Below are 144,179 nucleotides of genomic sequence, written 5' to 3' on the forward strand. Positions count from 1 at the left end.
ATGACAAGCATGTAACCTATTTGTTTCGCGGTCTTACCGCCAATTTCATTTCTTCTGGTTCGCGAATCAATCAAACCGTAGACTAGACATCACATGCTCTTAACAAACCAATGCAATCGCAATCGCCAACATGTTTTCAACAAACGAGCATTGCGTGAAACGCTCAAATATTTTACTGCCTCCACCTTATCCTCCTCCAGGACGTAAAATTTACTATTTTTGTTGTTGTAGATCTTTAGTCTAATAGCAATACACATGTTTTATTCACTTCGTTATTTGTTTCATTTGTTTCATGTTGTGTTAAAATTTCATTGTGTGTCTCTAGCGGTTTTGGCCATAAGTTTTCAACCTGTATCATATTTATGCAACTGTTGTATATAGTTGTTACGGCATCAAAATACATCATTTACAAACATTTTCTGGTCGTTTGTTGATTAATTACTAGCTAGGGATATGAGAGTCATGACTGAGCCTGAGATAATACATAGTTATAAACTCTGATATCCGTATCAGGTTAAGTCAAAACTTTAAATATGATCATTAAAAATAGTTCATTTCTGCTATCAAATAGAACAGCTGTGATTTAAACCGATGCTTCGAAAAGTATTTAACCAAACCTTTAACTTTCAAAAAGCAAAACAACATTTTATTTACAATCTATATTTCAACAAAAATATATCAACACAAAAGCTGCGAGTATTGTCAGCATACGTTATGTAAATTATATTAAATATTGCAAATATATTGCAATAATCAAAAACATTTGAGATTTGAAGCAAATGAATTCATCAAGTAAACCAAAATGAACAATTACAAAAACAGCACAAAGTCATTGACATAATCACATAAACTCTCGTATGTTATATCATTCAATAAGCAATAAAACACTCAAGAACACAATAATATGAGAAACTAATGTGTACAATCAAGTATGTATACGTCTCATAGTTCTGAGTACATTCTGAATACCTTGTCTAATATTTCCAAAAAGATTCAATGACACCTAGGATTGGCCGGTCAGTTACGAGAAACAACGTATAATTGTAAACAATGGAAGGATACACTAATGAGGATTATTTAGTAAGACAAATGTGAATGGTATTATTTAATATAATCATCGACTTATTGAAATGATTGTATGTGATTGAAGTTCAAAGTAGGTATATATTTTATAGTTGGGAGAATAGATGACTTTGACGCCGTTTTTGCTCAACGAATTGTGACGTTTAAACTAGCATACACTCCAGAGTAATGTCTGTAAATATATTGGGTCATGGCCTATTAGCTTTTTGTTTTGTAGCATATTAGTTTCAAAGGTGTTTTAATTTTACTACCGTAAAGCCAAAACTACTTATGTAAAGGTACATCATATACTGAACCTTAAAATTGCTTCAATAGACTATTTTGTTATTTTGAGTTTCATAAAACTATCTTAGAGACGATGTAAACCTTCACCTGCTTATATATCTACGTGTTTGGTAGCCATGTATTCAACTATATAAAGTTACCAATACTTGAATATACTATTTTCATACTTGTTAGTGTATACTCTTGTGATGGGGAATTACATTTTACTCAATGTAGTACAGTACCATGAATGCAGTCGGGTTTCATGTATACTAGATATTATGAAAACTTGGCTCGATTTCCTGAATTTCTACTTCCAATGTGTCAACTGTCACAACTCACTTATACCTGGATGATGTAGTGCACAAGTAGAGACCTTTATGTACTAATACCTGGACGATGTAGTGCATAGTCAGATGCATTTACGTACTAATACCTGGATTACGTAGTTAGCGTACAGTAGCATTGACGTACACTTTCATGGATGACATAGTAAAACAACAGTAGTCTACACATACATATACATAGCTGTCATAGTGAATAAGTCGCCTACTAGTACCCTTAACTGAATGACATAGTGCATAGTAGCCTACAGTTACACATATGTGGATGCTTAACGTACAGAAACCTGGATGACGAAGTGCAGAAACATAAGCATACACCTTCACCTACCTGGAGGATGTAGAGCATAAACATAATCGCACACCTTCACCTACCTGAATGATTTAGTACAGAAACATTAGGACACACCTTTTCCTACCTAAAAGACGTAGTGCAGAAACATTAGGACACACCTTCACCTACCTGAATGATTTAGTACAGAAACATTAGGACACACCTTTTCCTACCTAAAAGACGTAGTGCAGAAACATTAGCACACACCTTCACCTACCTGAATGATTTAGTACAGAAACATTAGGACACACCTTTTCCTACCTAAAAGACGTAGTGCAGAAACATTAGGACACACCTTCACCTACCTGAATGATTTAGTACAGAAACATTAGGACACACCTTTTCCTACCTAAAAGACGTAGTGCAGAAACATTAGCACACACCTTCACCTACCTGAATGATTTAGTACAGAAACATTAGGACACACCTTTTCCTACCTAAAAGACGTAGTGCAGAAACATTAGGACACACCTTCACCTACCTGGATGATGTAGTGTATACACATTAGCACACACATTATCCTACCTGGAAGACGTAGTGCAGAAACATTAGCACACACCTTCACCTACCTGGATGACGTAGTGCATAAACATAAGCACACATCTACACATACCTGGATGATGTAGTGCATAAACATTAGCACACACCTTCACCTACCTGGATGATATAGAGCATAAACATTAGCGCAAACCTTCACCTACCTGGATAACGTAGTGCTGAAACATTAGCACACACCTTCATCTACCTGGATGACGTAGTGCATACACATTGGCACACATTTTAAGGCTGCATCCTCACAGATTTACTGTTCTGACACCTTTTTTTATTTTTGTCTTTTAACAAGGATATTGGCAATTATTGTGCAAATGTCTACAAAGTTATATTAGACTGCTGACATATCAGATCACAGCCTTTTATATTCAAGTTTGAGATTTTGGCATAAATCCTTCAATTAAGTCATATAAGGTCACACATAATATTATATGACAGGTTTCAATTGTTTGGAAAACTGCTGAAAAAATCATTTTTCCATATTGCTTTAAGCCATCTATTTGTATACATTTAATTTAAATATTCACCTCCCTTACTACTTTGATATCAATTGAAAGGCTTTTGAGATACGACCAAGAAGAACTGTCAATCTGTGAGAGAGCAGCTTTAAGCTTTGGACCAAATTTAAGATTTGATGTAAAATTAAATTGTTATCATGTTGAAATTCCAATACAATGTTGATATAACCATTATTCTTTGTTGATTAATTTTACAAACATGCAAATACATTTTGGTTAAAACCAGTAGGGTACTTAATTGTTGAATAATTGTCCGAATTTTGAAAAAAACACAACCATTACCCCTTCTGCCATTTTTCATCAGAACAAGCCAGGAATTCAGAGCCGGTCACAACACTGGTACCATACTGCCCTTTGAAAATAACGATAATATTGAAATTTAAATGCCTGCAATATTCATTGACACAGTAAAAATGTCAGCATCTTGCAATGTTTCTGCATCACCACCAACGATTTATATTATTGAATTTAACCTTGAAAGAAATGTGTGCTGGTTTTTGTGTTCAAACCCATTTTGCTAGACCACTAGCATGATGATCTAATTTATTTTGAGAGCTAGTAGTGAACAGGCATCCAATTGTGCCATTACATTGAGCTCTCAGTTATCAAAACACTCTACAACTTTGATGAATAAATGTATTTAACTATGTCACTGACAAAGATTATATTTGGAGAAGAGGTATGTTTTAGCATGGACATATAAACCAAACGTCTATGGTTAAACTTTAAGAAAAGTAAATTTTATTATAAAAAATGAAGTGTTTATGCACCAGTCAATTGTAACCACTGCCCCCCCCCCCTCCCAGGTCCGGGGAATAGCGGGGACTTTGACTTTTGGTCCAGCCAACCCCGACTTAAATCCTTGCTCTTCGGGAACGTACAGATGGTCAGATCCCCGCCAAATAACCCAGCACCCTAGGTAAGGTTCATTCCCCACTGTATTTAAAGCAAAAATTATACCAACGCATTCACGCGGCACTGCAGGGCCACCTGAAAGGTAAAAACATGGCCCGTTTTCTCGGCTGGTGCATTATAAGAAAGTCTTACAGTAACCTATTATCAATCTAAGTAAAGTCAGATTCAGACTTATTTGTATTTCAAAGAAATCAAATTTTTAAAGTATTTGTGTTCTTAATTTTACCACTGGTCACTGGAGCTCAAAAAAATATTATTTACTATCTCAGGATCTGTCAATTGTTAACCCAACCCACTAAAAATAAAAGAAATTTCCATTAAGTTTCTCATATGGGCACTTTTTATATTTTAATAAAATATATCAGGTGTATAAAATAACACTTACACACAAATAGGTGGTAATAGTTCTCCCCTCATCCTGTCTTTGGTCTAACAAATCGCTTGTGTGTTTGAACATCTCCTTGCCATGATGGACCTTATTTTTTTCGAGGCCAATTCGTGTTTGATACTGGCCGAGGTATTTAAGGAACTCAATGCTCCAGATGCCTGTGATTTCCACCATAGCACAAATGGCAATTTCAAAGTAAGGGGAAGTAACTTTTCGGTGATTAGTTGGAGCTAGCATTGATAAGCTCATCTTCAGTTTCGAAATCAAATTCTAGTAATATCGATTTGAAATCAAACGAAGTAACATTTCAGTGATAAGTTGACTTTACATGTTTAGTTCGTAATCGAAATCGAGTTAGGCGTATTGCGGTTTGGCGTTTAGCGTTAGACACATAGCGGTTTGGTGTTTAGCATAAGACACATAGCGGTTTGTAACATCATGAAATTTGCTAGTCAGTTACAGAAATGTAAATTACGATTTAACACTTTATAACAACGAATTAAACAATACATGAGTGGAATGTATTGAAACAGATTATTAATAAAGCATATAAATGTTAACAAATTGCCAATTTCATTTTTGAACCGAATACCGCTCCATATTTATTTACTGTATAATAAGCAACATTGATAAATTTCAGTGCAAAGAATACAAAGGCAAATATATAATCGAGGGTGTGTGAATTTGAACACATTGATTGGCTAAAAAAAACAATCCAGCATCCAATTATCAACACGCTGTCCGTTTTCACCTTAGCGTAACCTCCATGCTAACCACGTGTGCTTAAGGCAAAAATATATGCACAGCCGAATACATGCAAAACACGTCGTTTTGAAACCATTTCATAATCTAAGGTTAAGAAAATCTTGTAAAATATATAAATAAAATAAGATATGCATACCTCTGCCATGCTGCTGGATTTTAATGTCCTTGAGTTTTAAATAGCACAGACTTGGTAGATTTACTCCAGAATGATCCTTCACACTGAGGTAGCTGTGTTGTAAATAGCTGACTAGATTTTTAATGGGGAAAAATCGGAATCGTAACTCAGCTCTCTTATTTCTTTTACTTTGCCTTGTTATTTCCCCTTAAAGAAATTTTTGCGTAGACATTATATAGTAACAATTGTACGTATGCATCATATGAATACATCAACAAATCTGCGTTTAACGCTACACTTTCACAGATATACCATGTTTTTTTTTGTCTTGGAAAGAGCAAATTTTTTCGTAAACATAGATCTGCAAACCAGTGATAAAAGATAGCGGACAAAAAATTAGATCGCAGATTTTTATATTTCCGTTCAAAAAATAATGTTTTAAGGGTTAAACTAACGGTTTAAGAAAAATGCAAAAAACATCATTTTTTTTTAAACTTGAATATAAAAATCTGCGATCTATTTTTTTGTCGTCATCAGACTTATATAACTGGTGTTCATGTTTTTTTTTACAAAATTTGGCTTGTCCCAGGACAAAAAAAAACAACAACAAAACATTTAATCTGTGAGAGTGCATCTTTGAAATTCTATGGTAAGCTTTTGAACCTATGAGTGTAAATAAATATGGTTTAATCAGAAATCTTGCTGTTTATTCAAAACCTTCTTAGCGAAAAGACTATATACGATTCTAAAGGTTTACTTAGTGGTGTTGCTATTTCAAAACTTCGCAAAATTTCTGACATGGAGTAATTAATAATGATTGTAATAAGTATGATTCTTAGTCGTGTTTTTGACGTGTCGGCGCGAAACCCGTGAAGCACCAATCTTATTCTTAGTCGTGTTTTCACTTGGCGGAAAACTCTGCCAAAAAGGAATGGCCGAAATCACGGTGTTATTCGCTTATTTGTGTTAAACGGAGGTGTTTTTAAGCGAATATTTAGTATGAACTTATTTCAAATATGGACGAATAAGTCTGCGCAGTTAAGGACTCCTACACAGGTGAATTTAAGTATTCTGAACATATATTTAGGGTCGGAATACTAGCATAGATTAAGATAAATTAAAGATTATTTCCAACCATGGGTCATGTGATATATGAAGTAATATGTCCATAAAAAACGTCACCTTTTGACAATTGTGTTCTTTTGAAAAAGAAAAACAAAGCCATCTTGTTATGCACCAGTCAACTGTAACCACGCCCCCCAGGTCCGGGGGTATACCGGGGATAGCCGAGGAAATGGGCCTGGGCCGTGTTTTTACCTTTCAGGTGGCCCCGCAGTGCCGGGTGAATGTGGTGGTGGTTTACCATCAATTCATCCCCGCATAGCGGGGATTTTAGCCGGGGTTAGCTGGACCGAAAGTCAAAGTCCCTGCTATTTTCCGGACCTGGGGGTCCGTGATTACAATTGACTGGTGCATTATTCATTAAAAAAGCCATCCGGTGACATTTAACATAAACTAATTTTGGCATGGCTTAATTCTAAATTTGAGCTACAGATGGTCTTGTACAAGCACACGAATATGATTTAAGTATTATATCTAAATTGATATACCAGTCAAGTATAAGTGATCAGGGTTTTTTGTTAGTATTTGGCCAAATAATAACTTTAATATATTACTTAACACTAATACTGCCTACAAGTACGCTTCTAAAGTTTGAGACTAAGACTAACGCTTTACTCACTGACAGGTGCATTCCATTACAATTTTACTTTTTGAAACATCGAAACAAAACTTTGCTACATTTTAGGTTGACTGTCAACGTTAAAAAACTAACAACAGCAACCAGTTTCACGTTATAAACATAGTTTTTACAAACTGAGCCTGTTAAATTTAAACGTTGACGTACTTTGAAGTAATCCATGGTGATGAGTTCATCTTCCCGGCGTCACTTTTCTTCAACTTCTTCTTTGTTGACATTATATAAATGGCAGTTTGTTCAAAGAGGAGTAAGTAAAAAGGATAACTTGTATAACTTTGAAATATTTTTAGGATGCATCTATATATATAGTATTTGTATGTGGTGTTTACCAGTAAACAGTCGAACCATTGGTTTGAAGTCGTGATTATCATAACTAATAGGAAAACATTTTATATATGATTATTGGAGGCCGTTTATAGTCATTTGAGTTTAATATAAGGCAGCTTACGGGATTAAACTAGGAATGAATAGGCCTTCTGCAAATTTTACGTTTGAAAAAAATGTCATATGTTTGTGTTAGTCGTGATAATCATGACATCTTGAGTGCTTTTCATGTGCTGATTGATCGCTATGAGCTCATACCATCACACCATACTCAGACAGCTAAAAATGGCCACTAGTGAACAAGAGGAAATTGGCTGAAACTCTCTGGTAAAACAAGTTTAAATCTGTGAGAAAAAAATGTGTTCTGTATACATAGTTGACATTTTCATTTTTCAAAAAAAGTTTGATTTCTTTAGGATAAATTTACGTTATGGAAGCATTGCAAGCGTACATGCGGATTCAATGGGGTTTGGGGCACATCCGGCAAAAAAAAAAAAAAAAAAAAAAAATCACAACATAAACAAACAAAACAAACAACATCCAATCCGACTTGTGTATTTTAAAGCTGCACTCTCACAGATTGAACGTTTGACAACTTATCTATTTTTTTGTCTTGGAACGAGCCAATTTTTGCGAAATCCATTCAATCCAGTTAAATAAGACTGCTGACAAAAAATTAGATCGCAGATTTTTATATTTAAGTTCAAAAATTGATGTTTTATGCATTTTTCTTAAACCGTTTATAGGCCATAAAAACTTTTTTTTGAACGGAAATATGATAATCTACGATCTGATTGTTTGTCAGCAATCTTATATTATTGGTTTATAGATATTAACGCAAAAAATTGATCATTTCAAGACAAAAAATAAAAAAAGTTGTAAAAATGGTAAATCTGTGAGAGTGCAGCTTTAATATCGGAGATTAAATTACATATTTTCGCAATATATAAACAACATTTTATCAATTAATTTCGGGATAGGGAGGGATGGGGGGGGGGGGGGGTCAAGCCCCCATAACCACATTTATACCATGTTAATTTCAGTTCTGTGAAGGGGGCGCATTCACATGTTCGCCTTCAAAGTTGCGCCCCCTGTAACGTAAATTTATGGATCCTACACAGATGTTTTTGTTGAGTTGCACAGTTAAATATAAGTTCTCTGTTAGAATTAACCTGATTGGGATGCTTCAGAAACTCCCTACATACACAAATGCTCATACGAAAAGAGCATAAATCATTTTAAACAGGTCAGTCATAAACTATTTAATCCTTTTATGTAGAGTAGTCACATGTTATTGAGCAGTACAATCATAAATCCCATTAACAGTGTGTGTATACCACGTGATAAATTACGTCATATATGCTACGTCGGAAGGCAATATTTTGCTTAAAAAGACTTAAATCAAAGATAACTTTTCTTTTACTACACCATTCTAAATAAAACAAAGAGCAGTCTATGCCGCTTAAAGAGCCACGCATTCCTTTTATTACCGAAGTTTCATAAGGTGATTAGTTTTATCGAACACTTCGACAAACCTGTTTCCAAAATAATGTTTTGACAGTGCACCGTCAGACGGCCGTGTTGTGAAAAGGTTTGTCGAAGTGTTTTAAGAAACTAAACTTTCAATCAATCTCTGGTAAACGACTGAAGGCAGGGCTCCGTAAGCGGCGTAGACTGCGCTACGTTTCAATTAAAATGGTGAAGAAATAGTGAAGTTATCTTTGTTTAAGGTCTTCATTCGAAGCAAAATATTGCCTTCCGACGTAGCATTTATGACGCAATGTATCACGTGGTATACACACACTGATTTAGTAAAGCAGTCAAACGCTAACGAGCGTTATTGTCATACACCGTTCGAAGATTATTTAAATCGACAGCTGTACACAGCGATTTCTGGAACAGCTGGAAGAAGCGATGATTTGTTTAAGCTATTTCAGCTAGTAGGTCTCTTACATGTACTTTTTTAATGCTTTAGTATTTCGTAACTTTAGTCCTAACCGCAACCTTACCCCTTACCCTAACCACGACAAACTCAAACACGAGGTCAACTCCCCTAGAGAACTACATTTTAAAAGAAGTATTCAAACATAGAAGTTAAAACAAGCAGTTAGCTAGGATCGGCGTAACAATTTTTAACTTTAACCAATGCTTTTAATAATACTGGCGATGGAACAAGGGATAAGCCCGCTTAGCTATTAAAAAAAAACAATAACAAGGACTCCGTTTAAGGCACAAGGCTAACAGACACTGGTCAAGAGAAACACAACCAGGCGTGTAGCTGACTATACACAAATTTTGACATGTCGAAGTTTTTGTCAAACCAAAAACCCCAAATTTGATTTAAAAAATAAGGGGTAAGTGTGAAGGGGTTAATATGCTGTCCGGCATCGATCTGCGTAATCCCAAATTAGCCCTAGCTACGCGCCTGACGACATACAAATAACATCCGAATACACAGTAAATCTAACATTTCTAGATCAGTTATAACGATGTTCCTTTAGAAAATCATGGGGGAGAAAACCTGAATTGAAATGGTCAAACAATCTAAATAGCATAGCTATGGTAATAATTAGTTTATTTATAGAATATTTATTAATAACATAAGAGGAATGATGCAAAAACCGTACATTTATTTTAATTACACAGGAATGAAATCCATCAGCTTCAAAAACAGTGAGGGTATTAGTCTTGTAATTTAGCTATTATGAGCTCACAATCAGGCACTGCAGTATTTGTTTTTTTTTTTTATATACCCCATCATTTTCTTTTAACTTTCTGTACTAATTTTAAGGCAAAACCTTTTATGGACCCTTTGAGAAAAGTTGCAAAATTATGTTGGTATGTCGTTTGATAAAACAATTCTTGTCTGCACAATCAAAAACAGTCTGTCCATGAAACAGTTTTTTACTAGAAGATGACTCCTATTGTTTTGAGGTCAGTAGGTGAAACTTCTATGTCAACAGTCAGATAAAATCTTTTTCTGCACAGTAACTTGAGGACAGTTTAAACAAGGACCATCAAACCTAAGTGGTATGTTGCCTTTGACTGAAAGAAGACCCCTGTTATCATTAACCAGGTTTTCACATAGTAAAACCTGGTTATTAGAATGACGTCACTTACCTCATTGCTAGGGCGGGCGGGCCAATTCAAACTGCTATTAAAAAAGAAAATCGATTGAAACTAAATTACTTTAGCTCGGGTTGACATATCTTGACAAAACTTGCTATTTAAAAAGAGTTTATGGAAAGCTTTCATGGGTTGAGTTTTGGACCCCTAGGGTCAAGGTCAAGGTCACTGTTACTAAAAATAGAAAATGGTTGAAACTGAATAAATTTAGTTAGGGTTGACATTTCTTAACAAAACTTCACATATAGGAATAGTTTAAAGATATATTTCATTGGAATGCGTTGGGGGCCCCAAGGGTCAAGGTCAATGTCACTATTACTAAAAATAGAAAAACGGTTGAAACTGAATATTACACTGAAAGCTGTAGTTCTTCTGTCAACCATTGTAAACCTGGTTTCGTTGCATTGCAGCTTGTTATTTTTTTTATTTATGAATTTATTTATTATTTTTATTCATTTATTAATAAATTATTTTTTTGGGGTGAGGGAGGGGGTGGTGGGCGGTTTCAGTACATGTAGGTCAACGATTAAGGTCGCAGCCAACGAACTATTGTATTATTATTCGAAAATCTTGGCGGATACAGTGAAAATACATATATATGTTTATATATTACACAAGGTAATAAATCTTCATAATAATAGTGCTTTCAATCAATTTTATTATTCATTTTTGATGTACATGTATGTACTGACACTATTGGGCATGAAGATACACATTATATTACATGTAATGTCATCTATGTTAATATACATTATACATTGTTCATGTTTTCAGTCACCAAAGCGTTACTGAGGCTGGGGATCGTGACCTGCATATTTTCCCTGTTATCTCTCGGAATTAACATCAGTTCAGTGGCAACAGGTGCTGCGTTCCCGTATGACGCCGGAGGGGGGATCATCGCAGGAGTGTTTGTAGGTTAATTGTTTTCTCTCCTTTTTCCAATAAACAGCAACGGAAAAGTCGAATCAGTTTCCTAATTTTAATCTTTATATGGAAATGGGCAATTACCAGGCATGTAACTGTATAAAATACTCCCTAAGGGTTGCATATAGTATTCGCAATGTCCGTCCATCTGTGTGTCTGTTCAGAACACACTTTGTCTCCACAATGACTCAAAAACAGTTTCACCCAGGACCATTAAACCTCAATATGTCAAAGGTCACGGTCATCAGTCTTATGCTATTTTTCTTATTTTTTTATGTATAATAACTTGAGAAGGGTTTTACCTAGGACCATGTAATGTCCGTGGTAGGTTGTCCTTTGCAAGTAGTTGAACCCGTTTATGAGGAGGAGGGGGGTCACTAGGTGAAACGTAAAGATCACAGTCAACAGTATCTGTCCTCAATAACGGTTTAATCGAAGACCATGACACGTTAGTGGTACTAACCCTTGAGCAACGATCTTGTGAAAACATTATCCGCATTAACTTGAGACGGACTATCAAACTTCAGAAGCAGGGTTGTCATTGGCCAATAGATGACCTCTTTTATTTTAGGGGTCAGTAGGACAAAGTTAAAGATCACGATTAACAACATTATGAACACTTTGTCTACTTGCTTAATAACTCGAGAATGGTTTGACCTAGAACAATTAAACGTTAATGGTAGGTTGCAATCGACCAGCAGGTAACCCCTCTTCTTGTTAGGTCAGTTGGTCAAAGGTCAATACTCATTGCATTTTACAAATATTGCTTTCGGATGCATCTGGATCTCACTTAAAAGGGCAATAATGTGACGGAGAGTTTGAATTGATTTCCTTTTGATTTATGCAATGCTCCAACTTCGTTTCATTGATTTTAGGAAGTGATGTCTTAGTTCTGGTAGCAGATATTTGTAGCTTAAAGTTCAATTGGTTATCACTCCGACAAGGCCCAATCGTGGACATTTGTCACGTTCCCCTGACAGTTTTCATTTTATTTATGTTTTTGTGTTTTGTTTTAGACCTATTTCCGAAATGATGGAACATTCCGACTGACAAAGCTGTGTCGGGAAATATGTAGCACTAAGCCTAGCCGATATTGTTTAGCTCTATTAAATGATAAACCTTAAGAAAAACTTACTTTCGTTTCAAAACTTTTTTTATGAATTCATGTTTTGTTTTATTGAATTGTAGAGTACGAGTACATTTAAACTGCATTCAAAAGGTGAACATTTGTATATATCGCTAGTACATACTTGTATGAATATGACTTTCTCTTCAAACAGTTATGTATCTACACATTGTACATAATTAACATATACATGTACTTATATAACGGAAATATGAAAATCTGCGATCTGATCTTTTGTCAGCAATCTTTTATCATTGGTTGTAGATATTTCGCAAAAAAATGCTCTTTCCAAGACAAAAAATAAAAAAGTTGTCAAAACGGTAAATCTGTGAGAGTGCAGCTTTAAAGCACGTAACATGTTGCTCAGTGTTTTGCATAAATCCTCTAAAAAAATTCTCTTCTCTTGACCATATGTCCAATATGCATGTACCGGGACTCAATTTCTGGCAGAAACAGTACAGGCTGGGTAAGTTTACATGACGCATACACTCCAGTCCGAGATCGTTTTGGGGGTATTTTTATCGGCCGTTCCTCTTAAAAAAAAGCGCAATCCCAACTCCCATCCAGTTGTGGTTATTATTTTAAATCCCAAAATACAAAAACGTTTAAGATGTTTATTTTAAACATCCTAAAAAGGATATCTGAAATAAAATGTGCCAAGGAAAATGTCGTAATAAATTCAGCGAAAACAGAAAATTAAATCATTTATAATAAAATTACCACCCTGTTTTTATCCTCATTTTTGGACTTAACACGCCTTTTCCCCCCAAATTCCCCCAAATTCAACAATCACCGGCAGTAAAGTTATTTTGAAAAAGTCACTGGGCCATTTAGCGCTGCTGGACTTTCTAGAGAAACGAAGTCAATGTATTGTCATAGCCTAATTGTTTTCGTTAGTTAGCGGTGTCATGCAAATATTTTCTTGCGCATGATTATACCTGCCCAGGCACGCGCTTGATAGTGCTCTAATCGATTCCATGAGTGAGCTGAGCCGGGTGTTAAGGCTTGACCTGGGAAATAATTAGTTTACTGATGTTCAGAGTCCGCGCCTTCCTTAAGGTGTGCATGTAGGAATGTTGGTGCGCATATTTATGCGCAAGCGCGGACCCGGTAGGGCACATGACCTTGACCGTAATCCAAACGTCGATCAAGGTGATCCTAGTACATTTTCTTACTATTATCAATACACATTATAGTGTATGCAGTAAGGCTGAAAATATTGACTGTAAAAATCGCAACTGTACCTTAACCTAAAGACTACATTATTTATCAATAGGATACATTGGAATGCATGATAAGCATATACATGTACTTTTGATGTACATGTTCAAGTGTTGTAAATTGTGTTGGCGTTTTTGTTTTAGGGGTGCTGTATACTTGTTTATTTTATCCTCGCTTTCATGGCAATAGGATTCAGCGTTGCTGTATTGGGCGTGTTTGCAACTGTCGAGTGTGTAGCTCCATCTACTTCAACTAACGGTAAACTTTAAAAAAAACATATTTTTCATTTAGTTTTGAGGAACATAATTTTTCTTGTTTGTTATATTAAGGATTTAAGCAAATTTCAGAAATTATTTTGGTAGGGATCTGTTTTTTAAACCGTTTACATCCAAACACACAAAAAAAACATTCGACAATATGAGAATGCTTTGATCCAAAAACGCTTCCAGGCTTCAGAGTGAAGATTTGTGGTCATGTTTTGTTTTTTTTTTCAAACGAGAAAAGTAAATTAACAATTATTTTCTTAAAAACAATTCTGGTTACAAATATGCCATTATCCATCATGACGAAGCCACACTATCTTGTTGTTTGGAAACTATCAATCATTTGGTAACCTTAAACGAAACCTGTTCTTGTAGAACTTATTCCTTTCTGAACTTAATTACATTAAAATATACCTTTGTTAATTCCCTTGACTCAAGAAAACCATGACATGTTAACAGATACACGTGTAATGCAAGCACATTAGTTAACCTAAAAATGGCTAGTTTCATCAAGGCCGATTTTGCGTTGAAGTGATCTCTTAAATCACTACTGGATCATCAGATAGTACTGAACAAACAGTATTTCTCTTTAAACAAAAAAGAAAAGAAAAACAATGGTTTTAAGCAATAAATAGCACACTACATGTTTATAAGATTGGTAGAACATGGATCTTGCTGCGATTAACATCGACCGTAGATGCATCTATTCTTTTACAGTAAGTTATAATCAATAGGTTAAATATATACATAATAGAGTTAATTATAAGGTCGGTCATGCAGCATGTTCCCTACATTTAGTTGGCAATTAACTGTGTTTTCATTCGAATGATCTTGAGTAATATATTTCCTTGTTTTAGAAACTGTAAACCATGAATCATATGTTCCCTTGATCTACATATAAATACATGTACCATCTTGTCCTATCTATATTTCATTGTCTAAGACATACCAGGCATAATCAGTACCCTTATTTCACATACAAATACTCCTATTATCTTTAATTTACCCAAACATGTAAATTTTGCCTTACTTAAAATTCCATCAACTTGTTAGAAATGTACCAAATTTGAATAAGTACTCTTGACTCATATACTCATACATGTAGACATACATGTAAACCCTATTTTATCTACAGTGCATTGCCTAAGATAAATACAAGTCATAAAAAGTGTCCTTGAAAAACAATTTCACTCACATATAAATACATGTCATCGTATTATCTTGTTTTATCTATATATTATATATATTTATCCCCTAGTCTGTAATATAAGTACACAATAGGTAGATAAGGACAGCTTGTTTCCCATATACATGTTGTATTCACATTTCCTTGTTTGTAATTTTTAGCTCAGTATAAAAGGCTTGTTTCACATATACTGTATATGTTTAAAGCAAGATTATATATCATCTATTTAATACATATATTATCTTGTTTAATCTAATTTAGTTCTTTGCTTGTAATTTAGGTGCATCTTACTTAAATCAGTATAGCCCAATTAATATATATGTTAGATTCACATTTCCTTGTTTGAAATACATATTCATAATTTTTGAAACAGTGTAGGCTTGTCTCACATATGTATACATGTCTATAGCAAGATCATATTGTGACTGACCTCTTAGAGGCATGGGCCTACATTTCTCTCTAATCTCTGAAACTTGCCTAACTTAAGATAAAAGAGTCCATTTTAGAAATTCTTCTTACTGTACATAATGAATCTTGGGCATTTGTTGTTGTTTTATATTAATTAAATACACAACAATTAAATTGAGTAATACTTCAATAATAGCATAATAAAGATTGAATCCTACTGGTTATATTTGATTATTGTGATACATTGATTGTGATATAGGTTAGTATCTATTTTTCACATAGATGTATACAGTATACCATGGTATCTATCTAAATAATGCTAAGTTAAATGTTTAACATGTATGATATGTCTGTACCTAAATTTTTACTTCAAACATATACCATCTGTACCTGTAGCTAGATTTGTCGGTTTTGTGACAATATTTCTATTTTTTATTTTTTTTATTCTTTACTGTTTAGTATTAAATTCATCGCTAGTTTGTGTCTGTGATATTGTCTCCAAAGTATCAAAATCAGAATTACATTTACAAAGGTTTCTCTATCACCTATGACTATCATTGCTTGTTCTTTTGAAATTAATTTGCACATATATATTTTCATATACTACTGTATAGGCAATACAATAAAGTTACATTAAATGAACATGTAGCATATGATAAAGTAATGTCATAAGTAGTTTTTGTTACCTCTTATGGCATACAATACCATATTGCTGCACTTGACGCAAGTATTTATTGTATTGTCTCAAAATGGAACTGTGGCCTTCTATCTTTTAAAGACAATGGCCCGATTGTTCAGAAAGTCGCTAAATAGTTAACGACGAAAATCGTTGTTAAATTTAGCGATAAACAGATAGCGATCGTTATGATATTCGCTAATTTGTTTCTGATTGTTCAGAATTTTTTAGCAATAGCGATCGTCAACATTTTCGTTAACCTACAACAAATTTAAATCACCTCTTACCCTGATATCCAAAATTTAGCGACGGTTAACGACGACAAACAAAATGGCCGCATTAATTGGTGCTCAGAATGTAAACATCAGGAAAAAACGTGTTTATCGGCCAAATTTTGTATATAAAACTCTCACAGACAAGGAACTGCGTGCAAAGTACAGATTTGGTAAGGAAGGGTTGCAATTTTTAAATGACCAGCTTGAAGAAAGGCTCCGTAGACCTACCGGTAAAGGTTGTGCCATGGATCCCGCAGAGCAGGTAAATATTTACCTTTTTTTCATTTTGGGTAAAAATTTCATTTAATCAGAGGAATTATAATCGGACTTATGGGTATAGACATACCTTTCAATCATTAATACTAACATGGACTTTTAATCAGTTAATAGACCCGTGATATTAATTGTTAATTTTATACTTATGCCAGAATGACAAAGCAAAATTTACCTTCCACTGTTGAAATTGAATATCGGATAGTAGGTTTGTGTCATCTACAGGTAGATACAAGTTATCTACGATAAGATTCAAACAATGATTAATTAATGCATTGAATCAAATCGTAAAGTACCTTATGTGTCTTGCAATTTGAGTGTAATCCACAAATGTATACACGGTTTTCTTGGTGTTTTTATTTCTGTATCCAATTTTATGATAGCATTGATTAATATTTGTATTGCTAAACCGGTTTCGTAGTGTTTAACAGAGGCCCGTCTTCAAATATTCTCAATACAAATATCGGTGGAAAACAGAATCTCAAGAAATGAACAAAAAGTAAAGCTAAGGAGCTTTATAATTATTTAAATGATAGTACAGTTTGCATTGCTCTACGTTATTATGCCACTGGGGCATTTTTCGATGTGGTAGGGGACACCATGGGGCGCGACAAGGCGACAGTTTGTCGCGTGGTAAAACATGTATCAGAAGGTCTTGTAGAGATGAAAGATCGCTTTATACGTTGGCCGACTAGAATGGACACCCGTCGCAACATTATGGCAGGGTTTGCGGATGTAGCTGGGATTCCAAATGTGATTGGTGCGAAATCATCAATATGTATTAAAAAATATAAAAATTATGAGTGTAACCAACATCACATTATCACTGATTAGATGATAGATGAAACAAAGTTAAATTGAAAGGATAAAATAAAATCTATTGCATCTAATGTGCTGTATCGAAGCAGTTCAATACTAATAACCGTCTCAAAATTTGGATTTTATTTATACAATGGGTTATGGTGACCCCATGTCAGGGCCTCAAATATCAAGGGAAGGCACTATCATGAAATATAGAATTGCTTGATTATAATTTTAAATAAATAAATTAATAGATCTAAACAAAATGATATAAATGCTTGCAAAAGATACATTTAACATGTATCACATTTATTTGTTTACAACTGTTTGTGATTTAATGATTATTTCATCGTGTTAAAAGTTTGTGACATTCGAATTTTAATAACATAAACCGGTTAAACCATTCTACAATCAAGTGGCACATGAATCATGACAGAAGTTGGCAAGCGCTGGAAGAAAAAATCGCTTTACTGGATAATATTTGAAGCTGCGACACGTAGCATGTATTTGCAAAGGTATGAACTTATGTCATGGACAATTGACTATGGTAAATTATCATGACATCTTTTCATTATTCAAGGATTTGTCATATTCACACTCCGCATGGAAACAAAATGGAGGTAGGAATTCCATTTTCTATTTTTAGAACATGTCGAGTTCATTTGTGTATCTTTATAGCAGACGGAAATATTTTAATAAGCGTTTGATAGTGTAGAAATATATCTGTAAATAAACATGATACTTAATGAATTAAGTAGTACTTGATGATTAAATCTATAAATAAACAATGAATTAAGAAGTCTTATACCCTTCTCTGCTGCAATTGTGGTTTCTAGCCCACCAGGAATCCCACTGAAGCCTGGGTCTGCCTTATTGATGTTAATAAGGCGAAGCACCTCCTCGGGCGGTTTTTCAGATGGTGGTCCACCCCCTGTTCCCTTCAAATGCTTTCTTTGTTGCATTTCTGTTGACTTTGCAACCCGGTTCAAGTTGTGAAATTTGTTTCTCACATCTTTTCCTGTTCTTATCCCAACTCTAGCAAGTGAAACAGCACTTCCAATACAATCCCACATCTTTTGTTTCGCATCTTGTGAGACCTTTGCGTTATTTAATTTGTCCTTTACTTTTTCATATTCAGTTATGAGAATTTCCCTCTCATATGCACTAAAGTTGCAACCTCTTTTCTTATTTTTTTCTGACAATGACAAAGTGTTGTCTGCTTGGGCAGCCATTATGTTTTTTTCAATGCATTGTGGGTAATACTTGATGCATTTAAATGCATTGTGGGAAAAAGCAAATGCATTATGGGTCAACCCCATTATACATTTGTCGCTTAAAATTTAGCGATATCGCTAAATTTCCTAGCGATATCGTTAAATAGTTTAACGATTATTAGTTAGCGATAGCGATAACAATAGACTGAACAATCAGAATTTTAGCAATTTTTTAGCAAGCGATACGTTAAAAATGTAGCGATTGTTAATTTGACGAATCGCTAACTTCTAGCGACTTTCTGAACAATCGGGCCAATGTTATGTTCCTCACACTTTTAATGGACTTCAAAACTCAACACTTCATTTTCTTTTAAGCTGTTTAATGAGAAATACTGCACTCTTTCAAAAATGATGTTTTACCACATTGAAAGTAAAAACACCTCAAATTAAAGAGCATGTCTATCTAAAGTATCGTATACATAATTAATTCAAATTAATAAATCAAATATTCAATAACTTATTATAATCATTCAAAAAACAAATTCACTTACCCTCTTTTTAGGAAATATTCCATTCATTTAAGTGATAACTATTAAATATCCCATGCTCTACTTCTTAGCCGTGACCTCTCTCTGCTCGCTGTCTGCACTCCCTGACCAAAATCTCATGACACCTGTCAATCATCGGCGCGTGCGACCGAATTAGCTGCGATTGCTACCATCAATAGTTTTTGTGATCTAATGATGTACTTGATCCCCTTGAGATTAATTGTTTACATTTAAAAGTTGTTAATTGTTAATTCAATTATCCCCAATTATAATTTTTGATTACTCCTTAGATTTTAAGCCAACTCGTTTATTTTTCTCCATCAAACAAGCATCCCTTTATTATAACACATCTTAAAATTTGCACTACTCTTTCCCCACCCCCGCATCCTTCCTCCGACCTCCACTTCCCCCTCTTTTTTCTTCTCCGAACCCTCCTTTGTCACTAAGTACTCAGGGATACCACTCTATATATTCTTTTTCACACGGCAATAACATGAACGTCGATATTTGCACATATAGGCTACGGGTGGGATTGTTCGGATACTATCAATCACGAACTAAAGGTCTAAAATTCCTAAACTCTTTCGAACTGTTGACATGGTTAAGTATGTTATTAATCCTGTCTGGCGACATTCACGAAAATCCGGGTTCCTCATTCTCTTCCTCGACATGCTCGTCGAACTACCAGTTATCAGACTCGAATCTTTCCATGGTTCACTACAATGTTCAAAGTTTTATAAACAAAAAAGAGCTAAATTACTTTGATGTACTGGCATTTACTGAAACATGATTGAACGACAGCGTTGCATCTCACGATATACTTTTTCGTAACTACAGTATTCCATTTAGGCGAGATCGTCCTTCTGACAGCCATGGTGGGGTCTTAGTTTATGTCAAGGACAGCATAACAGCATTTCGCCGAAATGATCTTGAACTAGTTGATAGCCAAGTTATTTGGCTCGAAATCATAGTAAGAAAAAAACATATACTTTTTGGTTCATTCTATCGTCCACCTAACTCAAACGCAATGGTTTTGGATCTCATCAACTAGTCAATTGGTCTCGCGTTTGATACTGGAATTAAAGATATTCTTGTTAGTGGGGATTTTAATCTCGATCAATTTAAGAATCCAACCAAACAGAAGATCAACGACATTTCCTTGAAATATGGTCTTTTTCAAGTTATTCATGAAGCCACTCATTTCACAGAAAATTCCCAATCACTCATTGACCTCATTTTAGTCTCCTCACCTGAGCTTATCCCAATATCTGGGGTTGGTGAACCGTTTCTTGACCAGTCAATACGTTATCACTGTCCAATCTTTTGTTGTTTTAAGTACAACAAAGTAGTTAACACCTCGTTTAAGCGAACAATATGGAAATACTCGGATGGAAACTATGAACTACTTCGTAATAAGATTTCCTTATTTGACTGGAATACATGTTTTGATCAGGATATTGATGTCCATGCAACAACTTTCACTAAACAACTCTTGTTCTTCTGTGAATTATGTATCCCAAACAAAACTGTCCCTATTCGCACATCACACTCTCCATGGTTTCACAACGAAATTCGTACATCTATCCGCCGTCGTAAAAGGGCATACAAGACAGCCAAGAAAACCAAGAACCCGGCACATCTGGCAACCTATAAGCAGTTACGCAACGAAACAAATCATCTAATTCGCTCAGCAAAGCACTCTCATTTCAACAAAATAGCATCTGCATTACGTGAACAACATCACAACACTGTTTTTTGGAAACTTATCAAGCAATTTATGCAGCCTACGAGCGCTAAACAAAATATCCCCTCCTTGATACACAATAACCAAATATATGAGGACAACTATGACAAAGCAAATATCCTTAACAGGTTTTTTTTTCAATCTCAAAGTAACCTCGACAGCTCCACTGCCAACCTTCCTAATATCGATAGCAATGACGACACTGCCCTATTATCTGATATCGTTATTACTCCACATGAAGTGTCTGACGCTCTTCATGTTCTTAAGAACGGCAAAGCCTCTGGACCAGATCTTGTAAACGGTACAATTCTTAAAGAAGTTTCCAAAGAGCTCTCAACTCCCTTAGCAGGTCTTTTCAATCACTCGTTGCAGGATAGTAAGGTCCCTCGACAATGGAAACTCGCACATGTTTGTGCAATCTTTAAGAAAAATGACCCCCAGGATGTTGGGAACTACAGACCTATATCTCTTCTAAGTGTCATTAGTAAAGTTCTAGAAAGAATTATCCATAAACACGTGTTTAACTTCCTTTGGCAAATCAATGCTATTACGTCATTTCAATCTGGTTTCATCCCAAACGACTCCACTGTCAACCAACTTACATTTGTCCATCATTCATTTTGCCAAGCCCTCGATCAAGGCAAAGAAATAAGAGCCATTTTCTGTGATATTTCGAAAGTCTTTGATAGAGTCTGGCACCAAGGCCTTCTATCTAAACTCCAACAAAATGGTATTTCTGGACGCCTTCTCAATTGGTTTCGCGATTACCTTTCTAATAGAAAACAATGTGTTGTCATTTCCGGTGTTCAATCCGACACTGTTTCAATAACTGCTGGTGTTCCACAAGGGCCACTCTTATTTCTTGTCTATATTAACGACATTGTCAATGATATCAAATCCACCATTAAGCTTTTTGCAGATGATACTACCCTATATATTGCTGGTGACGATCCTAGAGCAGCTGCTATCACTCTTAATTCCGACCTGCACAAAATAAACGAATGGGCTAAACGTTGGCTTGTCACTTTCAATCCATCAAAAACCGAATCACTTCTCTTCTCACGAAAACAAAACAGGCTATACCACCCACCTCTCTTCATTAACAACGTCCCAATTCAGGAAGTCGAAAATCATAAGCACCTTGGAATCACACTATCATCGAAAGCAAACGGGCATGAACACATAAACACCATCAAAAAGAAGGCATGGCAACGAACCAATATCATGAGGCAATTCAAGTTTACACTCGATCGAAAATACTTGGAAATTATGTACAAAACATTCATCAGGCCCATTCTTGAATATTCTGACATTGTGTGGGACAACATAACTCAAACTGCAACTGAAGATCTAGAACGAATCCAAACTGAAGCAGCTAGAATAATATCAGGTGCAACACAGTTGGTGTCGCTAAACAATCTCTACAGGGAAACTGGTCTCGAACCCCTTAAGTATAGACGCGAAAAACACAAACTTTGTCTACTTTTTAAAATGCACCACTCACTTGCACCTCCTTGTTTAAATGACATGATGCCATCATTTGTTGGTGATGTAACGACATACAGATTAATAAACGCTCGCAACATACGCAATTTTCAGTGTAACTCTCGACAATTCGCCTCATCCTTTCTTCCTTCAACAATATCGTTATGGAATTCTCTGTCCGATTCAACTAGAGAAACACAATCGCTTTGTTCTTTTAAGCATGCACTTAATAAAAATAACCCGGTCGTTTCAGACCAATGGACATATCCATTCAACACGCACGACTTCGCATGCACTGTAGTTCTTTACATGAACATCTGTTTTCAAAAAATATCATTGACAGTCCTGTATGTGTCTGTGGAGAAATCGAAGATTCATATCACTATTTTCTAACTTGTCCTCTATTTGTCGACCAGAGAATTGCATTGCTTACTAGCCTCAGACCTCAATTTAATGTCACTTTGCAACTTTAGCTATTTGGCGATAAAAATGCCACACCAGATGTTAACAAGACTATTTTTCAATATGTACAGACATACATATCTAGTACAAAACGCTTTAAGCGCTAGCACATACCGATTACAAACATTCCAACAATCTCTGAGTACTGTGAGTGACTAGCCCCCCCCCCCTCTTTTTTCTCCTCCACCTCCTTTCATCATTTCTATCATTACTATCAAACCACCCTAACCTCCGTGTATTTTGTAAGAAATTATATTTTTATAAATATAGCATCTGACCACCATAACATGGCTTAATACTCATATTGTACCAGTTATTTTTGGATATTTCTATTACTTCGTACCAGCAGTAGTATATCAAACAATTCCTGAATATTTTTTAATTATTTGTACCCACCATACCTCTATCAATGAAAACAGAAGAGAGACTTAGTAAAACCAATTATGGTCAACTCTCAATTCTGTAATTTTCTCACTGTTCATGCGTTTCTTTCACTCAATATATTATATGTATGCAGTTCTGTATTTTCAAATGTTTATTTACTGTGTTCAATATTTTCTGTAATAAATACTGGTAAACCAAACAGTGAAATATTTTTATTTGACTGACGAATATATCACCCAAAACAACTATACATTTCATGACAGTTTATTTGATATCCCGAAACCTTGTTTAATATTCGTACATGACGTTTAACGTTTTAATATCGTAAGATGCGTGTATGAGTTAATTATGAACACACATAGAACCAATGTATCTAATACATATTTACCGGCTCCAATCTTCGTTCTTTAAACCAGTTTAAAAATGTAAGAATAAATTGCTTATAACCAGTTTAAGTTTATACATCTTTCGATAAAATGTGTGTTTCCAAAAACCAACGCGGCTTCTGTCCTTAGTAGTAATACGTTGTAAACGAAGGGCATGTTTATCTGAATGAAGCGGTTATCGTGTCCAAGTGTTAGTGTAAACAATGTGCTGTTTACACAATAAACACAGCCTGCACACTGTGATAATATTTTTTGATCATTTGATAAACGAGTTACGAGTATATTGAAAGAATTTCAACGTTATCAGCCCTGTGCAATTAGGATAATCACCCAAATGGAGATTTTTATTATTACGAAGTTCAGCCGTCTATAAATGAAACTAGTGAACGAATATAACCTTAATTTTATTTCTGCAAAAGCATTTTTGTGTTTGTTAAACAGTTTGATGATTAATGTAAATGGATAATTTAATTGTTGTATCTGTGTCTAAAACGACTGAAGCCATTTATGGACTCATTAAAAGAATGCATAATGTTATAAAATATAATAAGACAATCATTTAAATGACGACCGTCTGAAAAAGCCACCCTCCACTTTCCCCACCCCCCCTATCCCCGCCCCTAACAAAAATACGGGATATATTTTATTGATCTTTACCTTTATTTCCCTTACCCTTTAATGTATGTTACCATCGACCTGATTTAAGCCTTGCTAAGGGATAGCCAGTGCAGCACTATTTGTCTTTCAAAACAACCTTTATTGGCAAAGAGCCAGCAAACAATACTCAGAAGAAAATACGCAGATTAATTAAATGTCCAAATTATCTTATTTTGCAAAATGATTTGCAAAAACTAATTAGTCATATATCGTAGAACAACGTATTCAATTTGATATACTCAGTTTATCCTGTTATATTGATGTTTAAAAATAATTGATTTAAATCTGTAGTAACTATACTCTGGGAATTCCACGTCGTCAGATCTGGTGAATTAACGTCATGTGTCTTCTTCGGAAATACAGAATAACCAGTCTCATTGAAATCTGTAGCAATTATACTCCGAGTCGGATAAAATGATGTCATGAGAAATGGAGAATTAGAAAGTCGTGTGTCGTGTTTTTTAATATGGTAGTATTTGAGTGCATTCATCCTAAAACCCATGGTTAGGAGTACTTATTTTACAAGTAGTATTTGTTCGATGTTATCTGACTAGCATGGACATGATGTTTCAAGGTTTTGTCCTTCGAGGAGAGTATACCATGTTTATTGAAATGTAAATTATTTTCGATATTCTGTATTTATACAAAATGGCTTGACAATCCGAATAGTCCAGAAGTTTAAAGTTCAATCTCTTAAAACGGTAAAAAGCATATAGGCTACATCGCGTGTTTATGTGCTTTAGAACATAATTGTATCAATTTATAGCGATGTAGGTTTTGTTGACTAGACCAGGTAAACCATAAAGGCATATGGGCTATATCGCGTGGTTTTGTGATTTAGAAGATACTTATATCAGGTTAATTTATAACGACGTAAGTTTGGTCTTATGGACCAAATTAACGGTAAAGGCATATAGCAGTTTCGTGCTTTGAATATAATTATATCAATTTATAGCGATGTAGGTTTGGACTTCGAGACCGAGTAACCAACTACTTTAGCATTAGCATTACGTTTTAAGGTTATGGAAATGAAACTGCTACAAAGTTTAACAGAGCATCAGACAAATAATACCACAAACGTTGATATTAAGAGTTGTCAAATGAAGATTATTGAGTCCTCTCTTCTTAACACTTTTAGATGTGATCAATAATCCAGGCGGTGTACTTTAGTGTTGAGATTTAATGGCTATAAATTTCCCTTTAGAACTTCCAGATGTGACCAACGATAATACAATTACCAACTATCTATGTGCTTAAAAGCAATCAATTTAGTTTATTAACAATCTTTATCTTGATATATTCCAGGTTTAGCCAACGATGATGTAGAATGGCCAGAGAAACGCTGATGTTGTTATTTATTATCGCGAATTCTTACTGCTTAGGCATAAATGCGCGTTAGTTATATAATGTGCATACTTTTATAATGCAAGTGTAATAAGTAACGTCATTATTTTATGCAGCCAAAACCAGAAGGTTTCGACTAGTCCGCAATGGAAACAAATATTGAAGTTTGTTTTAAATAATAAATAATTTACAACCCGGTCTACTGGCACAATACTTGAGAAAGGAGAAGGGACACAATAGGCTATACAAGGAAAGGAAACACGTATAATGTCTGACTGTTCCCCCTGGTGCCGCAAATACGCCGGAACAGCAAACAAAGGGCGCCGAAAAGAATAACAGCTTTTTCTCCCGCATGTTGCGTGTTGGCTCCAACTTAACAAACACGCCAGACGACAAAAAGGGCACCGAAACAATTAATATAATAGTTGTCCTGACAAGTGTGTTAGCGGCACGCAGGCACATCAACTCTTCAAATCGGCGAATAAATAGCGTTAATACTTGTATATGACGATCAATCCTTAATGTTTTCAGAGGTTTCAGATGGTCAGTCTGATGGTGGTCGGGACAACGAAGGGTTAGTGTAAAAATATTGTGAAACCAGTCAGTACTTACTATTCGGAAGGCTGACCTAGAACCCTGGAAATAATATATTTATCATTTTTCTATCGTCAGACATACACAAAGTAAACTGTATTGATATAAATATATTTAAGACCATAATTATAAACACTGCTGTCTTAATGTTATCGTGCTTCAGAATTATCACTTCATGAGATCATTTTCATTAAAAACATGAGCTTTTACATCAATTTAACAAAATACTGAAGTCCTAAATTCAATATAACAAACATACTACAGTCCTGACATCATTATACCAAATAAACTAACGTCCTGACATTACTTTTACAAAGATACTAAAATCCCAATATCAATACAACACAAAAAAAACGTAACTGCTAACATCGACATCATATAGATACTAGAGACCTTACATCAATATCACATACACACTATCACAACACAACACTACTTAAGTTCCTACATCACTATCACAAAATACTTATGTTATTACATTAATATCATTAAACTTCTAAAGTCCTTACAACGGTATGGAAACAACTAAAATCCTTACAATATTATGCAAAAGGTTTTTAGAGCTGACATTAATATCCTTAAAAAACTTATGTTTTGACTCAATTATATTTAAATCATATAATTTATAGAAATATCGCGTTTCGTTAATATGTAAATATTTATATTTCAGTACTGCTCAGACAGCGATTCTGATGACCGCCATCGTCTGCGCAATCGCCGCCATGTTGTGTGTTGGTGCGTGTGGATTTTGCTTTTATCAGAAATGCTGTGTTGGTAAGTTATGTCGTATAAGGTATAGTCGATGTAGTTGGGGGTAAAACGTTAAACTCAATCAGCTTGAAATTACCTATTAAACTTTTAAAAATGATAAAGAACAACTGACAAATGACAGAAAGCCTGAAATGAGTATTTTTTTCTTGAGCAGCTTTTCCTTAATTATTTTTTTAACATAAAAAATATTTTATCGTGATAATTACAATTTTTGTTGAATAGATCAATGAGCTCATGTTTCTTGTAATCATATACCCGATTTTTAAAAAAAGAGATGATTGTATATTGTATAGCTTCTTTTAAATGGCTGAACACTCTACACAATTTGAGAAGCACTCATGTTGTTAAAATTAGATAAACAAGCTTGATACTATCATATTGGGTGGAAGTTTGTTCGAGAAATCGGGACCGGAATTCCGTCAAAGCAGTACATTTGAAAAACTTGGCGGTATATGTAGATGCCTTAATGGGATTTGAATGTTAAAGAAGTTTTTCTATCATTGACGCTATGAAAAAGTTTACGTGACATGAACTATAACTTTTAGCAATTAAACGACTGTAAGAACTCATTCAAAACATTCGCTTGCCCTCTTTATTGTGCATTTCTGCTAATCAATGATTGGACACATTTTATCGGGTGTGTCTTACAAATTTTGTCTTATGTTGCATGCACACAGATACTTCGTTATACCGGTGTCCAATTCCTGCGGTGTTTTACAAATAATGGTAAAAAATGAATACATATACTGGTGTAAAATAATTAATTGTGGAATGCGTCCAAGTGTATGTGTGGATAACCAAAGCCCTTGTTCAGTGTTTGTAATAGTAATGTTGAGATATACCCTTCCTGTCTTTAAGGAATACATAGACCAGAATGGGAATGGTGCTGCCTGGTGATCTATTCATTAAGGTAGTCAATGTATCACAATAGGAAATGGTGCTGCCAGGTGATCTATGCATCAAGGTAGTCAATGTACTGAAATGGGGAATGGTGCTGCCAGGTGATCTATTCATTAAGGTAGTCAATGTATCACAATGGGAAATGGTGCTGCCAGGTGATCTATGCATCAAGGTAGTCAATGTACCGAAATGGGAATGGTGCTGCCAGGTGATCTGTTCATTAAGGTAGTCAAAGTACCAAAATGGGAAATGGTGATGCCTGATTATGTATTTATCAAAGAAGTCAAAGTACCAAAATGGGAAATGGTGCAGCCTGGTTATGTATTAATCAAGGTAGTCAATTTACCAATATAGGAAATGGTGCAGCCTGGTTATGTATTAATCATGGTAGTCAATGTACCGCAATGGGAAATGGTGCTGCCTGGTGAATGTTCATTAAGGTAGTCAAAGTACCGCAATGAGAAATGGTGCAGCCTGGTTATGTATTAATCAAGGTAGTCAATTTACCAATATAGGAAATGTTGCAGCCTGGTTATGTATCAATCAAGGAAGTCAATGTACCAATATGGGAAATGGTGCAGCATGGTTATGTATTAATCAAGGTAGTCAATGTACCGTAATGGGAAATGGTGCAGCCTGGTTATGAATTAATCAAGGTAGTCAATGTACCACAATGGGAAATGGTGCTGCCTGGTTATGTATTAATCAAGGTAGTCAATGTACCACAATGGGAAATGGTGCTGCCTGGTTATGTATTTATCAAGGTAGTCAATGTACCGCAATGGGAAATGGTGCTGCCTGGTTATGTATTAATCAAGGTAGTCAATGTACCGCAATGGGAAATGGTGCAGCATGGTTATGTATTAATCAAGGTAGTCAATGTACCACAATGGGAAATGGTGCTGCCTGGTGAATGTTCATTAAGGTAGTCAAAGTACCGCAATGAGAAATGGTGCAGCCTGGTTATGTATTAATCAAGGTAGTCAATGTACCGCAATGGGAAATGGTGCTGCCTGGTTATGTATTAATCAAGGTAGTCAATGTACCACAATGGGAAATGGTGTTGCCTGGTTATGTATTAATCAAGGTAGTCAATGTACCGCAATGGGAAATGGTGCTGCCTGGTGAATGTTCATTAAGGTAGTCAAAGTACCGCAATGAGAAATGGTGCAGCCTGGTTATGTATTAATCAAGGTAGTCAATGTACCGCAATGAGAAATGGTGCAGCCTGGTTATGTATTAATCAAGGTAGTCAATGTACCGCAATGAGAAATGGTGCAGCCTGGTTATGTATTAATCAAGGTAGTCAATGTACCGTAATGGGAAATGGTGCAGCCTGGTTATGTATTAATCAAGGTAGTCAATGTACCAATATGGGAAATGGTGCAGCCTGGTTATGTATTAATCAAGGTAGTCAATGTACCGCAATGGGAAATGGTGCAGCCTGGTTATGTATTAATCAAGGTAGTCAATGTACCGCAATGAGAAATGGTGCAGCCTGGTTATGTATTAATCAAGGTAGTCAATGTACCGCAATGAGAAATGGTGCAGCCTGGTTATGTATTAATCAAGGTAGTCAATGTACCGCAATGAGAAATGGTGCAGCCTGGTTATGTATTAATCAAGGTAGTCAATGTACCAATATGGGAAATGGTGCAGCCTGGTTATGTATTAATCAAGGTAGTCAATGTACCAATATGGGAAATGTTGCAGCCTGGTTATGTATTAATCAAGGTAGTCAATGTACCAATATGGGAAATGGTGCAGCATGGTTATGTATTAATCATGGTAGTCAATGTACCGTAATGGGAAATGGTGCTGCCTGGTGAATGTTCATTAAGGTAGTCAAAGTACCGCAATGAGAAATGGTGCAGCCTGGTTATGTATTAATCAAGGTAGTCAATGTACCGCAATGAGAAATGGTGCAGCCTGGTTATGTATTAATCAAGGTAGTCAATGTACCGCAATGAGAAATGGTGCAGCCTGGTTATGTATTAATCAAGGTAGTCAATGTACCGTAATGGGAAATGGTGCAGCCTGGTTATGTATTAATCAAGGTAGTCAATGTACCAATATGGGAAATGGTGCAGCCTGGTTATGTATTAATCAAGGTAGTCAATGTACCGCAATGAGAAATGGTGCAGCCTGGTTATGTATTAATCAAGGTAGTCAATGTACCGCAATGAGAAATGGTGCAGCCTGGTTATGTATTAATCAAGGTAGTCAATGTACCGCAATGAGAAATGGTGCAGCCTGGTTATGTATTAATCAAGGTAGTCAATGTACCGCAATGAGAAATGGTGCAGCCTGGTTATGTATTAATCAAGGTAGTCAATGTACCAATATGGGAAATGGTGCAGCCTGGTTATGTATTAATCAAGGTAGTCAATGTACCAATATGGGAAATGGTGCAGCCTGGTTATGTATTAATCAAGGTAGTCAATGTACCAATATGGGAAATGGTGCAGCATGGTTATGTATTAATCATGGTAGTCAAAGTACCGTAATGGGAAATGTTGCAGCCTGGTTATGTATTAATCAAGGTAGTCAATGTACCGCAATGAGAAATGTTGCAGCCTGGTTATGTATTAATCAAGGTAGTCAATGTACCAATATGGGAAATGGTGCAGCCTGGTTATGTATTAATCAAGGTAGTCAATGTACCAATATGGGAAATGTTGCAGCCTGGTTATGTATTAATCAAGGTAGTCAATGTACCGTAATGGGAAATGGTGCAGCATGGTTATGTATTAATCAAGGTAGTCAATGTACCACAATGGGAAATGGTGCAGCCTGGTTATGTATTAATCAAGGTAGTCAATGTACCAATATGGGAAATGGTGTTGCCTGGTTATGTATTAATCAAGGTAGTCAATGTACCAAAATGGGAAATGGTGTTGCCTGGTTATGTATTAATCAAGGTAGTCAATGTACCAATATGGGAAATGGTGCAGCCTGGTTATGTATTAATCAAGGTAGTCAATGTACCAATATGGGAAATGGTGCAGCATGGTTATGTATTAATCATGGTAGTCAAAGTACCGTAATGGGAAATGTTGCTGCCTGGTTATGTATTAATCAAGGTAGTCAATGTACCGCAATGAGAAATGGTGCAGCCTGGTTATGTATTAATCAAGGTAGTCAATGTACCAATATGGGAAATGGTGCAGCCTGGTTATGTATTAATCAAGGTAGTCAATGTACCAATATGAGAAATGGTGCAGCATGGTTATGTATTAATCAAGGTAGTCAATGTACCAATATGGGAAATGGTGCAGCCTAGTTATGTATTAATCAAGGTAGTCAATGTACCGCAATGAGAAATGGTGCAGCCTGGTTATGTATTAATCAAGGTAGTCAATGTACCAATATGGGAAATGGTGCTGCCAGGTTATGTATTAATCAAGGTAGTCAATGTACCAATATGGGAAATGGTGCAGCCTGGTTATGTATTAATCAAGGTAGTCAATGTACCGCAATGAGAAATGGTGCAGCCTGGTTATGTATTTATCAAGGTAGCCAATGTACCGCAATGAGAAATGGTGCAGCCTGGTTATGTATTAATCAAGGTAGTCAATGTACCGCAATGAGAAATGGTGCAGCCTGGTTATGTATTTATCAAGGTAGTCAATGTACCGCAATGAGAAATGGTGCTGTCTGGTTATGTATTAATCAAGGTAGTCAATGTACCACAATGGGAAATGGTGCTGCCTGGTTATGTATTAATCAAGGTAGTCAATGTACCGCAATGAGAAATGGTGCAGCCTGGTTATGTATTAATCAAGGTAGTCAATGTACCAATATGGGAAATGGTGCAGCCTGGTTATGTATTAATCAAGGTAGTCAATGTACCAATACGGGAACTGGTGCAGCCTGGTTATGTATTAATCAAGGTAGTCAATGTACCGTAATGAGAAATGGTGCAGCCTGGTTATGTATTAATCAAGGTAGTCAATGTACCAATATGGGAAATGGTGCAGCCTGGTTATGTATTAATCAAGGTAGTCAATGTACCAATATGGGAAATGGTGCAGCCTGGTTATGTATTAATCAAGGTAGTCAATGTACCACAATGGGAAATGGTGCAGCCTGGTTATGTATTAATCAAGGTAGTCAATGTACCAATATGGGAAATGGTGCAGCCTGGTTATGTATTAATCAAGGTAGTCAATGTACCAATATGGGAAATGGTGCAGCCTGGTTATGTATTAATCAAGGTAGACAATGTACCAATATGGGAAATGGTGCAGCCTGGTTATGTATTAATCAAGGTAGTCAATGTACCACAATGGGAAATGGTGCAGCCTGGTTATGTATTAATCAAGGTAGTCAATGTACCAATATGGAAAATGGTGCAGCCTGGTTATGTATTAATCAAGGTAGTCAATGTACCAATATGGGAAATGGTGCAGCCTGGTTATGTATTAATCAAGGTAGTCAATGTACCAATATGGGAAATGGTGCAGCCTGGTTATGTATTAATCAAGGTAGTCAATGTACCAATATGAGAAATGGTGTTGCCTGGTTATGTATTAATCAAGGTAGTCAATGTACCAATATGGGAAATGGTGCAGCCTGGTTATGTATCAATCAAGGTAGTCAATGTACCAATATGGGAAATGGTGTTGCCTGGTTATGTATTAATCAAGGTAGTCAATGTACCAATATGAGAAATGGTGTTGCCTGGTTATGTATTAATCAAGGTAGTCAATGTACCAATATGGGAAATGGTGCAGCCTGGTTATGTATCAATCAAGGTAGTCAATGTTCCAATATGGGAAATGGTGCAGCCTGGTTATGTATCAATCAAGGTAGTCAATGTACCGCAATGGGAAATGGTGCAGCATGGTTATGTATCAATCAAGGTAGTCAATGTTCCAATATGGGAAATGGTGCCGCCTGGTTATGTATCAATCAAGGTAGTCAATGTACCAATATGGGAAATGGTGCAGCCTGGTTATGTATCAATCAAGGTAGTCAATGTACCGCAATGGAAAATGGTGCAGCATGGTTATGTATTAATCAAGGTTGTCAATGTACCAATATGGGAAATGGTGCAGCCTGGTTATGTATCAATCAAGGTAGTCAATGTACCAATATGGGAAATGGTGCAGCCTGGTTATGTATTAATCAAGGTAGTCAATGTACCGCAATGGGAAATGGTGCAGCATGGTTATGTATTAATCAAGGTAGTCAATGTACCAATATGGGAAATGGTGCAGCATGGTTATGTATCAATCAAGGTAGTCAATGTACCAATATGGCAAATGGTGCCGCCTGGTTATGTATCAATCAAGGTAGTCAATGTACCAATATGGCAAATGGTGCAGCATGGTTATGTATCAATCAAGGTAGTCAATGTACCAATATGGCAAATGGTGCCGCCTGGTTATGTATCAATCAAGGTAGTCAATGTTCCAATATGGGAAATGGTGCCGCCTGGTTATGTATCAATCAAGGTAGTCAATGTACCAATATGGGAAATGGTGCCGCCTGGTTATGTATCAATCAAGGTAGTCAATGTACCAATATGGGAAATGGTGCAGCATGGTTATGTATTAATCAAGGTAGTCAATGTACCAATATGGGAAATGATGCTGCCTGGTTATGTATTAATCAAGGTAGTCAATGTACCAATATGGGAAATGGTGCAGCATGGTTATGTATTAATCAAGGTAGTCAATGTACCAATATGGGAAATGGTGCAGCCTGGTTATGTATCAATCAAGGTAGTCAATGTACCGCAATGGGAAATGGTGCAGCATGGTTATGTATCAATCAAGGTAGTCAATGTACCACAATGGGAAATGGTGCAGCATGGTAATGTATCAATCAAGGTAGTCAATGTTCCAATATGGGAAATGGTGCCGCCTGGTTATGTATCAATCAAGGTAGTCAATGTACTGCAAGGGGAAATGGTGCAGCATGGTTATGTATTAATCAAGGTAGTCAATGTACCACAATGGGAAATGGTGCAGCATAGTTATGTATCAATCAAGGTAGTCAATGTTCCAATATGGGAAATGGTGCCGCCTGGTTATGTATCAATCAAGGTAGTCAATGTACCACAATGGGAAATGGTGCAGCATGGTTATGTATTAATCAAGGTAGTCAATGTACCGCAATGGGAAATGGTGCAGCATGGTTATGTATTAATCATGGTAGTCAATGTACCAATATGGCAAATGGTGCCGCCTGGTTATGTATCAATCAAGGTAGTCAATGTTCCAATATGGGAAATGGTGCCGCCTGGTTATGTATCAATCAAGGTAGTCAATGTACCGCAATGGGAAATGGTGCAGCATGGTTATGTATTAATCATGGTAGTCAAAGTACCGCAATGAGAAATGGTGCTGTCTGGTTATGTATTAATCATGGTAGTCAAAGTACAGCAATGAGAAATGGTGCTGTCTGGTTATGTATTAATCAAGGTAGTCAAAGTACCGCAATGAGAAATGGTGCAGCCTGGTTATGTATTAATCAAGGTAGTCAATGTACCAATATGGGAAATGGTGCAGCCTTGTTATGTATTAATCAAGGTAGTCAAAGTACCGCAATGAGAAATGGTGCAGCCTGGTTATGTATTAATCAAGGTAGTCAATGTACCAATATGGGAAATGGTGCAGCCTGGTTATGTATCAATCAAGGTAGTCAATGTACCAATATGGGAAATGGTGCAGCATGGTTATGTATTAATCAAGGTAGTCAATGTACCAATATGGGAAATGGTGCAGCCTGGTTATGTATTAATCAAGGTAGTCAATGTACCGTAATGAGAAATGGTGCAGCCTGGTTATGTATTAATCAAGGTAGTCAATGTTCCAATATGGGAAATGGTGCCGCCTGGTTATGTATCAATCAAGGTAGTCAATGTACCGCAATGGGAAATGGTGCAGCATGGTTATGTATCAATCAAGGTAGTCAATGTACCAATATGGGAAATGGTGCAGCCTGGTTATGTATTAATCAAGGTAGTCAATGTACCAATATGGGAAATGGTGCAGCCTGGTTATGTATCAATCAAGGTAGTCAATGTACCAATATGGGAAATGGTGCTGCCTGGTTATGTATTAATCAAGGTAGTCAATGTACCAATATGAGAAATGGTGTTGCCTGGTTATGTATTAATCAAGGTAGTCAATGTACCAATATGGGAAATGGTGCAGCCTGGTTATGTATCAATCAAGGTAGTCAATGTACCAATATGGGAAATGGTGCAGCCTGGTTATGTATCAATCAAGGTAGTCAATGTACCGCAATGGGAAATGGTGCAGCATGGTTATGTATCAATCAAGGTAGTCAATGTTCCAATATGGGAAATGGTGCCGACTGGTTATGTATCAATCAAGGTAGTCAATGTACCAATATGGGAAATGGTGCAGCCTGGTTATGTATCAATCAAGGTAGTCAATGTACCGCAATGGAAAATGGTGCAGCATGGTTATGTATTAATCAAGGTTGTCAATGTACCAATATGGGAAATGGTGCAGCCTGGTTATGTATCAATCAAGGTAGTCAATGTACCAATATGGGAAATGGTGCAGCCTGGTTATGTATTAATCAAGGTAGTCAATGTACCGCAATGGGAAATGGTGCAGCATGGTTATGTATTAATCAAGGTAGTCAATGTACCAATATGGGAAATTTTGCAGCATGGTTATGTATCAATCAAGGTAGTCAATGTACCAATATGGCAAATGGTGCCGCCTGGTTATGTATCAATCAAGGTAGTCAATGTACCAATATGGCAAATGGTGCAGCATGGTTATGTATCAATCAAGGTGGTCAATGTACCAATATGGCAAATGGTGCCGCCTGGTTATGTATCAATCAAGGTAGTCAATGTTCCAATATGGGAAATGGTACCGCCTGGTTATGTATCAATCAAGGTAGTCAATGTACCAATATGGGAAATGGTGCCGCCTGGTTATGTATCAATCAAGGTAGTCAATGTACCAATATGGGAAATGGTGCAGCATGGTTATGTATTAATCAAGGTAGTCAATGTACCAATATGGGAAATGATGCTGCCTGGTTATGTATTAATCAAGGTAGTCAATGTACCAATATGGGAAATGGTGCAGCATGGTTATGTATTAATCAAGGTAGTCAATGTACCAATATGGGAAATGGTGCAGCCTGGTTATGTATCAATCAAGGTAGTCAATGTACCGCAATGGGAAATGGTGCAGCATGGTTATGTATCAATCAAGGTAGTCAATGTACCACAATGGGAAATGGTGCAGCATGGTAATGTATCAATCAAGGTAGTCAATGTACTGCAAGGGGAAATGGTGCAGCATGGTTATGTATTAATCAAGGTAGTCAATGTACCACAATGGGAAATGGTGCAGCATGGTTATGTATCAATCAAGGTAGTCAATGTTCCAATATGGGAAATGGTGCCGCCTGGTTATGTATCAATCAAGGTAGTCAATGTACCACAATGGGAAATGGTGCAGCATGGTTATGTATTAATCAAGGTAGTCAATGTACCGCAATGGGAAATGGTGCAGCATGGTTATGTATTAATCATGGTAGTCAATGTACCAATATGGCAAATGGTGCCGCCTGGTTATGTATCAATCAAGGTAGTCAATGTTCCAATATGGGAAATGGTGCCGCCTGGTTATGTATCAATCAAGGTAGTCAATGTACCGCAATGGGAAATGGTGCAGCATGGTTATGTATTAATCATGGTAGTCAAAGTACCGCAATGAGAAATGGTGCTGTCTGGTTATGTATTAATCATGGTAGTCAAAGTACAGCAATGAGAAATGGTGCTGTCTGGTTATGTATTAATCAAGGTAGTCAAAGTACCGCAATGAGAAATGGTGCAGCCTGGTTATGTATTAATCAAGGTAGTCAATGTACCAATATGGGAAATGGTGCAGCCTTGTTATGTATTAATCAAGGTAGTCAAAGTACCGCAATGAGAAATGGTGCAGCCTGGTTATGTATTAATCAAGGTAGTCAATGTACCAATATGGGAAATGGTGCAGCCTGGTTATGTATCAATCAAGGTAGTCAATGTACCAATATGGGAAATGGTGCAGCATGGTTATGTATTAATCATGGTAGTCAATGTACCAATATGGGAAATGGTGCAGCCTGGTTATGTATTAATCAAGGTAGTCAATGTACCGTAATGAGAAATGGTGCAGCCTGGTTATGTATTAATCAAGGTAGTCAATGTTCCAATATGGGAAATGGTGCCGCCTGGTTATGTATCAATCAAGGTAGTCAATGTACCGCAATGGGAAATGGTGCAGCATGGTTATGTATCAATCAAGGTAGTCAATGTACCAATATGGGAAATGGTGCAGCCTGGTTATGTATTAATCAAGGTAGTCAATGTACCAATATGGGAAATGGTGCAGCCTGGTTATGTATTAATCAAGGTAGTCAATGTACCAATATGGGAAATGGTGCAGCATGGTTATGTATTAATCAAGTTATTCAATGTACCAATATGGGAAATGGTGCAGCCTGGTTATGTATTAATCAAGGTAGTCAATGTACCGCAATGAGAAATGGTGCAGCATGGTTATGTATTAATCAAGGTAGTCAAAGTACCGTAATGGGAAATGGTGCAGCCTGGTTATGTATTAATCAAGGTAGTCAATGTACCAATATGGGAAATGGTGCAGCCTGGTAATGTATTAATCATGGTAGTCAAAGTACAATAATGGGAAATGGTGCTGTCTGGTTATGTATTAATCAAGGTAGTCAATGTACCAATATGGGAAATGGTGCAGCATGGTTATGTATTAATCATGGTAGTCAAAGTACCGTAATGGGAAATGGTGCAGCCTGGTTATGTATTAATCAAGGTAGTCAATGTACCAATATGGGAAATGGTGCAGCCTGGTTATGTATTTATCATGGTAGTCAAAGTACCGTAATGGGAAATGGTGCAGCCTGGTTATGTATTAATCATGGTAGTCAAAGTACCGTAATGGGAAATGGTGCAGCCTGGTTATGTATTAATCAAGGTAGTCAATGTACCAATATGGGAAATGGTGCAGCCTGGTTATGTATTAATCATGGTAGTCAAAGTACCGTAATGGGAAATGGTGCTGTCTGGTTATGTATTTATCAAGGTAGTCAATGTACCGCAATTGAAAATGGTGCTGCCTGGTTATGTATTTATCAAGTAAGTCAATGTACCGCAATGGGAAATGGTGCTGCCTGGTTATGTATTTATCAAGTAAGTCAATGTACCGCAATGGGAAATGGTGCTGCCTGGTTATGTATTTATCAAGGTAGTCAATGTACCAAAATGGGAAATGGTGCTGCCTGGTTATGTATTAATCAAGGTAGCCAATTTACCGCAATGGGAAATAGTGCTGCCTGGTTATGTATTTATCAAGGTAGTCAATGTACCGCAATGGGAAATGGTGCTGCCTGAATATGTATCTATCAAGGTAGTCAATGTACCTCAATGGGAAATGGATCTGCCAGGTGATCTGTTCTTTAAGGTAGTCCATGTACCACAATGGGAAATGGTGCCGCCAGGTTATGTATTTATCAAGGTAGTCAATGTACCACAATGGGAAATGGTGCTGCCTGGTTATGTATTTATCAAGGTAGTCAATGTACTGCAATGGGGAATGGTGTTGCCTGGTGATCTGTTCATTAATGTGGTCAATCAATAATGGAAGTCATACTGAGTGTACAAATTCAAATGATTTTCTTAATAAACGCCAATCTAACAATACGATGATTTCAACGTTCCACTGTTATCAGTAATAAGACGGCTTTTTTATGGTGACAACAAGGCAAACATTGATGGCCGACTTGGTTTGTATGTAGATCGATTGTGTTGTATTGTGTGTCTTGGGGTATCCGTTTAATGTTTGTCATTCTGTATTTGATTCATTTGTTGTTAAGGTATAAGAAATTGATCCAAAGTTATATTCGATCAACGCAAATAATCGGTCAAGATAGTTGGATCATGTTCATCGAAATCAAATGGTCATTACAATGCTTAAACTAAGTGAACATAGCATATAAGGAATACAAACGCGATTTCTGATGTTATAGGAACTTGCTTGGAAAGTCCACAGAAGATTCACATGAAAATGTAGTACAAATATCAGTGCATTTCACATTGATTCCACATTGAATCGTCATTGTTTCTATAGTGATATTTATGTTTGCTCCTTAGAAGTATATCCTTTCAACAATAAGATTTGGTATTTCAGCTGAATACAAAATTAATAGAAATGTGTTATCTACAAAATATGATATAAATGTTAAAGAATGCCATATACCGATAATCGTTTCCGACATTTTACTATCGATTATCTGCGATCTCAATCGTGAACGATCGATGTTCACTTACACAGACACAGAGTGTACATTTAGCTAAACCTTAAGTGGGAATACAATCATCTCATATACATTTAATTGACTTCATGACGTCCTAGAGATCAGCAACGCGTTCAGTAAAGATGTTTGCGGCGAACGTTTGCTGTTTGGTTTACCGCTTAACGTTTATGCGCTGCGTTGCAGCAGAGATACAAAACAAAACGTTTGCGAGCGTTTTTTAAACGCTCGCCTTACTGAACGCCCTGCAGTATTCGGCGTTAAAACATTATGTATTATTATTACGTGGACATTTAGCTAACCTTAAGTGGGTATACAATAATCTCATATACATTTCATTCACTTCATAACGTCCTAGAGGTCAGTATTCGGCATTATGCATTATGTTGACCCATGGACATTTAGCTAACCTTAAGTTGGAATACAATAATCTCATATACATTTCATTCACTTCATAACGACCTAGAGGTCAATCTTTGGCGTTATGCATTATGTTGACCCGTGGACATTTAAAGATGTTTATGTATATAAGGTTGTATGGGAAAACGTATTGCATGGTTTACCGCAATGTCGTATACTTACATAATGTATAAATTTGGAATCTGTTGATGGAACACTTTCAGTTTTTATGCAGTTCTCTAAACATATGAATATAATACATCAATATTTAGGAAGTTCAAGTACATAGATTTATATACTTTTATAATGCAGCTTAAACTTACATAATCATAAACTATTGACAGAAAATGGTAAAATATCAACTTTAAAGTGTTTTCTTTTTCAAAATGATGTCATTAGTGTTCTGGTATTGATTACGCGGCATTCTTTTATTTAACATTGATTTTTTTATACCCTGTCAATAAATTGAACAACTGTTTTTTTTCAGAGGAGTGCGTGATATAGCGTTGGCTGCAAACTTTACACACACCTACAATGAAGACAGCACGGTGCCGAAGGACGTCTTTCATCGAAATGCTGACAATAATCTAGTCCTACTATTTTGATATTTTCTATTTTCATTGCAAGGCATTTTATGAAATGATTGTACATATCAAGCGTGATTTACAATAGAGTTGTTGCTAAACACTATTCCACAAATACGTGTATGTACATATATGAACATCTGTTTTACACTAGGGCAAGTATGATAACAGTGTACACGTTAAGATTAACATCTACACTACCACGAGGAATGTGATTTATCCACAATTAGACAGAGGCAAAACATGAACGATATCACGAGAAAAATGATCTATACGAAAATAAGCGAGATTAGACATGCACGATATCACGAGAAAAGTTTTTATGCCAGAATCACCTATATATATATATATGACTTTTTGAACGATATCACTAAAAAGGGATTTATTATTTGACAACTCTTCCTGAGCAAACCTACAATCAACAGTTATTTGATACTTATTTGAGGAAAATATTTAAAAAAAAAGAAATGTAAATGTTCAGCGTAAAATCGTTAAATAATTATTTTAACTTGTGTCTACTTGTGACAAATAGTTTTTAAAGCTCGATCACCAAAAATATTACGATTTTACAACAAAGCAATGTTCATCCATATACCTTAAAATGAATTATAAATATAAAGTTAAGGCAGTTTTCCGTTTAGAGGGCTTAAGTTGAAAGCTCAAGGTTTTTTTAACTATTTGCTTACGAACAACAGAGTCAATTGTACGAAAAGATGAAAAATTAAGATTATTTACCTGAAATGAAAGCACGACATTTTTAAATCCATTTAAAAATCGGAAAATGAACAATATGGTTTAGGAAATTCTAAACAACGGCATCAGAAACAACAACAAAAACGGTGTATCCTTTATTTATTTTTGTAGAATTTGTGAATATTTGGGTTAATTTTGTGACATCTTTTAAAAAACAATAGTTATCGGTGGCTACAACATTTTAATATACCATTGTATTTACCTTTAAAATATAATGATTAATAAGGTTAACATTTCTGCATAGTTAAAGTCTGAATAAACAAGTTTGCTGAATTAAAGAATAAAATAACGATAAGTTTGGAGAACAAGATATCCTAATATTTCTCTACACAAAACACTTGCAGCAGCTTCAGTCAAACTGCAGTTTCAACGAACCTGTTTGAAGGAACGATAAAACGTTATAAAACTGTGGGTTAAAATTAAAATAAAATATTAAAAATCTATTAAGTTGTTTCTTGAAATTGTTGTCTTCATGTTTGACGACATAAACATTTGTGTGTAAGCTCTAACAAAAGATGCTCAATAGTAAAATCAAGCTTTGAAGTGTTTTCCATTGCTAGTTAACCATCTGCATACAAATATGTTAATGAAGTGCTACTTTTCTAAAAGCCAATGGATTAGTAGCATGACTGTCTGATGTACAAACAGATTTCCCAAACCCACAAGAACTTTAATGTTTTATGTCCATAAAACAGCGTTTCCAAGTACAGAGTTAATATGCCAGTAAAAATGCTTTGTTAACACCTGTCTGTTTTATGGTAGATGTTCTGGTATTCGTACGTTTCAACACTTCATTTGGTACATTTATCACTGATGGATGCACTTTCACATTTTGAAACCAAATACATTATCCATTAATTTCAAATTTGAAAACTGGGATAGCTTCATTTGCAAGCACTGGAACAGCATGTCATGATTTGTATATTATTATTCTACTGTGGTTCATGGAGAAAAACATTTGAAAATAGCAATTCAAATAGATCATAGAGTAAGACCATTGTAAACAACTTTATAATTTTGTTTTATTACTGGATGGTGAGCATCACCCGTTATCAGTATTTTCGCTTGTAACAAGTGATAAAAACAGCAGAATTGCTATCACAGCTGTATATGGATTGTTGTTGCATGTGACAACGCAGATTGATGTAAGTATAAGACAACCGTTGTATCCATTTATACAATTTGTATCCTTTAAATAATTAAAGAACAAACAGTAGAGAAAAAAACAATATTTTGCAAATATTTTACACTCTATTGTTATTCCTAAAATTATAATTGCTAGTGAAATTACTCTTATGTATAAACACAGATACAAACAATTCCATTTTATCAGCAAACAAATCGAGAGTAAAAAGTGCGGAAGTTATAAAACATCAGAAAGCTAATAGCAAAGCAACACATTATATATTGTGGACATTTGAACACATATATTCCATTTGATAACTCTTCAGACATCATGGACTTTAGTGGTGCGATGAGTTCATACGTTGAATATAATACCATAATCAACAACGTCACACAGATGTGGGCTTTAGTATCGCTGAGGGAGATGGCAGTGTCAAATTGGCAGAAAGAAGGATTATTACATGGGTTGCTTTACATATATTAACACATTTTAACAGGATTTCCACGATTAATTTTACTTCTCGGTGATGGTCAACGGCAATCGATGAATCTGTTAAAACATAATAATTAATAAAAAGGGATGCAAACCAAACCTCAAGTATTGTGTATACTATTTGTATGTTGTGAATCAAAAATAATGTATGTATATTTCGACATGAAGATAAAAGGGATTAGTTTGTTTAAGAAATGAAAGCAACAAATTACAAAAGTGTTATTAAGTTCTTTTATAACCTTGCATACATTAAACATTACACAAATACAATGTAAATGAAGCGAATAATTCGTATTTCGATGTGTTTACTGCTCAATCCACTTAAATATTTTTTACAATCACGTCTTTGCCACACATTCATTGCACCCTTAAATGATTCAAAGCGATCTGGAATAAACATCAACACCATCATCTGCATCTTCATCAACACAGAACTATTTATATCGACAGACCAGTGAATATTACAGCACACAATATTCAAATTAGAACGATTTGATCTGATGTTAAGCGAACAACTGATTACTCCTACGAGTTATCCCGTATCAATATTATCTCAACAACTCATTGAGATCAATGAGTGTGTGCAAAAAAAATAAGTGGTCTAAATCGCAAATTGAGATACCATTATGTCAGCACATTATTTTAGAATGATAGCATGCCCACTTTTAAACCAAGTGCCCTTAAACGAGTTAAATAAAGCTTTACATAAATGACTAAAAGAAATTGAGTGAAATATTTACGGATAGGCATTACAAGTAGTGTTTCTCCTTGAAAAACTCACTGTTCCATATGTTCGAAGGTGGAATGCACAAATATAAGTTCCATTTAACGCATGTAGTTAACGTTATGTTAAACAGTGTAAATTAGAAATTTAATATAATTGGAAAAGAAAATACAAACTGTCCTGAAACGAACTACTATTTAGCATTTTAAAGTTGTCCCGACGATTGTTAACGTATGCCCACCTTACTACGGAATCCGAAAACGACAGTATGTTGGAACGGATTTTCCAATACGTCGTGCAATATTTTTACTTTTGGATATGGAAAAGAAACTGGCTTATAATAAATCAACAACATTATAACATTTTAATATTCATACTCGAATAATAATGTTCCATAATTTCTGACTGAGTATTTCTCAACTGTATGTTAATGCAGATGCAGAATATACCTAAAATATTAATATAAGCCGGATATTATAAAGAGCCATTTACCAAGATACTACTATGTAAACTGAATACGCTTATTGAAACTCGATTAGGAACGACCAAATGCTTGCGATGACTTCAGGAATGTTGTAGAGTGTAGCCGTTTATTTTATTCATAATTGCAAAATAAAATCGAAAAGCAACACGTTATATAACGGAAGAAATGAACAAATTTTTCCCATGGACTTTATTGGTGCGATGAGGCTGAATTGATGCGTTTAATATAATATATCACGCAAATATGGGCGTTTAAAGTGCTAAAGATTGCAATAAGAGATGGCCGGAACGGGTGCCGAATTTGACAACGTCATTTCAGAAGGAAGAATTAATAAATGTGCTACTGTTCATATTCAAAAATGTGTTCAGAATTTCCGCCATATATTTAATTACTCGGTGATTGATAGCGGCAATAAATGAATCCGTTAAAACATTTTAATTAGTAAAATATATATTGATATGAACAAAACGCATTTAAGGAGGGTTTGGTTTTTATCGATAGCCTGTTTAAATGTACAAAAGAAGCAACGACATGTACTTCATACCAGTGTGTATACTGTATGTTTATTTTGACATAAAGATTTTAAGGTTTTAGATTATTTTAGATATGAAAATGCAACTCATTATGAAGCTTATTTAATATATTAAGACATTAAATGTGTCAAAAAACAAACAAAAACAATTTAAATATAGATAACAAAACCACCATCACTATCATCAATACATTTGAATTTTACAGCACATACTTTTCATAGTATAAATATTTTATCAGATGTATAGCGAACACTCGATACTCCAACGAGTTATCTCTTATCAATAGTATCTAAACAACTCATTAAGATAAATGAGTTTGTGCAAATAAACATAAGCATGCTTAAACGCCAATTGAGATATTACTGTGTCAGAATCGTATTTAAGAATAATAACATACTCACTCTTAAACTGAAATCCATGTTATTTATCTCGATAAAGCGTGACAGAAATTATAAAGTTTAAAATAAATTCAGTCGATATATAAGAAGCTTGTCTTTTAAAATAAATGGGTCTGTTAACACAATTGAAAGACATCAGTTATATTCCAATACTCAAACGTATTTTTATTGATTTTTATTCTGTTTTATCCACATTTAATTATGGACACGATACAAACATGACAGACATTTATTCGCCAGTCTATTTTTCAGAAATGGACGAATGTAAACAACTGAATTAACATATTTCAATCAATATTTGCGGAATAAGGATACGCTTAATAGCGATTCAGAATACGAAATAAATCAGGCGCATATAACACATCAGTATTTTGTATTCGAATAGAGAGAACAACTAACATGAAATGTCGATTCAAATTTTGAACCAAATCCTTTCACTGCAACTATTTAATACGGGTTCTTTTTTAACTTTGCCCGTGGGCAAAATTAGAATTACTTCTAGCTTGATCAACTTTTTGTATCTACCTTTCTTAGATGGGAGAAAAATATATATCTCTATCTGATATTTTACAAATTGAAATTTAATTATATTGTTATGATATAACGAGTTTCATTCATAGACAGTTTGCAATTCATGATTGAAAATGGGGTGCGTGAAATGGCTTTAGATTGGTCGGCAATCATTATTTCAAAATATGTTCTGTGGATTATCAAATCAGTGTACAGGTTGATCTTGCTATGCAAAGTGTGTGTGTTTTTACTACCAATACAAGCGCTATGGTTCCATTAATAATTCACTAATTAATACAAATACTACCGAGATATTGCTTGGATCAAGATCACTCCGCCTGATACATTGAATATCCGAAGAAAATAACAAACATGCATGCAATGTGTTCATCTCGTTACACTTGAAAACCCTAGATTACTCAATAATCTTCCGTTGTAATGAAGTGAATCTTATTAAATGCACGTTCGAATATTTAAAACAAATTTAAATACAATTTAGACCTATTACACCACTACGGTTACATAGTTTGTAATACAGCTCGACAATGAATGAGTCAGGCATGCCCTTTAACATTTCATAGATATTGATATGGTGCTGATTATTTAACTGGGCGTGCGATGTGATGTTTCCCGAGAATAGTAATAGTTCGAACAGGAAAACAACCCTTATTTGACAGAAAACTACAATATAAAACCCACTTCTATGCAAAGAAGACTCCATCAAATTACAATAATTTGATATGATCACTTACCGCCCTTGTTATATCGTCCGACGGTTAAATGTACGTGATATTTATCACAATAACAACCAATTTCCTCAACCATGTCATGGTTTGATTATATCAAACTTAGTTAAGACCTCAAACGTATGTTAAATAAACACATATTAAGTATTTCATTATATCAAATTGTTGTATTACGGCATGTAGCAATGCACGTGCACTAATTAATGGTCATAGAGTATTGCGAATATATGTTGGAAGTAGGCATCTAGTTAAACATAATCATGACCCATGCCGTAATTCATTTATCATGATCCAATGCCTTAGTGCCAATAATACTGATTGAAGGCCATACAATACAATTAAAGATTTATGATTCAATGTCATATAGTAATATAATTATAACAACTCACTCTCATTCAGTAATAAGTTGATCCTACTACACAGTAATTAGTTTATAATAATTCACATTAACAAGTTCATCAAGTTACACAGTAAAAAAAATAATCACTATATACAGTAAAAAGATTACCATGATACAAAGAAATAAGTAAATCCTGAAATACAGAAATAAGCAAAAAAAACAGACATAAGCTGATCATGATATACAGAAATAAGTTGACCATGAAATACATAAATAAATATATCATAAAATACAGAAATAAGTTGATCATGATATAGAGAAAAAAGTTGATCATGAAATACATAAATAAATAAATAAATAATGAAATACATAATTAAGTTGATCATGATATAGAGAAAAAAGTTGATCAGGAAATACAGAAATGATTTGATCATGATGCAAAGTAATACGTTTATCATGATTTAAGGCCAGACACTAGATTTTAATTATAATGACTCAATGTCATATGGTATTGCAGTTTTTGGCATTTAAATGGAGTTATTACGACCAAAGGTCATATTTAAATGAATTTCGCGCGACCCGAGGACATACGGTATAAGTGTTGCTTTTTAGTTCAAAGTGATGCAGCTAGAATAGAGTATCATCATTTTAGATCGTACTGTCAATGTAATTGTGATGGTCGAACACTTAAACCTAAACCGTAAACGTAACTATGATCAGTTCATTTAATAGAAAAAAACATGTATATCATTATTGCAAAAATGCATTCGCAGAATACTGAGATCTAGATCTGACTTCAAATTTCGAATGAAAACTTTCTGAATAAAAGTTAGGTTTAATTTGTATATAAAAATGTATGAATGATATACCTTAATGATTTTACCTTAAGTCCAATCACAACAAGAGTAGAAATATGAATCGTACATATTTCGTGTAAGCAAATTAATTGTTGCTTTCTGGGTTTTCAACTATGTATACAATTATGTGTTTACACATTTTTGGTTAGCTTAGGATAAAACCAAATATCAAGCAATTAAAATATTCGAAAATTTGAAGGTACTATTTTCTGGTACGCAATTAAACATATATTGTACAAAAAATCATCTTTATATGCTGACTTTTTTTGGATAACATTTGATAAGGTCAAGACCATACATACAAAAAAATGTAATCGATTATAAAAAATGGACGTTGTATTTTGCTGATTACGTTACGCAGGCAAACTTTATATATGTTCATTGATGAAAAATATCTTTAAAACATTACAAGGGATTAATAACACATGTAAGTAGTCGCCAGCATGACAGTAAATTTGGAATAACATGTTAATCTACCACCTAACCTGTTGTGGTTTATGCGAGTCTACATACATAACACAGTCCTTTTCTAGGAAAAACTCCCAAAAGGAAAACAACCTATTCATTCAATGTATTTGTATTGTTTATGTCTCTTTAGGTTTGGTGTATTATCTTGTTTAACGTAAGTCTTTTTGTATACCACATGGAAAACTCCCAGAAAAGCGTTGTTGAAATGTTATTGTTTCTGGATTAATTGTTACCCACACCTTTTCTGCAATCATAACGACAGTTCTATGAAAGATTTGTTACATGTGCGAAGGTGAAATTCACAAATAAATGTTCAATTTTACGTATAGTATGTACATTATGTATCCCTGAATAAGTATACATTTTAATTTAATACGAGTACCTTTTTGACACTATCTCTTAGATAAAACGTTGAAGGATTGTTTTGACCCTGATAAACCATGAACTTAGATTAAAATAGACGTTCACAACTGTCGCCTACATACATGTATTATCTATATCATTGTTTTAATACTGTGCATGCAAATACAATGCAATACTATAGGTTCTAATCAGTTCAAATTATTGCACGAGTATTGAACAGACTTAATGAAACTTCAACATTTGTTATACTTAAAGAATTAAACACTACTTACATTAACAATAACCTTTCTTTACAAAAAGCAAGTTTAAAAATCATTCAGACAACGGACTGTTACTTTTGAAATATTATTATTCATAAAAATACGTTTCATTAATATAACAAAATATCTTCAATGTTAGGACTGAATCATTCAGTTTCACATCTTTATGAGGTTGTTATAGACGAACAATACAGCAGTTTACAATACAGTTTTGTAGACACATCAACAATAGCGTTCATTCGACAGTTTTACAGTGAACACTACATCACTATTGAAGACACTCCAACAATAGAGTAGACAAATCACCAAATGAGTTGACACGACAGTCCTGCAAAGAACACTTCGGCAAAACAGTAGACATATCACCGATAGAGATGACACGACAGGTCTGCAGTGAACACTCCAATAATGCAGTAGACACATCAACAATTAAAGGGATACGACACGTCGGCAGTGAACAATAAAGCTAAAACAATATCAATAAAGAAGATAAAACAAGTCTACAATAGTTATGCAATAAACTACAGAAACATGCTCAGTAGCAAAATGTTTAAACATAAACCCGGTTTAGTGGCAATGGGCAAACGCCAAAGACAAAGAGCACTAAATCACAAACAAGAAACATAGAACAGCAAAAAACTCTACAAACAGCACAGTGCATTAATACTATATATATATAAATAATTGGTATGTGTATCAGACTTGCTAGGTACCGCCTTGGAACGGTCAGTAAAATGTAAATTTACTGGGGGGTTAAACCAGTTTATGTGCACAAACCTCACTCTTATCCCAACAATCCTTAATAAAGATAAAACGCAAAAGGTAAATCTTATCAAAGTATGCATTAACTTGAGGAAACTTATCAATAAAACAAATAATAATAAAAACAAAACGGTAAACCCCAAGTACTTCTATGATTAGAGATCCCAACTCTATTTGCAGACGGAAGGAAACAATTCAGAACTCTTAATGCAAATACTTTTCAAAGATACGATACAGTCATCGTTACAAACATCACACACAGTCTGCCTTATAAAATAAAAGGTTTAAAACTGTGTGATCATAGAGTTTCATAGTAAAAAGCATAATTGTACTAAAACTGGGAACAAATAAAGAAAAACATAATTAAAATAAATGCGACTTGTATATGCTATTCTCTCCTTCCAAATGATTTGAAAACGTAAAATATTTGAAGAAAATTAAGTCCCAGCCAAAACACCTCGAGTCAGTCAACACGTGTTCGCCAAAAAAGGTTTTAAAGATAACATGAATTAGGAAATTCTTCATAAAATTCATAAAATACATATCTAACATTACATTAGACATATCAACAACACAGTGGACACGACAGGTGTACAGTGAACACTCCAGCAATACAGAAGACACATCACCAACTGAGTGGACACAACAGGTCTACAGTGAACACTCCAACAATACAGTAGATACATTAACAATAGAGGGGACACGACAGGTCTACAGTAAACACTTCAACAATACAGTAGATACATCACCAACGGAGTGGACACGACAAGTCTACAGTGAACACCCCAACAATACAGTGGACTAATCAACAATAGAGTGTATACGACAGGTCTACAGTGAGCACTCCAACAAAACAGTAGACACATTAACAATAGAAGGGACACGACAGGTCTACAGTGAACACTCCAACAATACTGTAGACACATCAACAATAAAGTGGACACGACGATTCTAGATTGAACATTCCACAAATACATTAGACACATCACCAATATAGTTGACACGACAGGTCTACAATTAACACTCCAACAATACAGAACACACATCTACGGTGAACACTCTAACACTACAGTAGACAATCATCAGAAGAGTGGAAAAGACTGGTCTACAGTGAACACTCCAATAATACAGAAGACACATCACCAATATAGTTGACACGACAGGTCTACAATTAACACTCCAACAATACAGTATACACATCTACGGTGAACACTCTAACAATACAGTAGACACATCATCAGAAGAGTGGACAAGACAGGTCTACAGTGAACACTCCAATAATACAGAAGAAACATCACCAATAGAGTGGACACGACAGGTCTACAGTGAACACTCCTAAAATACAGTAGACATATCTCAAATAGAGTGGACACGACAGGTCTACAGTTAACACTCCAACAATACAGTACACACATCTACGGTGAAAAACCTTACAATACAGTAAACTCATCACCAATAGAGTGGACACAGCATGTCTACATTTAGCACTCCATCAATACAGTAGAGACATCAACAATAGAGAGGACACGACAAGACTTCATGGACAATCCAACAATGCACAAGACACATTAGCAATAGAGTTGACACAACATATCTACAGTGAACATTCCAAGAATTCAGTAGACACATCACCATTAGAGTGGACACAACATGTCTCTAGTTAACACTCCGACAATACAGTAGACAAATAAAAAAAATGAGGTCTGCTGTGATTACTCCATCAAAATTGTAGACACATCAACAATAGATTAGACACGACAGGTCTACAGTGAACACTCTAACATTACAGGTTTACAGTGAACAATCCCACAATACAGGAGACACATCAACAAAACAGTGGACACGACAGGATTTCAGCGAACACTTCAACAATACAGAAGACACATCAACCAAAGAGTGGACACGACAGGTTTTAAGCGAACACTGCAACAAAACAGAAGACACATCAACATAATAGGGAACACGACAGGTTTTTAGCGAACACTCCAATAATAGAGTGGACACATCAACAATGGAGTGAACACGACAGTCCTGCAAAGAACACTTCAGCAAAACAGTAGACATATCACCAATAGAGATGACACGACAGGTCTGCAGTGAACATTCCAATAATGCAGTAGACACAACAGCAATTGAAGGGATACAACACGTCGACAGTGAACAATACAGTAAAAACATTATCAATAAAGTAGATACGACAAGTCTATAATACACACTCTAACAATACAGTAGACACATCAACAACAGAGTGGACACGACAGATCTACATTGAACACTCCAACAATACAACAACAACAACTTTAATGCATTCAGGCAATTATGCCTATAGCATACAGTTTACGAGCAAACATCTCGTAAACTGTATGCTATAGGCATAATTGCCTGAATGCATTAAAGTTGTTGTTGTTGTATTGTTGGAGTGTTCAATGTAGATCTGTCGTGTCCACTCTGTTGTGGATAAATGTTTTATTTAAGCATTCTAGGTTTACCTTTAATTGCAAAATAATTCACTACTACTGTCTAACAGTCATTTATCTTTATGTTCACATTTTATTTTTATGCCTTTCGCTTAAATAAAACATTTTGTTATTAACAATTTGATAGAACAAAAATGTTAACAAGGAATTTATCAAAGTCCAAGTGTTTGTTTAACAGAAATTAGATGGAGTAGTATTATCCAGTCGTGAATATCTTGAGCGTACTCGTGTTTTGTATGTACTCAATGACTTGACACACACGTGAAATTTGGTACTTCAACCAACTTTCTATGAATGAAAAGTATTATACATTTGTGAATGACATTCCAACCGTGGATGTATAATGAATTAGTTGCAGCAATGTATGGTAAGTTGCGATAGTTTTTATGATATAATTCATATGTAGACTGTCTGATTGGTGAGATTAAATAATGATGTTATTTATTTTAAGTTCTTAGGTTAATTGCGTGGTATGTATATTTTGCCAAATTGATGGTTGTGTTAATGTTTTTTTTCGCATAATAATTTTGTTAACTTGTGTATATTAGGCCAGTGGCAATAGTATGGTTTAAAGAATTGTTTACGTACATCCCGACATTTTGGGCATACTAAAAGAAAATGGTATTCCGATTCTGCTTGGTATTGACTGCAGTTTGTACACATTCTCTGTGTTCTTGGTATATTGTTATATCTCCCGTTTCAATTTGTAGTGTGTGAGAACTGGTTCTCAATTTGGTTAATGCTATTCGGTATATTTTTACATTTGATTCGGTCAAGATAATTTTCAAGTACAAATTCGTGTTTAAATAGACAGTATGTTTTAAGTTTACTAGAGTTGTTTATTCTTGAGTACCATGACTGTTTATGGATATATGTCATTCTTTGAATAATTATTGTGGTGTTAATTTGAGTTCTTTCTTGGTTCACCCATATGTCAATCACTCCGCATTCTTGAAGAATGCTTTTTATATGAAAGTTGGCTTTATTTATTGATTCATCGTCCACTGTATTTTGAAGCATACTATATGATTTGAATAATTAAGAGTTTGGGTTACTGTTTAATTATTTCGACTAGTATTTAATCAGAATGATTTTCCTTTGTATTTCCATTGGAAGTATCCCAAGTTTTCCATTTAGTGCTTTTATATGTGTTGATTTTTTTACACATAAGTTTTCTGCAGTATTTGTTATGGTTATTAGTTTGGTGTCTTTACAGAAGACACATCACCAATTGAGTGGACACAACAGGTCTACAGTGACACTCCAATAATATAGAAGACACATCAACAATAGAGTGGACACGACAGGTCTACAGTGAACATTCAAAAATATAGTAGATACATCAACAATAGAGTGGACACGACAGGTCTACAGTGAACACTCAAACAGTACAGTAGATACATCACCAATAGAGTGGACACGACAGGTCTACGGTGAACACTCCAACAGTACAGTAGATACATCACCAATAGAGTGGACACGACAGGGCCACATATTGAACACTCCAACAGTACAGTAGATACATCACCAATAGAGTGGACACGACAGGTCTATAGTGAACACTCCAACATTACAGTAGACGCATCAACAATAGAGTGGACACGACAGGTCTACGGTGAACTTTCAAACAATACAGTAGACACATCAACAAAAGAGTGGACACGACAGGTCTACAGTGAACACTCCAAAAATACAGTAGATACATCACCAATGGAGTGGATACGACAGGTCTATGGTGGACACTCCAACAATACAGTAGACACATCAACAATAGAGTGGACACGACAGGTCTACGGTGAACATTCCAACAATACAGTAGACACATCACCAACGGAGTGAATACGACAGGTCTATTGTGAACACTCCAACAATACAGTAGACGCATCACCAACGGAGTGGACACGACAGGTCTACGGTGAACAGTCCAACAATACAGTAGACACATCAACAATAGAGTGGACACGACAGGTCTACAGTGAACACTCCAACAATACAGTAGATACATCACCAACGGAGTGGAAACGACAGGTCTACAGTGAACACTCCAACAATACAGTAGATACATCACCAATAGAGTGGACAGGTCTACGGTGAACATTCCGCCATTACAGTTAACACATCACCAATAGAGTGGACACGTTGACATTAAACCAAAATATTTGATCAGCAGGTCTAAAGTAAACAGTAAAACGCCAAAATTATATAAAGTTAAGTTATTAGTATATAGGTGCCTACCTTTGTAACGTAAACGTGTTTATGTTATTTTATTTTCCTATGATCCTATAAGATTTTCATTGAAAGTTTAATAATGTGTTTGTGTTGGACAACGCTCTTGAACAACAGAATTAAGCAGTCGGATAGCGTTTATAATGACACCTTGTTATTCGTTATGACATGAAGGTCATACAGTATGATTCGAAAGAAATGATATATATATATATTAAATAAAGTATTGGTTTAGATTTTCTTCTTCTTCTTCTTTCTTCTTCTTCTTCTTCTTCTTCTTCTTCTTCTTCTTCTTCTTCTTCTTCTTCTTCTTCTTCTTCTTCTTCTTCTTCTTCTTCTTCTTCTTCTCCTCCTTCAGATGAATACAAAAGACTCTCCACAGGGTATTTAGTAAGTACTTTGTTGAATCCGTATTTATTTAAAAATAGCATTATAAGAATATACAAAGTTTTAGCATACTAGTTGTAAAGTCAATGTAGTTATAATTTATTTCCATTAGGTGTTGAACGCGATTGAATATCGTTGAGTTTGTCTTGTCCGTGGCGTTTTTTTATCCAAACAATTTACTTTAAGTGACATATGTCTAATAGCAGGCAATTGGTCGAATAGGTGATGCCATTGTGCATGATATCGGGGACAGGTGAAGAATGGTAGATGTCCTTAGCTTCATCACACTGGCAGTTTGGGATATTGATAATACTTTTAGAGAACAAATGTTCAAAAATATTACTACAGTGCATCCGCAGCCTTGCATGGGTGAAAATCAATTTTGTTCACCCTCATAGTAGAATTGTGGAAGTGTTTGTTATACCCCCCAAAACAAAGTTTGGGGGGGGGGTATACTGGAATCGGGTTGTCCGTCTGTCCGTCTGTCTGTCTGTCTGTCCGTCTGTCCGTCCGTTTTTTTTTTTGTCCGGGATTCAACTTTGTCGTTATTGAACAAATCTTTTTCAAACTTTCAGAAATTAATGGCCATGATGTAAACTTGCGCCTCTGTGAAATTGGTACGGGTCACATGACCCTGACCAGAGTTATCTTCCCTTGATGTGTTAAAGTAGGCAAAATAAGCCCTGTCCGGGATTCATCTTTGTTATTATTCAACAAATCTTTATCAAACTTTCAGAAATTAATGGCCATGTTGTAAACTTTCGCCTCTGTGAATTTGGTACAGGTCACATGACCCTGACTGGAGTTATTTCCCCTTGATGTGTTAAAGTAGGCAAAATAAGCCCTGTCCGGGATTCATCTTTGTTATTATTCAACAAATCTTTATCAAACTTTCAGAAATTAATGGCCATGTTGTAAACTTTCGCCTCTGTGAATTTGGTACAGGTCACATGACCCTGACTGGAGTTATCTCCCCTTGTAGGCAAAATAAGCTTTGTCCGGCCTAACTCCAGGGCAAACAACCTAGACATGGATGGGTGGGGGGTATTCGTTAGCCTATGGCTTACAGTTCTAGTTTATTCTGGTTAAGGTTGAACTTGAAGGAGGGCAATGATGGAGAGGAACGAACTGTTTACGGAAGTGCATTCCACGACGATATTGTTGTTGGTAGAAATGAAGTCCTTAGCAATTGAATTTAACAATATATATTACAAAGGTTAACATAATTCCGAAGATTGTTGGAGGTTTTATCGCCAACTTGAGACGGAATAAATGAAGTGAGATGAATCAACTTGTAAAAAAGTGTGAGATTATGTATGTTTTCTCCATCTCTCCTTCAGAGGTTCAAGAATACATATCAATCTTTATTATAAACGTAATAATGTTGACTTTAAAATAATGAATTACCCTTCTTCAGATGGGGAAGTTCCTAGTTCACCGTCATATGGTGTTTTTATTGCACAGCTGTTAAGATTCGCTATAATATGTACATATGTCAAAGATTTTAGCTCTCGCAGTTAACTTATAATGGAAAAAATAAATAAAAAGGGATTCAGATATCATAAATTAAGCAAAAACCTTCTCAAAATGTGTTAAAGGTCATTATAATAGTATATCAAAGTACAATAGTAGTCTTAATTCGCTGATTGCTAATCGTATTGCTCACCCCGACATTTATGGTGATTTCTCAAAGAAAATTCGTAAAATTAAAATGTTTCCAGCAGGTTGTGGGGCAGATAGACTCAATAATCTGCATGGATTGTATTTAAAACGCGATTATAACGGCAATACTTGGAAGAGTACTTGCCTTCTAGTTTGTGTAGATAAATTCCTCAAACAAAATAAAAGGTTGAATATAACTCAACTTTCCATCCTTTGAATTTATGATTTTTTTTTGCAAATTAAGGTATCTTTAAAACCGTCTTTGGCTGTCTAGGAATGTTCCGGCATGTGTTGTCTCTTACTTCAAATATTTTACATAACATTTTGAAGGGAACTATAGCTAAGAACATGTCGTTTTTATTTTTGATAATGTTTTCTTTGTTTTTTCCAGTTTTAATACAATGAGGTATTTATGACGAAACTTTATGATCACACAGTTTTAAACCTTTTATTTTCAAGGGCAGACTATGTGTGATGCTCATAGCTTCAGACAATTACTGCATCGTATCTTTGAAAAGTGTTTGCATTATGTACTTTGAATTGTATTTCCCCCGTCTGCAGAAAGAGTTGTGATCCCTTATCATTGAAGTACTCTGGGTTTACCTATTAGTTTATTATTATTTGTTTTATTATTAAGTTGCCTCAAGTTAGTGAATTCTTTGATAAGATTTACCTTTAACGTTTTTAATTTAATCGGGATTGTTGGGATAAGAGTGAGGATTGTGCACGTAACTGGTGTAAACCCGCAGTAAATTTACAATTTACTGACCGTTCCAAGGCAAGTACCTAACAATCCTTGATAAACATGCCTAGTTTGTTTTTATATAGTATATGTGCACTGCGTTAATGTGCAGTTTTGTGCTGTTGTTCCATGTTTTTTGTTTGTGAATTTTGTTTTGTTTTTATGTTCTCTGTCTTTGTCGTTTACCCTGTGCCATTAAACGTGGTTTATGTTTAATCTTATAACTTCTAAGAATATTTCTGTATTTTGTTCACATAAATACTGTTTCAATCTAAATATTTGAAATGGAAACTAGTCGTGCTGCCTCATGCTCAACTTTCTCGAGGTCTTCTTCGTCAGCTTGTGTATGCTTTTCCCAAACAACAGCATAAGTACTTCATGATGTTTAATAGGTTCAAAATTTAATGTCATCCATTTTCATCAGACCTATATTGATATTTATTTAATGATAAATGTATATCGCAAGATAATTTAGACCACTGATCCCCATTGCAACTTTTATCATGTCATTAACCTGTTCTGTATGTACACTTGAATCACGGGTTGATGTATAATCAATTATTTATTAGATTTCGGTGGGAGCGCGGATGATAAAATTAAACTCAGAAACTTTGAAATTAACACTATTTGAAAGGTTACGATGGTTTTTTAACCCATGCTGATACAAACTCACTAAGATCAACGATACCTCACAACGAAATTTAAATTTCCGTAGCTAACCTTCATGTTGTAAGCGAAATCAAATGATATAAATAAGTCACAGAGCACTGTACTTGAGTATTGACCTTAATTTAGAGCAAGTAGACTATTTGTAGATATAGACTGAGTGACAGTTAAATACTGAAAACAAATAACGGAACTGTTTAAAAATATATAACTAAATTATATTTCAAACAATCGACTTGTCTCCTTACTGCTAATCAACGTTAGGAAAAACTGAACTGTCGTTGAAATCTGAATTTGTAAGTTATCTGTAGATATGCAGTATCGTTGTTGCTGTATCTGCGTTTTGTTTTGAGTTTCTTGTATTTCGATTCGTACCATTTTGTAATCTCAAGGCAGCTGTAATCTTAGTCGTCCTTTCGGGTGTTTATTATATCCCAGAATACTATTATTATAAGTCAACTTCGAAAATTAACAGATTGATCTTGAATCGAATATATTTGAGCTGATTTGTGTTAAATGGGATTATCTAGCACGATTGAGTGGAAATTGAGCCTAAAAATAACGGCCCTGGTCTGTCTAAGGGAACATAATCATAACCATCATTAAATGGACAAAATGATATCTAACATATTTTGTATTTGGGTTAATTAATTATCAGAAGATTTTATTATTAAAATATGTTCAGCTGATAACAGTTATGTCGATCTAATTATATGTGGCGGGTCTGCTTTGATATAGACCTAGATTGGATAGCCTAATATTTGTTTACGAATTATAAAAATGAAATAATTTACGTTTTTCGAAAGATCTTGGCATATATTTGATTCAGTTAATGAACGACGAAAAATGTAAGTTGTACTTGTTTTATAGTTTCTTTGTCTTTTTCAAGGAAAATAATGTAGGAAAAATAATCTATTAAAATAGTTTTGGTTTGTCGGTAGAGTGTTTAAATGAGTTGTTTTAGGCTATTTTCAATACAAATGTAAATTTGTTGTGATTGAAACGCGGTCAATTGGGCTTTAAGCACCACACGTACCGTGTTATGATTGGTACTTAATCATACATATTACATTATATTAAAAGACACCTTTACATTAAATATTCGATGTAGAAATGCTCCAGATTATCAATTGTTTTAATTCTCAAGTTATGTTAACAAATCTAATATACTCTTGCGGCAGTGCCTTTAATTCGCATTTAAATAATCAAAGGCTTCACTGTGGTCTTGAAGTTAGAGGCCAGGTTGCAAGTCCATGGGTCGCGAGTTAAACGGGATAAACGTGTAAGCGTACTAAACCAAACTAGCTCTTCACAGCGTTACACACTGTATGTGCATTATTGCTAACAAACTCGCACAACTAATACTCAAACTAGATCCGACGTCAATGAATTGGTTACTCGAAAGAGTCATTACAATATATGAACATATGTTGATATGCCCTTAAAGATGCACTCTTACTCTCACATAAGGTTTACCACAATTAACACTATTGTTTTATTATTCCAAAAAGGATGAATAAATATCGAAAACAATGGTTCTTATAAAGGATACATATTTTAATTTGAAATAAATATGCATAAAACAGATATTTCAACGTTATGAGACGATAGTATATCACTGTAAATATTTTAGCATTCACCATTCATTTAATATTTATGAGTTTTCAGCTATTAAATACACGGTAACAATCTTGTTATTCAGTAATTAATATTTTCCATAAATGCATAATTAAGTAAGTAGTTAAAGGTTTATCAGTCAAAATATTTGTTTGGTATACATGTGTATGTATTGATATCGAATAAGAGTGTCTTTAATGTTTATTAAATGTGTAACCATGACTTAAATCATCCGTTGTAATAAAGTTTCTGAAAATGGTATTATCGTTTAGAAACTGCAAGAAAATCGAAACTGCATTACTCTTTTGGGACCAGAGTGGAACTGTATGGTAAAGCTTACATATTAAACTATTTCATTCAGTGCACAATGTTATATCAGTATAGGGTAAAATCATTAACGAAACTGATCCATTTGTTATAAAAATAAATATTATAGTACCGAGATCGAATGATAAACATTAATGACCTCGAATAGCATATATACCAAGTCATTCTTTCATAGTTTATAAAAGTCCTATTACTTTAAAATATTGCATACAAAAGTGCACTTCGTAAAATTGCTAATATATCTAATATATCGTTTATCATTAAAGTTAAGATTACTTTTAACATTTGTGACTTTTCTTATTCTTATTCTTTATCATTGCATGCTTATTTAAAAAAGACCTACATGGTTGCAATATACTGTTGTTAAAACGCCCATTAGTCTGTAAACAAACCCTTAATCAGAAATTATATTAGCACATTATAAATTCCGAAGCTGAGCATTGATGAATAATGACATGTTTTGACAGCTTAATTCTCATAAGATTTTAACAAGTTTAGAGTTTATCATTATATAAAACAAATATAATTAGTAAGTAAGGGGAATGTGGTTAGTTTAAATATTATTATTATTTATTTTTTTATAACAAAACAAATTCATTTATTTGAATAAGGATACAATATAATCGATATAGTTATGATATATCAAATGAAAAACTATATAGTACATGGTCAGATTCGTTTAAAGTGATTAACTAAGATTTTAACAAAAATTGCTGTTTTCCTTAAGGTATCCGGGTTCATACAATTTAAAACTTCACTAAAGTGTAAGACACTAGGTCTTGAGTAAAAACGAATACTTATGTATTGTTTTCTGGTAGGATTAAAAAATGGACATGTAAGTAAATAGTGCAGTTCGTCACCGATATCGTTTAGATTACAAAACGTACACTTTCTATTGTCATGTGGTACAGCATTCTGTCTCCATCTACCGACTTCGATAGGGATTTTATGATTACTAGTGCGGAAATGCAAGAATGTAAAACGTAGAGATTTGGGTAAAATATTAAGGTACTCCTCAAATTTAATATCAGACTTAAACAGAGAATACATTTTACCCTTAGACGAAAGATTAAATTGTTTAAAACAGTTTTGCTGAAATTGGTCTACAAGGTTAGATTTCACAAGTTTACTGATATATTTTACAGGTACTCTTATTTGGTTATGCCAAACGTATGAATAACCCGTTGAATCAAGTATTGACTTGATGTAACTGGTCCAGGCTGAATTATTACTATGTAAAATGCCTGTATATATCAAAACACTTATTTTCGAGTCATGGGATGAAACGAGTTTACTCCAGTAACTAATCATTCTGGTTTTAACTATGGTGTTAAGGGGGTATCTACCCAGTTCCGAGTAGAGCATGTACCGTTGAGTACTTTTTCTAGTATATGTAATCCGTCGCAAAAAATTACAGTGAAGTTGCTCCAACAGATCAAGGTTTTCAAAACCCCAGACTTCACAACCGTACGTTAGAATCGGGACAATGGTAGAATCAAAAAGCTTCAGTTGTATGTCCAAAGGCAAGTCTAGGTTATTAATTCTAAGAAATAGAGCATACATTGTTTTGTTAGCCTGGCTTATTAAATATTTACGGCAGTATAAAAAGCTACCGGTGGACGAGAAATATACACCTAGGTATTTGTATTCCTTGACTATCTCTAGCGCTTGGTTAGCAATGCTAAAAATAAATTTCTTCAGATTTCTGGCACCAAAGACAATTATTTTAGTCTTTGAGAGGTTAATATTTAGTTTCCATTGAAAACAGTAATCTTGGAAACAGTTAAGACTTTTTTGAAAATCACGTTCATTGTCTGCAAAATACATATATTTTGATATCATGTTTATAGGTGTGATTTGACGAGAAGCAATATGCTAAAACTACATAGTGTTTTTGTCCAATTTCAGTTTTTGTCCAATTTCAGTTAAAGGATGCATACTCAAATAGTTTTATCAACGATCTAACTTAAGTAAATATTTTGATATAATATTAGTAGTTAGCAAGCAACGACCTTGGTGATAACACAAATGTTTGGGGTCACTTGTAGACTGTAGCGTTTTTTGCATCTGGCTAGTTGAAATAGCAAGCGTGTCTTTACATTGGTAACCTCAACAAAATGTAGATGCTCAGAGACATTGGACTAAAGAACGCTAAACGGGAGACATAAAACGTGAATGTATCTAAAACAGAAGAAACATATGCTATCATTATCAACAAGAGATGAGATTTCCGATCTAGAAGAGTCGGATAAACACGAGTTCACTCGGTGTTGAAACCAAATAATGTGTACACAACTTCAAACTCGTCTCGAAATGTATCATTATTTCACAATTACATATAGAATCTTCAGCAGAATCAATATGAACTTAAAAACAATGATGAATACGGTATCAATTGAAAGCTTAATTTATGAACGGAACACAAGTATACAAATACGTTTTAATCAAAGCACAGGCAAACGATTGAATCTAGCCGGATCAGCAGATCCAACTTTTATTAGATACGTTGCAGTAAGCCAGCCATTTGACAAAGCTGGCCTAAGTTAAATCAAAGTTTAAAAATTGTCTTCACATAGTATAATTGATAATGCATCACCTATCGAAAGTTTTTTCGAAATGCTAAATCAAAATAATTCGGAACCCTTGCGACAGTCTCGTATGAATGAAGCGCCATCAGCTGATATAAGTAATTGCAGTAATACCGTCTTAAGGATGACCTATATGCCCTACCATTCGTGAACTCCTACACCCACTTCAGCTGAGCGTAAGCCAGAGTTAAATATTCATCAATGCGTTGCGACAGCTATTGTAAATATTAACTTTCAGTTTGAAACTCTGTCTTCGTTTAATATATGCGTCAGCTGTAGAAAATCATTTGATATGTAACATAAGTTTAATATTTTCAGTGATAGTGACAGTTATAACAAACATTTTTTTTACGTGATAAACCTTGTACTACTTACTAAAAATGTGTTTATGGAAAATATTAATTACTACTAATAAAATTGTAACCGTGTACTTAATAGCCGAAAACGCACAAATATCAAATGATTGTTAAGTTCTAAAAGATTTAAAGTCATCAACTATCGTATTATAAGATAGGAATACCGTTCATAAGAAATGTTTTTTTAGATTATATGTAATCATTATTTTCGGAAAATTAAACCAATTGTATTAACTGTGGTACATCCTATCTGTAAGTTTAACAATGTTCTGTTTTGATTTGCAGAAACCAGCTTCTTCCAAGTTGGTTCGGTTTTGAAAACAAGTTGCTTCAAGACAGGTATCAAATGTTACTGTTATTATGTTTTGATGTGTTATTGTTTTACTGTTAAATTGTTGTTGCTGCTGTTTTTTGCTGGTGTTGATGTTGCCGTTGATGTCTTAAATTTGCATCAGCTCAAACATTATACGGGTAGCGTAAATCGATGATATTGCTCTTTCAATATTGAAAATAATGAGCTTGTAAAGCATTTAACATGCACATTCCCTCATTATAAGCAAATAATTAGATTAATGTCATATCAATATCGTTATCAATACGAAATATAGAAGGCTTACTGATTTCAGGTCATTTGTGACTAAAATGGCCAGCGGTGAAGGCCATCCTTGGTATGTATATTTGCGTGCATTTAACACTGATTTAACATATCACAGGCTATATTCATAGTGTGTAAAAACCACCCCAATTAAATCAAAGTTCACATTGAATGTCTAGCATACATAATCAGTTCATGCATGAATTCGGATTAATCTTAAAGATGAATGTGTCTTATTTTTTACCAGCAATCGAAAACCTTGATAGTGTATTGTTGTTTTAATTAACAATTAACATCTGTTGTCATTTTTCTTTGAAAGGATAATCGTTCAACAGAAATAGTTTTGATAACAGTCGTATTAAAACGAGGAACAGTTGAAGGAACTAGTGATAGGTAACTAAGTAAAACATTAAAATGTTCCTCAATGATCAATATAAAACTGTCCGCCATACGTCTCTAAACATGCCAATATAAGCTGAGTAATATTACTCATAACCCGAAGAAAATGTCCATTATCCTAATAACGCCACCAGGCCTTAGAAACAATATCCAGTGTTACATCATTGACAGTGATATTATATATGTATTGTTATGACGGTTTTCGAGACAAATAATGTATTGCTTTTAAATGACCTTTACCATAACCACTTTCACAGATTTGCATTTGCCAGTCCATGAACTGCATTTGGACATTATTTTAAAATAAAATGCAAATACTGCAATGTAATTTGGATCATGTTATGCTGTTGTAATGTACTTTTTAGCAGCTTTTTTTAATATTGTAGTTAAATGATATTAATACGATCAAGTCAAACCCAAAGGCTTCTATTTATAGTCAATCATCATGAAAACGATATTATGAAGACAATGTATTAACGTAAACCCTAAGCACTGAATGATATATATAATAAAATAAAAATAGGATCTTTATGTATATAACCAGTTACCATTTTCAGTCCACACATCCAACATCATATAATGTTAATTTAATATGTTTTGATTTTAATTTGCCGATATTTGATTTAAATGTGATGATTTTTGCTACAAATTATAACTGTGAATATATCTAAACTTATTTGTTGTAAGTGAACTTCCCTATGTTACATATTTACAACAATAATGAAGGAAGTATAATTATGCAATATTCTAATAATAATAATAATAATGTTGCTATTATCCAGTGTATACAAAAAGCAATGTCGAAAGTGTTGACTATAATAAATGCATTATTTGTTAGGTTAAAATTTCACATGACAATGAATCCATGTCATGCGGTCTTAAATGACTTTTAATAGTAACAGGATTTTTTACAGCCATTATTTATTATTTGCCGCTTTAGAAACTATAAAACATGTCAGGTCTTGTTGCATGAATGATAAAAATAAATATCAGATAAGGACTATTTCGGTATGGTCAATATTAATTGCGGAACATGCGATTACGAAGTGAAATATCAAAGTGTTCTAGAACTGTAAAATTATCAGGTAATTACAATCGCTGTACATATGATTTTTCCCGAAGCAGTGAATGCTAGACATTTCAATGATTATAGTGTTAAGATAATTGTCCGAAAGCTTTACCATGATGGTTTGTCTTTCTTGCTTTTAAAGCTTTAGTTCTTTCTGTTCAGGCTTATAAACGTTTACACTATGTTGTTTTTATTGAATCGAGTTTGCGAAGCAGTAAAGGTTCGTGAGAGAGGAAAGAAAATGATAAAACGCAACTAAAAAACTCAATTAAGCTTTGTTTCAATAAATTGGTGAAGGACTAACCATGTGTTGTCCACGCAATTCATTCAACGTTCACTTAAATTGATTTTTATATATGAGAAAGACATTCCAATCGTTTCGTTGACTGTTCTGTGCACATTTGCAATTAATTTATTGAAATTTCAACTTTTTTCTTTCAAAAATAAATCTTTTATCGAAAATATGTCTTGCATTGTACATATTCTTACAATTTGGTACTTATAGATTATAATTAATCTATACTTAACTTGAAATTATGACGTCTTCATGTTTGACGTTGTATTCGTTTAAAGTGGCACTCTTAATCAAAATCCAGACATACACATGTATAAAAAACATTAATATTGACTACTTACAAAAAAAATGCATTTTTGGAGAATAATAATAACTGATTACAAGATTGTAGCCGTGTATTTAATAGCAGAAAACGCAAAAATATTACATGATTGGTGAATGCTAAAAGATTAACTGTGGTCTACTATTGTCTCATGAGGTAGAAATACCGTGTTTTATGCATATTTCTTTCAAATTGATCATGTCCTTTTATCCATCATAAAAAAATATTATTGTTTTATACCATCATTCATCCTTTTTGAAAAAATGAAAACAATATTAATAAATGTGGTAATCCTATTTGTGACTAATATGCATCTTTTAAAAAATAATACCTACCAATTGTTTCTTGCTCGAAATGGCATGAATCAAACCAGATCGCCAATTGAACTACTTAGAGCCACATTTGATCAGTGTATGTGTATAAATGAATATTTTTAAGATGTCACATTGTTCTGTTCTTCCCACCTCAGACCAATATTTCCACCTTTGAACTGAATTTGATATATTACAAAGTTGTATTCACCTGTAAAGTGCGTAGAAACTTGGGCCGCGCGTATTGTTGTTTTTTACTTACTTGAATTGGTATACATAACAGCCAGGTTATCAATCTCATTTGACGCAGTGTCAACATTGACATGACCAACACCGACATGATCGATTAATAACCGTGTCTCCTCATACCATTATATTGCCGGCCGTTTAGTGGACTGGTGATAAATTATGATTCTCCTACACATTAATAAGGGAAACGATCAAAATATACCTTACCATGTTTTTATTTTGTACTCAATATTACCATATCTTCGCATTCATTATCATGTTACTTCATCAACTTTTCTACTACATAATCTTTAAAATGTCGAACTCTACATGTTTTTACATATTCAAACTAGTATGTATGAATTAAAAAGAAAGTTACCTATTTTACAATCCTTGAAATTGAACAAACAACAACAATCTGTTTGTTTTAAGCATATGGTATTTACAGCAGTACTGTAGCAGAGGATTGACAGGTGTAAAGGTGTTTTTTATCTGGTGCAAAAAACATGTTTAGTCCTGGCCACGACTATCTTACTCGTTCGTTTTCGCCACGATTTACTATCACTAACGCAAGATTTATTATTTTCTGCATCGAGTCTATCAAATACTTTATTGCTGTAAACAATAAGATCAAGGTAAGAGTTCGTACACATTTCAATGAATAAAGAGTGAATGAATGAAGAAAAGACTGATTGATTGAGTGAGTGAGTGAGTGAGTGAGTGATTGTGTGATTGAGTGAGTGAGTGAGTGATTGAGTGAGTGAGTGAGTGAGTGAGTGAGTGAGTGAGTGAGTGAGTGAGTGAGTGAGTGAGTGAGTGAGTGAGTGAGTGAGTGAGTGAGTGAGTGAGGGAGTGAGCGAGCGAGCGAGCGAGCGAGCAAGTGAGTGATCGAGTGCGTAAGTGAGTGCGTGCGTGTGTGCGTGCGTGCGTGCGTGTGTGCGTACCTTCATTTAGTAAGTCCCGTACGATATATTGAAAATATGCACCGAATATAAACCAGTTTGTGCCATGCAACATATTCAAATTGCTGAATTGCGCTTATATAATGTTATGACGGCATGATTAGGTTGTATGCATGTCTGAAAAATGCAAATGCTATTAAACATGGACGAGCGCCTAACGTGGTATTGGAGTTATATGTGAACATATTTTATGATAATCTATGTAGAGCGTTGGAGAACCCCTTCTTCCGTACATGTGCCATTTAATTTCTTGAAAAAAGGGAATACCAGTTGTTTGATTTCGATGCAAGTTGATCATGTGATTACACATAGCACCAAGAAGGTCAAGAAGCAGTTATTGCCTGTGAACATAAACACATAACATCAATTGATCAATCCCATTTTGCAACTGATGTTGTTTAATTTTATCTTTACAGGTTCACTGATGAGGCTGATGAGGCTACCTATGTTGAGGCTCTCAACAAGTAAGTATTTTTCATTATATCAAAATCTTAGAATACACGTTTATCATAATGTATAAAGTACACTGTATTAATTTAATTGACTTGAATCGACTATAATTTAAAACCTACACAATTATGTTGTTATTAAAGATTTGCTAACATTTTGACTTTTGAAATGCAATCTCGATATTTCGTACTCTAGTTGTCATTTATTATCTGTGTGCTTTGAACTACACTAATTCAATAATAAACATAAACATTCATTTTTGTTAGGGATGATAACTGTATTCTCACGGATACAGCCTCAAAAATATGTTAAATTTGTACATTACTATATTTGCATTAAATATTTCATCCGATAAATGTAATTCATGCCTTAACTATGTTAATATAATAAAAATGTTATCATTGCATCTCCCGGAAGCTTCCTTCACCGCGCAATACAATTTTGACAAGTATTCAGTCGGTCGATCGGTCAGTCGGTCGATCGGGTTGTCGGCCAATATACCTTTAAAGTTGTATAAAAAGTTATCGTTTCACCTTTTGCACTTACCGTTTTTATGTTCTTACTACTCCCCCCTTCCCTGACAAAACCAAACTATCTTTTTCATATGTTGGTGTTTCATTTATGTTTGCTGGCGCGTGACTGTTAACGAGCATCTAGTTTCCTAGAAAAACCTATGTTTGAGAAAACCTTTGTTTTATCAATAACGCAGTGTTTACGTCCATTCAAGAGGATGCAAAATATATTACAAAATCGGTCTGAAACGGTCCTTTTACAAAATGTGTATTTTGTTAAGCATAACACGGAAGTGGAAAGTAATTACATGAACATTTATATTTAATAAAATGAATATATTTCGGCGACTAATTCAAGCATCTACTGATAAGGTGCTAATCCGGATTACTGACGTTACAAATTAAAAATATAAAAGTATCCGATGTAAACACTTCATTGTCTTTTTATCGAGCACTTAGTAGTTATGTTAAAAGTCATGTCTTGTAACCCAATATAGTTTTGATATCAGTTCAAACAGTGTTGCCTTCTGCATAATAATGTAAAATAAATAACCGAGACACTAGTATACCTAAAGCTATTGTTATTTGTAACTCGTAGTTAGTTTTATTATGTATACTTCGTTTTTCTTATAAAACTAATAAACCATTTTCACTTGATACCAACATAATTTTGTGTCACAAGGCAACCGCGGTTCACATAAATGTAAATCAGATACCTTAAAACAACTCCCTTAACCGAGCTTTACACTCTACCTAACGAACATGATGCGGTCACCTTAAGATGTGTGTTGCGTTAAAAATATGTTAAATATTACAAAACAATATCATCCCTGCATCAGCTTCTTTTTCTTCATCCATACTTTGTCAGGAGCAGATCTTGTGCAATATTAAAGGAATTGATTTAAACTTTAAACAAATAACATATATAGGTGGCATAGTGAACTTTTTGACAAGTTCATCTCGCATTGAATTTAAAAACCGTGAAGGTAAAAAACTTGGGTGTTATTTTTAAAGTCATATACCGTATGTCATTCGTCATAACAAAATATGTCCTGGGCAAATATGTCAATGAAGAAATTAATTGAACGTTGTACATTAATATATGACACTATGATATTATGATTAGCGCAATTATTATATCAGTCATCACTCTTGGTCTGATTGTTGCAGAATGAGTTATATTCCCTTGTTGTCTGTATTCCATCGTTCATCTTGGGTTTATTTTCCTATTTTGAAAAACGTTAAGCTAAAACATTTAGCAAGTTACTAAATTGTCATCTTAAATTCCATTTTATTATCATTTAACACTCTGCTAGGAATCCTGGGTACATATGGCATTGCATTTGTCCTTATGTCGAAGAGAAGACATCCATAATTCCATGTTTTTTTTGTATAATATACAAACAATGTTACCACGGTGGAGAACCCACGTGACTTATTTGGTAAAGTGCACGGCAACAAATGTCAACAAGTCTCGATTCAGGTAAGGTTTTTAAAGATAACTTTCTTAATATTTGGATGATTTTTGTGAAATAAAGACCATAAACCCCGCATTTAAGAGCTCTATCCACGGTAATAAAGAACTTTCTCTAATATTCTAAAGTTTTCTTGAAAATCTTGACCAACTGATTTCTCAGAGTTGAAATCTAAGGCAAAGTACACGGCTTTTGACAAATCTATCGCTTTAATTCATGTTAGCCGTAAATAAATCATACACAAATCTTATTTTAAGCAAATTTTATGTATTTTAAAGTTTTCAGCGTGTATTTTTGAACTTCTTATAGTTATTTCAAAGACGAAAATGAACTAAAACCAAATTGATAAAGTACACGGACATTTTAGGTTTGATAAATAACACGGTCGTTTACAACTTTCAGTGTATATATTCATTATTTCACTGACGTGACTAGTTATTATAAATTTATTTATTATTTCTATTCTTCAAATTTATTATTGAACATTGCTCCATGTTTTAAAAGACGCATTGTAATGGAGTGGCAATGGAAGAATGAACGCGTTTTAACAGTTAGACCGACGGAGTCGCCTAAATGATGGGCTCATTTTCATGAATCATGGAAACATGTGTTATCACACTATAATTCAGTCCCGTATTTTAACAATATATTCGCAATTGACATATAAAGAGCTTGAAGTTTTTGTAAAGGGTGTTCCACTTCTTTTTCGTATCGTATATGTAAAACGTGTTTGTATTCATTATACATGGTAAACAGTAACACATAATTGCTTAATAACTCTCCATTTTGTCAATTTTGAGAAAGAAAAGTGTTCTTGTACTTTTAATGTCTTCGATTGCTAGCTGATTTGATAGACTTATGATTTTGTGACATTTGTTTCATTACAGAACATGAAGACTCCGACTTTATGCAAAGAATGCGGAATGGCATTTCAAAATAAAAAAACAACATCTAGTAGACCACGATAGAAGGCATTCTGGTCAATTGCCATCGTTTTTGCGGGAAAGTGTTTACACAGACACAGGTTAGTTTTTAGCTTTATTTATTTCGCAGAGAAATAAGAATATACTAACAGTTATACTTTTATTATGACTCCCCTCGTGTAGAGGTTAAGATTTGCCGTCGTCTGACTGTGTTTTCAACGTTTTTTAGGGGTTGCGTTTTTCACATAATAATGTGGTCCGTGTTTCAGTGGACAGGGTCGTTTAGTGTTATGATGCTGATTACAAGATCAAACACTCATTGCGTGGCAGTAATATAGTGCTTTTTTAATTATATTCAAGTACTTTGCCAGCATTTCTCGCTAACTTGTGACAGTACATGTCATTTTTATAGGTGCAGCAATCACGGCGAGACAAAGTTGCACGTTTGCAAATATTGTGGCAAAACTACTCTTGCAAGACTTGAAGATACACGAAAAGACGCGAAAGCGGCCAATTGAAGCTAACCTGTGATGTGTGTGGGTTCAAATTGGGTGACACGACCAATCTCAGTGACCAGATTTCTACTAGACACAGGGGAATGACACGTCACAAATGTATACAGTGTCGCTCAGCATTCAAGTTCAAATCTGGACCTAGCAGGCACGTTAAGGCGAAACGCACCAAATCAGGACACATTGAAAGATCACAATGGTCTAGTTAGAAGTGCATTCCAGTATGTTGTCGAGTTAAAATAACGTTTTGATGAGTTTTATTAAGATAAATAGCAAAACGTACTGTTACCAAATTGTGCTCTTTCAAAATGTTCGTTTGTCTTACAGTACTGAAAAAATTGCTGTGTAAAATTAGTATGAAAACGGATTGAGCATAAAACATTTTTACAAGGTTTAGAGGAGCATTGTTGTCATTTTCCCATTGATGTCCTATAAACTCTTAACTGCATGTATCTTATATAATTCAGCAAGCTTTGAAACACAATTATTTTGTAATCACATTTCAGCCTTTAGTCTAGAACATTCTAATGTTCCATGATCAGCTCTTATCTAGATGTTCAAGTTTTAGTCCTAGCCTGTAAGTTGGTAATATAGTGTGCTCTCATTCCTCCTTGCTGTTTCCCATCTAACTCCAAGCCTCCATCTTTACAATGAGTTCCTTCGAACAACCGCAGTTTTACTGATGTAGATCAGATAATATTTGTTCAGACTGAACCAAATAAAAGATTCAGCGTTACCTGAAAGGTATTAACAATATGCTTTAAATGTGGAAATATATATAAACTAATTGTGATGTGCCTATTTTATTGTTTCATATCACATCAAAATAGGAACATTCATGAAATTTATAATCACCACAAATGGGCCGCTAACTACAGAGATGTTTTATTCGCCGTCAGTCCAGATTATAATTTATAAGTAAAACTATCTGATTTTAGAAGAAATGTATGTATGATTTTGTATTGATCTGCATATTTAAAAGTAATCGAACTTATAATGGCAGACTTTCTCATAAATCCTCCCATAGACTATCGTTCAACTCCTCATTAAATATGATTGCAAAATATTTAGTTATTTAGGTGTGCGTTAAAATGCAAAATTTATTGATACAACTTAAATAAAAACTAAACACTATACATTCTGACTTCACGAATAGAAAATGCTTATATAACTATTAGTTTGTAAACCGCACTCTACTTTCAAACATAAACTAGAATTACCGTGTACTTTATCATCCTAAAATGTCCGTGTACTTTATCAATTTGATTTTAGTTCATTTTTACCTTTGAACTAACTAGAAGTTAAGCAATACACGCTGAAAACTATAAAATACATAAAATTTGCTTAAAATAAGATTTGTGTATGAATTATTTACGGCTAACATGAATTAAAGCGATAGATTTGTCAAAAGCCGTGTACTTTGCCTTAGATTTCAACTCTGAGAAATCAGTTGGTCAAGATTTTCAGGAAAACTTTAGAATATTAGAGAACGTTCTTTATAACCGTGGATAGAGCTCTAAAATGCGGGGTTTATGGTCTTTATTTCACAATAATTCTCCAAATATTAAGAAAGTTGTCTTTAAAAACCTTACCTGAATCGAGACTTGTTGACATTTGTTGCCGTGCACTTAACCAAATAAGTCACGTGGGTTCTCCACCGTGGTTACCATTAGCCTTGCAGTTCACAGGTAGATCATATTCAAAGTTGTTATTGTATAAGTGAATACAAGTTAACAAATAACCATAAGTGAATGGACAGTGAATGCATTTTAAACGAATGTACAAAATGTACCAGCTTAAGCCATTGCAGTTTATGACAATAATACAATATATTTTATATCGTGTTCCTTCTGTTTGGAGCACGATATTTAAAGAAAATATATTATGAACATAAACAGTATCATCGGATAAGGTGCATTATACCTCTACATATGTCGCGCTTTCTAAAATTAACGCAATCCTACGACGGTTATGAGTTTTAATGCGATGAAATATATTAAAAAAATATAAAAATAGAAACTGGATGCATTCGATGAATCTAAGAGTTAATCAAACATGAAAAAGAAATAAGCATTCATTAAATTAACCCAAATTATCAACCTAATTAGTATGATTGAAAGCATTCGCCAGATGTTGAACTATTATGTATATCCGAAAAAACCATTGCTTAATTCCTCATTTTCCAATCGAGTGAAATGTTTCATATTTAATTACCACTTTAATTCAGCAAAGTTCAAACAATAGTCATCTTAAATGTCTTGCATATCTATAGCCATGATGCAAGAATAAGGATTTACCAATACAAGTCATCTACAGATCGTATTACAAGTAAAATGGATTTTCTATTTCACTTGACATCAATGATTGGGTCATGTAGCGTTTAATGAAAATCAATATCGACTTTCATTGGTATCTTTATTTATGTTTTTAAATGACTTAAGGTCCGATAGGGTAACTTTTAATACTAATTGTTCATTCCAAAACAACTGAACAAAACGTGTGTGGTATCACAATTCAATTTGAAAATATTCGAAAACAAAATAAATTAAGTTAACCAAATAGTTATTATTTTCCTACTGATTTTCGTTAAAAACTAATGTAAATACTCATAAGCCGTGAGAAAATTATCAAAAATAATCTGACATGCCATTGAAACAGTTTGAGCAACATTTTAGTATGATGTAATAGATAGTAAAGTAATAGATAGACGATGCAGGCAAACTTAAAGGTTTCTTTTTAAAGTATGTGGCCATGCTTAAGTTCCATGCATGTCTAAAGAATGCAAAGGATTTTTAGACTTTTTAGAGAAACAGTAAAACAGTGTAATACAACCCTTATTGAATGCTGCTGTATGTTAGACAACTCTAAAAAGGTATCAGACTGCCTTCTCCTCAAATACCAAAGCAATGCTCATAAACCGATATAAACTAATCCAAAATGTTATGGCACACTGTTAAAATTTACCCGTTCAGCTTCATTTTCAGTATTGACGCGAAATGATTCATTTGTCGATGATGAAGACATTGTCAAAGGACTCTTACAAAATGATATGGTTATCTTTGAGTTTCGTGCAAAAGATGTTTAGACAAATAAGATGAACGGTAAAATGTAAGAACAGAGTTAACCCATATTGTATGCTGATCGATATAATAACGTTAGTGATGACCTTCTTCCGTATATACTAAATCATTTAAATATAAGAACATGTACTGCAAAAATGACTTGAACTCGAATTACTTCATAACACCTAAAATATACTGACAATAACAGATCAACATATATTTTTTATCATATCAGTGATGCCTCGAACTTTTTGTTAGACAATCAGATTGATTGAATTAAAAAGCAAAATCATATAATACGTATGCCATACATTACAAAAGTCAGATTCCTTGAATTAAAATTCAATATCATACAATAGTTGTACCATAGGTTTGTCCCCTACCATATGCATTTTCTTTAAAAAAAATGCACACTGACTGTTTGTTCACGCTGAACGTTGACCAAAGCATAACCCACATGATAAGGTCACGCAACAGTTAACTGTGTACAAATATCATACCTGGTAATTAATGTTGATTTGTTGTCTCTTTTCAGGATGTATCGACCGGCACCGTAAGTGTTGTTTTTACTTGATACTAAAAACTTGGAATATGTCGTCACGTTTTTTTTCAAACGGCTAAAATGTAGGACCGACAACACAATGTTGCAGACAAGGATTCGCAAACTATAGTACTCCAGCTTTTGTTCACTACCTTAAACAGATCAATTAATGGTCATATTCCAATATGTCATGTACAATAATTACAAATCAATATTATCTGCCTATCAGAAAGAGATTAACACATTTTTGACAGTGCCTTATCATCGTAAGCGTTTACGTACAAAAATACCTTTCAACAAATATCAAAACAATCATTGTTTTTCCTTTTTTGTAATTACAGTTTGAATGAAGGCATTCGTTATAACTTATATGCAGCTATAGAACATGTGTACATGTTTTTGTTTAATGTTTTTGCATGTATTAAAAACCTTTCAAAATTAACAAACTGTCAGATAAGGATTGATTATAAATCAACACTTATTTGGTGAAAACGTACAATTTTAATTTTAAGATATTGAAGCCCAGCCACATTCAGAAATCGATGTACAACAGTTTTGCCCAAATTTACATTTCAAGCTGGGTACTTTAATGTTAATAGATTGTCCATTTTCTTAAGTATGTCATAGCACTCCGTTCAAACCAAATTAAGCCAATATCTGAGAAAACTTATCATATATTTGGAAAACCAAGAACAATTCCTGAGAAATAATTTATTAAGAAAGAACAACATTTTAAACACTATCTAGTATATCACATTTTAGCCAACAGTCCTAATTAGTTTCTAGCAAAAAATAAATAAATGATAAGCTGTGTCGAAAAGCTATATAACATTATAAAATCTAAGTTTCTGATAGTTCAAAAAACTATTTGTCATTAACTATAACAATCATATGTTCACCTTTTTATAAACTTGAAATTAACAAAACAATATTTCATACAGCTTTAATTGTATGATTGTTGACAAGGCAACAAGAAAAACTGTGGTCAATTGCATGTTAAATAAGTAAATATATATGAATTGTGCTATGACAATTTAAATTATAATGTCTATTAAATGTTTTTATTTAAATGTCAAGTAGACACTACGGTGATTCAATAAATTAAAATGACCTTCGATGATAAAGAATAAAAGCACGCAGAGTTTGCATACAATATAGGAAATGAAGAGAATGTTATGATGCAGGTGTTCTAAGATTTCATAAACATCATTGTCAAGAAAGAATGAATGTGTTTGAACAATTTTAGTAAACGATTACAAAGTAGTAATTATCACTTTAACCAGCATATGATCATGAGGTAATCCTTCTATATAAGACTCTTTATTTCCTCCTAAGAAAATGTTATATTAAAGAAAGTAAGATGCTTTGTAAGAACACAATTAAAACACATGACGTAATCAATGTTACTGCAAACACAATGAATTTTCAGTGTTTTTCATGTTACTTATTACATTATATTCTTTTTTTGTGTTCATCATATTGTAACCCTGTATGTTTTGTTTTGTTTAAGATATTGATATTTTCACATTTACTTCAAAACTACCGAGTTTACTAATACATTTCATGATACTACTATTAAATGTTTTGCGATGAATCATATGTATTTATAACAAAGTGCATAGAGTTAAGTTTATTTCTTCATTCTCAAGAAAAATGTTTTATCGGCAAAGAACAAATACGATCCATGCAATTAATGGTATATACGAATCATGTCATCTCTGTAATGAATGTAATTTCCAACAACATTTTGCATTTTAGCTCATATTTTTACTGAGTCCACGTTATTAACCACATCACCATCCCCTTACGTCACCATTCATTGGAACACAATTCGTTCCTATCAATGAGCAACAAAATAAGCGTTGAATACCCGTCGCTCCAGAGTCTTATATTACCCATTGCGTTGACTAATGACACTTAAAAAACGTTTGATGAACAAAGTGCAAGATTGCGCGTATTCCTATACCTACGTTTGATGTCAAGTTTGTACTCGTCAGTTGGCAATTTCATTTTCCAATCCAGATCCTTGAATAGTTGACTTCAAATGTCTCTATCAGTGATTATGTCGACCATCTCCAATAGCTGTTGATTGTGTATGCCTGATACTTGTTCTATTGGGCTGCCTAAGTCAATAGAGAATATATGGGATGTTTTATGAAATAGCTGCACATCGCCAAATGGTTCATGCCTAATTTGTTTCTATGAATTATCAGCTGGACGCCCATGCCACAGTTTTCAAACAAATGGTTTCGGATACTACTTTTAAACTCATATTAATGTCCAATGTAAAGTACAGTTTTCATAATGGTCTTACTTAAGATTCCCGTAGAGTTTAACTCCCAATGCGTTCGTGCTTCAGCAACGATGGAAAATGTTAAATCTTGCAAAGTTATTTTATCTATTGTCTCAGCGGTAGGCAAATATATTTGATTGTGCATCATAGATGGATTAGAACGAAGTCATAATTTTTATAATTATCTCAAGTAGTGTTTAATGTTTTTGTCTTCGTTGCTGCAGCTTCCTATACCAGTTTTGAACTGGTCTGATATGAAAACTGACCGTCTAAGTTTTTTATTCTAGATTTATTGATTTTAGAACATTGAAACAACTTTAAAAAAAACGTTTGTTTTATACTCCGGCGTCATGTCTTTGTTGTACTTTCATATCATTTCTTACGTATTCATCTAAATGGCTGGTGAAATACTTTGATTATACTTGAAATGCTTTATTCTTTAAATTATGACTTTTAGGAAAGAGTATGTATTGATTTAAGTAAGGTTAACGACGATCGTACTACCATATTAAAGTAGATAAAATCCAAACGAGCTCGTGATAATACTGTAATCAAATGTTCTGTGATTCAACGACATGAGATTTGAAGAGTGATATGGATATAGTACCCTGTATATCAACATTCTTAATCATTTGAAATTAAAGAACCACCACCGGTGTCGCGCTGAAAGTTGTTAGACTCATTTTGATTTTTATCATGAAATCGAAAAAAAAAAACGTTAACGAAACTATCAACTTAAACCGCCTGACTAATTTAATTAAAAACGGTTATATTAGTAATAAAGATATATTCGGAAAATAAACAACTTACCGTTTTTTTTAAGTATAATGGTACTTCAAACGTTTTCCTGAACCTTGCAGCTGAATGTTCGAACAGTTCCTTTCATAACAAACATATTAAAGACAAAATAAAACTGCTCAAGCATAACTATAACGTCATGTCATCGCCAAATATTGTTTGAACTGATAGTCGGCGTAGTACTTACTTCCCGAAAAAAAATCACACACCAATAAATAGATTAACTGATGATTTTTGTACCCCACCTAGGCCTAATAAATTGCCAAAAACCTAGCGTGGTCTTTTTTCCGGAAAATCGACCTGTCTTCAAGCGAATCAGACAAGTCTCTGACAGTGAGATGGCTGAATACCCATGACTCATAACACAAACTCTAAAACTAAGAAAAAACGTTCCATATCCAATCATTATCCGTAATTGTTTTGCTAACACGTTCGACCTGTCAAATGTTTAAAATCAAATAAATGGCAGCGTAGTAAATTGGTTATGTATTTATGCCCTGGTTAATATAAACGTGTTTTCGTTATTTTTTGAAACATATTTGCATAAAAAAACTTAATTGATAAATGTTGGTAATATGTTTGCACTACAAAAGAGCGAATAATAAACTGTAAAAAATGAATATCAGATAACAAACCGGAAATAGAAAATTGACAGCTACGTCATCGGTTATAATTTTGCGTGAGGGGCGTCCGACCGGTAGCGGCGTAAATAACACTCTTTTAAAAAAGGGGGTAATTAAGAAAATAAAATATAATACTAATAATACTCCGAAAATAAGAATATAATAGAATACAATAGTTTATTTGGATATATTTACACCTCAACTTCCGTTCCTTAAATGAACTGCCTTTCGGCAATTGTGTTTATCAATCGATGAACGCAACATCTTCGAATATGTTCGGATCGCAATTCATCGCATAACAATATACATGAACACTATTGATCTTTTATTGTTTGTATTGTGTCAGCAGGTCCCGTAAAATATAAATAAACATTTTAGAAAGTGTGAAGTTATTATATTTTAAGTGTATTGTTGCCAAAAGTGTTTCAATTATACGTTTAAATGTGATTTCAAGTGGTTGATCTTTTCCCGCGTTATTGCGACGTCATTTGAAAAAATTAATTCCAGTAAAATTCGGGTTGGTCTATTTACAGAATGGGTAAGAAATGCTGAGTGAAAAATTTTCTCAAAAGAAATGAAGTATTTTTTTTAACAATTCTTGAATGAAATAATGAATTATTGGTGTAAATATAAGGAATGAATTGCTGGGTCGGACTCCACACACTTTGACCATCCCAATTGCGTTCATACCCCGATAATGACATCAACCCCGCAATTCATTCCTTAATTAAACATACAGTTAATCATCCATCAACATGATCATACATATAAACAAAAGTCAATATGTCATTTAGTATTACATTTAGAAAACATTACAAACATAGCAAATATATACAGATATACTACTACCAATACTTATATACTAAGGAGAACATGCATCAAAACATATTATCAAAGGAAATATTATACTTGCATCAATGATAACAAATATTCAATTTATAAGCAGATAGCATAGTTTTAAGTATTATTTTCATGAAACATATCTGATTTAAAATAACACAACAATAACAACGAAACCACACCAACACATCTTTGAGTTAACAAATTCGTATTTTATGCGCACAATTTATGAAAGTCACTATTTTCAGAATAAGTGTCTCATTTCTGGTGTTTATCAACTCTAAAAGTGTTATCATGTTAGGTCTTCAATATAATATTTATGTAAATATCGCTTGCGTATAACTTTATATTTATTACAAATGCACAAGAAGTGATACTCATCTTCTATGTCCACAGTATCACATAGTTCACAGAATCTTAGTTTTCTGTTTTCTGCAATTTCTTCCATATCGCCCAGTTTCAATTCTTAGACTGTGACATGGTATTCTCATTTGTGTAAATAATTTTAACAAATAGTCGGGAATATAACTATTAAGATAAATTTGGTATTCAAAGCTAAACTTAATTTCCTTATACACATTTAATACTGAATTGTTCATTATATCATCTCTCCAGTTTTGCATATAACAATCATATAATCTTTGTTTAAAGCTTAGTAAAATATATCTTTATCAACTAAATAAGGCTGTTCCCACACCTCACCAAAACCATATACATACAAGTTTTCACATTTGACAACCAGTTATTTTTGTTGTTCAGTAAATCATTCAAGGAACATACATATAATGTTTTCATTATGCAATTCTCTGAACACAGCAACTTAAACCAAAATTTTATTATTCTATAATATATATTTATGAATAGTGGGCGTCTTCCCAGTTCACCATAGATAGCAGCATTACTAGCAAACAAATTTAACACCTAAAATTCGTTTACAGAAACGAAAATGACTACGCTCAATTGCTTTAGATTTTGTAAAGCCCCACACTTCTGATGAATAGTTGAGTATAGACACTACAAACGCATCAAACAATTGGCATTTTGTCTTCGCTGTAAAACTAAACTCTTTTAAATTAAACAACAGCACGTTTAATGCCTTTAAGGCCTTTTCACACACAATAGATGTACATTTGAATTGAATGACCCATAACAGTTAAAAATCGTTCCTAAATAATTAACGTTGTCTACCATCTCTAGAGAGGTGACACCATACATCCAGTGTTCATCATTTAATAAACGAACGCGACGTCTAAACACAATAATATTTGTTTTATCAACATTATCAACATTTACTCGTAGTCCACATCTATCACAGTAAGCCTTAAGATTGTCCAAGCTGCGCTGCATGTCTTCAACTGTTTCGGCTAGAATCAACATATCGTTAGCATACAACATTGAAATAAGACTAATCTCCTCAATTGTAATTCCACTATCAATGTTTGACTGTTAATATAGTTCCAGGTCTTCTATAAAGATGGACTAGAAAAGAGGAGAACAAATATCACCTTGCTTTAAACCGACCGATATTTCGATAAAATCCGAATATTAATTGCAATGTTTAACTTTAGATCGAATAAAAGCATACATAGATCTCACAGTTCTAAGCATTTTACTATTTATTCTATTTTAGACATCTGTAACCACAGAGCATTTCTGTTCACGCTATCAAAACATTTCTTCATGTCCACGCATGCGCAATACAGACGAAGTCTGTTATTTAGCCTCGAATCAATTAAGGATTTTAAACAAAATTATATAATTAAAAATATGGCGTGAGTTGTTGAAAAACCCTTTCGGAAACCGAACTGTGCATCCGTCACTTTGTTGTATTTCTCACACCAACTAGTCAGTCTTTTATTTATTAGTGAGGAATATATTTTGCTAAACAGCTCATAAGAGTTACTCCCCTGTAGTTATTAGTCACCGCGCCGTCGTCCTTTTTGAAGACAGGAACGATAATTCCTTCCATCCATTAAAATGAGATTAAATAGGTATGTCATATGTCCTGCTATTATATCCCAAGATTCAATAATATATTCATTAATTAGCTCATCCGCTGATCCAGCTTTGTATCTTTTAAGGTTTCTGATCGCATCATATACCTCTTGTAGTTTAATTTCTTCATCTAGCTCATTATATGTTGGGTCATCATCAGGTAACTCTTGGTCACAGAATTGTTCACTCTCGTCATCGGTTACAATGTTTATTGTGTTGACCAAGTTTTTGAAATAGTTGTGAAATTCATTTACACTCATTGATTGTCTTTTTCATGATTTTTTTCTTACAAAAATACTTCCAGAACTCTTTCGTTTTCTTTGTTTTCAGGGCTTCAATTTGTCTCATTTTTACAACGTTTCTTTTTACGCTTTATTAACAGTTTATAAAGCCGTTTTTTTCTCGAGTAAATTTACTCTAATAACGTCATTTTTTTCTCCGTTAAACGTATTTAACGCTACGTTGTACTCGTGTTTAGCTGTATAAGATTCGGCATCAAACCAATCTTTTGTTTTAATGACTGAAGTTTAAGCACGTACTTGGTGATTATTTACTCTCCGAGAACAAGTTTTAAATAACGGACTTCCTACATAATTAATTAGGCTTGTGAATTGTGTGCTTACATTGTCAATAGTTGTTTACTCCGTGCTCTGTACATTACGGAAAATATTATTAAAACCTTGCAATTTTGTAATCAGATTCCTTCTGTATTCTGTACGTTTGTTACCATCCCATTGTATTCGCTTTATTTCACTGCTAATATCGTCCTCAATTTTAATCTCCCGGACATTAAGACTAAATTCAATAATGGCATAATCGGAGAAAACGCTGAAATCGCTGATCCTCATTGATATTAAGATTACACGGTCATTACCTGAGCACAAAATGTAGTCTATAACCGAGTTTCCCATACTCACAAAATGTATACCTGTCTGTATTTGGTATTCGTCCATTACAATTACAGTTTAGTTCCAATGCATAAGTCTATTAGTTGATGACCGTGATTGTTGACAGTAGTGTCCATGGAAACGCGAACTTCATGGACATCCGTTGTATAATTCGAGTTATCTAAGTCTGGATTTGGTGCATCAAAATCTATGAAATCCTTTTTAAGGCCCACTCGACCGTTGACATCGCCGCCTACATATGCTTTTCCAAGTTGTTTCAATTTTATTTTATCAGTTTTTAGCACTTCAAATAGGTTACAATTCACTACGTTATAAGCTGGTGAACTTTCGCCCCATATGTATACAAATCCTATGTAAATGACCTCGTCAGTCTCAAAATAACCGCTGTCAAGTCTTAACCAAATTATTGTGTCGAAATAATTTTCTACAATTTGAACACCCTTTTCTATACTCGCCTTATAATAAAGAACAAGCCCGCCACTGATTTTGAGCGCTCCTCTGTGCTGAAACGATCTATAAACAATAAGTGTCTTATAGCCCTCAACGTCTACGTTGCTATCTTTATTTGTCGAAGATTGTAATAGACATATAATATCGTATTCTGATAATACATCACAAAATTTGTTGTTTTCTAGTTTATCATTTGTTAATGATCGTTTGAACTATCTCAATTGGAATGTTCATGTCTTTCTTGAATAATTCCTGGATAGCGGATTCGGTATCTTCTGCCGCTTCCGGGTTGCCTCGACTTCCTCTCTCTGCTATGCCGACCACAATTCGATTGTTTATCATTCCTTTGGCTTGAATGTCGGTTAAAGACTCTTTCAATTTGCTGTTATCCGTCATAAGCAGAATAATTTCTTTCTGAGCGGCGTCTATGTTGAAATCATTAACATCCACTTTTTATTCTACTAGGTCGGTCGTTTTCTGAATTCGCGAATCTAAGTCAGACCATAACTTAGTTTGTTCATTTTATTGTCAACTTCAGTAACTTTCTGCTCTAACGTCTCTAATTTGGCTAACCTTCCATTAAATTCATCAGCTGCTGATGTTGTTGTTGATATTGTAGGGGGTTCAATTGTACGGAAAAACTTGTGTATTTCCTTGAGCGTGCGGTGGCTGTGGAATATGTTGACACATCTGCGGAGTTTGCATGCACTGTTGGGGAGAGGCTCTACTATTGACCATAGCCATTTGAAGGCCGGGGGTTATCTGCGCCACATTCTGGAAGGCTATAGTACCGTTATCTTGATATGTTGTTGAACAGCCAGCTGGATAAAACACACTTTTATCTAAATTAACTAGTTTATTATGTGGTTAACTAGTTACGTAACTAGTGAACCACTTAACATTAAGCTGGTAAAATAATACAAGAATGGCAGTTGTGGGCACTAACATGCATTTATTTCCCGTTATGACCTTTTATTTATTGAAAAAATAACTAGTTACGTAACTAGTTAACCACATAAGTAACTAGTTAATTAAGTGATTAACTTGTTACGTAACTAGTTAACCACTTAATTAACTAGTTAGTTATATGGTTATCTGGTGGCGGAAGTATGCCACCATAGAAACGAAATCAAGTTCATCATTTTTTGTTAATGAAAGAACAAAACACAAGCTGAGAGGAAACATTGTTACACAACAACATTTATACGGGCTTGAAGACAAACGCGAAGCGTTTGTCTGTACAAGCCCTCTTACGGTTTGTACGTGTATGCAAGGGACTACTTTTTTTTGCCGGAGTGATAGGCATTAAAAAAAATGGGCACCACTGAACCGTGAAAATGAGAACCAGAGAAGCTCGTCATATATTGTTCATATACAGCGCGTGCATGCCGGCAAGCAAATTGTACATGTTTAGGGCGGGGTTTGACCTCCGTTAACCAATGAAAATCAATACGGAAATACCCAATGTACATGTACAATCCACCTTCGGCACTTCCATAAAAAGAGTGGAGAACACATATTATGAATACACGTCTAAAGAGTACTTCTTTTGACCGGAAATTATATTTCATAACTCTGCAATAATAATACAAAACGAACAGGGTTTGTCATAACAATTGTGTTTTTTTACCCCACATCTTAAAAAATACCGTTTAATCTGGATATCTAAATAATTAAGTTAAATGTATTTATGCGCATTTTACGACAGCTGATGTAAACAATGATTTGCATATAGGCACATTGCAGGTGCACGTGACGTCTTCCTTCAATGTGTCTATTATATTAAAACTTTCATCATGATGCAATAACACGGATTTAACGTTGCTTTCACGGTGAGTTGTACTAAGAATTATACTTGTTAATGTTATTGTAAATTCAATCGTTCATACGTTGCTGTTTGGACACCAAAATGACATAACGTTGGTTTTTACTGATAATGAACCAGCTAAGTTGATGCAATCGGTATCCAGATATGACCTTGGCTTCAGGTAATAATTTATGACTCATCACTATACATGCCAAACTAACTGTTAACTGTGCGATTGTGTAGTTCGTTTATTGTATTATAAAATTAAAGTATTGAATAAAAATGTTAAAACTGAGGTAGTGAAAACTTTATAACACATTAAACATCCAAAAAGGTAATATATAACGTGTTCGCTGAAGTTCTTTAGCTAATGGTAAACCTAAGAAGAAAAGTGAGCCTGGTGTGGGGCTTAAACTCACGACCGCAGGAACACTAGCACGGCGCTCTTGCCAACTGAGTTAAATGGGCAGCTGGTTTCAACTCAAACAGACTAGACTCGTCCGCCCATTAAAGGGGCTGTCTCACAGATGATAAAATATCATCAATTTGGCATCAATGTGTACAGTGCATTGAAACTTACTTACTGAAGTATCACATAGTTTACAATTTATTCAAGCTCAGGAGATATTTCATATTTTTCCATTAAAAAAGATTACCAGGTAGAATTCATTCCTTATGCGTGATTAGCTGGTCGGTGTCCTAAGATTCGTTACAGAAAAAAACTTTTTTTGGTGCTTATAGATCTGTGACACAGTCCCTTTAACCATGTAGGCACTTCTGCTCTTTTTATTGCTGCCACGATTGTGGGTAACCTGGGTGTCATTATGCCCATGTATGTTATGTATGATTAAACACAACACCGCAGCCGGAACTCTATATAGCTACTCAGGGCTAATTCGGCGGCTGGTCCAAACCCAAACACACTTTAACCCAGTTTAAAAATTTAAAATGTTTATTTAATAAAAAAAAATTGTCATGGCAGAGTGGGGCAGATGACTCGCGAATACTTTAAGCGATAAAGATGTATGAATAAAATTACAGAAAACATACTTCAGCACAAATAATGAAATCAAGTAATTATTCATAATTTGTTTTAGAGGGGAGGGTTCGGGAGGGGTTTTCCCTCCGGACAACCGTCAAATTTGGCATGTTTGACCTGGTTTCAACAAGCATTAAAATGTGAGTATTATAGATTTTCAGAAGGATACCTTTAGGCGAGATGAAATGTATTGACATGTCGTGCTTGAACTGGCACATATTTCCGCACAGAATTTCTTTAAGTTAACCTCTTTTCAAAATTATTCAGCTGAAGGCATGTATAAGCATGCAAGACAGTTTTAGACAAACTCTTTCCTACAAAGTAAAACATGACAGTTAAGTTATTAATTATGTAAATGGGGTGGGTTCGGGAGGGGTTTCTCCTCCCGGCAAGCAATGTTAATAAATCCTTTTTTCTCCTGCATATTATCAGAAAATGCGGAGTCATCAGTTCAGCACAAAAACAGTGGCGGTTTTTGCAATATTTTTAACAGCTTGTAGGTGTGCAATTTACTCTTCCTAACAGCTGTTCTGACTTGAGATAGAATATGGTAGAGAAATATTTTCTTCTCAATTTGTTCTTAAAACACAGTCTATATGAATTAATAAAAAAGCAATGTTGTTCATGTAAAATTAACAAGACATTTACAATGCCAGCTCTTATATAGTAAAGCAAAGGCATAGCAAAATTCAAAACATTTTTATTAAATATGCTTCGTGGTGATTTATAGACATTTATAAACAATAAAAACAATATTTCACTGTTTCAAACATATTGATATATTTTTTACTGTGTGAAATTAAAGCCAGCTCTCAAATATATAATGAATCTCATCAAACTGGTATGCCAGAAATGTGTTGATTGAGTATGTTGTATAGGCTATAAGGGTGTCAATGATTGTATGTTTGAGAAGGTGTTGTGCGGTTATTTATTTAACTTTCTTATTATTTTAAACAGACCATGGAGGAAACGATGATGAACCAGCCAGACAGCCCGCCCGCCAACCGGCCGAGCTGTACTTGGTGTATGCCAACATGCCGACATGCTAAAATTTGTTAGCACTTCAAGATCTTATAATGGAAAATTGTATCCAAACTGAAGTGTAAAGTGAGTAAGTTTGGTCATATAAGAACATTGATACTGTTCTAATGAATTTCTCTCATGTTGTTTGTCAATCATTTCTGGTGCGGCTTTGGTAATGATAAATACTATTATTTTCTAATGAAACTGCTGACTTGAATTAGTCTTATTGTATTGTGGATCTATTCGCACAGTTTGTTTGCTCTTTTAAGCAAACATTACATTAATTGCAAATTCTATAAGCCATTAATCAAAACTTACTACACATTTGATGCAGCATGATGTTTTCTTCATGCACCAGTCAATTGTTACCACGGCCTTTTCCCTTCATGCATTTAAAAAAAAACAATCTTAATACATTATAAATGTCTTAAAAACCCTAATTTATTGCTTATTTCAATAGCCAGCCTGGTTGCTGTAGCCACAGAGGAATTTTCAAGGACAAGAACCAGTGCTGGTCAAAATGTGGTCTCGTTTGGTTTTCCATACCGGTTCTCGGTAAGGATTTCCGATAATAATCCTATCTCTGCATTTTCTACATCATGTAGCCACCTCATACATGAAAACACTAGCAGTTGTCATGAATCTTTCACTTTTGGTGTTGTTTTGCCATTTCCTTTGTTGCGCCATTTGTCCCAGAAGCATACAAGTTGGCATATAATGGTGTTTAGACTGTCTATAAACACATAATCACTAAATTTCTTTTGTTAAACTGAACAGTTATGTTACCTTTGTATATAAGTGGACCAGAAAAGCAAAATTTTGACGAGTTGAAGCATTTCAGTTTGGCTCTTTGTCTCTTATATAAAACACTAAGCCGATGAAGTGGAAAAACCTTATTTTGCTTAGAAAAAAATCTTAAATGAGTAGGCAGGCCATTTTTTGTGGTCTGTTCTATAGACACTATTAAAAGCTTCAAGGAAAACTTTACTTGGTCAAATTATTCCAATGCATAAGGAAATAATGGCTCTTCAAAGGTTTGCGGCTTACCATTTGAGGGAAATGGCTGTTTCTGCTTTTTTATGAAAATACCACAGGTGCTAATACTTGTCTCATTCATTTAATGTTTAATATATCATTGTTAAACTTTCAGTATGTGTTGCATATAGCCTGCATATAGCCTGAAGTTGAACTATAGGAGTTTTGAAGTATGTTTCTGAAAAAAAATGTTGCTTCAATAGTCTCAAGACCACAGTTCTCTGCCCCCCGTTGACCGAGATCCGGATGTGAATACAGAAAAAAGAGTGCTTGTGTTCAATTATCAATATTGAATGAAAGAGAAAAAAACAGGTGGCATAGTGCTTAACATAATTTGACACTGTATTGCAAAAAATGATAGTTTTCAGTGTAAAAATTGGAAAAATCATTGCCTGTTGAACTATGAAAATTGCTTACATGTATTAAAATGTATTGTGAATCTGGTTACAACCGGTGTTTGCCTTATTTCTAAACGACATTTCCAAAACAATGACAGCTAATGTAAACAAACAATAATTACAGAATGAATTGATTAAACTTGAAAGTTGTGTTATGGAAAAAATCTTATATATGTATATAAATGTAACTGTGTTCGGTATAATAAAATACATATTGCATGGCTTCCAGTGTGACAGTACATATTGTCAACATTCGAGAATATACTGTACTGTCACATTGGAAGCCATGCAGTATTTATATAATGTCATATTTTGGGATATTACTCAGAACAAAAACATGAAGAAGTCTTTATATCAAAGCAATAGCACTGTTTTTGTCATAGTTTAGCGATAGAGTTTCTATCCTATTTTTACCATAAATTAAACAACTTTTTATGTAATTTATTTTCTGACATGTGTGATACCTGTTTTTTTCCATTTATTGTGATATTTGATGTTAAAGCTCTCACAGATTAACGTTTTGACAACTTGTTTATTTTTTGTCTTTGAACGAACAAGTTTTTGCATAAATATCTGCAAACCAATGATAAAAGACTTCTGACAAAAGATCAGATCGCAGCTTTTCATATTTCCATCCCAAAAACGATGTGTTATGGATTTTTATTAAACCGTTAGTAACGGTTTAAGTCATAAAACATTAAATTTGGAATGGAAATATGAAAATCTGCGATCTGATCTTTTGTCAGCAGTCTTTCATCAGTGGTAAGCAGATATTTACAAAAAAAACAAATCTAATTCCAAGACAAAGAATAAAAAAAAGTTGTCAAAACAGTAAATCTGTGAGAGTGTAGCTTTAAGTAACAGCAAAACTTTTATGGCATTTTGATATTTTCCTCCATAATCAAGTGTGTGCAGAAATGACAACCTCAAATTAGTGGATATTTCTTTATTATATATCAATGCTTTAAAGGAAAACAATCAAAAGCAAAAAGTATTTGCTTTAGTTCATGTACAAACAGGAAAGTTATTAACAACTTCTAAACTTGACAAACATGTACATTACACTGCTTAATTAAGTCCATGTAGTTACTTTCAATCCATTATTTTTCAATAGATTATCAGTTATTCTTAGTATAAGTCTTAAATATATTTTAGCATTAACTTATTCATTCACATATGTTGCCATCCACAAAATGATTAAACATTTTTGTAAAAAATTGTAAGGTTCACTTTTTTTTTTTCAATTAAAAAGAATCCATGCATTTTTTCTGTTACTTTTTTATATATTTCTAATTACAGACTTTTTCTACAATTATACTTACTATAAACAAAACACTTATGTGATGGAAATATATTGCAGATATTGAAATGTGCTTTAAAAAATATACTAGTTACTAGTTTTTGAAAATGGAAGTAAACCCCTTAAATCTTTTGGTTTGAAAAAATGAAGTTTTAATAAAAATTGAGTAATGTTATTATGTTTGACCTCAATGGGCAATTTATTGCATTCATATTTTTCCTTAACTTTTATTTTTTTCTGTGTAAACAATATAGTTTTTTTTCAAATGTGATAATGCTTTTGACATGTGATATTAAAAAGACTTGTTTTATTTACTGTTAATCAGGGATTATACCCATGCATTTGGTCAAAGGAATGTTTTACTGATGTTGCAGTTAAATCGACATATTTTATGAAATGGATAGTGTTGAAATTAAATCTTCAAATATGAGTATTGAATGTTATTGTTACAAGAATATAATACATCACCTAAGTGCAATAACTCAATAACTGCATATAGATATAGAAGCAGATATTGAGTTCTTGCACTAAGTTGACCATATACTCATCTTTTTTTTTTTTTTTCAAAATGTCTTCAGTATCAGCTGAATATTCATGTTTTATCCTCAGTATAATTATATGCTACCTAGTTCTTGTTTATAATAATTAATAATTTGTCAACTGCAACATAAGTGTATGAATATCACATTACTCATTTACAATGGCCATGTGCATATTTATCTCCCTAAATGTTACCTTCACACCAACTTTGCAGCGAAAATATCAACTGCTGTTATTTCACTGATAAAACACCATATTTCACCGAAAAACATAGAACAACATTGTGTTTAGACATATTTTTTCACATTTAAGGTTTGATTCTTATTTTTTTGTGCGTTCATGCAGTATGCAAGCTCGGCCGCGATTTTGCAAAATCGCGACCGAGCGTTCATACTGCATGAATGCACATAAAATAATAATCAATACTTATATTTACATTTTTTCCTTTTAATTTTTTCGCTCTAATAGTGTTTGAGAAGAAGTCTTTGATTACAACAGAAGGAAAACAAAACGTGTAAATCGAATGTAAATGGTAAGAGCACTAGTCGCCCTTGGTGTTTTTTATCCTCCGCATAATAAATAGTCCATAAGTAATTTGTTGAGCAAAAAATAGTCAAAGATTTTTCTTTTAATCATGTGGTAGTTTCTCTAAAATATGTGGAGGTAATAATGATTTCTGTTGTAATATGTTCATTTTAAACAAGAGTATTTTCGATACAGTTTAACTCATGTTTTACATATGCATGACCCATGTGAGTGGGCATAAAAAATCAGGTCATGGTGATTTAATTGATAACTTCCAGTTCAATGTTACTCTATTGTCATAATTTCATTTTTTGTTGTCTTTTAACTTTGCAAAGATATTGAAGTGTTGTGATGTGCTATTCTTCTCGAATTGTCATTATTAAGACGTTTGTTCGAACTCTCGAAAATACATGACACTTTGACAGTCTCGTATCATTTCATGTATTTAAAGATATCGCCTAATTCTATCGTAGAAAGATAGTCATTGTCTAAATTGAATAATGGATCATACATTTGTCTTAGAGAGATATCGCCGAACTCAGAATCATCAGCCATGATTGTTTTGACAGTTGTTGCAGACGAACCGTAGTAGAAACCGCGTCAATTTTTATTTGTTTTTATTATTTTTATTATTTGTTCAATGCGTGTTTTTTTTTGTTATTGAATGCAAAATCAAGCATTTTTTCAAAATATATTTCTTGAAAAAGACTTTCATTTAAATTATTCGTAAAGCATGTAAACACGCCGGCATTCAACAGAACATGTGCCCTGCTATATTTAGCAATAAAGTAAATTGTAGTAAGATCACTACGCACGGTGATTCACTAGCACCCAATCATAGCTTTGCTTTCTTGCCAAACTTCGCCTACAAAGGTCACGAAAGCTCGACCGGTCCATGCAAAATGAACTCATTTTTTATTGTTCAGAAAATCAAGTACGGATGTAAATATTTCTCTATCTATGTATTTGGTACAACTCAATAGCATGACAGGTGAATTTAGATCAGTCTCGATTTAAAGTATCTTTACCAATTTTTTTCTGGGTCAACATTGAATGTAGTATATAACATTACACAAAGCTAATACAAGCATATTACAACATAATTGCAAATGTACATGATCTTACCTTTTTTGATGAAATACAAACAGCTTATTTGCAAAAACTAAAAGTTGCATTCGCATTAATTTGTATAACTTAGATGAACCATTTTATCAAATATTTGTATACACATTTCATTTTTTTAATTTAGTGAGTTTGAACTCAAAGGTCGAGCTAAGGACGGTGTTGAAAACGTTTTGAAATATTTCAGTTGCTCAACGTTGGCTTTGCTGACGTTCAAATCTACTAAAGATCACAAAAGGGACCAGCATCTCGGTGTTATAGCCATTCCCAAAACGACAACTGAAACGTTGCCGCAACCTAATTTTGCACCGAAAGTGAGTATTTGAAAGTGCATAAATTTATATCCATCGACAGTAGCGAATGTTCAATAACGAGGCCTGTCAAGTTCGTTTGTTGTTCTACGGTTTGTACCTCCCGTTCAGTGTCTAATTGGACTCTAGTTCCTGCCTCGAACAGGGTTTCTTAATGAATTATTGACTACATAGCTAATTCCTGAAGATTTCATAATATTGACCATATCTATAATGTTTTAGTGAAAACGCGATATAAATGCATTGCCTGGTTGACACAATTAACCTGGTTGAAATACACCTCAGACAAAATAATTAAGTGTAAGGGATGTGTCACATGGTGAATTAAAAACAAAGGGTACATCCGGTGTAAAAGACAATAAACGAGATTATAATAATCGCTCATGAGACGCATACACTATTTTAATGGAAAACATGACTTCATATTCAGATATTTCTTTTTGTATACACACTATCGTTGATATGATACATTATATTCATGAAGGTAATTTTTTTCAGTCGTGTATATAGTGCATATAAAATATATTTTAACATGTTTTGTTAATTTGCCATGTTTTGCATAATTATGTGTTATTATGCACAATAGAAAGAAAATGGTTTACAATTTTAATTCTGAAGAATATTAGAGGTAAAATGGTGTTTTTTAGCTACACATGATACAATGAATTTTTCTGTTAAAAATATCCGTAGTTTTAGTAAAAATGTATAATATATATATATATATATATATATATATATATATATATATATATATATATATATATATATATATATATATATATATATATATATATATATATAATATACGGTGCAGGAGTGAAATATACCCATGCAATATTTTTCATAAATCACTAGTGTTTTTTATTGTTTTTTAGTGCAACCTTTTAAATTCGGTTGATAATTGTGACATGAGTTATGTTTTGTATTGTTAATGAAATGTTTTTTTGTCGGGCTATTTTCTTTCCTACGGATGAAGCATCCTAGTAACAAACAATGTAAATTCTTCTCACCATGACTAGAGAATTGTATTGAAGAAACTTTGACCTAGATTTCGACCGTAAATGAGGTTTGTTTTAAATAGAATCCAAGTTCGTGTTTATTGTGTATCAAATTTATTAAACTCGTCATTTAAAAACTATAAAAACTCGGAAGAGCCTCGTTTTTATCGTTTTAGGTGAACTCGTTTAATGAATTCGATACAAAATAAACACTCATTTGAAATCCCCTATATATATAAATATATTAAAAATAGGTGTAGTATATGAGGATGAAATATATATAATAAGACAATCTCTCAAACGATTCGCTATTATTCAATTGGTAATATGATACGCACATTGAATGTAACAGGTACCTGCCATCAGGAAAAAGACCCTGCACCAACAGGAACACAAACTGGAACTACCGACGTCTGCGCTTGTAGACACACGCGAACAAGAACCTTTATTGGTTTTTGAACATTACGATCGGATCTATTGCAATATATGTTATGACAAAACATAAGCGTTATTATTTTTCGTTGTTTACGCTCTAACTGATGGCATTATTTTGGTCAAACATCATGTACGTTTTCTTCTTTTAAACGATGTGTGTTTCATCACCCTCGAATAAAGTTGATGGGTAAATTTACCAAACATTAAAATGTCAAATTTAATAACATTTCTATTAAAATGTCCAACTGAATTAATTCAACGTTGAAAGACAATAATATGTTTAGTAATATTTGTAGAATAATTCGTGCAAAAGTTTACCTTGCATTTAGCATTCAAAATAACTATCCATTTAACACATTTATCACAACCCCGATTTACCATCCCTTTATTGAACAAATATTGTCAATCTTTATATAAACCTTATGTTGATAATTTAATAATGACCATAAATTGACCTTCCTTATATTGACCACAAATCGACCATCTTTATATTATCATATATTGACGATATCTATATTGACCATCACTCTCATCATCATTACCATTGTACACACAGTGGACAATTAACAATATTTAATATTTCATATAAAATATGTCCTATATTTTCAAAATATATCGTTTATATTTAAAAAATATAACTTAACGTATCCATGCCAAATGCTTAAATTCCAACCATTTAATTTACGATCAGAATAATTGCACATTAACCTATTACTCACCCAACACACACCGGGGTTTGGCAGGGAAAATGTAGGAGAAGACTACAGGAGAATGGATTAGATACTATGTATTAAAGAATAAGTATGTTCAGTGTCATCAGTTAAATAAACCTGAACAAATAAAACTGTTATGAACATGATCTGGCTAAACTAAAAAAATAATTGCATAACTGTTTCAGGTCAAGAAAGGATCTGTGATTAAGTCTGGCAAAAGCGATGAATGTCTCACACAATGGGTAAAGAAAGGAGCTGATGTTGATATTCCGCCGAACGAAGAAGTTGCTGCGATGTGCATATCTGAAACGACTGAAAACACAGGGGAAGAGGTTAATAAGCTAGGTAAGCTATATTAAAAATATGGTGTGTGTAGATGTGTGTTTTTTCTCTAAACAAGTAATATAAAAAATACATGTATGACTTTAAGCCTCCGTTACATTAAGTATAGGCTAACATTTATAAAAGAAAGCTTAAATGTTAATACTCTTCTCATTTTACAAAACACTATTTAACCATTTCAATACTTTAAGCATAAACTATTTTGCTCAATCAATGTAAAGATTATGCTCAAATTATGCAGCAATTGGTTCAAGACTTGACAATTTGGGACAATTCAGTGCACAATTATATATTTTCATATAGATATGTGTCACAAGATTAATTTAATTCCTTTCCAAAAGTTTGAATTAAAGTATAAATTGAGATTACTTAATAAAAGTGTGTCCAAGAGTTTCAATTCCTGTACTGTGCATAGCAGCACATTCCTATATATCAATGGTCAACGTTTTATTAATATTATTATTAATTCCTCACAGTAGCTTTTTTACAACATTTTTTAAATACAACGGAAAGTTAATCTTCAACAAATCGGCCAAGAGGAAATATTCCTGTGCTGCTCATATCGCCAAATTGCTAACTATCAATGTGCAAAGATTCAGAGGTGTTTACGAAATGCAAAGAACAAGGGAGATAACTTTGCAATATTGAGACCAGTAGTTATACCTATTGTGTTGTGCAATACCGCACGTTCTCTGATATACATTTCAACCAGTTCATTTGAATAATTTTTGAGAAACGCCCTTGAATTTTGTTGTTGTATTAAAAAAGAACAAGGGGAGATTACTTTTGGAAAAAGTCCTTCAGACCCTTGAAGGTTCCCACCATTGCATTTCAACCAAGCTATGTTCCAAGTTTCAATCCATTATTTCCAATAGTTTCAGAGCTCTGCTCCGGACAAAAGTCGGTTGAGTACAAAGAAGTAGACAACAGAAATAATTAAAAATTATACAAAAAAAACATTAATAAGCTATTAACATTTCTAATAATTTATAAGCACATTAGTAAACTTCATTTACAAAAATATATTAAGTTCTTATCATAGTCGACTTATTACTCAAGTACATTTCTGTTAATATACTCATTTTATGAAAATGGCCATATATTTATTTCAACAAAGATCGACAAAAGAGTAAAACCATCAACGATGCACATAAACGAATGTAGCCTGTAATAAGAGTTGAATTAGGTATGAACTAATATTTTTGCTCCGAATACCTCCAAAGAAAAAAATCGCATGTTTGTGTAACATAATTTCAACAATCACTTTTAATATACCGCTGTGGAAACAACGCTCGTTGTCAAGTAAATGTATTGAGGCATTGATTGGAAAATGACAAAATTAAGTTGAAGAATTAAGAAGAATTCAATTTAAGTTTTCTATATCATGAAAATGTATGTTAATTTTTGTTTTAGAATAACATATTCACTAGCAATATGCTGTCTATGTGCAAGGAAGCTGTGCTAAAAATAAACTCGTTTATATATCTGCTCAATGCAGGGCGCAGACTGCCACGGGGTCTGTAGGGATGGCATACGTTGAGTATACGTCAGCCGTAATTGAGGCTTGCGTTGCCAACAGGGTATGCCACATACCGCAAGGCAACCGTACGGGTACTGTAGGGCCGCCTTAAGGCTGCCTTAGGGCGCCCGTGGATTTACTGCGGCCGCCTCAATCTTCTGGAGGTCGCCAAAAGTCAATTGTTATTCATAAGACCCTAGGGCAGCAGCATGGCAAACGCAAGGCAATCGTACGCCCGAGGTATGGCAGTGGAACCGCTCTACGGCAAGGTTATGGCATATCAATAACAGCGGCGACCCTAGAAAAAAAAATAACTCCGCGAAAATCCTTCGGCGATCGCTGCAAAAAGATAGGGATACGCCAAATGGTAATCCTTAGGCCACCGCAGATCGTCTGAGGCCGCCTCACGAATCTCTCATAATTGGGACCCTAAGGCCGCCCTATTTTTGCCCTAGAGCAAATGTGACGGAGGCATAAGAATAATTAGAAAACAAGTGTTCACTAATAATTCATACGTTTAGTTCTTCAAAGTATGAGATGTAGCTCATAAATTAAATCATAGATATATGTATCTAACTTTCTGTGATTGCATTTTGAATCAATACCTCAATGAACTAAAGACTGACACTTTGTGCTGTGTACTTATCCTCAATTAGATATTTTTATATGATGTTAAAATTCAATACTAAAAATACTTTTGGAGTAATGCTCCGGGCACAAATAAATTATTAAACAAGAAAGAGTGAACAGATAACAGAATTATAGTTATATAATAATATTAATAGTAGTTGATATGTATGAAGTATGAATTTTGAAGACAAAATCAAAGAGTGATAGCTCCGCTCTATAATCCTACGGCGAACCCTGCGGCCTGTAAATACGCCATAGGGAAATCCCTGGGCCACCGCAGATCCTCCAGACAAAAAATATGTTTTCAAATGAATTAAAGGAAATAACTCTAAAATACCAATTACAGTGTGTCATGTACTGATTGTATGCCTTTTGAAGTAAATACATGAAAGATATTGGAAGTAATGCTCCAGACAAAAATGAAACATAAACTATGTAATGAGGTGATATAACTCAGCAATTATGGAACGTATGATAAAGACTCTTGCACACTGACCTACCTCTTAATGCTATATATATATATAATACAAGTATTATTTAAATACCTTCAGTACTCTTTGAGTCATGGTCCAGACAAGAAGCTTCCGTATTAATGATTACTGCAAATTTGGATGGGAAAGATACTTCAGCAATGACTGAAGCTGGAAGAATACTTCTTTCGCACGGCATTTGTGCATATTGGCATCTGTCTATGTTTCAAGTTCCATTGATCCCATCAGAAAATCTTCAGTTATTCCCCTGACAAGGGTCTGCCGGAAGGACGGACGGACAAAACGGCGACTTTATGATATCCTCTCGGGAACCATTAAAAACACACATACGATCAATATTATATTATCACGCAATGTTTGCTAATCATAAACACAGGAAATCATAAAAAAAACAATCCATAATAACAAGTTTTATTGCTGCGGCCAAGATGTATATGTCAATGGTATTACTCTCTTCATCAAAAAAGAAGCTTATCTGTGTTATCGTGCATCAACACCATTAATTGTAAGACGTACTCCTATTGATGCATCTTGAATTAAGCTTGACATCGTATTTTTTTGTTTAATTAGGCAGTCCTATATGATAAGACGAAGTCATACATTTGTATATGGTCATGACATTATCCGCTTTCAACACAATATTGTTTTCAAACAAGTCTTAATCATAAACAAAAATGAGAAATGACATGCAGGAATGTTGACTTCTAACAGTTGTGGGAAGATCTGTAGAGAATTGTGCGGTTTATTATATGATGGTGTAACTTGAAAACAATATTCATCCGTGTGTTGGTGTTTCGTTGATAGAAAGGCATATGTTCGGTTTGTTTGGATGAACCGCAAGGTGTTAAGATGTCATTGTTTATTTCACTGATAAACTGTGAACGTGAACATATAACCGCCTGTTGAATATAATTTACATATTGGCAAAGAACAATGATATTTTACCTACAATTACCGTTATTTCACAAAAAAACATCATATTTATGATGGGCCAGGTCCAGGATTTGCTTCAATACCAGATCGAAAAAGGAGTATCAGTAGTGTACCAAAATCACATCGTGAACCATGGTGTTGTCGTCCGCTTCTGCTCAGTAAGGCGAGTAAAAGACAGATGACGAGTTTTATCAGTCGGAAAATTCAATTCTGTTGCGTAACTCCTATCTCAGATCATTGATGTGTTAAATTAATGTATTATGTTCATGTTTTTTATATTTTCGTATTAAATTTTATTACGTATTTTTTTTTAAATAAAATGATTTTATGCTAACGTTTTCATTCTAAGCATTTTAAGACGATCATTTATTCCAGTTATAGGCCATGATGATAAAAAAGATGCTTTTTAACAATATATATATTGGCGGTACTGAAATGTGTTTTCTCACTTGTGTTTTGATAATTAATTGCATCACTTCTTTTAAGTGTGTGTGTGTGATTGTTTGTGTGTGTGTGTGTGTGTGTGTGTGTGTGTGTGTGTGTTTTCGTGTGTGTGTGTGTGTGTGTGCGTGCGTGCGTGCGTGTGTGCGTGCGTGCGCGCGTGCGCGTGTGTGTGTGTTCTTTCAGAAGGCCGCATTGTAAATAAGACGTGTGTTATGTTTATTAATGTAGTGTCACACATTAAATAAACATCTTAGTTCACAGGGTTGCACATAACTGAAAAATAAAACACAATGTGATAATAAGACTAATAAACTGTGTTTTAACACAAAACATATTGAAATACCATGTTGTAAAACATGGACACGGCTACACAAAATTTATCCTATGCAAATGGCATCCAATTAAACAACGTTCCTAGGAGAAATGCGCAGAAATGTTCCAAAACGTTCCAAGGATGAATAAATGATGAAAGTGATGTTCAAGTCCAACCACAGCGTCCGAAGAGTTCCGATCCTAACTAACGAAAAAATACCAAATTAAACGGATTCCAAAACGAACGAACACTCCAACTAATGCTACTCCTCTTTGGTTTGTCTCTCGAACGATTTTTGTCTAATTGTTGTAAGGTTGTTGTAAAAAGCAATGGCAGGGTCCCTCGATGTTGGTTTATTAAGTGCAAGTAGATCATTATAATTAATTGAATCGGTATTAAAGCAAATCAGGATATTTATGTATTAATTTTGAAGTCGTAAATATTCCAAATGACGTTGATGCAGTTCAACAAGCATTTGCTATTGTTTCTCTATACATGCATAATAGTTAATTTTGGTTTCCGACTGTTCTTTGGTAACATTTTTAGCTTTTTGAATTGTAACATTCTGTTGCAATTTAGAAGCATTTGTAAGACTTATTACTGCTGAATCTTCGTTAACAGTTTAAAATCTTGTGGCTTCTGGAAAAAATGTCGATGATCCCTTCTCTTGTATACTGTAACGATAATAATAACCATTTTGAAACGTGGAGCGATACTGGTGATTTACACGATGATTTTTTGTAAAATGATGATCCGGATCCAGAGCCTTCAACAGGAGTTTTTTGAGAAGCCTGCGAGATGATGCCCTTCTTTTACACTCGAGAAGCTCTACATCTCTCGAATGCATCCCTTAGAGCTCTACCACGTGTGCTGACGCACGGGACATTAGGTGTTGGACCACCCCATCCAATTCCAACGGTCATCAAGGGCATTGGCCTTGAAAATGGGCACTGTTGCATTCAAACTGACTGCCCGTTCTCGATTCCATGACGACGTCTGTCATCGAACCGTCTTACATCATGGCTGATGAAGATTTCTTGACCGGGGCTGACGTTACTGCTGTGCTAGACCTTACATATTCCGTGTCAAACCACTTGTTTTTGATACACAAATTCCTAAAGGATTGCTTCAGTTTCTCTTTAACACATGTGAGAAACATGACAATAAACATTATCAGAAACATTGTTATTGTAAAAAAAAAACTTAAAAGTATAGTCACTGGTTGGTTGAATTGTATTGTAAGTTTTAACAGTTTCTTAAAACGTAATCATTGAACTTTCTTTTAAATTCAAAAGATCTTTAGGAAATTCAACTTCATCAATTTTTGGAAAAATTGACCTAAATTCATCCCAATGTTTAATAGATGTATCATTATTTAAAGCTCTTTTAATGGATCAGATATTTTCTTTGTTCAAAATATTCCGGTAAGTTAAGGTATTAAAATTAAGGTGTTAAAAGCTTAACATATATTGTTTCATTTTAAAATAACAACGGGTGAACCAATATCTATAGTATATCCTGCTTTTGTATTTCTACAATGTAAATGTAATCCAAACTCTTGTTGATACAAACCAAATACTATTTTTTTAAAGAAAGTACAGCATGTAATCGACTTATCTGAACAACTTTTTTGCAATGTTTGTCCTTGGCCTTTTTATTTTCTAAATATAATGCAACACTGCATGAAGTAGACAATTGTTTTTGTATAACGGTGCTTTTGGTTGAGAATTTGATTTCAAAACATCAGTACATTCGGTATATGAATTGAAGTCTAAAAGTAAGTGACCGACTTTTACTTATCATCAACTATTGAGTATCAATATCATATTTTGCAGTAAAAGCGGTTTGATTTTCTTCTTATTTATTCGGTAAAAGTACAGGCAAATTATGAATTTTAAATATATATGGTTTCGATTAATGGTATTTCAATTACTATTCTTATTTAATAGTTTTCGATATAGGTATCTCAAGAAACCTTTTAATAGTAGTGCCAAATATCAATTTTAGGATCAACAGGTTACCAAAGGTTAACTGGCAATTTCTTTTCAATTTCCAGAAGAACATTTAATAAAACAATAGGTTCAAATATACCTGTTGATCAATGACTAATTGAGAGCATGTTAAGTTCTTAAGATTCTCAAAGTTACTTATCGCATTTTGAGTATACATTTTAAGTTCATAAAATACAATTTGTAATTGCAGAAATACATGCATAAATTGTTCAACACGCGCAATTCGTTGTTCGACGACAGTCTTTAATTTTCATATTGCTGTATTTAATTGATGAACAACGTGAATAACCTTCATTATAGATCGACGATTTTTAGAGACTTCAACTATAGTAAGATTTAAAACAGACAAGCTCATTTGAAGGTCATGAATAATGAACATTTGGTTAGAGCTTAATGTTTGAATATTGCGGTCAATATTGTCAAGGTCGGCTTCAGATAAAGTGCTAAATGAAAGAGACAACGCCTGACCTTCTATAGGAAGTAATGATCTTTTTACAAGCGTAGGCGGAATAATACTATGTGTTGCACCTTTTGCGCTCACGTTCTCCAAATGTTTGAATCCGGAGGCGATTGACTGTAGCGTTCCATTTAACATATCAATTTCCACACCTAAACTCTGAATCGTTGCAAGGAAAGAAATCGGTTTTGGTATATACCCATCTTTTATTCCAGATGCTTCTATGATTGACCGACATTTGACTATTATCACTTGAACTTTGATGTTTTTGAATATATGCATCACCATTTCTACCGCTGTCGACTAAGGAATCAAATGAATCATTCGATGTTTCCTTATTTTCCTGTTATGTTAAACGTTTTGAAAGCTTCATTAATGGTTTATCCCCCTCCGAAGAAGAATCTATCTAACCTTTCCGCACAGAACATTGCAGCTAATTGAGCCGAAGGTAAAGTTTCTGAATCTCTAGCATCCCCTTGGTCACTAAATTGATCAATCAAAATATGTGTACTGTCTGATTCTGAGTCTGGTGGCAAACCATAAGCTGCTTTTCTTAACAGTCTGTCGTCAGACTTTTGAATTTGTCTCTTATCAATTTTGGCAAGTCTTAAGTCACGCGCATGAACTCTGGATGTTGCGCAAGTCAATTGGTTTGATGTCATATAGGAAACAGGTCCATTTTTATCGATTATTCTATGGTATGGTAACTATTTTTGACCAAGCGTATTCCTAATGTGAGTCTTGTAAAAGACTGGGTCACCAAGCCCATATTTTATCGACTGTGCACCTTTATCAGCATATTTTCACTGTCATGTCTTAGCTATCTTCAAATTAGTTTTAACCCTACAAAAAGCTTCATGCTGTTCTTCAAGGGAAACAAGAGATATATGTCAAACATTATGCCACCCCTCCTCCCCCTGAGCGTCATGTTGTCGGTATTATTTGACCCGATGACCCCAAAATCAATAGGGGTCATCTGCTGGACATGCCCAACCTTCATGTCAAGTTTGGTGACCATACATCCACGAATTGTTAAGTTATCACTCGGACAAACTTTGGTCTATCGACGGACCGACCGACCGACCGACATACTGACCGACCGACCGACATGTGGAAAGCAATTTACCCCTCTTCTTTGAAGGGGGCCAAAATCAAGTGTATTTCCTCAACTTGAATTTTTTTTTCCGAGGTTTGAGAATGATATCGACCGGAAAAACAACATCTCTGTTGTACAAAAGAAACAAAGTGAGTATTTTGATGACTCACTGATGTTGAACCTAATGGCAGCTAATGTCTGATTCAGATGCAAATTTCGGGTATCTTCTCTATCAGTTAATTTCTTGGCCAACATATCATGTAAGGTCCTGTGAAACCTTTCGACCTTTGCATTTGATTGTGGTGAATACACTGATGCTTTTACATGCTCTAGTTTTGGAATGTTCATTGTCTCAGCAACTATTTTGTTTACATTTTCAGTGCCATTATCAGTAACGGTTTGTAAGCCTCTGGCCAACCAGAAAACTAATCAACAAAGGAAATAATGTAACAATTTGAGGACAGGCTAAATAAAATCTATGGTCCTGACAAATCTAAACTTATCTTTTCAAACGGATATGGCGGTAAATCAGTTTCTTGCAAGGGCTGCTTAGCTCTCTGTAACGATCTTGTTTGACAAAGTATACGTGCTTTGACATATTCGTGCATTCCGTTGACTTAAATTTTCCAATAATATATTTTCTTAATGGATTCTAATGTATTTTGTATTCCCTTATGACCATTACCATCATGGTTTGATTGAATGACCATTTGTTCCAGATGTGAAGGAATAAACAACCTTAAATTCGGGTCAACATGAGCATTTAATAAGTAATACAGCACATCATCAACCACTGTGTGATGTTTCAGTAGCCCTTTCTTACCCTCTCCATTTAATATCAAGATGTTTGGGGTTTTTTCAACAATCTTATCGTATTTTGTTTGTTTGAAGGATATATTCAATTGCTCAGATACAAAGTTCGATAATTCTGTACCATCGGCTTTCTGAAGTTATTCACCGTCAGGTAAAGTACAACTTGCAAATTGTTTAGGATCAGATTGATTGGAGTCTAAGACATTTATTTGATATAAGTTGTCATTAACATCCACGTCTGATTCAGACAAAAAATAATTATTTTCAAGTTGGTATCAGACTGTGTTGTGTGCAAAAGATGTCTTGAAAGTGGATCAGTGCATGTGTTCTTAACACCTGGTATATACTCAACGGTCCAATTGTATCCTGCCATTGTTGGTGCCCATAGTTGAACTTTTTTGTTTTACATTGGTGACTCAAGTAAATATTTGAGAGAACAGTGATCTGTTTTGATAACAAAGACTATATTGTGCAAATAATAATCAAGTTTTTGAAGTGCAAAGTGAATTGCATGTCACTATTTCACAACTTTTGACCATTTCATTTGAGTTTGTACGACAAGTAATGTATAGGTTTCTCGATACCATCACACATCTGTGCCACACATGCGCTTATGCATGTATCACTTGCATCAGTGTAAAGTGTATAAGGTAAGTTTGGATCAGGATGAAATGGCACTACAGTTAAGTTATCTGAGATATTCAAAAAGATTTTTGATGCACAGCAGACAAAGTAAAATGTGCATATTTATATTCAATGCTATCAATGGTTCTGCTTTTTCACTAAAGATTTGTATATTTTTCCTATATTAAGATGTCATTCCTATAAAACTTCTAACTTCGTGAAAACTTTTCCTTGATCTGGCATGATGCCATTTGAGTTGATTGTAAAACCAAGGTACTTTGTTTCTATTTTTAGAAAATTGCACTTTTTCAACTTAAGTTTCAAGTTATGTTGACTTTACCTTTTAAATATTATGTTTATGTACATGATATTTTCCTCAACAGTTTCACTGAATATAAGAATGCCATCCAAGTATGCTGTACTAAATTCACTGTAACCTTGAAGGACAATTGAGATTAACTCTTGAAACTCTGGTGCATTTGAAGACCAAAGGACGTTTTATTCCATTCATAAAGACCTTTGTCAGATGTTGTGCAAGCAGTATTTTCTTGATTTTTCTCATCCATGGCAATTTGCTAATAACCAGATATAAAGTCAAACTCATAAACAACTTTGCCTTGCCACTCACTGCCAAAATGTCATTCATTATTGGCCATGGGAAATATTTTTTTTCTTTGTGATCTGATTGAGCTTCCTAAAGTCAACACAAAATTTGGTTCCATCCAGTTTTGTCAACAATTACTACAGGAAATGAAAGAGATGACCTTGAATGTCTGATTACACCTGCATCTATCATTTCATATTTTGCCCTAATCTTTCGATTTTGTATCGATGTTTTGTTTGGTCTCAATTTAATGGGTTTTTTTTCTCAACAACATCTATTTTTATGCAGAGTGTATCTTTGTGACCTTATTCTGCGTCAGTGCTAGCAAAAATATTTTGATTTTGCATAATTAAATTCGCTTTTTGTGAACAATATTGTTTAGGTGTGTCCAGTTTGGCATGTTTACTGTATTTGCAAAATTTTCCTGACCAAATATAGAACATTTTTTTTATATTTGTTTCATCCGTATTTGAATGATTTGCAGCAAGGCCATGACTTTTGCAAACGTTGTTGGTATTTTTCACAACAAACATAGAAACAGTTCTTTTTAGACAACTGTGTAATTCAATACTTTATTTTCAGTATAGGTTCATTTGAATTAAAACATCTATCAATTTCTGATATTTCGAACATAGATCCTTCTTTAGTTTACCTGCATTTTGTTTGATAATTGCACGGTGATCTCGACCTTGATATTTGAAACAACGCAAACCTCTGGAGTGGTTAACCTCCATAGGCTACTGAGAATTACTTCGACCATGAGACTGATGTTTGTCCTAAATTGGTGACCTTGTGTTATCAATTCCCTATCCTGAGGCAGTAGAAATCCTATTTCTTACTTTTGTTTCAGTTGTTGCTATGCATACGGCATTACGAAGTGTATCAGGGTTTCTTCTGAGAATGGTCAATTTAAGATGATCATTTTGCAGGCCATTTACGAAAATGTCAACTAGTTGGGCCTGTACCCCAGGCGCCTGCTCAGTTTCGAACGCTTCCTGAGAAATCCCGTTACTGCCCCTTGTGATGACTGGTATGCCAAAAGTATGCACTTTTGTTCGTGCTTAATAATCATTGTTTGATACGTTTCAATGTCTCGTACCCAATTCCTATATACATTTTTATTTACCCCATCAAAACGTTCAATGTTTTGTGAAGCACCTTTTGCACCTCAGATGGTGCTTACTTGATGTACTTCTTGCATTAAGGTTTGAAATGCCTGTTCCAATGGATCAGGAGCAAGTATTGCATCACGCATTTATTGATTTACATCAGGTTCTGTTGTTGTTGTTCAGCCATTTTGTTTGAAACTTAAAATAGCTTATTTTAAATAAAAAATGGTCATTACGTTTTGAAGGACCCTTTTAATATGTTGTTTTAAAAAAGAAACATTGTCATTTTTGAAACGACCCTCTTATAAAGCCTGAAGTTTTAAAAGTAAGGACAAACTTCTAAATCAATACAAACATTAGTACACTACTCTTAAACTTGTTTGTAAACATTGAACTATACATTGTTTACTATGTAATCATACTTTTTACAATATCCTTATCTAATACTTTTCCAATATGTCAACAATCTTTTCTACATGAAATACTACATCATAATGATTACCAGTCACAGTAGTTTCTTTTAAAACAACTGAACACTTGCAACAATAAAGACTTCATCTTGCTTACAATTTTATTTTACATATTAAAATATAATTGCAACATTTTTCATTATAAATAACACAATTTAAATCATTTTACTTGTTAAACGATTTGACACTTAACATGCTTGATTTTGCCCAACAAGTGCAAAAACGACTTACCTCGGTCATGATCGTGGTCACGGTAGCCAAAACATCTTATGTAACGGGGTGCATTAAAATGCGCGATATCAAACTCCAAGTCCAAGATTAATACTTTTTAAGATAAATAATTCTTAAAACCTTTTTAATATGCTATACAATGCACTTCAGCTCCTCTCTCCTTCTTCTCCTTTCTGCTCTGGAACACTCAGTTTATATACAAATCATTAATATCCGCCGACATCTCAGCTGGGATGCGATATGTTTCAGCTTCTTACTTTGTTTGTACAAAATGACAATCACATTCCTTTTAATAAATTACAGTTAAGAAATCTTAAAGTTTAATTTACAGTTTATATTTAGTATAATGTACTCTGTGAAAGTATTATCAATAAGTACCCGAAGTTAAAAAAAAACTGTCAACTCTTCATAACTAAACACTTTTACTTACGAAGTCGCGTTGAACAATTGCATCAGAAACTCTTTCGTTAGCATTTTAGACGTATGATTTGAATTAGAGCCAAATAAAACTTTTCATGTTTTTGACTATTATTGCCGTATTTTATACTCCATAGATATATTTACATGAACACCCAGTGGAGACGTTTGAAGCACATAACACATACTAATTTCAAATCAAGTATAGCATACATCATCAATTTGTACTTTATCAAATCAATTAATTAATTACAAAAATATAAAGCCAATATAGGCCACAATGTTACACTGGTTTCCTAAATTCTGAATTATTTAATTATGTCAGCCAACAAAGTTATTGGGAGCTTACTGACAAATATAATATCGAATTACACTTTGATTTACACAAAGATTTATGAAAACATGTCCAAAAAATATACAAACGCTCATCAAAATTAATATTGTTGAAATGTGTCAGTAATTTGGTTCGTTTATAAATTATTGTGTCAATATTACCCTTATGTAAAACACTATATGAATATTGATTACATATATTAATTAATTTGAAAGTAAAACCTCATTTAATCAACATTTATTAATCTGTAATCTCATTCAAACGTGTCTGTGTTATATAGGTACATTGTTACAATTCAAGCCTAAAATTAGAGTCTACATTCTGCTTTCAAAGACAGTTATCGGCGTTGTTGAGATAAATGTATTGATCAAAAAGGTCACTCGTAAATTATACGGACAAATCAAGGAGTTTCTAGTTTTAGTTGTTTTACTTATATAATCATCATCGATTTCTCTATCCGTTCCGATATAAAGATTATAATGTTGCTTTTTTTCCAATTTACATACGTTTTGTTTTTTAAATTGTAGACTGGGAAACATGCTTGAAGGAAAACGATTTCAACGGAATTAAATACTTGTTACAAGAGGAGATCAGTCCACCGAATTACGGAACATATAACAGCGCTGTTACATTTCTATCCGAGCAGGAGGAAGATTTAAATAGTCTATGCCGCAATGTAAGTAAACACATACTTAGAAACATTCCACATGCAAAGGTTGTGTATCCGGCCAAAAGTCCAAAACATAATAAAATCTACTTTGTGGTACTTTCTACCAGTCCAAGTGATAAAAAGTATTTCGACGAATTTCCATTAAAAGTGAAGTATGCATATACAAAAAGTGAAGAAGAGCAATACGTTAGACGAAAGGAGACGTCAAATGTATTGCATTTTCAGACGGAAGAGGACAAAAAAAGCATTACCAATGTGATAGAGAAAGCACATGAACAGTTTTCGAAACACCCGAATGTTTCACGTATTTCCTATAGCTTTTACAAGTCGAAGCGTTTCGGAGAAGCTGATGCAGAACTTGAATACAAAGACAAAGGCTGTGTGGTCATTTTTGTTTACCTAAAGAAGTGGATTCCAGTAGGAATAAACGCTTTCCCAGATATGTTTGAAGGATACCCCGTAGATGTTCGCCAAGATGTGATGATAAAAATGCACTTTTTAAAGGTTCCTTCAGACAAAATTATAAAAATAGGGGGCGGCACAATCCAAGGAAACCTAAAAAAGAGAGGTTCAAGCACACATTATGCTCTGACATCGGCGCATGCAGCTGTAGGAGAGGAAACTCTTGACAAAATGCTTATTGATAAAACACCCTACATGGATAACTCAGACAACAGATTGGTTGACTTGGGTGTACAAAATGGAACAGTTGAGGCAGTGGCATATCAGGAATCGCCACATGTTGACGTAGCAGCAATCGCATTGAATGCTCCTCTGTTGGAAAAAGAAGTTATATTTGACTGGATGAAGCACGGTATATTAATGTACAGTTTTGACTAAACATTTCTAAAAAGAATAACTTGCTATATGTTCCGTAATGACATCAGTTTGGAGACGAAAAGTAAACAAAGAACTTATTAAACTTATCATAAAGTATATATTTTCGACGTATTCTGTTCTTAAATATGCTATTGACTTTAACTATCAAACTCTTAGTTAGGAGATATTTTTAACAAATATTTCATGAATAATGTTTCAAAATCTATAAAAAGAATACAGCAGTTTCGCATTAATAAAATATCTAAAATAAACATAAAGCGTTCTAAAATAGATATTTACGAAACCCATGTACAGTATGAATTTCGGATGCCTGGTCGCACGATTATATGTTTGTATCATTTCGAAGAAGTTAATGTGTAGAGAAAAATATGTGGACATGTAACATAGAGAGAAATAGTTTAATCCCGGATATATTGCCTTTTTAAATATAGTCATTCCACGTCCGAATTCGGTAAAAAATATATACAAAAAATTAATACTGCCGAAACTTTATCGGTAAATAATGTAGTTTCGACCATTTGTTTTGTTAACAAGTCTGTACTCAATTTACTTTCGAATAAATGGCTACAGAGTGTTCATCAGGCATCACAATTTAGCATTGTGCCCAGTGGCTCAATACATTGACAAGTGTATTTGTACGTTGGATATCTTTGCTATTTATTACTAAGAGTTACATACATTAATAGCACAAACACACTTTAAAACGCAAATATATCTTTACTACATATATTTTTGAGTTAAGTATTACCTTTAAGTAGTATAACATTTTAGTTGCAACAGTAAAACAAGACCGTGAATTCATAAACAGACACAATATATTCTACTTGGTTTATAATTGACGATAGGTTGATACTGAATTGTATTATAATGAATTTCTTTGAGTCATCCGTTTCCAAAGTCACGAATTGCGTCTTTGGATTTAATAATGGGAACACATTTATGTTTATGACAATCTCTGTATTTTTCTAGGATTTCGAAGGACGTTGAAGTTAAATAACGATCGCAATGTTCAATGCTGTTCTGCAAAAGATAACGACATTGTCCTTAAATACGGGGAAACAACAGGATTAACATTTGGATTTGTCCGCAATTCTTCGGCTAAGCTTTCAGGCTTAAATCAAACTGATCTGATAGAAATCTGGTCTGTAGATCCAGAAAACATTTCAAGATTTGCATCTACTCTATCCGCAGGACATCCGAAAGTACGTGATCAGGAGTTAAACGGATTTCAGACTGTTTTTTCCGATGTTGGAGATTCTGGAGCTTTTGTTTACGCGGTAAACCCAAACGCTTTCGAAGGTATTGATAAAAGTGCCGACAAAAGATTTGGCCAAAACGATGATCTCGCGCTTGTAGGATTGGTCACTTCGGGAGAAGACGACAAATCTTATGCCACCGATTTGAAAAAGAGTCTGGAAGAACTGAAGAACAACTACGAATTTAGTTAATGGGATGAATTTCACACATTACGAAATTGCAGCTGTCGCAATTTTACAGAACCTGGGTTGGTTTTAAATTGATATTTCAGATCTTACAAAATAATTTAAAAAAACTTTTAAAATGTAAAGAACGTCTTGTAGTTGCCTAAATGTTTCAATTGAGGATAAAACGATAGACCACAAAGCTCGCAGTTTATGTTTTTAAAATGTAAATAATTTATATTCGTAATTAGGTGAGTGTAACTCTGTTTTTCAGTAAATAACAAATAGAAAATGGATATCTGATGTATTTAATGATATCAATTTTGGGGACATGCTTTTTATTCAAGTTAATATGAGATGATATTAGTCTGCCTTTTTATTGCTAATTAAAAATATATCTTCAAAATGGCTGCCACAGATAAGCTACATTGAACTGTACCTTATCAACCATAGTTGCGCTGATTTAAAACCAATGATTAATTGATATTCGTTGTCTTTGCCTTGTATTGCATTGGACATTTTGGTGCCATTTCCACTATTTATCAAAGGTAGTGAAAGATAACGTTTGCTTACGAGGTCTTTCGATTATCATTTGTGTGTATTTGTTTTACTCTGAAAATACGACAGTTTGAGTTATTATTTAGATTGCATATGTCTGTATATGTTTTGTATGTGTGTGTTTTAGACGCAATGTGAATTACACCTTTAGTCAGTACATTCGTAGTGCTATGTTGTTTTGTTTTTGTTTTTGCTTTTATTTTTTTTATTTCTGCTATATATATGACATGATCGGTTATATTTCGGTCAAACCAAATTGATTATTTCGTCATCGAATTTACCTGTGTGAATGTGTCCTGTCACATCATCTTATGCAATTAATGATAAACTATTCATTTGTATGTTCAACTTTTTCATTCCTTGTTCCTCAAACTTTAAAACCAATATTACCACTCCGTCGCCCATATTTTATAAGAAGAAATTCAAATGCTAACTTCGGTGTGGCCTTATATATATATTTATTAACTGATATATTTAAAAAGATGATTTCACAGTCCGTTTTACAAATGCAAACACTGTAAAGCTCGTCCATTTTCGAACGGATTGTTAAATCCATCCGCTTTAAGAGATGATATTTTTCGAGATATCCAATCCCATTGCGCGATGATATTTTGAGTTTTTAACTAAAAACATTCGTTTGGACGGCCAAATAGTGTGCTGCAATAAACATGTTGAAATTGCATGGTACATTGCTTGCTTTTAATGATTATACATTTTAAAAACATAAAAGCTTACGCTCGCCAGAGTGTTTATCAAAATATGTATGATAACCAAGACATCAATTGGGTTTGTTCTTACTGATACGGTATTGAAATAATCAGTTATAAAATGAACATTTCTGTGTAAATGCACATATTACTTTATATATTTTATCAGATTATTTTTCCTGTATGTATGCTGTTATATTTTTTAAGTGTTTTTGCTATTTAACTGTCATTTGCTTACGTTTTTTATTGATCATATTTGTTTATGAGCCCTGTTTCCTTTGACGCCGACTGGTATATTACAACCTAACCTTTTTATCCTAACTAATACGGTATTAAAACGATCGGTTGTAAAATCAACAATACTGTGTAAATGCACAGACGACTTTATATATTTAATCATATAGTTTTTTTTTTCTGTAATTTTGCTGTAATATTATTTAGTGCTTCTGCTTTTAATATTTTATAATAATTTATTGTTGTTGTTTTTTGCTTTTATCATATGTATTCATGACTATTGTTTTCTATTACAACTTAGCTTAATAGAAATTATGTTTTGACATTTCCCATTTTATAAATGTAAACATTGTTAAGATCGTCCTTTCAAAAGGAGATTATAAATTCAATCCGTATTTAGAGACGCGATTCGTTCAAACGCTAAAGTTTCTTTTCCAGATTATATTTTACATTAAAAATTATAAAATACTTAAACGTCTGAACAATTTTTTTTGGCAAATATTGTGGAAAAACAATATGTTTCTTAAAATATTGACCATATTGTCATGCTTAAAATAACATGTAGTTTTCATTGTTAATGTCTGCAAGGTTTTATACGATGCCTTATAAGTGTTTGTTGTTATGTTGTCAGTTCCTATGTAAATAATTGTATTCGTTTATGGTTTTGTTTACTAGTTTAAACGTGATTAGTTACTGTTTTTTTTAATTATGTTTGAAAGTTTCTATGTAATACATTATTTGGTTTTCGGTTATGTTTGCAAGTGCCTATGTTATACATTATATTGTTGTTATGTTATGAGACGAATGATAAGTGTTTTTAGTCATGTTTGTAAGTTTCTATGTTAAAATTGAGGATGCATAATGCAATCTTTTACAGTAAATATGTGACGAACTATTACTATTTTGATTCAGTTTGCACGTTTATTCGTGATAAACAATCACTTTTCATTATGTTTGCAAGTGATTATGTAATGAAATATAGTTGTTTATTTTTCATTCTGTTTGCAGGTTTGAATAAAATGAATTAATATTGTTTTCATTATATTATGTTTGCAAGTTTCCATGTGATGAATAGCATGTGCATTTAGTTATTGTTAACAAGTTTGTTTGTGATAATTGTATTTTTACATAAAAAGTTAACAGTCAGTTTGATTGATGTTTTTCTTTGTTCCATTACTGCTTAATTAAGAAAATGATATCATTTCTGGCCCGCCTTACGAACTTCCGCACGTATTTGAGTTTTCCTCTCAAAATCAAATTTGGCGACTATGAAATCATGGATGACCTAATGTACCACAATTTATTGAGCTGTATTAAAGGGAGACAAACACCAACGCAGTTTGAGAAAATATGCTAGTGATCGATAACCAGTGAAGATTATTAAGGGCGCCATTTTTAATTCAGCGTTAACATTGAAAAAGCAAGCCGGCAGAGTTGTTTTTACTTGAACAAACAACACTGTACATACATGTTGATATCAAGTGTACGATGCATATTGTTCATTTGAGAACGGAAAAGCGAACTACCTGCTACGAGTTTATTGAATTATTTATTGAATTTTAAAATTCAAGATATGAAAAGAAAGATCTAAGTGATTCTAACGTAAACAAATCGAAAAGACGTTGAAATTTATGAGAAAAAGATTTTGCAACAAAGTGTGGTTTTGTATTTTAGCTCAATTTGGCTAACTCTAGAAAATAAAAAGAGAGTAAGTTTACTCATCGTCGTCAAGCATGAACACCGTGCTGAAGGCAGCAGGAATTCATCTGGGGTGCAAGTAAAAGCTTTTTATAAAAACTTACAATAAAGCAACAAAATTTATATTAAAGAGATCAATGCACGTTGTAGCCAAGAGGACGTTGCGTGATTAATGGCCGTCTTGCTCATAACGTTTCTCAACTACGTCACGCAGGTTAATTATCAAACAACAACCCATCTACGCCGTGTAGGTAGTATGATATTGTGCTTTTAACAAATGTATGTGTTTACGATAAAGAAGAAAACTATATGTCCGTCAATAAGGGCTGAGCGCTCAACACTTATTAGGCGAAGCAGCAATATTGTCATGTAAGATCAAAGGTATTTTAATATCCAAGACAGATACGAAGAGGCTGGTGCGGTCAGAGCAGAATGCGTAACAGTTTTTCCGTCATTGTGTCAATAATGATATCAGGTATTAAGTCAAGGTTATTCTGTTTTTAACGTTTATAGACCTAGCAATTTTATTGAAAATATCAACATTATATACACATTATGGTGGTTGACTGGTTAACATATTGATATGATAATGGTTTATATTTTGAAAAGGATATGCAAATGAGATCAATCTCCAAATAAATGTTGAACGCAGACTTGCATACCTCAAGCGATTGTATTAAATGGATAACATAGGTGATATTGAGTATTTATATATGTATACAAAAGCAAGCTTCCGAGTTTAATCCAAATAACTCAGTTCACGTTAAAATAATCAACAATGAAATATTTCTACTCCTTTTGTACAGTCAACAGCACAATTCAGCCGCGTCTATATCGAATCGAAGTTGACGCATACAATAAAGGACACGCCCTGTAGTAGAAAATTCAAACATGTATTTTGTTTAGAGGCACAAGGCAAGAGCCAAACCGTCAAAGACATTAGCAGTTAAGTAGTATTCTCAGATAAAAGGACCGCACTAGTATAACGCGCCGAACTAGTTCATATAGTTCCATATAAAGTCGACAACATCTTTTCTTAATACGATACCGAGTGTTAAAAGTGTTTAATTCACAGAGTGCAAAAGAAAGGTAGTTTATTAAGGACAAACTTGAATATCGGAATACGATCATTGAGGTAATATAAATATAGATAAAAGCCTAGTTTGTGCTAAGTGTTCAAGTCAACGAGAATCGTGACACTAATATTCAAATGTCATAAAAACTACTTGACAGGCAGTTACAACTTAAAGTACAGAGTTCACAAAACGAACGTGTTGAAACGCAATGGCATAAACAGGGCAAGCGTTAACTTGTTTCCATGGTTACAAACAGTATTAAAATCTGAGTTCATATTGTGAATACTAATAGCATTCAAATAGGTATTAATCTAGCAAAGTTCACCACAAATGTTTTGATTTATGGAACATTTTAATGAAATGAAGATATGCAATTTGAGTAATTGGTCTGAACTATTCAGATTCAGAGTCAGGCTTGATTCTGGCCCAACAATCAGAATCGATATTTTTTTTCAATTCGCTTCGATAATGAGTGCAATCATGATGGCGAAAACCGTGGGTGCATAGCATATGCTCACAACATTGAATGACCGACGTGCTCACAAGAAGATGACGTCAACGTTTCGGACAATTTGGATAGGAAGGCAAATACGAAAACGAGAAGTTTTACAAGATTATCATTTAATGATGCTAGTAGTATTGACTTTAGATAGCCTATTAAAATTATGAAATGACCACCGATAAAATTTAATAAATCATTATAATGTTTGAAGAGTTGAAAATCTCTCGGGAACTACGAAATAGTAACTGAACATTACACAACTTAAAGGTGCAAGATATATTTAAAAGTCCAATATTGCGTTCATTATTCAATTAAAATGTGAATACGTGTAGTTGTCCGATAATATGGATATTATTATTTTACACGCGCAGACGTCTGCAGAACATTTATCAAACTCTTAGGGCATATGTCTTTTCAACATCATGCTTTTTGATAAAATAGATGAGGCATCAGCGGGTTTTCGTACTAGATAGACGACAGTGGCAAAGTATCATACAAATATAAAATAGTGTAAACGTATACCTTTAAATGCGTTTGATGGATTGATACAACATAGAAAACTGTATAACAGTTTGCTTAGAAAGCTATTGAATGAATGCGTTTTTATGAATGTGTATTCATATCGACGATCTGCCGACCATTACGTAACCAAACCTATTACTTGTATCGTTGGCACAAGGCAAGGGGGCGTCGCCAGTACGTTGTTTGCTAAATAATACATGAATGGTTTGTCTCCCTCTGTAAGGCATTCTTGAGGACAAAGGGACTATACAGATAGGGATTTATTCGCCGATATTGTATGTGTACTCTTTGTAGATGCTGGTGTGAAATGCACTTACACCGCCATTGAGTTACACGTATTTAAGAATAAAACAACAGAAAGGTCATTTATCACCAAAACTAAAACATAACTGTAATTAGAATCAACTGCGACCATTCGAAATTGTCATACTACGAAACTCCAGTGAATAAAACATTATGTACTTTGGGCTTGTAACCCTGCTTTGACGAGGACACTCATAATATGCTGCTTATTCCCGTCAATCAATTTATGTTAAAAAATATTACCGGAAAAATACTGAATAATTTCCCCATACTAAATATTCTAGTCAATTTAAGTAGATGGTAACACCTTTATTAGACTCTTAAAGCTGAAATGTTTCCGATATTAATGAGCAAATTCAATTTAATTTCAAAATCAATGTTAATGAAATTGAATATTTCTTGGAGTTAATACTTATGTTAATGATTGTGTTGCATTACGAAAATGCATCGGTTTCTGTACTTAAGCCAGGTTAAATATTTGCTGAATAATAAGATAAACAAACAGTACCTTAATTTATTATAAAAAATCAGGTAAAACGACATATTTAAAAAACAATACAATCTAATTATTCTAATCGGAAGACTCTCTGTTTTATTAAGTGATACTGTTAATGAAAAATAAATGTTATAGCATTTGTGAGCTTTTTTAAAGCATGTCTTGGGTTTCATTTAAAACAGGCCGTAAGTCATATAATGTATTTAAGTTCATTTAAACAGGCTGTTTGCTGAACCATGTTTTGACGTTTCTTAAAAACAGGCTGTCAGTTGAACCATGTCTCTATGTTCATTTAAAACGGGCTGCATGTTGAATAATGTGTTGACGTTCATTTGAAACAGACTGTAAGTTAGATAATGTGTTGACGTACATTTGAAACAGGCCGTAAGTTGAACCATGTGTTGACGTTCATTTGAAACAGGCCGTATTGAACAAGTGTTGACGTTCATTTGAAACAGGCCGTAAGTTGAACCATGTGTTGATGTTCATTTGAAACAGGCCGTAAGTTGAACCATGTGTTGATGTTCATTTGAAACAGGCCGTAAGTTGAACCATGTGTTGATGTTCATTTGAAACAGGCTGTAATATAAATAATGTATTTCCGTCATTTGAAACAGGCGGTTTGCTGAACCATGTTTTGACGTTCATTAGAAACAAGCTTTAAGTTGAACCATGTCTCTATGTTTATTTGAAACAGGCTGTGAGTTGAACCATGTATTGACGTTCATTTAAAAAATGCTGAAAATTGAACCATGTCTAACCGTTCATTTGAAACAGGCTGTCTGTGTTACCATGTATTGGTGTTCATTTGAAACAGGCTGTCAGTTAAATCATGTCTTGGTGTTCATTTAAAACAGGCTATCAGTTGAACCATATATTGACATTCATTTGAAACAGACTGTCAATTGAACCATGTGTTGACGATTATTTTAAATAGACGGTAAGTTGACATTCATTTAAAAAAGGTTGTACGTTGAATGTTTCTTATACATGTTCTCTTTGGTTTATACATATTTTAACTCTACTCAACAACGATTTCATAATAAAATTGGGTTAGCAGGGGGCACTGAAACATGTGTGGTATGTGGACGTTAAACCAATGCATCTTAAGCCGGTTGCCACCATTTCTTTGGATCTTGTTGAAGTGATTTGTATGTCTAAATTAATGGTTTTGTTTGCATCAATTTGTCCTAGGAAGTAAGCCAAATGGTTTTTAGTGACATTGAGGAAATAGAAGTAGTGTTTTCGTATGCAATCGTCGCTGTTTGCGAGTATCCTAGTCCTTTAACTTGTCAACTTGGGATGAAATTGATAATCATTATGAAGTTATTTCCTGAGAAACCTAAACCGAATTGAACGATATATACCGTCTTTCAAAATCCAATGTCCAATAAAAAACAACATACTGAGAAATGGTATCTCTGAAGATCAAGTTTAGGCGTTGTACAGAGATGACAGGAAATCGGCTCTCTTATAGATTTATCTGAGGTAAGTCGCATGAGTGCACATAACTTATCCTGTTAAAGTGTAATCATGGAAATATTTGACTCTTAAGTGTTGTTTTGTAACTGGCTTTAAGAAATGCAGATAAGATAGATACTGTACAAAAATAAAGTTGAAGGAAAACAAGTTATGAATTTAAGTTTTAGTTATAAGATTGTTAAAGCACCGCTGATCAGACTTAACTGTTATTTTAAGGGTAACCGCATGCCCTCTAGACAGACGACTATGTTGTTACTTTGTACCAAAAGAATATTGTAAGTTCTTAGACTTTAAAGAACAAGAAGTCTTTGTGTTTATAAGTTATGTGAAACCTCATAAAGCAGTCAGTACGGACACGTTTGCAAGGTATATAAAACCTGTGCAGTGAAGTGCGGGAATAGACATAAGCATTTTTGGGCACATAGTATTAGGTCATCTGTAATTTCAAAAGAAAATGAGAAGGCAGTACCAAATAAAGACATAAGAAAACAGTAGGTTGGTCAAAAGAAAGTTCATTAACGAAGTTCTTTAACAAGTCAGTCATCAGGGATAGACATTTTCAGGATACAGTCCTACATGAAAAGGGCAATTTCATACACATGTGTCATCTTTCATCAATGTTATGGCTTTGAACATTCATTTTACCGAAACAAACTGATCGTTATCGGACGCAATGGAATTATAAAATAAAACTAGACTTACCTGTTGAAAAAAAGTAAAATTAAACAAAAAAATGACATGTTAATATCTTTAATATTACATTTGGATAACAATCTTGATACAAACTAAAAACAATTGATTGCGCATAAGCGGCTCACACCTCTTTTTTACTCTTCAATAATTTAACAGACTCTTTAAATTGCCTTCAAACCTCATCTTACAGGTAAGTCTCGTTTAATTGTCTAATTAACTGTGTTCCAAATAGCCGAAAAACATACATGTATAATGTTATTATCAATTTGCTAATATAGTACAGTCGAACCTCGTTATGTCGACTTTTTCGGGACCTAGTGAAAAAAGTCGAGATAACGAAAAGTCGACTCATCCGAATTACAAAAAAATATCACCAATCCCAACACGTTTGAGTTGGATTATAGGATGTTTACATCCCCAATTGAACGGTCCAGTTAAATATTTTCGTCGTGAAAACAGCAAACTTATTATTGAAAAATAAGGTGAAACAAAAGAAGAATTAATTATCAAATTTATTTCTTTTACGTTTATGGATCACACAAAACACATATAAAACCACAATTGCATACATTTGTACATTGTAAGATTCTATACCGGGTCCTTCTCTGAATTGGTCGACCAGAGCAGTGGAACTAACATTTGACATTTTAAAGTTATTCTTTCTGTTCCCATTCGGGATTGATATGTTATCAATAAAATGGGTATGTTTTATACAATACCAAAGAGCTTGAGCAATAAATGTATCTTTAATTAAATACATAAACAAACAACTTTAATTATTCGCACTTACCAATTACATTTTTGTATCCCCCAATTATGACAGTTTGTTAGATTGACACGCACGGTATTTTGCGACATGCCGCAAACCGTCATGAATATGTTCACACCTACGTCTCGATCTACAGTTCGACATAAAGAACATAGGAAATGTGTGAAATTCGACCACTGGGACTGAAAAACGAGGTCGACATAGCGAAAAAGTCGAGATAAAAAAATCGACACAAACATATTTATTTTATATAAAATAAGAAGGAATAAATTCGGGACCGGATAAAGTCGACATAACCGGAAAGTGGACTTATCCGACGTCGACATAGCGAGGTTCGACTGTACATTGATTCGGTGATTTAATAAATTGTAGTAGCAAAGTACTTTACATCAAAGGCCATATGATGTGATTGAAAATAAGTTACCAAACTCATTCATTGTTGTTTCACAGACATCGCGAATGAAGACGGACATGATCTTGTGGGCAAAGGTAACGTTGTTGAAGCTGTTCCCTAAAATCAAACAGTGACTACCGGCTTGAATCCAAGACGAGCATTTGTAAAATGCTTGTTATGTATGGTGGTTAAATGTAGCCACTGCACAAGCTCATGGAACAAGGCATGCGTCATGATCAGGTGTGACCCTAGGTTTCAAGCTCAGTCATACACCTTTCATGATATCCAAAGTATAGTATCCTGAATATCCATGGGCTCATGCAGAAGCGCCTTTGTCTCCTTTTTTAACTCCTGTAATGTAGACAAACAGTAGAGAGGCCTTTATATTTTGACATAACAAAAAAGGAAAGTTTGCGGACATGCCGATATAACTACACTAGCCATCGCTCATGCACCAGCCTCTTATTAACTATGAATGGGTATTGAAAAACTCTATCGCGATGTTTCATCAGTACATCAAACCGATACGTAGCGATGATCATCGTGATTTATTGTTCGACAACGCAAGTACATGACAAATAAGTGTTCAATTTTACAACATCGCTATTACACTTTCTGATGGAATAATATTTGAATATTAAACATAAGTAATGCGTTGATTATTCCTTGCTGAATGCATTTTTCAACCTCTCATACTTATCTATTATAATGATGTAATGAAGACGATGTAAGCATATTCTTGTAAAAATCATTAATTATTTTCTTCATATTAACAAAAATAGCTACACAGGAACAGTTAAAATGCATTCAAATCGGTCAACACATATTTCGATATATCGATAGTATCACTTCTGATCCGCATCTCAATATATTTGTGTATCGATACACTCATACATATTTATTATTTATAAAACAATGAAACCTCTGCTCAGTATCGCAATATATTGGTTTATCGATACACTCATATATATCAATTATTAATAAAACAATGACACTTCTGCTCTGTATCGCAATATATTGGTTTATCGATATACTCATATATATATCAATTATTAATAAAACAATGAAACTTCTGCTCCGTATCGCAATATATTGGTTTTATCGATACACTCACATATATCAATTATTAATAAAACAATGAAACTTCTGCTCCGTATCGCAATATATTGCTTTTATCGATACACTCACATATATCTATTATTATTAAAACATTGAAACTTCTGCTCTGTATCGCAATATATTGGTTTATCGATACATTCATACATATTTATTATTAATGAAACAATGACACTTCTGCTCCGTATCGCAATATCTTGGTTTATCGATACACTCATATATATCAATTATTAATAAAACAATGAAACTTCTGCTCCGTATCGCAATATATTGGTTTATCGATACACTCATACATATTTATTATTAATGAAACAATGAAACTTCTGCTCTGTAGCGCAATATATTGGTTTATCGATACACTCATATATATCAATTATCAATAAAACAATGAAACTTCTGCTCTGTATCGCAATATATTGGTTTATCGATACACTCATATATATTAATTATTAATAAAACAATGACACTTCTGCTCCGTATCGCAATATATTGGTTTATCGATACACTCATACATATTTATTATTCTTAAAACAATGCCACTTCTGCTCCGTATCTCAATATATTGGTTTATCGATACACTCATACATATTTATTATTCTTAAAACAATGACACTTCTGCTCCGTATCGCAATATATTGGTTTATCGATACACTCATACATATTTATTATTCTTAAAACAATGACACTTCTGCTCCGTATCGCAATATATTGGTTTATCGATACACTCATACATACCTATTACTAATACATACCTATATCAGTTTATCGATACAATCGTACATACCTATTGCTAATAAAACAATGTATCTTCTGTTCCGTATCGCAATGCATTGGTGTATCGATACTATTGTACAAACATAGTATTTATAAAACAATGAATCTTCTGTTCCGTATCTCAATGTATCGGTTTATCGATACTTTCGTACATACCTATTATTAATAAAACAATGAATCTTCTGTTCCGTAGCGCAATGCACTGGTGTATCGATACTATTGTACAAACCTATTATTTATAAAACAATGAATCTTCTGTTCCGTATCTCAATGTATCGGTTTATCGATGCTATCGTACACACCTGTTATTGATAAAATGACAACTCACATAATAAGGCTTACCAATAATTTCATGAACATTTGGCGGTAACATTTCGTATGTGGCTTATAAAGGAATAGACCAGAATCCGTCAGTCAATCTCATTGGTAGGGACATGAACGAAAATACTAATGCGAGTGTGTGCTTATCACTAAGAGAGTCCCTCTATATATGTAGTTTGACAACGTAACATAATACTAGTTTCACAAATAAGGTCGAGAATGTCACGATTATAAGATAAGCTTGACTGTCTTTACATTAAACTTCGTATATGTAATCGGTAACTGTAAGGCCATGGACCAAGACATACGGGAAGGTAATTAAGCTTAATTCATTTAAACTATGCAATACACTTCAATATTTTAGCATCTGATACAAAATTACAATATATAATTGCTGTGATAACACTTCTACGGCGTCTTTAACACGTATACTCGTTCGTCAAAAGTATTCATGTTGTCTGAAATAGAAATACTTTCCTTTCAGCGATATTACTATTTTCGGCGGTTTGCCTTCACTTTGATACTGGCTCCGGGTTATGCGTGGACCTGGATGTGACCGGCCGCCGTACCAACCCGCAATTCTGTCAAGATCCCCTTCTCGCAGAAGTCACCTGTCCAGTAATGTGTCATAAATGCCGTGTTTTTTAAAGATATTGTGTTATAAATCTGATAAAGTGAAATACGTTACGATTATAAGTTCGTTAATAACAGAGAATACCATCAAATAAAAACCATGACAGTACCATGTTGAAATCAAATGAAAACATATTGAAGAAACAAAGTGTCAATGTGGGATCCTTCTTTTTCCAGCGACTGTCCCACAAACAACGCCAGCTGCCAGGACAGTTAAGTCACTTTAACAAGTTAAAATCCACCTATAGAATACCTTTATACGATGGCTACTGGGCTACAAAAACTTACGGACACATTTACATATAAGGCATAAAAAGCAGTTGCATTTCGCAAAAAAAAACCCTGCATTATTTGTATACAAAAATAATACCATAAATAAAGCCAATGTTATACACTAAGTGCATTTCTGTGGGGTTGACATAGTAATTTATCGTCTTAATGAAGCGATATTGATCGAGGGCGTAGCCGGAGGTTGACATAGCCTCATTTGGTCGATGCATTAACATATTGAACGAAACTGAAATGCCACAAATATTTCATAATCAAATACAATGAATAATAATATTGTATCGTATTGATTCATATTGATGAACTTATTATGTATATCATTGATGTATGCTCATGGATCTAAGAACATTTGTAAAAATAACTATACACTATCATTTAGATCAAATAAAAAAGATGTTAACACAGATTATATTTGTCTGTTCTTTCCATCAAAGATTTTCTTAGATCATAGCTTAGTAAAACATTCCCGAGAAGAGCTTCATGCAAACTCATCTCAAAGCTTTTCCAAACTTTTATTGTGTGTACTATCAATATATTGACGATTATTCATACAAATGATATCAAACATCAAATCTGAACAGTTACATGGTATTTTAAACAAATGTTTTCCATTTATTCAAGATATCCCCGAGAAAACTGCTTGAATATACAGTGGATTTCACGTTTGGGGGAATGTTTGCTTTTAACGAGTTCTCGGGTTTTTCTAGGTTTGTGACCCTTGTGGAGAGAGTGATGGGTGTGTCCTTTACCAAAAATGGTGCATGGTACTACAATTATATTATAATGATAACCGGGAGTAGCTGGAAATCTGCCTTGATGCTTGCTTCGGAAGTTTTAGGGTATTTTAATTACGTTTAGGAATCCGACCCAAGTAAATAGGAATTCTGAATGCCTGGTGAACCCATACTATTGAGGTATCATTTTGGAGATTTGTGTAGGAGGGAAAACAAAATATTCACCGAACATAGTAAGTTAACAAAACAGTTTTGTTGGCTTTCAGAGATAACCAAAATAGGTCATTTTGCGTCCGATTTCAGTTCAAATCAGGTATTAAATACTTCAACAAGTATAAATATAACTGACTCTTGGTCATTTACTTTGCATTTCAGTAATCAGCAAGCACATTCCTTTCAAATAATACCAACAGAATATATTTACACCTCAACTTCCATTCCTTAAATGAACTGCCTTTCGGCAATTGCGGTTATCATCCGATGAACGCAACTTCTTCGGATATGTTCGGATCGCAATTCATCGCATAATATGTTAGGATAACATTTTCGAACCTTCCTAATTTAAATTCATTTAGTTGATGACTCATAGGCAATCAGGGCATGCAATATCATACAGAGGGTACATGGACAGACCTTATTTTGAGGTATGCTTATTAGCAAATGTTAACGACTGGTACAGGTATGTACGTTTTTTTCGTTGTCACGGCACATATCCCCGTTACTTCAACAAAACATCAAAAGCTCTTCAGGATCATTTTATACACTTTTATTTTTTTTTAAAGGACGATGTATACATCTACTTCCGACCATGCTCCACCAACAGCTCAATTAGCGGCAGGAACATTTTAGTATACAATTTGACAGTATGTTTCACCTCTCAGTAGATGGTCAATGGGCTTTGTGGTCTACATGGGGCAATTGTCCTGTATCTTGTAGTACCGGCGTAGTGACCAGAAACCGATCCTGCTCCAATCCAAGTCCAGCTAATGGCGGGAAAATGTGTCTAGGACCTTACACTGGAACAAAACCATGCAACTTGCGGCCATGTATCGTTCAATGTAATACCTTTTATTCATTGTATTTTAACTACAGTGTAAGCAATAGCCATTACTTTTGGCAATGTAAAGAAATGTGTTTATTTTTAACTTTTGGAAAAATAAATTAGCAAATGTATATTGTGACTTTAGTGTTGCTAATGCTTCGTTGTTTACTTCCAGAGAAGTTAAATGATGCTTTTCATTATGAAATACTATGATCACACAGTTTTAAACTTTATTTAGGCAGACTGTTTTGGCTTTCTTTCGTTTAAAAAATAACTGCATCAGATCCGTGAAAACAATATTTCTTTATTAATTTGTGTCATGCCGTCTGATTTGAAGTGCTCAAGTGTATGTGCTGTTTTCAAAATGGGCAATCCTTCAAATCCGCAGAACTATCGCCAAATCTCTGATCTAAATACAATTGAAAATGTTTTGGAAATACTTATATTAGAACACATTTTCAATGTTCTCCGTGATACTTATTATTTACCTGTTTTCAATCCGGTTTTATGCCTGGTGATTCTACTGTCACCAGCTTACGAACCACTTTATTAAATTTTGTTAGGTCCTCGATAATGGCCAGGACAATAGAGCTGTCACTTGCGATAAAAGTAAAGCCTTTAACTAGATTTGGCCTTCTGGTTCTCTTCCCAAACTCGAACTTCTGTGTGTTTCGTTTACTTTTCAGAGTCTTCTGTGTATTTCGTTTACTACACAGTGTCTTCTGTGTGTTTCGTTTACTGTTTGCTGTCTTCTGTGTATTTCGTTCACAGTTCAGTGTCTTCTGTGTATTTCGTTTACTGTTCAGTGTCTTCTGTGTATTTCATTTACTGTTCAGTGTCTTCTGTGTATTTCGTTCACAGTTCAGTGTCTTCTGTGTATTTCGTTTACTGTTCATTGTCTTCTGTGTATTTCGTTAACTGTTCAGTGTCTTTTGAGTATTTTATTTACAGTTCTTTGTCTTCTGTGTATTTCATTAACTGTTCAGTGTCTTTTGTGTATTTCGTTAACTGTTCAGTGTCTTTTGAGTATTTTATTTACAGTTCTTTGTCTTCTGTGTATTTCGTATACAGTTCAGTGTCTTTTGTGTATTTCGTTTAGTGTTCAGTGTCTTTTGTGTATTTCGTTTACTGTTCAGTGTCTTCTGTTTATTTCAATTACTGTTCAGTATCTGTGTATATCGTATACAGTGCAGAGTATTCTGTGTATTTCGTATACAGTTCAGTTTCTTCTGTGTATTTCTTTTTCCAGTTCAGTGTCTTCTGTGTATTTTGTAAACTGTTCAGTGTCTTCTGTGTATTTCGTTTACTGTTCAGTGTCTTCTGTGTATTTCATTTACTGTTCAGTGTCTTCTGTGTATTTCGTTCACAGTTCAGTGTCTTCTACGTATTTCATTAACTGTTCAGTGTCTTTTGTGTATTTCGTTAACTGTTCAGTGTCTTTTGAGTATTTTATTTACAGTTCTTTGTCTTCTGTGTATTTCGTATACAGTTCAGTGTCTTTTGTGTATTTCGTTTAGTGTTCAGTGTCTTTTGTGTATTTCGTTTACTGTTCAGTGTCTTCTGTTTATTTCATTTACTGTTCAGTATCTGTGTATATCGTATACAGTGCAGAGTATTCTGTGTATTTCGTATACAGTTCAGTTTCTTCTGTGTATTTCTTTTTCCAGTTCAGTGTCTTCTGTGTATTTTGTAAACTGTTCAGTGTCTTCTGTGTATTTCGTTTACTGTTCAGTTTCTTATGTGTATTTAATATACTGTTTAGTGTCTTCTGTGTATTTCGTTTACTGTTCAAGGATCTTTTTATACACTTTTATTTTTTTATAAGGACGATGTATACATCTACTTCCGACCATGCTCCACCAACAGCTCAATTAGCGGCAGGAACATTTTAGTATACAATTTGACAGTATGTTTCACCTCTCAGTGGATGACCAATGGGCTTTGTGGTCTACATGGGGCAATTGTCCTGTATCTTGTAGTACCGGCGTAGTGACCAGAAACCGATCATGCTCCAATCCAAGTCCAGCTAATGGCGGGAAAATGTGCCTAGGACCTTACACTGGAACAAAACCATGCAACTTGCGGCCATGTATCGTTCAATGTAATACCTTTTGTTTATTCATTGTATTTTAACTACAGTGTAAGCAATAGCCATTACTTTTGGCAATGTAAAGAAATGTGTTTATTTTTAACTTTTGGAAAAAGAAATTAGCAAATGTATATTGTAACTTTATTGTTGCTAATGCTTCGTTGTTTACTTCCAGAGAAGTTAAATGATGCTTTTCATTATGAAATACTATGATCACACAGTTTTAAACTTTATTTAGGCAGACTGTTTTGGCTTTCTTTCGTTTAAAAAATAACTGCATCAGATCCGTGAAAACAATATTTCTTTATTAATTTGTGTCATGCCGTCTGATTTGAAGTGCTCAAGTGTATGTGCTGTTTTCAAAATGGGCAATCCTTCAAATCCGCAGAACTTTCGCCAAATCTCTGATCTAAATACAATTGAAAATGTTTTGGAAATACTTATATTAGAACACATTTTCAATGTTCTCCGTGATACTTATTATTTACCTGTTTTAAATAAATGTCTCTTTAATTAAATACATAAACAAACAGCTTTAATTAGTCGCACTTACCAATTACATTTTTGTATCCCCCAATTATGACAGTTTGTTAGATTGACACGCACGGTATTTTGCGACATGCCGCAAACCGTCATGAATATGTTCACACCTACGTCTCGATCTACAGTTCGACATAAAGAACATAGGAAATGTGTGAAATTCGACCACTGGGACTAAAAAACGAGGTCGACTTAGCGAAAAAGTCGAGATAAAAAAATCGACACAAACAAATTTATTTTATATAAAATAAGAAGGAATAAATTCGGGACCGGAAAAAAGTCGACATAACCGGAAAGTGGACTTATCCGACGTCGACATAGCGAGGTTCGACTGTACATTGATTCGGTGATTTAATAAATTGTAGTAGCAAAGTACTTTACATCAAAGGCCATTTGATGTGATTGAAAATAAGTTACCAAACTCATTCATTGTTGTTTCACAGACATCGCGAATGAAGACGGACATGATCTTGTGGGCAAAGGTAACGTTGTTGAAGCTGTTCCCTAAAATCAAACAGTGACTACCGGCTTGAATCCAAGACGAGCATTTGTAAAATGCTTGTTATGTATGGTGGTTAAATGTAGCCACTGCACAAGCTCATGGAACAAGGCATGCGTCATGATCAGGTGTGACCCTAAGTTTCAAGCTCAGTCATACACCTTTCATGATATCCAAAGTATAGTATCCTGAATATCCATGGGCTCATGCAGAAGCGCCTTTGTCTCCTTTTTTAACTCCTGTAATGTAGACAAACAGTAGAGAGGCCTTTATATTTTGACATAACAAAAAAGGAAAGTTTGCGGACATGCCGATATAACTACACTAGCCATCGCTCATGCACCAGCCTCTTATTAACTATGAATGGGTATTGAAAAACTCTATCGCGATGTTTCATCAGTACATCAAACCGATACGTAGCGATGATCATCGTGATTTATTGTTCGACAACGCAAGTACATGACAAATAAGTGTTCAATTTTACAACATCGCTATTACACTTTCTGGTGGAATAATATTTGAATATTAAACATAAGTAATGCGTTGATTATTCCTTGCTGAATGCATTTTTCAACCTCTCATACTTATCTATTATAATGATGTAATGAAGACGATGTAAGCATATTCTTGTAAAAATCATTAATTATTTTCTTCATATTAACAAAAATAGCTACACAGGAACAGTTAAAATGCATTCAAATCGGTCAACACATATTTCGATATATCGATAGTATCACTTCTGATCCGCATCTCAATATATTTGTGTATTGATACACTCATACATATTTATTATTTATAAAACAATGAAACCTCTGCTCAGTATCGCAATATATTGGTTTATCGATACACTCATATATATCAATTATTAATAAAACAATGACACTTCTGCTCTGTATCGCAATATATTGGTTTATCGATATACTCATATATATATCAATTATTAATAAAACAATGAAACTTCTGCTCCGTATCGCAATATATTGCTTTTATCGATACACTCACATATATCAATTATTAATAAAACAATGAAACTTCTGCTCCGTATCGCAATATATTGGTTTTATCGATACACTCACATATATCTATTATTATTAAAACATTGAAACTTCTGCTCTGTATCGCAATATATTGGTTTATCGATACATTCATACATATTTATTATTAATGAAACAATGACACTTCTGCTCCGTATCGCAATATCTTGGTTTATCGATACACTCATATATATCAATTATTAATGAAACAATGAAACTTCTGCTCTGTAGCGCAATATATTGGTTTATCGATACACTCATATATATTTATTATTAATAAAACAATGAAACTTCTTCTCCGTATCGCAATATATTGGTTTATCGATACACTCATATATATCAATTATCAATAAAACAATGAAACTTCTGCTCTGTATCGCAATATATTGGTTTATCGATACACTCATATATATTAATTATTAATAAAACAATGACACTTCTGATCCGTATCGCAATATATTGGTTTATCGATACACTCATACATATTTATTATTCTTAAAACAATGCCACTTCTGCTCCGTATCTCAATATATTGGTTTATCGATACACTCATACATATTTATTATTCTTAAAACAATGACACTTCTGCTCCGTATCGCAATATATTGGTTTATCGATACACTCATACATATTTATTATTCTTAAAACAATGACACTTCTGCTCCGTATCGCAATATATTGGTTTATCGATACACTCATACATACCTATTATTAATAAAACAATGAAACTTCTGATCCGTATCGCAATATAATGGTTTTTCGATACTATCGTACATACCTATTACTAATACATACCTATATCAGTTTATCGATACAATCGTACATACCTATTGCTAATAAAACAATGTATCTTCTGTTCCGTATCGCAATGCATTGGTGTATCGATACTATTGTACAAACATAGTATTTATAAAACAATGAATCTTCTGTTCCGTATCTCAATGTATCGGTTTATCGATACTTTCGTACATACCTATTATTAATAAAACAATGAATCTTCTGTTCCGTAGCGCAATGCACTGGTGTATCGATACTGTTGTACAAACCTATTATTTATAAAACAATGAATCTTCTGTTCCGTATCTCAATGTATCGGTTTATCGATGCTATCGTACACACCTGTTATTGATAAAACAATGACAACTCACATAATAAGGCTTACCAATAATTTCATGAACATTTGGCGGTAACATTTCGTATGTGGCTTATAAAGGAATAGACCAGAATCCGTCAGTCAATCTCATTGGTAGGGACATGAACGAAAATACTAATGCGAGTGTGTGCTTATCACTAAGAGAGTCCCTCTATATATGTAGTTTGACAACGTAACATAATACTAGTTTCACAAATAAGGTCGAGAATGTCACGATTATAAGATAAGCTTGACTGTCTTTACATTAAACTTCGTATATGTAATCGGTAACTGTATGGCCATGGACCAAGACATACGGGAAGGTAATTAAGCTTAATTCATTTAAACTATGTAATACACTTCAATATTTTAGCATCTGATACAAAATTACAATATATAATTGCTGTAATAACACTTCTACGGCGTCTTTAACACGTATACTCGTTCGTCAAAAGTATTCATATTGTCTGAAATAGAAATACTTTCCTTTCAGCGATATTACTATTTTCGGCGGTTTGCCTTCACTTTGATACTGGCTCCGGGTTATGCGTGGACCTGGATGTGACCGGCCGCCGTACCAACCCGCAATTCTGTCAAGATCCCCTTCTCGCAGAAGTCACCTGTCCAGTAATGTGTCATAAATGCCGTGTTTTTTTAAAGATATTGTGTTATAAATCTGATAAAGTGAAATACGTTACGATTATAAGTTCGTTAATAACAGAGAATACCATCAAATAAAAACCATGACAGTACCATGTTGAAATCAAATGAAAACATATTGAAGAAACAAAGTGTCAATGTGGGATCCTTCTTTTTCCAGCGACTGTCCCACAAACAACGCCAGCTGCCAGGACAGTTAAGTCACTTTAACAAGTTAAAATCCACCTATAGAATACCTTTATACGATGGCTACTGGGCTACAAAAACTTACGGACACATTTACATATAAGGCATAAAAAGCAGTTGCATTTCGCAAAAAAAAAACCCTGCATTATTTGTATACAAAAATAATACCATAAATAAAGCCAATGTTATACACTAAGTGCATTTCTGTGGGGTTGACATAGTAATTTATCGTCTTAATGAAGCGATATTGATCGAGGGCGTAGCCGGAGGTTGACATAGCCTCATTTGGTCGATGCATTAACATATTGAACGAAACTGAAATGCCACAAATATTTCATAATCAAATACAATGAATAATAATATTGTATCGTATTGATTCATATTGATGAACTTATTATGTATATCATTGATGTATGCTCATGGATCTAAGAACATTTGTAAAAATAACTATACACTATCATTTAGATCAAATAAAAAAGATGTTAACACAGATTATATTTGTCTGTTCTTTCCATCAAAGATTTTCTTAGATCATAGCTTAGTAAAACATTCCCGAGAAGAGCTTCATGCAAACTCATCTCAAAGCTTTTCCAAACTTTTATTGTGTGTACTATCAATATATTGACGATTATTCATACAAATGATATCAAACATCAAATCTGAACAGTTACATGGTATTTTAAACAAATGTTTTCCATTTATTCAAGATATCCCCGAGAAAACTGCTTGAATATACAGTGGATTTCACGTTTGGGGGAATGTTTGCTTTTAACGAGTTCTCGGGTTTTTCTAGGTTTGTGACCCTTGTGGAGAGAGTGATGGGTGTGTCCTTTACCAAAAATGGTGCATGGTACTACAATTATATTATAATGATAACCGGGAGTAGCTGGAAATCTGCCTTGATGCTTGCTTCGGAAGTTTTAGGGTATTTTAATCACGTTTAGGAATCCGACCCAAGTAAATAGGAATTCTGAATGCCTGGTGAACCCATACTATTGAGGTATCATTTTGGAGATTTGTGTAGGAGGGAAAACAAAATATTCACCGAACATAGTAAGTTAACAAAACAGTTTTGTTGGCTTTCAGAGATAACCAAAATAGGTCATTTTGCGTCCGATTTCAGTTCAAATCAGGTATTAAATACTTCAACAAGTATAAATATAACTGACTCTTGGTCATTTACTTTGCATTTCAGTAATCAGCAAGCACATTCCTTTCAAATAATACCAACAGAATATATTTACACCTCAACTTCCATTCCTTAAATGAACTGCCTTTCGGCAATTGCGGTTATCATCCGATGAACGCAACTTCTTCGGATATGTTCGGATCGCAATTCATCGCATAATATGTTAGGATAACGTTTTCGAACCTTCCTAATTTAAATTCATTTAGTTGATGACTCATAGGCAATCAGGGCATGCAATATCATACAGAGGGTACATGGACAGACCTTATTTTGAGGTATGCTTATTAGCAAATGTTAACGACTGGTACAGGTATGTACGTTTTTTTCGTTGTCACGGCACATATCCCCGTTACTTCAACAAAACATCAAAAGCTATTCAGGATCATTTTATACACTTTTACTTTTTTTTAAAGGACGATGTATACATCTACTTCCGACCATGCTCCACCAACAGCTCAATTAGCGGCAGGAACATTTTAGTATACAATTTGACAGTATGTTTCACCTCTCAGTAGATGGTCAATGGGCTTTGTGGTCTACATGGGGCAATTGTCCTGTATCTTGTAGTACCGGCGTAGTGACCAGAAACCGATCCTGCTCCAATCCAAGTCCAGCTAATGGCGGGAAAATGTGTCTAGGACCTTACACTGGAACAAAACCATGCAACTTGCGGCCATGTATCGTTCAATGTAATACCTTTTGTTTATTCATTGTATTTTAACTACAGTGTAAGCAATAGCCATTACTTTTGGCAATGTAGAAGAAATGTGTTTATTTTTAACTTTTGGAAAAAGAAATTAGCAAATGTATATTGTAACTTTATTGTTGCTAATGCTTCGTTGTTTACTTCCAGAGAAGTTAAATGATGCTTTTCATTATGAAATACTATGATCACACAGTTTTAAACTTTATTTAGGCAGACAGGTTTGGCTTTCTTTCGTTTAAAAAATAACTGCATCAGATCCGTGAAAACAATATTTCTTTATTAATTTGTGTCATGCCGTCTGATTTGAAGTGCTCAAGTGTATGTGCTGTTTTCAAAATGGGCAATCCTCCAAATCCGCAGAACTTTCGCCAAATCTCTGATCTAAATACAATTGAAAATGTTTTGGAAATACTTATATTAGAACACATTTTCAATGTTCTCCGTGATACTTATTATTTACCTGTTTTCAATCCGGTTTTATGCCTGGTGATTCTACTGTCACCAGCTTACGAACCACTTTATTAAATTTTGTTAGGTCCTCGATAATGGCCAGGACAATAGAGCTGTCATTTGCGATATAAGTAAAGCATTTAACTAGATTTGGCCTTCTGGTTCTCTTCCCAAACTCGAACTTCTGTGTGTTTCGTTTACTTTTCAGAGTCTTCTGTGTATTTCGTTTACTACACAGTGTCTTCTGTGTATTTCGTTTACTGTTCAGTGTATTCTGCGTATTTCGTTTACTGTTCAGTGTTTTATTTGTATTTCGTTCAATGTTCAATGTCTTCTGTGTATTTCATTTACAGTTCAGTGACTTCTACGTATTTCGTTAACTGTTCAAGGTCTTTTGTGTATTTCGTTAATTGTTCAGTGTCTTTTGAGTATTTTATTTACAGTTCTTTGTCTTCTGTGTATTTCGTATACAGTTCAGTGTCTTTTGTGTATTTCGTTAATTGTTCAGTGTCTTTTGAGTATTTTATTTACAGTTCTTTGTCTTCTGTGTATTTCGTATACAGTTCAGTGTCTTTTGTGTATTTCGTTTAGTGTTCAGTGTCTTTTGTTTATTTCGTTTACTGTTCAGTTTCCTCTGTGTATTTCGTTTACTTTCCAGTATATTCTGTGTATTTCGTTCACTGGTCAGTGCCTTCTGTGTATTTTGTAAACTGTTCACTGTCGTATGTGTATTTTGTTGACTGAGTGTTGTCTTCTGTGTATTTTGTTGATTGATTGCTGTATTCTTTGTATTCCGTTCACTGTAACTGTCCTCTGTATTTTGTTGATGATTGCTCTCTGATTTGTATTCCTTTCACTGTAACTGTCTTGTGTGTATTTTGTTTCCTGTGAACTGTCTTCTGTGTATTTTGTTATTTGATTGATGCGTTATGTGTCTTGTGTTAACATTTCACTGTCTTCTGTGTAGGCCGGTCACTGTTTACTCTCTTCTGTGTATATTGTTAATTGATTGCTGTGTAAGTCGTTTACTGTTCCTTGCTTCTTGTGTATGGTGTTGATTTATTGTTTTAATCTGTGTATTATGTTGATTGATTACTGGCTTCTGTGTATATCGCTGATTGATTGCTGTCTACTGTGTATTATGTTGATTGATTTATGTACTAAGTGTATTTCGTTGATTGATTGCTGTCTGTTGTGTATTTCGTTTACTGTTCACTGTATTTTGTGTATCGTGTTGATTGATTATAGTCTTCTGTGTATTTTATTCACATGTCACTGTATTATGTGTAAGTTCTTTACTGTTTACTGTTTTTTGTATATATCGTCCCCTTTTCACTGTCTTCTGTGTATTATGTTGATTGATTTCTGTCTTAAGTGTAATTCGTTAACTGTTAACTGTCTTCTGTGTATATCGTTTACCTTTCACTATAGTATGTGTATTTCGTTAACTGTTCATTGCCTTCTTCGTATTATGTTGATTGATTTCTGTCTTAAGTGTATTTTGTTGATTGATTCCTGTATTCTGTGTATTTCGTTAAGTTTTCACTGTTGTCAGTGTATTTCGCTCACATATCACTGTAGTATTATATGTTTTACTGTTTACTGTATTTTGTCTTTTTCGTCAACTTTTCACTGGCTGCTGTGCATTTGGTTTACTGTTCACTGTCCTCTGTGCATTTTGTTGATTGATTACGATCTTCCGTGTATTTTGCTGATTGATTGCTGTATTCTGTGTATTTCGATAATTGATTGCTGCCTTCTATGTCTTTAGTTGATTGAGTGTTGTCTTCTGTTTATTTTGTTGATAGATTTCTGTCTTCTGTGTATTTTGTTGATTGATTGCTGTCTTCTGTGTATTATGTTGATTGATTGTTGTCTTCTGTGTATTTTGCTGATTGATTGCTGTCTTCTGTGTATTTCGTTGATTGATTGCTGTCTTCTGTGTATTTCGTTGATTGATTACGGTCTTCTGTGTATTTTGTTGATTGATTGCTGTCTTCTGTGTATTTTGTTGATTGATTGCTGTCTTCTGTGTATTTTGTTGATTGATTGCTGTCTTCTGTGTATTTTGTTGATTGAATGCTGTTTTCTTTGTATTTTGTTGATTGATTGCTGTCTTCTGCGCATTTCCTGATTGATTGCTGTCTTCTGTATATTTCGTCGAATGATTACGGTCTTCTGTGTATTTCGTTGATTGATTGCGGTCTTCTGTGTATTTCGTTGATTGAGTACGGTTTTCTGTGTTTTTCGTTGATTGATTACGGTCTTCTGTGTATTTCGTTTATTGATTACGGTCTTCTGTGTGTTTTGTTGATTGAATACGGTCTTTTGTGTATTTCGTTGATTGATTACAGTCTTCTGTGTGTTTTGGTGATTGAATACGGTCTTCTGTGTATTTTTTTATTGAATACGGTCTTCTGTGTGATTTGTTGACTGACTGCTGTCTTCTGTGTATTTTGTTGATTGATTGCTGTCTTCTGTGTATTTCGTTGATTGATTGCGGTCTTCTGTGTATTTCGTTGATTAAATACGGTCTTCTGTGTATTTCGTTGATTGAGTACGGTTTTCTGTGTATTTTGTTGATTGATAGTTGTCTTCTGTGTATTTTGTTGATTGATTGCTATCTTCTGTGTATTTTTCTGATTGATTGCTGTCTTCTGTGTATTGCGTTGATTCATTGCTGTATTCTGTGTATTTCGTCAATTGAATACGGTCTTCTGTGTGTTTTGTTGATTGAATACGGTCTTTTGTGTATTTCGTTGATTGATTACGGTCTTCTGTGTGTTTCGACGATTGAATACGGTCTTCTGTGTTTTTCGTTGATTGATTACGGTCTTCTGTGTATTTCGTTTATTGATTACGGTCTTCTGTGTGTTTTGTTGATTGAATACGGTCTTTTGTGTATTTCGTTGATTGATTACGGTCTTCTGTGTGTTTTGGTGATTGAATACGGTCTTCTGTGTATTTTTTTATTGAATACGGTCTTCTGTGTGTTTTGTTGATTGATTTCGGTCTTCTGTGTGTTTTGTTGATTGAATACGGTCTTCTGTGTATTTTGTTGATTGATTGCTGTCTTCTGTGTATTTTGCTGATTGATTGCTGTCTTCTGTGTATTTCGTTGATTGATTGCTGTCTTCTGTGTATTTTGTTGATTGAATACGGTCTTCTGTGTATTTTGTTGATTGAATACGGTCTTTTGTGTATTTTGTTGATTGATTGCTGTCTTCTGTGTGTTTTGTTGATTGAATACGGTCTTTTGTGAATTTTGTTGATTGATTGCTGACTTCTCTGTATTTTGTTGATTGAATACGGTCTTCAGTGTGTTTTGTTGATTGAATACGGTCTTCTGTGTATTTTGTTGATTGAATACGGTCTTCTGTGTGTTTTGTTGATTGAATACGGTCTTCAGTGTGTTTTGTTGATTGAATACGGTCTTCTGTGTATTTTGTTGATTGAATACGGTCTTCTGTGTGTTTTGTTGATTGAATACGGTCTTCTGTGTGTTTTGTTGATTGAATACGGTCTTCAGTGTTTTTTTTATTGAATACGGTCTTCTGTGTATTTTGTTGATTGAATACGGTCTTCTGTGTATTTTGTTGATTGAATACGGTCTTCTGTGTGTTTTGTTGATTGAATACGGTCTTCTGTGTTTTTTTTTATTGAATACCGTCTTCTGTGTGTTTTGTTGATTGAATGCGGACTTCTGTGTGTTTTGTTGATTGAATACGGTCTTCTGTGTGTTTTGTTGATTACATACGGTCTTTTGTGTATTTTGTTGATTGATTGCTGACTTCTGTGTATTTTGTTGATTGAATACGGTCTTCAGTGTGTTTTGTTGATTGAATACGGTCTTCTGTGTGTTTTGTTGATTGAATACGGTCTTCTGTGTGTTTTGTTGATTGAATAAGGTCTTCTGTGTGTTTTGTTGATTGAATACGGTCTTCTGTGTGTTTTGTTAATTGAATACGGTCTTCTGTGTGTTTTTTTATTGAATACGGTCTTCTGTGTGTTTTGTTGATTGAATACGGTCTTCTGTGTATTTTGTTGATTGATTGAATACGGTCTTCTGTGTGTTTTGTTGATTGAATACGGTCTTCTGTGTGTTTTGTTGATTGAATACGGTATTCTGTGTGTTTTGTTGATTGAATACGGTATTCTGTGTGTTTTGTTGATTGAATACGGTCTTCTGTGTGTTTTGTTGATTGAATACGGTCTTCTGTGTGTGTTTTTTATTGAATACGGTCGTATGTGTGTTTTGTTTATTGAATACGGTCTTAAGTGTGTTTTGCTGATTGAATACGGTCTTCTGTGTGTTTTGTTGATTGAATACGGTCTTCTGTGTGTTTTGTTGATTGAATACGGTCTTCTGTGTGTTTTGTTGATTGAATACGGTCTTCTGTGTATTTTGTTGATTGAATACGGTCTTCTGTGTGTTTTGTTGATTGAATACGGTCTTCTGTGTGTTTTGTTGATTGAATACGGTCTTCTGTTGTTTTTTTATTGAATACCGTCTTCTGTGTGTTTTGTTGATTGAATACGGTCTTCTGTGTGTTTTGTTGATTGAATACGGTCTTCTGTGTGTTTTGTTGATTACATACGGTCTTTTGTGTATTTTGATGATTGATTGCTGACTTCTGTGTATTTTGTTGATTGAATACGGTCTTCAGTGTGTTTTGTTGATTGAATATGGTCTTCTGTGTGTTTTGTTGATTGAATACGGTCTTCTGTGTGTTTTGTTGATTGAATACGGTCTTCTGTGTGTTTTGTTGATTGAATACGGTCTTCTGTGTGTTTTGTTGATTGAATACGGTCTTCTGTGTGTTTTGTTGATTGAATACGGTCTTCTGTGTGTTTTTTTATTGAATACGGTATTCTGTGTGTTTTGTTGATTGAATACGGTCTTCTGTGTATTTTGTTGATTGATTGAATACGGTCTTCTGTGTGTTTTGTTGATTGAATACGGTCTTCTGTGTGTTTTGTTGATTGAATACGGTCTTCTGTGTGTTTTGTTGATTGAATACGGTCTTCTGTGTGTTTTGTTGATTGAATACGGTCTTCTGTGTGTTTTGTTGATTGAATACGGTCTTCTGTGTGTGTTTTTTATTGAATACGGTATTCTGTTTGTTTTGTTGATTGAATACTTTCTTCTGTGTGTTTTGCTGATTGAATACGGTCTTGTGTGTGTTTTGTTGATTGAATACGGTCTTCTGTGTGTTTTGTTGATTGAATACTGTCTTCTGTGTGTTTTGTTGATTGAATACGGTCTTTTGTGTATTTTGTTGATTGATTGCTGACTTCTGTGTGTTTTGTTGATTGAATACGGTCTTCTGTGTGTTTTGTTGATTGAATACGGTCTTCTGTGTATTTTGTTGATTGAATACGGTCTTCTGTGTGTTTTGTTGATTGAATACGGTCTTCTGTGTGTTTTGTTGATTGAATACGGTCTTCAGTGTTTTTTTTTGATCGAATACGGTCTTTTGTGTATTTTGTTGATTGAATACGGTCTTCTGTGTATTTTGTTGATTGAATACGGTCTTCTGTGTGTTTTGTTGATTGAATACGGTCTTCTGTGTTTTCTTTTATTGAATACCGCCTTCTGTGTGTTTTGTTGATTGAATGCGGACTTCTGTGTGTTTTGTTGATTGAATACGGTCTTCTGTGTGTTTTGTTGATTACATACGGTCTTTTGTGTATTTTGTTGATTGATTGCTGACTTCTGTGTATTTTGTTGATTGAATACGGTCTTCAGTGTGTTTTGTTGATTGAATACGGTCTTCTGTGTGTTTTGTTGATTGAATACGGTCTTCTGTGTGTTTTGTTGATTGAATAAGGTCTTCTGTGTGTTTTGTTGATTGAATACGGTCTTCTGTGTGTTTTGTTGATTGAATACGGTCTTCTGTGTGTTTTTTTATTGAATACGGTCTTCTGTGTGTTTTGTTGATTGAATACGGTCTTCTGTGTATTTTGTTGATTGATATAATACGGTCTTCTGTGTGTTTTGTTGATTGAATACGGTCTTCTGTGTGTTTTGTTGATTGAATACGGTCTTCTGTGTGTTTTGTTGATTGAATACGGTATTCTGTGTGTTTTGTTGATTTAATACGGTCTTCTGTGTGTTTTGTTGATTGAATACGGTCTTCTGTGTGTGTTTTTTATTGAATACGGTCTTATGTGTGTTTTGTTTATTGAATACGGTCTTAAGTGTATTTTACTGATTGAATACGGTCTTCTGTGTGTTTTGTTGATTGAATACCGTCTTCTGTGTGTTTTGTTGATTGAATACGGTCTTCTGTGTGTTTTGTTGATTGAATACGGTCTTCTGTGTGTTTTGTTGATTGATTACGGTCTTCTGTGTGTTTTGTTGATTGAATACGGTCTTATGTTGTTTTTTTATTGAATACCGTCTTCTGTGTGTTTTGTTGATTGAATACGGTCTTCTGTGTGTTTTGTTGATTGAATACGGTCTTCTGTGTGTTGTGTTGATTACATACGGTCTTTTGTGTATTTTGTTGATTGATTGCTGACTTCTGTGTATTTTGTTGATTGAATACGGTCTTCAGTGTGTTTTGTTGATTGAATATGGTCTTCTGTGTGTTTTGTTGATTGAATACGGTCTTCTGTGTGTTTTGTTGATTGAATACGGTCTTCTGTGTGTTTTGTTGATTGAATACGGTCTTCTGTGTGTTTTGTTGATTGAATACGGTCTTCTGTGTGTTTTGTTGATTGAATACGGTCTTCTGTGTGTTTTTTTATTGAATACGGTCTTCTGTGTGTTTTGTTGATTGAATACGGTCTTCTGTGTATTTTGTTGGTTGATTGAATACGGTCTTCTGTGTGTTTTGTTGATTGAATACGGTCTTCTGTGTGTTTTGTTGATTGAATACGGTCTTCTGTGTGTTTTGTTGATTGAATACGGTCTTCTGTTTGTTTTGTTGATTGAATACGGTCTTCTGTGTGTTTTGTTGATTGATTGCTGACTTCTCTGTATTTTGTTGATTGAATACGGTCTTCAGTGTGTTTTGTTGATTGAATACTTTCTTCTGTGTGTTTTGCTGATTGAATACGGTCTTCTGTGTGTTTTGTTGATTGAATACGGTCTTCTGTGTGTTTTGTTGATTGAATACGGTCTTCTGTGTATTTTGTTGATTGATTGAATACGGTCTTCTGTGTGTTTTGTTGATTGAATACGGTCTTCTGTGTGTTTTGTTGATTGAATACGGTCTTCTGTGTGTTTTGTTGATTGAATACGGTCTTTTGTGTATTTTGTTGATTGATTGCTGACTTCTGTGTATTTTGTTGATTGAATACGGTCTTCTGTGTATTTTGTTGATTGAATACGGTCTTTTGTGTATTTTGTTGATTGAATACGGTTTTATGTGTGTTTTGTTGATTGAATACGGTCTTAAGTGTGTTTTGTTGATTGAATATGGTCTTCAGTGTGTTTTGTTGATTGAATACGGTCTTCTGTGTATTTTGTTGATTGAATACGGTCTTCTGTGTGTTTTGTTGATTTAATACGGTCTTCTGTGTGTTTTGTTGATTGAATACGGTCTTCTGTGTGTTTTGTTGATTGAATACGGTCTTCTGTGTGTTTTGTTGATTGAATACGGTCTTCTGTGTGTTTTGTTGGTTAAATACGGTCTTCTGTGTGTTTTGTTGATTGAATACGGTCTTCTGTGTGTTTTGTTGTTTGAATACGGTCTTCTGTGTGTTTTGTTGATTAAATACTGTCTTCTGTGTGTTTTGTTGATTGATTGCTCTCTTCTGTGTATTACGTTGATTGATTGCTCTCTTCTGTGTATTGCGTTGATTCATTGCTGTCTTCTGTGTATTGCGTTGATTCATTGCTGTCTTCTGTGTATTGCGTTGATTCTTTGCTGTCTTCTGTGTATTGCGTTGATTCATTGATGTCTTCTGTGTATTTCATTGATTGATTGCTGTCTTCTGTGTATTTCGTTGATTGAATACGGTCTTCTGTATGTTTTGTTGATTCATAGCTGTCTTCTGTGTATTTCGTTGACCGATTGCTGATTGTATTGTGTATTCTGTGTATTTCATTCACTTACATGGCGTTATTGATAGATAAAGCCGCCCAAGTGTTATGACTCATTTTAGGTTTTCATTTGATATAATTTAACCACAACTTTCCTAATGTCCATGAGCATATTAAACATATTTAACTTTTAAAGTTGTTACCTGTTGTGTTAACAACGTATTAAATGTAACAAACGGTTCAATATGTGCTTTGACTAAATTTTAACAAATCTTTTAAGCGCTATCGTATTGTCATTACAATTTATTTCCCTAAACCACTGCAGAAAAAACGCATTATTGAATTTAAACAAAATGTAAATAGCAACATGTGCTGAATCTTACATCAAATGTTTAAAACTTATGTCTTAATGGTCGAATCTTTAGCAATTTTAATATGAAATAAGTGCTATAAAACAAAGGGCAATAACTCACAGTCAAAACTCGCTGTGTCGAGGTCATGGAGACATCGAGGAATACTTCGAGATAACGAACATTCGATAAAAGCGAAACACAAAAAGTGTATCACTTAACACAACACATTCGATTTTTATTCGACATAACCGGAACATTAAGTAATGAAATACTGTTTTTCCTGTTCTGCCATGCAGTAAATGAATATTGCATTTCTAACTTTTCCATGGGTTATGAGTATTAAATTAGTTGAAAACCTTAACCATACTGTAAAGGAAAGGCTGTAACTATGAGAACTACTTGTGTCCCATCCCTTTGAAATATTTAACTTTTAGTTCAGTCATGAGTATTAAAAATATAATTAATGAAAATGTATAGAGGATATGTGTTTATTTCAGTGTATTTTATTTCACGAGTGTCACAGAAAGACATATTTTCACGAATGGCGAAGCCACGAGTGAAAATATCGTTTTTCTATGATCACGAGTGAAATAAAATACGATCTTACACTCAAATAAACAAACTTTCTGTTTCTTTTATGCTTATTTTTTGTAGTTTTAATATTATTTAATTTATTTCTTAATTACCGCCTTTTTGAAAGGGGTGTTATTTACGCCGCTACGCGTGGGGCGCCCCTCGCGCAAAATGATAGCTGTAAACTTTTCTATTACCGATGAGTTGAGAAAAAGTTATCTGCTATTCATTCTTATAGTTTATTATTCGCTCGTTTTATAGTGCAAAGCTTTTATGAACAGTAATCAAAGAAGTTTTGTGAGTGCACAAATGTTCCAGAAAAATAAAGAATAACACTATTATCTTAAGCGGGGCATGAATACATAACCAAATTACTACGCCGCCTTTTAATGAATGAAAATTTGGAAGGTCAAATGTGTTAGCAAAACAAATGCGGATAATCACTGGATGTTTTTTTCTTAGACTGTGTTTCATGATACACGAATATTCAGTCATCTTATTGTCAGAGACCAGTCTGTTTTGCTTGAAAACAGGTTTGTTTTCCAGGTAAAGAGTGAATGCCACGCTAGTTTGTTGACAAATTTTAAGGCGTGGTTGGGGAGGAAAATATCAGTTCATCTGTAAATTGTTGTGTCAACTTTCCGGGAAGCTCGTTTTACGTATTACAACAACAAACAGTTCAAAATACATTTAAACGAAGATATATAATTATATTTGTGTTCGAACAGTTGTTTTCGGCTGTAATTTGTTTGGTATGAAAGCAAATGTTCGAACATTCAGCTTCAAGATCAAAACAGGGATTAGCGGTAATAAACGGTAAGTTGTTAATTTACAAAGATAAATTTATTTAGATTTTTAAAATATTTCTTCAAACTTTAAACATTTTTGCCAATATTTTCTGGTTCAAAGTGTTCTGTTTTGATCAAGGGGAAGTAACTACAAAGGATTTTAAAAGTAGTTCTGAAAGTTGATATTTTCACTCCTTATTTTGCAGTGAATGTTAAATTGATAACTTCACTGTTGCTATTTCACTGATAAAACCCCATATTTCATCGAAAAGCATGAAAGAAAAATGTTTATGATTAGGTCTTTACATTTGCAATAATTTATCATTCAGTTGTTTAAGAAATAAACTTTTTATCTCACAATCATTATATGTTATGATATGTTCCAGAGTAATCTCCGGACAATTACTAGTGCTTTAACTGTAATGATTTTGTTCACATTTTAGTTATTGTACAGTGCCACCTGCGGACAGTTTGTATTGTCTTAACTGTGACGATGTGACAAGAGCGAATGATTGTGTCAACATTAAACAATGCGGACCGCATCAAGTATTTATGAAAACCAACTTAATATGCATTTTTCGCGATGTTTTCTTCTTTTTTTCATACATGTTTATAACTTTTATTTCATAAAACTTGAGCTGTAGCGCGTTGCATAGGGGAATGCAAATTGTAAATGCTGTGATTTCAATAGCTTTAAATTCAACTGCTTTAATGAACACAAAACCTTGACGATTAAGGAACTGCCAAGGCAAACACCTTCGCTTGCATGGTTCGTAGAATGAATGCATCATGCGCATTAAGACTAACTTAACGGCGTATGTACGGTTTGTAGAATGAATGCATCACATACAGTTGTATAACCGTAATGACGTCTGTACGATCGTAGAATGACTGCTACACATATAGTTATATAACCGTAATACTCAACTCAACTCAACTCAACTTTATTCAGTACATAAAGGCCTCCGGCCCAAAATACATACTATAATATATACATCATTAATTACAATACAGTGGTGTCATTGCTTAATACAAATTGTTTACAAACTTCAATCTGCTATTTTTAACAAGTAAAAAATAAATATTGCCACTTGTCGAATAACAAAACTATTATCTGACTTTAGGAGTCTGTAAAAGGCATGTAGGTCAGATCGACCCGTGTACCAGCTAAATAAAAACTGATTTCTTACAGTAGAGAACCTTGGGCATATGAAAAACACATGAAATTCATCTTCACATAAAAGCCTGTTCTCGTTAATTAAGCAGGACTCACATATTCTGTCGTTTCTGTCTATGTTAAGATGTCGGCCAACTTCGATATTTAACCGGTGACTTGAACACCTAAATCGCGCGAGCGCACGGACAAATTTATGTGACAAGTTTATGGAAAGATATTTTTCCGGATTTAGTAAGGATTTAACATGTTTATAGAGATCGCATCTTGAAGATGAATTAACGGTATCGTGCCATCCCTGAGTCATACAGTCGATTAAGCGAAGTTTAAATTGCGCGTTGAAAGTATTAATGTCGCCTACGTCTTGCCATAGCCAGACGTAGCCAAATCCATACTGAAATAATATTTCTCTAACTTTTGTTACCCAATTTATTCTTCCAATATCGTCTTGACGTTTTAACATAACGTAACAATGTTTAGGGTAGCGATGGTTTTGCATATGCAGAATTTTACACCAGTATTTTATACATTTTGAATAATATATCACGCAAAGTGGAGCACGACCACATTCACCTAGTGCCATACAATTATTAGTACTTATATTTAGACCGATAATTTTTTTACAGAACGAACTTTGAGCTCGTTCGATTTCTGGGGCGTAACTACAACCCCAGATTTCCGCTCCATATGTCAGAATGGGGACCACCATAGAGTCAAACAGTCTAAAAAGTTCCTTGTTATTAAAACGACCAAACGGTCTTTCGTAAGATTTGATAGCGAATACTGCTTTCCTGGCCTGCAATGTTAACTGGTGGTTTGCATCTGACCAAGAAAGTTGGGGGGGTAAAAAGAAGACCCATATATTTATACATAGAGGTTGCCTTAACATGTTGACCTTTGTATAACCAAGTTTCATAATTTCTCAACGGACCGCCGTTTCGAAATACAATGATTTCTGTTTTCTTTAAGTTAACAGTCATTTCAGCGTTATCACAATATTCCGATATACGGTTAAGTTGCAATTGTAAGTTAATCGCGGTTTCTGCGCAATTTGCTACGTCGTCAGCGAATAGCAGACTTATAATGTCGGGAATATCATTTGTTATGAAAATTCCTCTATTAAAATTTTCCCTTAAATAAGAACAGAGGTCGTTTATATATAGACTAAAAATTATCGGCGAACTCAAATCTCCTTGTCTGGTACCGATGTAGCAAGTAAAGGCTTCTGATAAATTTCTCTTTTCTACTCTAACGCGCGCGGTCAAATTTGCATACATTGATACAAGAACATTTAGTATTTTTCCACGAATGCCTTGACTCATCAAACTAGTAAACAGTTTTTGATGAACTAACGAATCAAATGCCTTTTTAAAGTCGACAAACAATACGTAAAACCTCCCCCCAGGCTTTGATATATATTTCGTTATCATTGATTGCAAACAGAAAATATTATATATAGTAGAATAACCCGCGCGAAAACCCGCCTGCGCCTCGTCAATTACGTCGAACTCCTCCGCCCAACGTGTAAGTCGGTCATTTATTATACCAGAAAATATTTTATACATGACATTGATGAGAGAAATGCCTC

The 144,179-nt window shown here is 34.0% G+C and overlaps 1 protein-coding gene across 1 annotated transcript; it reads left to right on the plus strand.

Annotated features, from left to right (window-relative positions):
* The first annotated feature begins 26,382 nt into the window (after positions 1-26,382).
* On the plus strand, positions 26,383-110,269 carry LOC128221393 (uncharacterized). The gene is made up of 12 exons (XM_052930006.1): positions 26,383-26,435; positions 27,126-27,229; positions 49,817-49,992; positions 51,046-51,165; positions 53,183-53,528; positions 53,610-53,823; positions 66,902-66,949; positions 90,784-90,970; positions 92,318-92,386; positions 93,299-93,458; positions 106,480-107,436; positions 108,432-110,269. Exons 1-12 carry the CDS (start codon positions 26,383-26,385, stop codon positions 108,908-108,910), a joined length of 2,913 nt encoding a protein of 970 aa, XP_052785966.1. The 3' UTR covers positions 108,911-110,269.
* The last annotated feature ends 33,910 nt before the right edge of the window (positions 110,270-144,179 follow it).

Source organism: Mya arenaria, chromosome 16 (assembly GCF_026914265.1).
Source record: "Mya arenaria isolate MELC-2E11 chromosome 16, ASM2691426v1".
NCBI classification, from domain to species: domain Eukaryota; kingdom Metazoa; phylum Mollusca; class Bivalvia; order Myida; family Myidae; genus Mya; species Mya arenaria.

What these genes read in the sequence shown, in the direction of transcription:
- LOC128221393 (XM_052930006.1), top strand. Translation starts at nt 26,383, where the DNA reads ATGTTTTCAGAGGTTTCAGATGGTCAGTCTGATGGTGGTCGGGACAAC. An exon ending in GGAAGAGGTTAATAAGCTAG is followed by an intron (nt 93,459 to 106,479) that starts GTAAGCTATATT and finishes TTTAAATTGTAG; the next exon opens with ACTGGGAAACATGCTTGAAG. An exon ending in ATTTGACTGGATGAAGCACG is followed by an intron (nt 107,437 to 108,431) that starts GTATATTAATGT and finishes GTATTTTTCTAG; the next exon opens with GATTTCGAAGGACGTTGAAG.